This window comes from Argentina anserina, chromosome 2 (genome assembly GCF_933775445.1).
Source record: "Argentina anserina chromosome 2, drPotAnse1.1, whole genome shotgun sequence".
In the NCBI taxonomy this organism is placed as follows: Eukaryota; Viridiplantae; Streptophyta; class Magnoliopsida; order Rosales; family Rosaceae; genus Argentina; species Argentina anserina.
Genome location: NC_065873.1, coordinates 20,875,374 through 20,996,891, shown reverse-complemented (window position 1 = coordinate 20,996,891; position 121,518 = coordinate 20,875,374). Strand labels below are relative to the sequence as shown.

The 121,518-nt window shown below is 38.7% G+C and overlaps 16 protein-coding genes, 1 non-coding gene and 1 pseudogene across 25 annotated transcripts; 10 read left to right on the top strand and 8 right to left on the bottom strand.

The window, feature by feature from the left end:
• Nucleotides 1–3,894: 3,894 nt before the first annotated feature.
• LOC126784585 (receptor-like cytosolic serine/threonine-protein kinase RBK2) lies at nucleotides 3,895–6,558 on the bottom strand. The gene is made up of 8 exons (XM_050510054.1): nucleotides 6,326–6,558; nucleotides 5,757–6,134; nucleotides 5,407–5,658; nucleotides 5,162–5,316; nucleotides 5,004–5,083; nucleotides 4,766–4,901; nucleotides 4,529–4,678; nucleotides 3,895–4,438 (listed from the first exon to the last, which is right to left on the bottom strand). Exons 2-8 carry the CDS (start codon nucleotides 6,097–6,099, stop codon nucleotides 4,322–4,324), a joined length of 1,233 nt encoding a protein of 410 aa, XP_050366011.1. The 5' UTR covers nucleotides 6,100–6,134; nucleotides 6,326–6,558; the 3' UTR covers nucleotides 3,895–4,321.
• Nucleotides 6,559–11,743: 5,185 nt separating this feature from the next.
• LOC126784581 (probable LRR receptor-like serine/threonine-protein kinase RKF3) lies at nucleotides 11,744–15,652 on the top strand. Its single transcript, XM_050510048.1, has 2 exons — nucleotides 11,744–13,784; nucleotides 15,552–15,652. The coding sequence occupies exon 1, from the start codon at nucleotides 11,820–11,822 to the stop codon at nucleotides 13,731–13,733; it is 1,914 nt and encodes a 637-aa protein (XP_050366005.1). The 5' UTR covers nucleotides 11,744–11,819; the 3' UTR covers nucleotides 13,734–13,784; nucleotides 15,552–15,652.
• On the top strand, nucleotides 13,737–19,303 carry LOC126784583 (sugar transporter ERD6-like 7). 2 transcript variants are annotated; one of them, XM_050510049.1, is made up of 19 exons: nucleotides 13,737–13,784; nucleotides 15,552–15,760; nucleotides 15,876–15,938; nucleotides 16,146–16,235; nucleotides 16,350–16,409; nucleotides 16,502–16,567; nucleotides 16,721–16,786; nucleotides 16,931–17,006; nucleotides 17,113–17,177; nucleotides 17,280–17,372; nucleotides 17,469–17,549; nucleotides 17,640–17,724; nucleotides 17,821–17,864; nucleotides 17,947–18,009; nucleotides 18,102–18,161; nucleotides 18,251–18,304; nucleotides 18,429–18,488; nucleotides 18,574–18,688; nucleotides 18,785–19,303. In XM_050510049.1, exons 1-19 carry the CDS (start codon nucleotides 13,781–13,783, stop codon nucleotides 18,916–18,918), a joined length of 1,488 nt encoding a protein of 495 aa, XP_050366006.1. In that variant the 5' UTR covers nucleotides 13,737–13,780; the 3' UTR covers nucleotides 18,919–19,303. The 2 variants fall into 2 exon arrangements, with proteins under 2 accessions (XP_050366006.1, XP_050366007.1); XM_050510050.1 differs by lacking the exon at nucleotides 13,737–13,784 and adding an exon at nucleotides 15,149–15,292.
• Nucleotides 19,304–25,270: 5,967 nt separating this feature from the next.
• LOC126784580 (NF-X1-type zinc finger protein NFXL1-like) lies at nucleotides 25,271–49,183 on the top strand (annotated as a pseudogene).
• Nucleotides 49,184–50,395: 1,212 nt separating this feature from the next.
• Nucleotides 50,396–51,883, top strand: LOC126784587 (sugar transporter ERD6-like 7). Its single transcript, XM_050510056.1, has 4 exons — nucleotides 50,396–50,500; nucleotides 50,607–50,669; nucleotides 50,898–50,987; nucleotides 51,100–51,883. The coding sequence occupies exons 1-4, from the start codon at nucleotides 50,417–50,419 to the stop codon at nucleotides 51,184–51,186; spliced, it is 324 nt and encodes a 107-aa protein (XP_050366013.1). The 5' UTR covers nucleotides 50,396–50,416; the 3' UTR covers nucleotides 51,187–51,883.
• Nucleotides 51,884–52,164: 281 nt separating this feature from the next.
• LOC126784584 (sugar transporter ERD6-like 7) lies at nucleotides 52,165–56,418 on the top strand. Of its 2 annotated transcripts, XM_050510052.1 has the most exons (19): nucleotides 52,417–52,553; nucleotides 52,660–52,830; nucleotides 52,906–52,968; nucleotides 53,285–53,374; nucleotides 53,499–53,558; nucleotides 53,650–53,715; nucleotides 53,866–53,931; nucleotides 54,051–54,126; nucleotides 54,198–54,262; nucleotides 54,347–54,439; nucleotides 54,542–54,622; nucleotides 54,717–54,801; nucleotides 54,940–54,983; nucleotides 55,069–55,131; nucleotides 55,261–55,320; nucleotides 55,398–55,451; nucleotides 55,564–55,623; nucleotides 55,717–55,831; nucleotides 55,948–56,418. In XM_050510052.1, exons 2-19 carry the CDS (start codon nucleotides 52,693–52,695, stop codon nucleotides 56,061–56,063), a joined length of 1,395 nt encoding a protein of 464 aa, XP_050366009.1. In that variant the 5' UTR covers nucleotides 52,417–52,553; nucleotides 52,660–52,692; the 3' UTR covers nucleotides 56,064–56,418. The 2 variants fall into 2 exon arrangements, with proteins under 2 accessions (XP_050366008.1, XP_050366009.1); XM_050510051.1 differs by having other exon boundaries at nucleotides 52,165–52,830.
• A 4,685-nt stretch (nucleotides 56,419–61,103) lies between these two features.
• LOC126784586 (sugar transporter ERD6-like 7) lies at nucleotides 61,104–65,069 on the top strand. Its single transcript, XM_050510055.1, has 18 exons — nucleotides 61,104–61,238; nucleotides 61,359–61,421; nucleotides 61,824–61,913; nucleotides 62,025–62,084; nucleotides 62,190–62,255; nucleotides 62,360–62,425; nucleotides 62,584–62,659; nucleotides 62,750–62,814; nucleotides 62,901–62,993; nucleotides 63,093–63,173; nucleotides 63,272–63,356; nucleotides 63,544–63,587; nucleotides 63,680–63,742; nucleotides 63,841–63,900; nucleotides 63,978–64,031; nucleotides 64,141–64,200; nucleotides 64,288–64,402; nucleotides 64,747–65,069. The coding sequence occupies exons 1-18, from the start codon at nucleotides 61,104–61,106 to the stop codon at nucleotides 64,860–64,862; spliced, it is 1,392 nt and encodes a 463-aa protein (XP_050366012.1). The 3' UTR covers nucleotides 64,863–65,069.
• A 1,788-nt stretch (nucleotides 65,070–66,857) lies between these two features.
• On the bottom strand, nucleotides 66,858–68,277 carry LOC126784395 (probable indole-3-acetic acid-amido synthetase GH3.6). Its single transcript, XM_050509861.1, is given in 6 exon segments — nucleotides 66,858–67,442; nucleotides 67,444–67,717; nucleotides 67,720–67,882; nucleotides 67,972–68,079; nucleotides 68,197–68,215; nucleotides 68,218–68,277. Coding segments are annotated over 6 exon segments (1,005 nt in total). The 5' UTR covers nucleotides 68,267–68,277; the 3' UTR covers nucleotides 66,858–67,050.
• Nucleotides 68,278–70,017: 1,740 nt separating this feature from the next.
• LOC126783455 (uncharacterized) lies at nucleotides 70,018–73,125 on the bottom strand. The gene is made up of 4 exons (XM_050508929.1): nucleotides 72,130–73,125; nucleotides 70,847–71,054; nucleotides 70,626–70,755; nucleotides 70,018–70,539 (listed from the first exon to the last, which is right to left on the bottom strand). Exons 1-4 carry the CDS (start codon nucleotides 73,008–73,010, stop codon nucleotides 70,277–70,279), a joined length of 1,482 nt encoding a protein of 493 aa, XP_050364886.1. The 5' UTR covers nucleotides 73,011–73,125; the 3' UTR covers nucleotides 70,018–70,276.
• A 2,579-nt stretch (nucleotides 73,126–75,704) lies between these two features.
• TRNAS-UGA (transfer RNA serine (anticodon UGA)) lies at nucleotides 75,705–75,786 on the bottom strand. The gene has a single exon. It is a non-coding gene; the product is annotated as a tRNA-Ser (tRNA).
• Nucleotides 75,787–75,976: 190 nt separating this feature from the next.
• On the bottom strand, nucleotides 75,977–80,185 carry LOC126782724 (putative E3 ubiquitin-protein ligase RF298). 5 transcript variants are annotated; one of them, XM_050508030.1, is made up of 4 exons: nucleotides 80,024–80,185; nucleotides 79,661–79,784; nucleotides 77,499–79,504; nucleotides 75,977–76,728 (listed from the first exon to the last, which is right to left on the bottom strand). In XM_050508030.1, the coding sequence occupies exons 3-4, from the start codon at nucleotides 79,446–79,448 to the stop codon at nucleotides 76,189–76,191; spliced, it is 2,490 nt and encodes an 829-aa protein (XP_050363987.1). In that variant the 5' UTR covers nucleotides 79,449–79,504; nucleotides 79,661–79,784; nucleotides 80,024–80,185; the 3' UTR covers nucleotides 75,977–76,188. The 5 variants fall into 5 exon arrangements, with proteins under 5 accessions (XP_050363987.1, XP_050363986.1, XP_050363988.1 ...); XM_050508029.1 differs by having other exon boundaries at nucleotides 77,499–79,458; XM_050508031.1 differs by having other exon boundaries at nucleotides 77,499–79,458; nucleotides 79,661–79,753.
• Nucleotides 80,186–85,119: 4,934 nt separating this feature from the next.
• On the top strand, nucleotides 85,120–86,887 carry LOC126783640 (methyl-CpG-binding domain-containing protein 4-like). The gene is made up of 2 exons (XM_050509146.1): nucleotides 85,120–85,264; nucleotides 86,185–86,887. Exons 1-2 carry the CDS (start codon nucleotides 85,226–85,228, stop codon nucleotides 86,674–86,676), a joined length of 531 nt encoding a protein of 176 aa, XP_050365103.1. The 5' UTR covers nucleotides 85,120–85,225; the 3' UTR covers nucleotides 86,677–86,887.
• Nucleotides 86,888–87,170: 283 nt separating this feature from the next.
• Nucleotides 87,171–100,572, bottom strand: LOC126785373 (piezo-type mechanosensitive ion channel homolog). Of its 3 annotated transcripts, XM_050511037.1 has the most exons (21): nucleotides 100,193–100,572; nucleotides 99,985–100,065; nucleotides 99,082–99,241; nucleotides 98,829–98,989; nucleotides 98,370–98,526; nucleotides 98,057–98,243; nucleotides 97,591–97,706; nucleotides 97,259–97,343; nucleotides 96,238–96,453; nucleotides 95,977–96,154; nucleotides 95,574–95,702; nucleotides 95,231–95,404; nucleotides 94,826–95,059; nucleotides 92,671–94,203; nucleotides 89,860–92,333; nucleotides 89,255–89,647; nucleotides 89,014–89,172; nucleotides 88,077–88,586; nucleotides 87,855–88,002; nucleotides 87,579–87,723; nucleotides 87,171–87,475 (listed from the first exon to the last, which is right to left on the bottom strand). In XM_050511037.1, exons 1-21 carry the CDS (start codon nucleotides 100,239–100,241, stop codon nucleotides 87,340–87,342), a joined length of 7,425 nt encoding a protein of 2,474 aa, XP_050366994.1. In that variant the 5' UTR covers nucleotides 100,242–100,572; the 3' UTR covers nucleotides 87,171–87,339. The 3 variants fall into 3 exon arrangements, with proteins under 3 accessions (XP_050366994.1, XP_050366996.1, XP_050366997.1); XM_050511039.1 differs by lacking the exons at nucleotides 99,985–100,065; nucleotides 100,193–100,572 and having other exon boundaries at nucleotides 98,370–98,530; nucleotides 99,082–99,229; XM_050511040.1 differs by lacking the exons at nucleotides 98,829–98,989; nucleotides 99,082–99,241; nucleotides 99,985–100,065; nucleotides 100,193–100,572 and having other exon boundaries at nucleotides 98,057–98,214; nucleotides 98,370–98,505.
• Nucleotides 100,573–101,441: 869 nt separating this feature from the next.
• Nucleotides 101,442–102,675, top strand: LOC126782244 (protein RESISTANCE TO PHYTOPHTHORA 1, chloroplastic). Its single transcript, XM_050507457.1, has 4 exons — nucleotides 101,442–101,699; nucleotides 101,951–102,161; nucleotides 102,253–102,422; nucleotides 102,509–102,675. Exons 1-4 carry the CDS (start codon nucleotides 101,442–101,444, stop codon nucleotides 102,533–102,535), a joined length of 666 nt encoding a protein of 221 aa, XP_050363414.1. The 3' UTR covers nucleotides 102,536–102,675.
• A 246-nt stretch (nucleotides 102,676–102,921) lies between these two features.
• Nucleotides 102,922–105,436, bottom strand: LOC126782229 (transcription termination factor MTERF4, chloroplastic). Its single transcript, XM_050507439.1, has 2 exons — nucleotides 105,388–105,436; nucleotides 102,922–104,746 (listed from the first exon to the last, which is right to left on the bottom strand). The coding sequence occupies exon 2, from the start codon at nucleotides 104,715–104,717 to the stop codon at nucleotides 103,137–103,139; it is 1,581 nt and encodes a 526-aa protein (XP_050363396.1). The 5' UTR covers nucleotides 104,718–104,746; nucleotides 105,388–105,436; the 3' UTR covers nucleotides 102,922–103,136.
• A 3,822-nt stretch (nucleotides 105,437–109,258) lies between these two features.
• On the top strand, nucleotides 109,259–113,547 carry LOC126784152 (putative ribonuclease H protein At1g65750). Its single transcript, XM_050509637.1, has 7 exons — nucleotides 109,259–111,633; nucleotides 111,726–111,873; nucleotides 111,991–112,045; nucleotides 112,342–112,448; nucleotides 112,717–112,920; nucleotides 113,217–113,284; nucleotides 113,429–113,547. The coding sequence occupies exons 1-7, from the start codon at nucleotides 109,259–109,261 to the stop codon at nucleotides 113,538–113,540; spliced, it is 3,069 nt and encodes a 1,022-aa protein (XP_050365594.1). The 3' UTR covers nucleotides 113,541–113,547.
• Nucleotides 113,537–116,508, bottom strand: LOC126782240 (exosome complex component RRP4 homolog). The gene is made up of 7 exons (XM_050507453.1): nucleotides 116,305–116,508; nucleotides 116,089–116,190; nucleotides 115,947–115,992; nucleotides 115,775–115,864; nucleotides 114,753–114,818; nucleotides 114,599–114,664; nucleotides 113,537–114,515 (listed from the first exon to the last, which is right to left on the bottom strand). Exons 1-7 carry the CDS (start codon nucleotides 116,457–116,459, stop codon nucleotides 114,054–114,056), a joined length of 987 nt encoding a protein of 328 aa, XP_050363410.1. The 5' UTR covers nucleotides 116,460–116,508; the 3' UTR covers nucleotides 113,537–114,053.
• A 582-nt stretch (nucleotides 116,509–117,090) lies between these two features.
• On the top strand, nucleotides 117,091–118,155 carry LOC126782238 (probable galacturonosyltransferase-like 4). The gene has a single exon (XM_050507450.1). The coding sequence runs from the start codon at nucleotides 117,091–117,093 to the stop codon at nucleotides 118,153–118,155; it is 1,065 nt and encodes a 354-aa protein (XP_050363407.1).
• Nucleotides 118,156–121,518: the final 3,363 nt, after the last annotated feature.

Here is a 121,518-nt window from a genome sequence, read left to right as displayed (position 1 = left end):
GCCATTGTCCCCAAAAAAGAGAAACTAGACTTTTTCTTACTCTTTCGTTGGCTTCCTCTATCGAGGATCTTCAATAACGAAGACGACGATATCACAGTCGCAGCGATCTGAACCAGATCGGACCAGAGCGCGTGGCCAAGCGAAAAACGAACTCGGCGTCGTTGTAGGAAAAGGAGGTGGTGGCAGGAAAGTCTGGGAAGATCAAAGGCAATCGTCATATTCCTTGGATATTCTGATGAAAATCGAGAAGAACCGCACTGGCGACGCATCAGAAGCTTCCTCTAGGATTGGAAAAGCTTCGTCGATCCAAATCAGAATCGTGGATGAAGGAGGAGTTGTTGATGGCGGAGCTGCCTCGGTGGAGTCGCACAACTTTCTTTCTCGCACAAAGATGCGACACTCTTGCTTTGGATGACTATGACGACGGTGATGAAGATGCTCTGGTAAGATACAACAACTTCGATGAGGATGCGTTGTCGACGTGAATCACATAGATGAGCAGCTAGAATTGGGATTCATGGTGGAGGAAGAGATCACATATGTCGGAGTCATGGTGTTTACATGTGGTGGCGGCGATTGTAGAAACAAAATTCGGTGGGTGGATGATGATGATGATGATGATGAAGTCATGCGTGTTTGGTGACTCATTGTAATATTTGTTTAAATTCATCAACAATGTTTGTGTGACAAGTAGTAAGATTGGTAGTGTGGTTGGTAGTGTGACTATCAATTTACATGTCACATTGTCTGTCACACTACCTATCACACTACTCATTAGAGGTGGCAAATGGGCCAAAAAACCCGAGCTCGGCCCGGACCCGGCATGTTAAAAATTGGCCCGGCACGACCCGAGCCCGTTATTGTAATGGGTCGGGCCGAGATATTTTGGCACATGGGCCCGGCACGACCCGAGCACGATTAATTCATGGGCCGGCCCGTTAAACACATAATTTTATATTATTTATATCAATATTTAAATAATTATCATTATTAAACTTGAATATTATACTTTTTTAATTAAAATATATTGATTATTTCATTACTTTAACTACAATATTTCACAAATATTATCAAAATACTGAATAAAACGTCATTATTTTGAGATACGTAACGTTTTAAAAATAAGATTATGAAATGTGTTGTAGTATTTTATTTATTTTACTACTCTAAATAGTTATATAAAAAAATATTCAAAATACATAATATTTTTTATTTTAATTGTGTCATATAATGCTAATGGGCCGGCCCGCTTCTTGGTTGACACGGGCCCGGGCCCCGCCCGACATGGGCTTGGGCCGTGCCCGGGCCGTGGGGTGGGCCGAGCTTAATATTTAAGCAAATGACCCGGCCCAAGCCTGACAAGATAAATAAATGGGCCGGCACGAGCACGGTTTTGGCCCGTTTAAAATGGACCGGCCCGGCCTAGCCCGTTTGCCACTTATACTACTCGTCACACTACCAACCACACTAACTTTGTGCTACCTGTGACATACAATGTGACATGTAGGGTGACTGGTGGTGTTCTGTACAACAACATAATTGTCGATATGTAGATCATATTAGTTGATTTGAGAAGTTCAAGACCACATAACAATAAACAAAAGTTTGTTATTTCTAGTCATTATTATTATTCTTCTTCTTCTTCTTCTTCTTCTTCTTCTTCTTCTTATTATTATTATTATTATTATTTTCACAACATAGTGTGATATTGGTTGTGACAGATGTTGTGACAAGGGTTGTGACATGTAGTGTGACAGGAGTTGTGACAGAGGGTGTGATAGTGGTTGTGACAGGTAGTGTGATATAAGTTGTGACAGGGGTTGTGACAGAGGTTGTGACAGGGGCAATGTGTGTGACAGTGGTTGTGACAGTATGTGTGACAGTGGGTGTAATATGTAATGTGTGTGACAGTGGTTGTGATAGTATGTGTGATAGTGGGTGTAATATGTAGTGTGATAGTGGTTGTGACAATTAGTGTGACAGTGAGTGTGACAGTTAGTGTAAATAGATAGTGTGACAGCTTCTATGACAGTGGGTGTGATAGCATTTATGACAGTAGGTGTGACAATTAGTGTAAGATGTAGTGTGACAGTGGTTGTGACAGTATGTGTGACGTGCTGAGAAGAAATGTGGAAATATGCGAAATTTTGTTAAAATTAAAATGAGATTGGTATAAGTATGCTCAAAATGAAGAGAATAGCTAGAATTAGGGAACCTTGAGCTTCGGTTTCGCCAGAATTGCTTGGAGCACCGCCATCGATGGCGGCAACCCTTTGTGATGGTTGTTGCGCCTTGTACGGTTGGTTGATCCGGAATGGGTAATATATCAAATGAAAGAGGGAAGCGAGATCTTTCTAACGGTACCAATTTCGTCAAAATCTATCGCCGGACGAGAAAGTTATGGCCGAAATTAGAAAAAGAATGAAAAAAGTAGAAAAAGAGTAAGAAATGACAAAACAGTCCAGAAAATATTTTTTAAGTGATTTTTTTAAATTTTGTTGACTTTTTCTAATTTTTACTTAATGTGATGACATTTTTATAATTAATTTATAAATAGTGATATTTTTCTAATATAAATTAAGAGATTGTATCTTTTATAAGCCTTTTTTTTTCATTTAATGAGAATGTCGGGTCTTGTATTTTTTAAATTTTACGAGCTGGTTGGACATGTGTTCGTCAAATTCACAAAATTAATAAATGTTTCGTATTCTCAAATTTTGAAAATCGAAAATCGAAAATCTTTGCATGTAATGAGCCAATAACTTTACTTGCTTGGTCGCTGTATTTCAAACATAATGTTTTCTTGTCGTGGGTGGAAAACATGCTTGTAACTAAAACACTAGAAATTGATCTGGTTCCATACTTCCATATGATTTTTTGGATCAGAACGGACTTTTGTGTTTTAGTTGTCTTTCATCTTGCTCCACGCAAGTTCATAGAATAACATAGATGAATGTTCTAAAAGTAGCATGCACTTGGTCTTGCTTGTTGGCAATTTATGATCTTGTAATATCATAATTGGCGGTAGCAATACACGACATTCACGTAAGATATAATCTCCTATGAATAACTAGAAACAACAACATTGTCTTTTTCCTGTATTACATGAGATGTGATTTTGGTTTTATGGTTTTGGGTGTTCATAGGATTTAGACTTACGGAGGTGTTCATACTTCTTTGCATCGGTTCTACAGTGGCATATAAATTGTCAATATTACTAGATCTCTCTAAAGTAGATCATAGTCTGATTAGTCTCATAGATGACATACGATACCCGTTTTACCTGGGGTGATTGAATTTCTCAACCAAATGGTAAAAAATTGAAAATCGAAATCACAATGACAATGTCACAATGGGACCATTTCTTTCCCATTAAAAGGACCCAAAAAAGCAGAAAAAATCATTTGGATAAAGGTAACAGAAGCACAGAAGGACATTGATGGCGTCAGAAATCTGAGCGTGCCACCGTTAACGTCAGAACGAATAGTTTGCGGAGACAACTCTGTTTAATGCTTATGCTTCTGCGTGGTACGTGCACTGCTTCAATGCCTCGCCCATCATTATCATTTTTTGTGCTTCATGGACATCAATAATTTCATCATTAAACATATTCTATGTAAAACATATTCTACAATAAGTCTTACAATTGTATCACAATGAAATCGAATAATACTCTTAATATGTCACAGTATCATCACGTATTTGTTACAAAGCTCATTTTCTTAAAGAAAACTGAAATTTACACATATTTTTACAATTTACACTCCTCATTTTTTTCCGCTAAAACTTATACAAAGAAACAAAACATATGTTACTAGAGACAAAACTAATTTTACCAAAAGAGGAAATCAGGAGTGTGGTTTGTAAAACATAGGGTGCAAATTTCAATTCCCTTGTTAAAAGCTGAAGAAGCGTACGCTCTTATTTTGAACAGCTAAATAACTAGTATGAAAACTACTAAAAATTGTCCGTAAGAATCGGTAAGGTGAGAGAAATTGCATGTTGAACTTGATCACTAGAGCAAAAGTACCAATGCTGGGGATTGCTGGCTTAACTTAAGCTTCGGGTTACAGTAATAACTTATATACTTTTCTTTGATTGTAATTCTGTAGTGGAGTATATCTATGTACATGGGATTGGAAAACAACATTTCCTTTTGTTGCAAAAACCCTTATACGAAATGTACAAAAGTAGAACACAGGTCGGGTCGGGTCGACTCATATTCATATTCCAACTTCCATGTCCAATTCCTTCGATGTGAACCTGGCCGGAAAAAGCTTGTTAAGATCTGGATGATCTTTAGGTTATATGTTTCTGCGTTTTAAGGATCTTCGATGTTATTAACTATGTCTTCTCGAAATGCCTTTCGGAAAAATGGCATTCGGCTTCTGTTCATGTACTTCAAGCAGCAAAGATCGCCATTCAGAAGTAGTAACACCTGCGCGCATGAGGAACCTTTGTTTAAATACCATTCTAGCTGTTGCTATCTTCCTGATCAAACTTTTGGCCATGTATTTAGTAGGATTACCTGATTCATACTAGGGCGTCTTATTGAGGATCGTTGTATGCACAATGAAGCAGCCAACAAAACAAGATTCATCTGTATAGGATTGTAGTCATTGGCTAGAGAAGGATCAACTAACCCTCTGATTTCATTCTTCTTTAGCAAGGGCTTTGCCTAAATCAGTAAACAATTTGAATTGTTATGACAAAAACTAAGATCAATGAAAGTTTATCTAGGAGAAAGAAAAATTCAGCTACATACCCACAAGACAAGGCTTTGTTGGGAGTAATCTAGAGCTCGCCGCCCGGTTACTAGTTCCAACAGCAGCACACCAAAGGCAAATACATCAGTTTTCTCATCTACTATACCGTGCAACAAGAACTCAGGAGCAAGATAACTGTAATTGATCGAATTCCGGTAACAACACGAAGTTAGAATAAAAGCTATTCAAATTTTTTGAATAGTAAGTGAAGATAAAGAATGTGCAGAGGTTCTGTACCCAAATGTGCCTTCGAATTTTGAAATAGTATGGTGAGTCCAACTCTCTGGTAGCCATTTTGCAAGACCAAAGTCACAGATCTGTATAAAAGCAACTCATTCAACAAAGGCATTCAAAATTTTCAAGCTTCAAAGTATAAAGTTCATCAAAAGGAGCACCTTGGCCTCAAACTCCTCAGTAAGCAAAATATTTGCAGCCTTAATATCTCTGTGGATAATCCTTCTCTGACAACCCTCGTGAAGATATTGTAAACCCTTAGCTGCACCTAATGCTATTTTGTACCTGACATTCCATTCAAGTTTCACCTTTGAACCTATGAAACAATTAGACTGATCAATAAACACTTGTAAATTTATCATGTGTTATATTAGAACATTTGCATAAGAAATTACCATGGACTAACCATAAAGCACAGAAGCTAAGCTTCCTTGTGGAGACAATTCAAGGACCAAGTGCATTCCTCCTTCAACTCCATAACCAATCAACTTTGCGGTATTGGGATGATTCACATGAGCCATGATCCCAATCTCCGATAAAAAGTCGCCGGTAATTTCCTCCGGTGTTCCCCTGGTTAGCCGTTTGATTGCCACAAATTGCCCATTTGCTAAACAACCCTTGTAAACCTCAGCATAACCCCCCTTTCCAATCATATTTTCTACACAAAAATCAAGCAAACAAACTCAAATTACTAATCAAAACTCCAAAATCCAATTGGCAACAATGTAGATGTGAAATTTGAAGCACACTACAAACCTTGGCTGAAATTCTTCGTTGCAGATTGGAGCTCATAAAGGGAGAAGTTCTTCCATGGTGATTTGAAAGGGTATTCGGAATCTGACTCCAGCTTTGGCGTTATAATCTCTCTCATACTACTGCTCATTTTCTTCGAGAGTTTCAACAGAGGATGCATTGGGACCAATGACCTCTTGGATTTGGTTTTCAGCAATGTAACTAGTCCATGCCACCTGGAATTCGCCTTTGGTTTTTGGTTTTCAAATTCCAGATTAAGCTCTTTGGTGGGGCTTTCGGAATCTGAACTCTTAAAGAAGTCCTCAAGAACTCCAACAGGAGAATACGTATCAACCTTCTCCCTCATATCTCAAAGGCAACCTATTCAAACAGACCAAATATCTGTGTGAAAAAACCAGACCATGAGAAGAAAGAGAGAATAGAATTGCAAAAACACATAAAACAGAGAAGATAAGCATATGAAGAAGGGACAAACCCAGAAGCAGAAAAATACAAGCTTTTATGTAAAAACAAAAACCCAATACTCATTAGAGAACAAAAAAGAGGGTGATAAGCTAGGAGATTGAGCGTACCATAAACAGTGGAGAGTGGAAAGGCTTCTCTGATATTTTTCATACACAGCAAAACAGAGTACGTGTTGAGAATGATTTGGAGGAAGAAGGAAAAGAGTTGGACTTTGATTCTGAATCACTCTACTTCCTCCAACTGTGACTCTCTTTTCAATGTTTCCCGGGAACTATTCACCAGAAACCTCTTTGATTTTCCTTTATTTCATTTTGGAAAATCAGGAGGATGATTATATACAATGTGGTAGAACCGTAGAGGTTCTACTGTTTTCCTGTGTTTGTGGAGTGTGTATTTATGAAGTGTATTTATGTAGGTTTAGTCCCGTTTACTAAAATGATAGAAGACAAGAAGATTAGTTTGGTCCAAACGTTGTTAAACCAGTTTGGTTTGGGTCTTCTTCGGGGACATACGTGTTGGATAAAGATTACTCCACGTGGAATGTGACAATTGTAAAGTTTACTTGGTGAAATTTGTAGAACACTAGTACAGACTAGAGAACATATATGATATATCTATAGAACCGATCAATTCTTGTATACACTGCTGTTTAATTACACGGTGCAATCTTAATCATTTAACGTAACTTACTCATAAAGATCGGACAACCTTGTATCCATATGTTGCCATCTAATTTTAGTCATTCACATTATATGTGAAAATACACGTATATTTACGATAATTTGTAGTAGAGCGACCTTGCAACTAAAAAGACCGTAATGATGAGTGTTAAGAACATCATCACCTATGAAGTAGACTATTGAGTCATGGGTTCAAGTAAGTGGTAATTAGTGTAAAAAATTTGCAAATCTTTTTGAAAAAAAAAATGCAAAAAAAGAGAAAGTGTTTAAGTTGTCTCAGACTCGATATATATCCTGATCTAATATAACACGAATTAGTCCATATATTGTTGGAGAAATAATTAGATGAGTGGCGAAATTGTGTCACGTGAAAACATCTTCTAGTTAATCTTTTATATTCATCACATTATAAAATAAGGCGTTGTAGTCGGTTCAAATAGTCATTTTTTTTTTTATAAACAAGAGACTAATGGGTTAGTGTGTGTGTAATACGTTCATACGTGACGATTTATTATTGTAATACAATTTTGCCAATATGCATAATCTTTATCCTCTCCACTAATTGTATCAAATTTGACCATATGTGCTTATAGACAGTGAAGCTAGTCAGATCAGGCTACCCTTTCCCTTGGTACAATTAAGACTAGCTCATAGTCAATAACAACGAGCACAATTGAGTAGGGATTATCACTTATGATCTTTGGTGGAATTCTAACATAATCACAGAGCAATAAAGTCCTTATCATTCAGTCGTGTAACCAAAATCACCCAAGAAAACGAAATTATAAGTATTTGATTGTAATCATTATAAAATACATGCAAGGGCAAGAAATGTTCTTATGTTCTTGATGAAGACTTGAAACATAAGGAGCTAGGTAGGCGATCGTCGTTTGCTTTATCTCGAGTATAAACTAAATTTTTAATTATATAAATAGAGTCGTGAAATTAAGGACTCGATCTAATCACAACATCGATCAACTGGACAATTGCTAAATGTCGATGCATGCCTTATATGATGATCATGACTACGGCACGCAGATTTTATTCTTTATTTCCTTTTCGATGACCAAGTTGTTCATCCTTCTCAAAAAGAAAAAAAAAGACTAAGATGTTTATCGAAAACAATTAATGGCTAAGATGTTATTAGCAATTATTCTACGTATTAACAGTTGAACACTGATGACAGCATGGGTGAGTCACCACTGCATGAAGCCATGAAGGAATCGCTGTCACTGCATGAAAGCTTTATAAGCATTAGTGCATTACAACCTGGCTCTGATATTATTTTTTTCGTTTTTAATAATTAGAAGTATACGTGAAGCTGAGTCTCCCGGCTTGGCTGGTTCCAAACCCCTTAAAAATGCGTTAGTGCATTACAAAATATGGTGAAGCCAAGGTGTTGAACAAATTGCAAAGAAAACGACCAAGTTTGGCCAAACAAAGCAAAACAAGTTGACACACAAACTTCTGATCGGACTTCTTATCTACTAGTTGATTTGATACGTACTATGGTAAACTTGTTCAAAAATATTATTCTTTCAACATCGTATCCGATCGAACTTACAAGAACCATTAGGGGAAAGATCAACTTACATTTAGTTGATTGGTCGGTAATCATTGTGGATGTAAATCAATAAAATCATGTGATCAGAGGACATGAAGAGCATAAACCAAACTCGATCTCACGCACGGAATTAGATTATGGGAATAATTATGGACATTCTTCACTCTTAAATCAAGCAATTGCTCTAACTAATTATTACAATGCCCAATATACACACAGTTAGTTATACAATACCTGAATCCTAAACTCTAAACAGTACTTGGCTTGTACCTTAAGGTGATAATTGTCGAACAGATTATGGATTGCAACCGATCAACAATTGAGAAGTATTATTATAATTCGAGGGAATAATATCCAAATTATGACCCAGTTTACTCAGAGTAATGGTTAGAGTTGTTTAGTGGTTGGTGGTATAATTCAATCCCACCTATATATCAAAGTTTCACCAACTCACTTTTTCATTGCTTCTCTTATTTTTGGAATTCAGTCGTTCAGATCATTAGCATTATATCCAAGCAACTAATTAAGAACCATTAATTATGCGTTGTACCACTTGTACGTATGAGTATCATTGGATAGATCGAAGTCACATGAACTACTGGCCTCGGTTCGAAGCATCCTAGCTAAAACAGTTTGAGATCTCAACAATCGGAAATGAAGTTAGGGCACGCTTTAATGATCGTGAAATAATATATGTAAGAACTAAGAAAGAGTGTTAGACCACACTATCGTCTTATTTGTCTAGCTTGTGTATGTGTATGAATGACATTGCTGGAATTCCAATGTTCTATTTGTATAAACTAACAAGAATTCCAAGCTTATTTCTCTTCAAAAAAGAAAAAAAAAATCACAACCAAATTTTAGCTTACGTCTCAAGTCTTAAGAAATGAAGCCAGCCAGCCAGATCTCTTCAATTGTTTACATATGATATATACAATTCTTTTCGATCCATGAATAACATATTATCAAAGAAAAAGTATAGAGAAGACCCTCTCAACCTTATATTATTTGAACCCTAATGATGATTTTGTGCCGCAAATATCATCAATTGCTGTTCTGATCTGTTTCTTGTATGAGAAGGAATTGCATGTCATAGTTTTCGTGTACAAGTCGGCCTGATCGAGTTCCTTTATGTGATGCAGTAAATTAACTCGCACGCAATAATCAACTTGTGGGGAAATGATATGATATCAAAGCCATGAGATATACATTGGTTTGCAACTTTACATCTTAGTCTAGCTACATATTGAGGCAGTCACAAGCATAAACTGAAATGATTGATGATGAGAATTCTAGTTTATCAGGTAACCAGGTCCACATATCATGCCGAGATGATTGTTCGAGCCAAGTTGGGTGGTACTTTGGTTTATAAGCTGAAAGAGAGCTTCAGAAAATGGGAATGGGGCTGCAAGCTAGCCAGCAGTTAGAGTTGTAGTGAGGTTAAAGTTTGAAGTCCCAATAGAGCAAGCTCCCCCAGAAGTGGCAACCCCCATCCCATCCTCGACGCCAACAAATCCTTCTTTACATATATATCAATATATGCGTCTCATCACTTCTTCGAAGAATTGAATTAAGTATTTGTTTTTGATAATATAATTCAAGCATAGCTACAGAGTTCTACCACTTCTACGATGCCAAAAGAAGTATACAATTACGTAAGACTGGGAAATGATCAATTATGTAAACTAGAATTCCATCCCATTTTGATAATTAACATGCATATGGGCGTCATCAGTTAGGTCGATCTCTTACAACTTCCTAAACTAAGCTTTGCCTAATTAATAAGGAGTTTACCTAATTAATAAGGACAGTCTCGTTCACACAGTTGGTAAATGACAATGAAATTCATGCTCAACTACTCTTGGATGTAAATATAAAGGTAAAGATATATTTTTTAAAAATTAAGTTATTTTGTTTTCAACTCTTGAATTTATATCTAATGATAGTTGACCATGAATTTCATGGTCAGTTACTGACCGTGTGAACAAAACTGTTAATAAAAATTGGTTCATGGTCTTATAAGATGATAGTTAGATAGATTAAAGATAGACAATGATATGTACGTTTATCCCTAACGACCATGATATATAGTCGTGATGCATGTAGAATATGTTCGTTAGGCACACAGATGTTGAACTAACTACTCTATTTCTTTGATCATAATTTATATTTTGGGTTTTAGTCAATAATACGTTGGATCAATATATCTACTCCATAGTTGCGTTATTTAATTTGTTTTGGAATTTGGGGACTCAAGATGGAATCCTATATTATATATATATATATGTACAGTAACGATAATTCTAGGGCATAAAAGATAGCATACTTTGAAGATGCTTCTTCTAGACTCAACTTGTACATGCATTTCTACCCCAACATTTTTTCCATAAATCAATTATAATCGAGTAAAGTGGAATGCTTTAAACGTGGCACTTTTATTCAAATTCGATAAAATTGAGTTGACTAAAACAAAGAGCTCTATACAACAATTATCTTGCACGAGCGAGGGTGTTGTGAGAAATGACAACTAATTACATCAACATATATATTTACTCTATTTAACGTCAAAGAAAATATTTACGAAGGCTCAACATTTCCAGTTGAAATGCCGATTATTTCATAAAAACTCATTCTGGTAGAATCTTGTTCCAATACTTGAGGCTCATTATGAGCTTTAATATAAGCTATTGAAGTTTTTTTTTATCAAAAAAAGAGAACTTAAATAGACATGCCCGAGGGCACCCAATGTTTACAACATCAAATACAACGACATTGACTGCAACATTCGGAACTCCATCATTCCATTGAGCATCTCCTACTCTATGCCCTAAGTTCACTAAAACATCCGCAACATAATTAGCTTCCCTAAATACATGTTTGAAATTGATACAAGGAAAGTGGGTAGCAATCTCCTTAATGTCTATTATGATCTTTTCTAGCCTCCAAGAGGTTTGATTCTACTCTTCACAGCATGACTAGTCTAGATATCTTCTATTGAAGTTGATCCGAGCTTGTTCTAATATGTGTCTTAGAACAAATCTAGAGTTCCGACCAGCGACCGCCGGAAACGACCGCTCTCGGAGATTTTTGACTTGGGCCTCAACTTAACAAGTTCCCAAACACAGACACAAACACACACACACACAATGGGCTGGAACAAGATCCAGTGGAAGCTACCCGACAACTTCCCCCTACGACAACTCAAAAAAGAAAGCTTTCCTCTTTCGTCACCCTACCATCACCCTATCATCATCATCCTCTTCAACTGTCAAACCTGCTCCTCCGGCCGTGGACTACTCCCCCCTCACTCTCCCCACTCCTCCTCCTCCATGAAACCCTAATCCCCATCTCTCTACCATGTCGCCCCATCTCCTCTTCTTCCTCTTTTCACTATCTACACTCTCCTTATTCTCTCGACTAGTTCTCTCCCAGCAAAACGCCACCGTCCCCTGCCCGCTCAACTTCACCATCCTTGAGCAGTTCGCCGAATCCAACCGCCGCCAATACGACTCCAAAATCGAGTGCCAGTACATCATCCAAGGCCTCCGCCTCGTCGACTCCCACTACCTCCAGCTCACCGGCAACTTCCTCCCCCCTCTCAACGCCGCTGCCTCCTGCTGGTCCGCCTACCAGTCTCTCGCTGATCAATTCGTCCCCGGCTTCGACATTCGCACCTCCTGTGGCTTCCAGACCTCTTGGATCTCCCAGGGCTGCATGAACCTCACCACCAAAGCCGACTTCGAAACCCTCGTCGGCCCCACCGCCCTCGCCGCCGTCGTCTCCAACTGCAACCAGTCCCTCGAGAACAATTCCCCCTGCGCCGCCTGCACCACCAGCCTCTCCAGCCTCTCCGCCACCTACCTGACCGGCAACTCCACCGGCAACGTCTCCGGCTGCACCGCCTACCCCTCCATCTACGCCGCCGCGTTCGCCAACCCCTACGGCCCGGCCGACCACGGCAACGCCAAGTGCTTCTTCCAGCTCGATTTCACGGTGGCCGGCCCCGGTAAGAAGAAACGGACTCTGATTGTGATTGTGTTAGTCGCTTGTGGTTTCGGGCTGTTGTTCTTGATCGGCGGGGGTTGGTTTGCATGGCATAAATATGAAGAGTATATGATTAAGAAGAGAAGGAATGATGCTAATGAGAAAATTGAGCTGGGGTTAGGTAATGCATTAGAGTCGATTAGTGGGAGTACTACTTTGGTTAAGTTCACATTTGATGAAATTAGTAAGGCAACCAAGAATTTCGCTAGGGAGAATATTATAGGGAGAGGAGGCTATGGGAATGTGTACAAGGGCGTGCTGGCTGATGGCTCCGAAGTTGCGCTGAAGAGGTTCAAGAATTGCTCGGCTGCAGGGGATGCGAATTTCGCGCACGAGGTTGAGGTGATTGCGAGTGTGAGGCATGTGAATCTTGTGGCTTTGAGAGGGTATTGTACTGCGACTACGCATTTGGTGGGGCACCAGAGGATTATTGTGTGTGATTTGATGAAGAATGGGAGTCTGCATGATCATTTGTTTGGGACGTTTGAGAATAAGCTTAGTTGGCCGAAAAGGCAGAGGATTGCGCTGGGGACTGCGAGGGGGTTGGCTTATTTGCATGATGGAGCTCAGCCGTCAATCATTCATAGGGATATTAAAGCAAATAACATTCTTTTGGATGAGGATTTTGAGGCCAAAGTGGCGGATTTCGGACTTGCAAAGTTTACGCCTGAGGGGATGACGCATTTGAGTACTAGGGTGGCTGGAACGATGGGTTATCTTGCTCCAGAGTATGCATTGTATGGGCAGTTGACAGAGAAAAGTGATGTTTATAGCTTTGGTGTTGTGATGCTTGAGCTTTTGAGTGGAAAGAAAGCGCTACATGTTGATAATGAAAACCAGCCATCACTTGTGACAGATTGGGCATGGTCCTTGGTGCGTGAAGGAAAAGCGCTGGATGTCATTGAAGATATGCCAGAGAAGGGTCCAACTGAAGTTCTGGAGAAGTATGTGCTGGTTGCTGTTCTATGTTCTCACCCACAGTTGTATGCCAGGCCTACAATGGATCAAGTTGTAAAAATGTTGGAAACAGACTTGTCAGTTCCCTCAATCCCGGAACGGCCAATTCCCCTTGTGGCTGAGATTGATGATATAGGAAGATACAGCAGCAGTGGCTCAATTCAGCTCTCTGGCACAGCCGGCTTCCAGACTTACACATTTGAAAGTAGCCTTCCGCGTGACCATAAGGGAGACGGAGAAAGTTCAAGTTCCACAACTGAAGGGAGGTGACTCCAGCAAGAGATAAGTATCGACTCTTTGATAGAGAATTTCCACTAATGGGTATGCTCACACTAATTTGTTTGTTGGTTCTGATTGTGTTGCTAGTGAACTTGTACCAAACTTACCACTGTAAAGATTTATTATCAATAGAGCTGATTCTTTTAGGTAGATTAGAACACCTTCCACATTGTTCTGCTATCAGACCCGTTCATGTCCTTTGTTACGATCCCCTAACAATGTCAGTGTATCAGTATCACATTTGTACCATATCTGGAGATGAATTAGATAGCTAGACAGATCCACAACGTTTTGAGTGAATATTTCTTGTATTGTGATGCCACTTTTTGCTGCATAATTTACTGAGATGTGAACTTTTCGAGTTTAATCTTGGCTGTTTAATCGAATCGCTTGTTAGGTGTGCATGTTGTATAGGGGAGTTGCTACTTAGATAAGGGAAAACTACATGGAGGAGGAGGAGGAGGAGGAGGAGGAGGAGGAGGAGGAAGAGACCGTAGAGTCTCATGACTTTATTCTATTTTCTAATAATTGCTAGGGTCTCAAATGGCTTCTAGTTAAACTTTTGAATAATCTCAGAGTCTGCACTATTTTTATTCTGGGGTGTTTGGTCTCTGTGTCTATATCTGTTTGTTCCACCATGTGCGTAAATTACGTGCTATCATTTTCCCAAAATCACTGCTGGGTCTTCTGGTTTCGAGTTCGATTAGGTTGCCCAAGTGGACTAGACTCTTGAATACAGAGAATCTATATCAATCATGATTCATGGTGATCCTAGGTGTCTATTGAACTCGGTCAATTTACTTGACTGGGGTTTTCCGTCTTTACTTGTAGCCTGGGGATTTGATCTCGCCAGAAATAGTAAACATCTCTCAGAAATAGTAAAAATCCGTCAGTTGTAAATATGCAAATAAGTTAATTTTGATCAAATATCGTATAGGTGAATATTTTTTCTAGTTTTGTTCTTGTCAATCCTACAAGTGAGCTCAACCTACCGATCAAAGCTATGGAATGGTAGGTTCACTTCAATGACTGACAGACTAAGCATATTCAGTTGCGTATTATATTGTAGCCTGCTATCCAGGAGTATATGTGGACTAAATGAAATCATGTTTGATCCTCAATCAGAAAATTATGTGTCCAACAACATAACATGTCAGAGGTTTATCGAGTTCAGACAATTCCAGCGTAAACCGCTTCTATTATAGGAAGTTTCTCAATTTTTATAACCTTTTCTGCTAAAGCTAATATGGCAACTCCAGCCCATGCACACTGCACATAGACAGGGATTGAAAGGGAAATGTGGATGGAATTTAAGGAATCCAGGTTTTCCTTAGCAATTAATCGGCCCGAAAATTAATTTCCACCAATAAAATTAAGGATACAGATTACAGAGAGATTTATCCTATATAGGAGTCCTCTTGTTATAATGTTTGACTTCTTAACAAAGATTAATCTCTTGATCTCCTTCTGCCGTGCTTCTGTGAAAGTTTGGATCTGTTTCCTTATTAAATGAAAACGACAGAGATATGTCCACCACATCAATCATACAGGTAGTAGCAAACTTGAGCAGGTCAAATTGCATGTTTCTTTAATATATACAGATCATCTGGTCAGTCATTGCAGATCAAACTTACAGGTTTATAATTTATACTTTCAGTAAATAAGTTTGCACCTTTCATAGAGTGGAGTAACGTGTTATCTGTGTATGTTAGTTTGTCTATAAAGAGGATAGTGATAACTTGACTCCATAAGTCATAGAAGTTTGCTCACTGAAGTCATCTTCTTGAATCTGCTCTTTGCTACTCGTAGTGATTCAGATACGTCGTGGGAGTTGTGTAAATCGGGGAGACATGGCGATCAAAGAGGATGTGGAGAATGTTGTGCAGGAGAACATAAGGGAGCCACTCATGAGAGGTAGTGGAGAGGGATCCGGTCATGGAAGCAGCAAAGAGGATCAATGGATGGTTTACCTGAGCACATTTGTTGCAGTTTGCGGTTCTTATGAATTTGGATGCTGTGTAAGTGCTAGTCTGCAACCCGGCATGTTTATTTAGCTTTTCATTGGTTCATATTGAACAACTGTGATCTATGCATGAGCAAAGTTCTTTATAACATTCTCTTGTTGGCATCCAGGTGGGTTATTCTTCGCCTACTCAGTCTGCCATCACGGAAGATCTCAGTTTAACAACATCTGAGGTATGCAAGTGATTAGAGAACTTAATTTCGTTATGTCTATATGGTCTTATTGCAGCTGGAGTGTATGACTGAACTCTGAGAGTTTGCGATATTGGCACTTGCCAATTTGAATAGTTCATGGCTGCTGAGCCATTGCAACTTTGCTAGTTTTCTTCTCAATTAACAACTCCTACTTGCTATCTTGATTTTTCTCTCTTCATTATGCAGTACTCAGTGTTTGGCTCCATTCTCACATTTGGTGCAATGATAGGTGCTATCACAATTGGACCCATCACTGATTTTATTGGTCGAAAAGGGGTATGAAATTGAATTGAGTAAATATGTCACCCCTCGTTCTGGAAATTTACAGTATAATATGTATCCGTTGATAATCACAATCTAACAATATCTATACTGTCATATTACCTGCAGGCCTTGAGAATGTCCTGTGCTTTCTGTGTTGTGGGTTGGCTTGCAATTTATTTTGCTGAGGTTAGTATCCTAAATGAATTTGATCCCACTAAGTAAATTTTCCTTCGTATATGCGAACTTTATTCATGCTCCACATCTTAATGCTATGTAAGGGTGCTTGGGCTCTTGACATTGGGAGATTAGCAACTGGATATGGAATGGGAGCCTTTTCATATGTTGTGAGTAATCTCTATTATCTATAATTTAAGTATCTTATGAGAGTACAAGTCTACAATATAATCGAATTACACTAATGATGAGGAAGTACTTTAAAGCTTCTATGTGTATATATGTTATGAACAAAGTTTGATGCAATATTGGATGGATGCAAGGTACCTATTTTCATTTCCGAAATTGCACCCAAGAATCTTCGAGGAAGACTAACCGCTTTAAATCAGGTAAACAGTTAACAAGATTTAAGAAATGAAGCTGGTATTAACAATTTTTTAGAATATCAACAACAAGCTAGAGGGATTATGATTGATCATTTCTTATTACTTTGTATTCCCTTAATGCTCTTTCTTTCGGTATCTGTGTCACAGCTGATGATTGTTTCTGGAGTGTCAGTGTCCTTCATAATCGGGCTTGTAGTAAGTTGGAGGGCTTTAGCACTAATAGGTGATTTTCTTATACAAACTTTGCTTGTTAGTTAAGAATTAGAATTCCCTACACTGCCTAACACAGCGACAGAGGGCTCATTTGTGTGGTGAATTAATATTTGCAGGACTAATTCCCTGTGCTGTGACCCTTTTTGGTCTCTTTTTCATTCCCGAGTCTCCAAGATGGTTGGTAAGGAACTACTATTTTCTTAATTGTTTGTAATTTTTGTTTTTTTTTTGTTCCCTTAATTTTCATGGTTTCATGCACACAAAATCTTTATCATGCGTGCAGGCAAAGAAAGGACGCCACAGAGATTTTGAGGTTGCACTGCAGAAACTTCGCGGGAAAGATGTTGACGTCTCTCTTGAAGCAGAAGAAATCCAGGTTTCTTGTCTAAAATTCCGAAACCACATCTCTTCATATTATAGAGCATCTGGAACGTCGTATATCTGATGAAATACTATGTCCCTTCATTGACAGGAATATATAGCAACTCTTGACAGTCTTCCCAGAGCCAAATTATTAGATTTATTTCAAAGAAGATACCTGCCAGCAGTCTTGGTAATTGCTGCTCCATTCATGTGTGAAAGAATTCTTATCATTCTTTTCTTTTGAGTTCACTCTCCTATGCTATCAATTATTTTGTATTAGATAGCAGTTTTCTTAATGGTCTTTCAACAACTGGGAGGAATCAATGGTGTCTGTTTCTATGTCAGTGATATTTTTACGCAAGCAGGTAATAAGATTCTTTTTGCAATGATCTGAACTGCTTGTTTGAAGCAAGTAGTTTTGTTTAACAATCCAAAATTTGATTTTCCATTTAAATTTTCAGGATTTTCTTCCACCGTGGGAACTATAATTTATGCTATTCTCCAGGTTTGAATTGATCACCGACAGTACCCCTAAGTCTGTTAATTTGTCTCTACTTGTAGTAACCTGATGCTTTTATGTTATACAGGTTGTGGTAACTGGCATTGGTGCATCCTTTATGGATAGGCTTGGACGAAAGCCTCTGATTTTGGTAAATTAGTGCACAAAAGTTTTGGTTTCTGAGACTTTCTGAGATTCACTTTCTCATCTGGGGAATTCCTGACACTTTCCTCTTTGTTCAAGACTTCTGCATCAGGATTGCTACTTGGCTGTGCGGTGACTGCAATTGCGTTCTTTCTCACAGTAATCTTCAAACATTGATCCTAGTATCTCTAGTATTAAGGTTTGTCTGATCCATAGTATTTTGACAATAAACACTCTTTCTGAACCAGGCTCAGGAATTGGCTTTGAGTGTTGCTCCTATACTTGCTGTTACTGGAATACTGGTAAGTCATCAACCTGTCGAAACATATATTCTCTCTCACAGCGTAGTCTCTTTGGTATTTGAAGTTCTCTTTCTCTCCTTCTTTGTACTTATCCTCATTATTAACTGTTACTTCCTGCTTCCAGATCTTCATAGGAGCCTTTTCAATAGGAATGGGAGCAGTACCTTGGATTATTATGTCTGAGGTACAAAATACTCGCAAGACTTGCTCATCTATCCATCCATAATTTGATAATGTGACCTATCTAAAGTAACTGCTACATGCTGCAGATATTCCCCATCAATATTAAAGGGCAGGCGGGAAGCTTAGCCACGCTGGTGAACTGGTTTGGTGCATGGTTGTGTTCCTACACTTTCAACTTCCTTATGAGTTGGAGTACATACGGTAAATAGAAATATTTACTTGCTTCTGATATTATACAGATGTAAGATTTAGATTACCAAACTGATCGAGGAAGCTAAACATACTCTATGTCTGCAGGTACCTTCATTCTGTATGCAGCAATCAATGGTCTGGCTATAGTTTTTGTGATATTCTTTGTACCTGAAACAAAGGGGAAAACTCTGGAACAGATCCAATCAGCCATAAGCAAAGAGAGAAGTGAAGAGATATAAAGAGAAGAAATGGACATCATTATTGTGGGTAATTTTCATTGATATTTCTCATGCTTCCATTGCCGAAACTGGCAGCATTGTAATCTGGCAGTGTTGTACTGCTGTTTGTCGTTTTTTTTTGCCTTTTAATTTGAGGACTTGAGGTCAATTGGTGCCGGAGTTTCAGTTTATCTATAAAGTGCTGTCTGAATTCGTTGCTGCGAGAATAGGCAAGGTTGATCAAATATGGTGTAACTAGTTTTGTTCTTGTAAATCCCACAACCAAAAACAGTCACAGAAAGTAGTTTGCAGAAGCTAATGAGTGATCAGGAGTATATAATCATGAAACATAAATTATATGCATCCAACCATGCATTACTTCAAAACCTAACAAGCCATGCACACCAACACTGTAACGACCCCAAAATTTCGAGTATAAAAACTCAAAATTTCAAAGTCGTGAAACACCAAACAATCTCAACGAATCGAAATCATTTAAAATGCCACAACGGATCATCTCTGAGTTCAAAATACAACTCAGTCAAACCGATTATTACAAACTAAATTATAATTCAACATTATAATAAATGGAAATGTATAATCCTCATAACAACCTCACAAGATAGTCACACAAAATCCCCACACAAGCTGGAGATAAATAACTTCAAGTCCTCTGAGCGGTCCGTCAATTCCCGCTAATCCACACCTGCGGAGTTATCCATTACACCATCGAACTGGTGCACCGGGATTGTAAACACAAACCCGGTAAGCTTTACAGCGAGTATGAGTAAAATGAAAATATAACTCGCATATCAATATATATGAAAATCCACAAATCAAACAAATATAAATGCACTCATGAGTCAATGGACGGCCCATCTGGTTGTCCCAAAGAAATATGAAATGAAGCGCTCGTGAGAAATTAAGTAACCCTTCTGGTTACCCAAATGCATTTATAATACGGGTACTAAAGAATGCTGGTACACATCTGTTACCCCTCTCGTAGTACACCGTCGATATTGGGCAACCACCCGCTATTGTACAAATCAAAATCACATGCTCGATATATAAATCTCGTCATCAAAATGACATAATCACGATAAAGTCATAACAGTATATTATATAGCAAACTATATATATATGTACATATTTACCATTTATACAATATATATATAATTCACTATATCATATACATGTCTTATTCCATAAACACGTCCGAAGACAAAAACTCATTTGAAGACAAAACTCGTCCGAAGACAAAACTCATTCGAAAACAAAACTCGTCCGAAGACAAAATGTTTTAACAAACTCCATGTTAAAATCACGTACAATAATCACACCTCATATTGTACAAATTAAATCACATGCTCGTCATATAATTCTCGTCATCGAAATGACCAATTCCAATGAATTCATAACAATATATAATATAGCAAACTATATATATATATGTACTTATTACCATTTATACAATATATATGTAATCCACTATATCGTATACATGTCGTATTTCAATATTTAAAACTTGCAAAAATCTTGAAATCACCGCAAGGGTAGATTCGTAAATATGTGAGATTTTACTCACCTTCTTTCCTGCGTGCAACTTTCACGACCCTGAAAGTAATTTCTTCACTCGTTTCGTCAGTCACCTAATAGCACGATAAATGCTTAGAAAATGATACTTAAAATATCAGGTGACGATTTCAGCACAGCTAAATGTTGTTCATAAAACATTGTTCACAGAACACTGTTCATGTTTACTAATCAATGTTTTTACTAAACCACTGTTCACAGTTACTGTTTTTGCAAAACACTGTTCACAGTTACTGTTTTACCATATAATTGTTCACATTTACTGTTACAGATCACTATTTACATGCACTATTCATGCGGCGTCACTGTTCACAGTTACTGTTACCGATCACTATTCACAATTACTATTCAAGCGGTGTTACTGTTCACCGCCCGCCACCAATAATCACCAAATTTCACCAGCACTACCTAAACAACATTTCCAACAACTTTCTAGTTGACACCAAGGTCTAAATCCGAGACTAAACAGTCCAAATAACGAAGAACATAAATTTGGTACTATTCACAAACACTAGAAAATTGAAATTTTGATTCGGGTACTTACACTTCGATTTGACTCGATTCCTTTTGTGGGAATGTTGCTGGGACTGAGACAAGCAAAACCCCCCAAGAATCTCGAGCTATGGTGGCCGGAGGAGGCGGCGCCGACACAGCAGCAACTTCCGGCGGTTGCTGCACCGTGTGTGGTTGTCGCCGGAGTGCAAGGCGTAGCCCAAAAGATGGAGATCGTCGAGCCCGTCAGTTTGATAGGTGGTATGACACGAGGCGACGTCGGATGGTGGAGAAATCGGCCGGAGAAGATTTTTGGGTCGGGTGAACAGTACCCGAGCTGATTTTTGGAAAAAAAAACTGATTTTCTGATTTTTAATCTCCTCTCCTTCCTTTTATACTAAACGAATTCGTATTTACGAACTCTACGACTTTCATGAAGGAAGTTTCCTGAAAAGAGTGACGGATTAAAAGTCAACTCTTGGGTCAAATAAACTTAATCGAATAACACACCTTTGGCTCTCGAAACCAATTTCTACTTCGAACGACAAAATAAAAGGCGTAAAATGTGAATTAAATCAAATTACCATTCCCTTAATTTCTGATAAATTAAAAGAAATGGTATTGAAAATTTGGGTTATTACATTCTACCTCCCTTAAAGGAATTTCGTCGCGAAATTCAAGTTCACTCAACAAGCAACTGTGGGTATCTCGTCTTCATATTCGACCCAAGCTCCCATGATGCATCACCTTCCTCATGATGGCTCTACAATACCTTGACTAGCTCCACTTCCTTCCTCCAAAGCTTCTTTGTGGATCTATCCAAAATACAAACCGGCTGAAAAACAAAAGTGGCATTCTCCTTCACCTCAATGGTGTTATGATCGATCACATGCTACTCATCTAGTACCTACTTTCTCATCATGGAAATGTGGAAGGCGTTGTAAACGTCCGACATGCTAGTAGGCAAGGCTAGTTTTCCCACCTTCTCGAGAATCTCAAAGGGCCCATCATACTTGGGAGTCAACTTTTCTTTCTTGCCAAATCTCACTACACCCAACTTCGGCTCAACAGATAGGTGATCGACATGGTTTACCTTAAGAGTCTCATAAGGTGCCATGCCGATGCTGGAATGGTAACTGTTGTTGTAAGTAACTCAATCGATCCTCAAATGATCTTCCCAGCTACCTATAATATCCAGCATATAAGCTCTCAGCATATCCTACATTGCCTCAACTTCTTCCAAACAGACAATCTGTCACATGTTCTAACATTAACAGCCACATGTGAGTCACCCAAACTATAATGATGTTTTCGGCATAGAGGCGTCAACATACCCTTTTGTCTAGTTTACCACTCCTTTGCGATTTAATAGACAATACTCGTGTCGTGAGCTAGTCCCCACTACCACGCATGGTCAAAACTCTCGACCCCCTAACATGGGTCAAACCAATGATTAACACATGCCTACTACTTACAACACACATTGGTTTTCAACGAAATCATACTTTATCCACAATAGTACCTTCATGACTTCACCACAAAGTATCGCTAGAATAACGAACCTACCATTCCTTCCAATCAACAAAATAATCTCCTTTCATGATCATATTATTATAACCATAAAAAGTTGTCGTACATGATACCCACCCAAGTACCATATTTATATCGGCAACACGATAAAGAAATCTTAACTCATTGAGTTCACAACCACCACAGAACACTACCTTGGATTAAGAATTACTATCAAACAGTTCACCAGAGAATCGACTAATATACGCACAAGGCAGTAGAGAACCTCTACCGCCACCACAGGAGTGATGCATCACGCATCCTACCACCCTCACCAAAACTTACCGTCGAAAATTAATTACAGCTTCCTGCTTCCATGAGTGGTATGCCACAATTTGCGGTTCAGACAAAGAAGGTATTTATCTCCCAACGGTGGAACATGAAAATTAGGTGAACTTTACAACGCAAAATCCAACACGACCACAACTGAGATATACTTTACCCCCTGGTTCATACATGCCTCAAATGCATGACATACGGTCCCACACAAATGCCCCAGTGGCATCATCTTAAGTATTGGTTTCCCCCCACCGTTGTAGTACTAATAAGTTTAGTAATTACTTCAACAGAACCCGATATTAGGTCCACAATCTCCTCAAAACTAACCCAAAATGATCACTATATCATCACTCTAAACAGTTGTTTCTTTACTTTCATTAAGAGCCCTCATGGCCAACGCATTCGGCCAAAATAATTTCTCTGCAAGCAGCAATATAACTGATTACTCTTCATCGTAAAATTATCCCTCGTTGAACACTTCAGTCAACTTCGCCTTATCCAACAATAAACAATCTGATGCATAGAGGGAAATGTGCCTCTAAGTCTCCACTAACACCTCTTGCACTTGCAAAAAGATTTGATCCCCAACTCTAAGTCTCCACTAAAATCACGTACAATAATCTCACATCATATTGTACAAATCAAAATCACATGCTCGATATATAAATCTCGTCATCAAAATGACATAATCACGATAAAGTCATAACAGTATATTATATAGCAAACTATATATATATGTACATATTTACCATTTATACAATATATATATAATCCACTATATCATATACATGTCTTATTCCATAAACACGTCCGAAGACAAAAACTCATTTGAAGACAAAACTCGTCCGAAGACAAAACTCATTCGAAAACAAAACTCGTCCGAAGACAAAACGTTTTAACAAACTCCATGTTAAAATCACGTACAATAATCACACCTCAATTGTACAAATTAAATCACATGCTCGTCATATAATTCTCGTCATCGAAATGACCAATTTCAATGAATTCATAACAGTATATAATATAGCAAACTATATATATATATACTTATTACCATTTATACAATATATATGTAATCCACTATATCGTATACATGTCGTATTTCAATATTTAAAACTCTTGCAAAAATCTTGAAATCACCGCAAGGGTAGATTCGTAAATATGTGAGATTTTACTCACCTTCTTTCCTGCGTGCAACTTTCACGACCCTGAAAGTAATTTCTTCACTCGTTTCGTCAGTCACCTAATAGCACGATAAATGCTTAGAAAATGATACTTAAAATATCAGGTGACGATTTCAGCACAGCTAAATGTTGTTCATAAAACATTGTTCACAGAACACTGTTCATGTTTACTAATCAATGTTTTTACTAAACCACTGTTCACAGTTACTGTTTTTACAAAACACTGTTCACAGTTACTATTTTACCATATAACTGTTCACATTTACTGTTACAGATCACTATTTACATACACTATTCATGCGGCGTCACTGTTCACAGCCACTGTTACCGATCACTATTCACAAGTACTATTCAAGCGGTGTTACTGTTCACCGCCCGCCACCAATCATCACCAAATTTCACCAGCACTACCTAAACAACATTTCCAACAATTTTCTAGTTGACACCAAGGTCTAAATCCGAGCCTAAATAGTCCAAATAACGAATAACATAAATTCGGCACTATTCACAAACCCTATAAATTGAAATTTTGATTCGGGTACTTACACTTCGATTTGGCTCGATTCCTTTTGTGGGAATGTTGCTGGGACTGAGACAAGCAAAACCCCCCAAGAATCTCGAGCTATGGTGGCCGGAGGAGGCGGTGCCGACACAACAGCAACTTTCGACGGTTGCTGCACCGTGTGTGGTTGTCGCCGGAGTGCAAGGCGTAGCCCAAAAGATGGAGATCGTCGAGCCCGCCAGTTTGATAGGTGGCACGACACGAGGCGACGTCGGATGGTGGAGAAATCGGCCGGAGAAGATTTTTGGGTCGGGTGAACAGTACCCGAGCTGATTTTTGGAAAAAAAACTGATTTTCTGATTTTTAATCTCCTCTCATTCCTTTTATAATATTTCCAAAATCGGAAACCAAACTTCTGTTACTAACAACTTCCACATACGACATCCGGTTAAAGCGTGCTGAGCGTCTACGAATTCATATTGACGAACTCTACGACTTTCATGAAGGAAGTTTCCTGAAAAGAGTGACGGATTAAAAGTCAACTCTTGGGTCAAATAAACTTAATCGAATAACACACCTTTGGCTCTCGAAACCAATTTCTACTTCGAACGACAAAATAAAAGGCGTAAAATGTGAATTAAATCAAATTACCATTCCCTTAATTTCTGATAAATTAAAAGAAATGGTATTGAAAATTTGGGTTATTACAAACACTCTCAAGGGAAATGTGACTCCAGTGTTAACAAATCCAGATTCATCTCAGCCATTCGATTTCATCTAAGGTTGTGGTTCATCCGAGAGCCTTGCTAGACCCTTTTGCCGCAGGAGTTCCATGTGTGGGTCCTTAATTTCAGCGATCAAAGACCCCAGGCTCTCGGTCGATGAGATTTCTCTCCTCTCCGTCAACTGCTCTGGTTCGTTCTCTCTCTCTCTCTCTCTCTCTCATCCGTTTCATTTCGCTTTGGTGCTTGTTTGATTTTGTGAATTGCTACGGGGTTTTGATTTTGATTAGCAACCTAGTAATTGCAAATGTTAGACTTAGTTTTGAATGTTAAGCGAGATTTAGACCTCGGCTTAAGTCGAATGTGAGACTAGTTAGGAATTCAACCGATTAATTGGATATGTTTTGTAATGCTCATGCAGCAAGTCCTAAAGTTTTTTAATGCTTTGAGTACATTATGTTCAATAGTTAACCATCTGCAATTTTATTTTCTGGAAATCATGAGGCACTTTTGAACCTATAATATGAAAGAGCTTAATATTGTGGATTGTGAATTGGTTGGTTTGATTTGTTACTGCAGTTTCTATATGGTATTTCAATTTGTGTGGATCAGTTTGAGTTGAGCAAACTGTTTAGGGATACGAGCTGTGCAGAATATGCCTTCTCAGGTCAGGAGTGAGCGTACTAGGGATAACAATAGGTCCAGGAATATTCCATCTCAGCCTCGCTGGGTGCCCAGGGGATCCAACCCTACCGCTCCTCCTACGAGCTCAAATGTACCCAATGGGAATGCGGGGACGTCATACAACAGCTCCGCGCAGCCGAACCACAATTGGGCACCATTGGAGAGTCAGCAGCAGCGAGGAGGGTATAATGGAAATGGCGGGCAGCTCAACCAGATGTAGGCACCGTTGGAGAATCGGTAGCATAGAGGGAATGGACCATTGGATGGTCGGCAACATACTGGAGGGCATGATGGGACCCAGTTCAATCGTAGTTCTGCGCCGTCAGAGAGCTGGCATCATAGAGAGGGGGCATAATGGGAATGGAGGACAGTTCAATCACAGTTATACTTCATCGGAGAATTGGCAGCAGAGAGGGGGACATCATGGTTCCAGGGGTAATGTGGTTCGGCCAATGAATCATAGAAGGGAGAGGGAAAAGAGTGAGAGTCAGGAGGCAATGGGAATGAAGGACACTAATTTGCCGCAGCTTGTACAAGAAATTCAGGATAAACTGACTAAGGGTACTGTTGAGTGCATGATTTGTTATGATATGGTGAGGAGGTCTGCACCTGTGTGGTCCTGCGCAAGCTGTTACTCGATTTTCCATTTGAATTGCATCAAGAAATGGGCTCGAGCTCCCACATCTGTTGATATGTCTGCAGGGAAGATCATGGATTTAATTGGCGGTGCCCAGTATGTCAGTCTGTACAGCTCACATCATCAAAGGAGACTCACTATGTATGTTTTTGTGGTAAGCGGACAGACCCGCTTCAGATTTGTATTTGACACCACATTCATGTGGAGAACATTGTGGGAAGCCACTCGAAAATGAGGTTCCAGGAAGGGGAATAAGTAAGGATCTCATGTGTGTCTTGCAGTGCCACCCAGGTCCATGCCCTTCTTGTAAGGCATTTGCACCGCCACAGTTATGCCCTTGTGGAAAGAAAACAATAACAACAAGATGCTCATATCGGAGTTCTGTTCTAACTTGTGGCAATCAATGTAATAAGGTTCTTGATTGTGGGCGTCATAGCTGTGACCGGAAGTGCCATGTGGGTCCTTGTGATCCTTGCCTAGTGCCATTCAATGCTTCTTGCTTTTGCCTCAAGAAGGTGGAAGTTGTTCTTTGTGGAGAGATGATAGTGAAGGGAGTGGTGAAAGCTGTGGATGGCGTTTTTTCTTGCAGTTCTACTTGTGGAAAGAAGCTTAGGTTCGGCAATCATGTTTGCAGCGAAATTTGTCATCCAGGCCCTTGTGGAGAGTGCAACTGAATGTTAGGACATGCCATTGTGGGAAAACAATCTTGCAGGAGGAACGCCAGAGTTGTTTGGATCCGATTCCAACTTGTTCACAAATATGTGAAAAGACTCTCCCTTGTGGGGTGCACCAGTGTCAACAGTTGTGCCATACTGGTGATTGCCCCCTTTGCATGGTTAAAGTAACCCAAAAGTGCCGCTGTGGATCAACTTCCCGGAATGTGGAATGCTGTAATACAACAATGGAGAATCAGAAATTTACTTGTAATAAGCCTTGTGGTCGGAAGAAGAGTTGTGGAAGGCACCTATGTAGTGAAAGGTGATGTCCTCTTTCTAATTCAAATGATCGACTCTCATGGAACTGGGACTCACTTGTGCTCTATGGCATGTGGAAAGAAATTAAGGTGTGGGCTACATTCTTGTGAATCTCTGTGTCACAGTAGCCACTGTCCTCCTTGCCTTGATACAATCTTCATTGACTTGACATGTGCATGCGGGAGAATTTTGTTAAACAATGACAAGCGTGGCCTATGGAAAAACTGTATCGATATTGTCCCAATTTAGTTACCTCACAGTTATTGGGTTTTAATCACAAAAGGTCTAGGTACAATTGGTTATTATCCACCCACTTATAATTTTTTTTGTTACTTCTTAAATGTGGGATCTCTCATTTCCAACAAACTTCAATCCTAAATGTGGAATCTCTCCTCTCTAACAAACTTCAATCCCTCCTCCCTTGCCCTGTGGTACACCTCCTCCATCATGTCAGCTCCCGTGTTCGGTGCCTCAGCCTGCGGACATTCAGCGTCTCACAGCTGCCACTTTAGAGATTGCCCACCTTGTTCAGTGCCTGTGGCAAAGGAGTGCATTGGTGGACATGTTGTCCTCATGAACATTCCTTGTTAGTCGAGGGACATTAAATGTAACATACCATGTGGGAAGATGAGGCAATGCGTATGCATTCTTGTGGCAGAACATGTCACCCACCGCCTTGTGAGTCTTCTTCGTTAATGGAAGTTGGCTCAAAATCTTCGTGTGGGCAGATATGTAGTGCTCCTAGGAGAGAGCATGCATACATGTATTACACCTTGTCACCCTTATGCTTCATGTCTGGATGCCAGATGTGAGTTCCTTGTGACAATTGTAAAAGAGAAGAAAAGAAATGACTTAAGTGAATTGTTATTGATGTTGCACTATGAGCTTTATAGGTGCAGTGAGAATATTAAGACAACTCATATACAACCTATCACTACACATAAAAAAGCTTTACAACTCATACACAACCAATACAATCAATATGACAGATTTTTCTCAACACTCCTCCTCAAGTTAGAGAGTGGATGTCTTGCACTCCTAACTTGCGAATCATAGGAATAAAAATGTCTTTCCCCAATGGTTTAGTGAGAACAACAGCTAGTTGATAGGCAAAACATACATGTCTTGTGACCACAGAACTATCTAGGATTTTGTCTCGGATATATGGCAGTCCATCTCAATGTGCCTTGTTCGCTCATGAAAAACAAGATTGGCTGCAATGTGGAGTGCAACCTTGTTGTCACAGAATAACAAAACTGGCTCATGAAGCAACATGCCCAAATCCTTGAGTAAGCAATGTAACCAAGTCAACTCACAACATGTGCTTGTCATAGCACGATATTCAGCCTCTGCTGAAGATAAAGACACTTGTCTTTTGGCGCTTAGACTTCCAAGAGACCAAGGAAGATCCAAGAAAGATAAAGTATCCAGTTGTAGATCTTCTTGTGACCGGACATCCTGCCCAATCAGAATCACAATAGGCTCTCAACCTTAAATCACTGATGGAAGAAAAAAATAAACTTTTTCCTGGAGCACCTTTCAAGTAATGTACCACTCTTAATGCTACTTCCCCATGCGTCTTCCAAGGTTGATTCAAGAACCTACTAAGGACATGGACGACATAGGTAATATCAGGACGAGATACAATGAGATATATGAGCTGGCCAATCAACCTCCTGTATTTCTCAGGGTCTTTAAGCAGATCACTATGCTCAGACAATTTCAAGCCTTTTTCCATGGGAGTATATGTTGGAGCGGCCCCTAATAATCATGCATCTTCAATAATATCCAAGACATATTTACGTTGATTGATAAAGTAACCATGTTTTGAAGTTGAAACCTCGATGCCAAGAAAATACTTTAAATCTCCAAGATCCTTGAGATGGAATTGACTATGCAAGAATGTCTTAAGTGCAGCAATTGCCTCTAAGTCATTTCCAGTAATCAATATATCATCAACATATATCAAGAGTACAATAAATAAATTCCATTTCTTCTTAGTGAACAATGAATAATCAGTTTTAGATTGAACATACTCGGTTGACTTTATTGCATCAGAAAACTTCTCAAACCACTGCCTTGAAGCCTGTGTTAAATCATACAGAGACTTGTGCAATCGACATACCAGATTCTCCTCCCCCTGTCGCCGAAGATCTGGCGGAGGAGACATATATATTTCCTCTGATAATTCACCATGAAAGAAAGCATTATTCACATCCAGTTGGTGTAATTTCCAACGACGAGCATCTACTAAAGCTAAGAGACAACGAACAATAGTAATTTTAGCAGTAGGGGAAAAAGTTTCCTGATAATCCACACCTTCTAACTGAGTGAAACCCTTGGTAACCAACCGGGCTTTATAACGTTCAACAGAGCCGTCTGCTTTGTGCTTGATCTTATATACCCAACGACAATCAATGAGAACTTTGCCAGTCGGAAGTGTGGTAAGAGTCCATGTGTCATTAGCCTCGAGGGCTTGCAATTCAGAAAACATGGCTTGTTGCCATTCCAGATGAACAACTGCCTCATAATAGGTGTGTGGTTCAATGACATGACTGATATGAGTCAATAAAGCCTGATGATGGGGCACACACCGATGGTAAGAGAGATAGCTAGCCAACGGGTAACGAGTTCCTTTGGTCGGACCAGGCAACAAGAAGGATGATAGATTTGAGTGAATGGAGCGAACATTGTAAGTGAGGCGGTCTGGTGGGTGCGACTGGCGGTTGGAGCGACAGAGGGGGATGGGTTTGATGGTGGGTGGGGCGACTGATGTGGGTGGATCAGGTGGAGGCTGGGCAGAGGGTGGTGGACGGCGGGAGTATGTGCGGAACAGAGGTGGTGGCAAGGAAGGTGAGGAAGAGGGCAGAGCTGTCGTAGATGGACATGGAGGAGAGGGAGGTGGTGAAGGTTGTGGCTCAAGCATGGCCATATCAATAGTGAAGCCATCACTATCAGATGAAGGAAAGACCGGGTCGGGTTCGTGTATTGGAGCAAAAATTGGGCCGAGTTGATAGCCTAAAGGGTCTAAGGCTACATAAGGGAAAATATCTTCATGAAATTTAACATCCCGACTGGTAAAAACCTTTTTTGTAGACAAATCATATAGCTTGAAAAGCCTTTTGACCGACCGGATACCCGATAAAGAGGGATCGAGTAGCACGTTGATCAAACTTATGGGAATGATGAACATTTGTGGCATAAGCTAGACACCCAAAAACACGAAGATGAGAAAAGGAAGGAGGTTTGAAGTATAGTTGTTCGAAAGGAGTTTTGAAGGAAAGAAGAGGTGTGGGTAACCTATTGATGATGTGAAGCCGTAAGTGCACAATCACCCCAAAATTGTGAGGGAAGGTGAGCTTGAAATTTTAATGCCCGAGCAACTTGGGAGTATATGACGATGCTTACGTTCCACAACCTCATTTTGTTGAGGTGTGTAAACGTAAGAATGGTGGAAAACAACTCCATTATCAGAAAAGAAAGGACGAAGTGAGATAAATTCAGCACCATTGTCACTGCGAAAAATTTGAATGCGAGAGTCAAATTGCCTAAGAGCATAGTTAAAAAAAACCCTTTATGAGATATTGTGCTTCACTTTTATGTCGCATTAGAAAAATCTAAGTAAAACGTGAATATCCATCAACTATTGTAAGAAAATAATGAGCACCAGAAAGTGAAGTATGTTGATAACGACCCCAAATGTCACAATGAATAATTTTAAAAGGTTTATTCTAAGAAATTTTTCTATTATAAAAAGGTAAACGACTCTGCTTTGCCATAGGACATATGTGGCAAGCTTTATTTGATTGAATGAGAAAATTCAGAAAATGTTTAACGATGAAACCTAAGCATGGTGAAGACACATGTCCGAGCCTATTGTGCTAGAGATTAGTGGAGGATATAGAGAGATTGCAAGTAGACTGTTTGATGGTGGAGGTAGGTTGGTTCATGGACTTCTCCGTCGCTAATGCCACCTGATAGGAGCACAAAGTGTGACGTTCTTAATGTATATATGCTCTATTCTTATGCTTTGTTACTTCTTATTTAGTTGTTTTAGGTTCATATTTGTCATATGTATGTTCTAAGTAGAGCTAAGCCGAATTTAGATGATTTGATGATGAAATTGTGATAAGTGTTAGAACTCCTTATTGAGCTAGGATTCCTTACTCGACTAGGACTCTACTTTCCTATTTTCATTCTTTCATATTCCTTAATCGACAAATTCTTTTCAGGAAAGACAAATCATATTTGAAAAGAAAGAAGAGTTGCCGAGTTGCATTCCTAGTTGAACAAGGAAATCATATCCGAGTTGAAGAAGGAGAAGAGGAGGCCGGCCTAGCTACTCCTAGTTGGACCAAGATTGTTGCTGTGCAGCCCTATAAGTGATCTCCCTATTGGACTTGGTTTCCTACATCAAGTTGGATATGGAGTACATAAATCAAATCCATAACAAAGAGGATTTCAGCTTCCCAATTGGATTCTACTTCCTTATAGGACGACAAGAGGCTTCCTAAACTCCTATATATAGAGGTTCGGCCTCTCCATTCAGACCATCATCAACCTTACACACAAACACAAGCCTAGCTCTGCCGAATTCATCCTTCATCCTTCCAAGAAATCCTAAAACCGATTCCACCATTTTCCACCTTTATCTATAGCCTTGAAGCACGATTGAGAAGAGGTTTCATTCCCCTAGAAGTCTTGGCTACACCTTGTAGGATCGATTGATTGATAAAGTGTAACCATGATTCTCTCTTTGTTTCAATTCGGTTTTGGTTTTATTCTTGTTCTTGGATGAGTTGCGATTTGTGTAGTGTAATCTTGTTTCAATTTTGTCTATGAAATAGCTACTTGATTCAACTTATATAAAGGATTCGAAATTATGTTTTGGTTTTATGGAATTTCTGTTTTTGGTTTCTGCCGAGCCTTGTTCTTGATCAATTTTGATTTCTAAGTGTTATGTATACGATTGTAGCATGATATTTAGGTTGTTGGATTAAAGACTTATGCTATGAACATGTTTATTCTTTTCTATATGATTTTCGAAATTGCATGATTGGGGGTTAAGTAGGTGACATACTTAATGAATTCGATATGCATGGCTTTAGGATTGTATGGTAAGATGAACATGTTAGATTTCAATGAAGCCGAGTGGCAAGACTTGAATGTGTTAAGTGTCTATGCATATAGGTTACTGATTTGGAAGTTAGTTTGCATGATCTAACCTTAGTTGTTTATGAACCAATCTCGGCATGATTCTTAAGATGGACATAGGACTTGTTTCGATTTCTCTATGTGAATTGTTTGGTGATTGTTTATGTGTTGGTTGGTTGATCACATGTATATATTAGTGTATGTTTTATTTACTGTTTTTATGATTCAATCCGAAACTTATATCTCAATCCTTAAAATCTTTATGAATTCGTGTTAAGTGTTGTGATCCTAAGCCCTGGCTGGATCCCCGGTTTGTGAACGATACCCTCTTGCTTTATACTACTAATGATGTGTTCAGGGTTAAATATTGATGTCGAGTAATCGAGCATTCATCACCACCAAATAGTATAATACATCACGTTGTTCACCCAAACCAATCATCCTCCTCGTAGCTAGATCCTGCAATATGCACCAATAAGGATAAAATGTCATTGAACAATTCATGCCTCTTGTTAAATGACTAACTAACATCAAATCAACTTTAAATTTTGGCATAGATAACACATCATGGAGGTAAAAATTGGAACTTAAGGGCAGTGATCCTTTTGTGACAATAACAACTTTATCCCCACTTGGTAATAAGATAGGAGGCAAAGAACATCGATTATCAACATGAATTAATTCAGTTGATGATGAAATATGATCGGTTGCCCCGCTATCGATGATCCAATTGTGGCAAGCAACTTTGGACAAACCTTGTTTAGTTTTCGGAGTTGCAGCATTAGCTTTCGGAGTTGCATTAGGATGAGAGTTGTTTCTTGGAGACATACTGCTAATAGGGTTGTTAATCGATTCCGGTTCCTGAAGGAACCGTTGGAACCGAACCGTTTAACAGCCGTTCGGTTTGGTTCCTAGAAGAAAAATGAAGTTATACAGTAGAACCGAACCGTTTTTAAAACAGTTCGGTTCGCTTCGGTTCTAAAATCTAAAATGTATAGGAACCGTTTGGAACCGTTTTGGGACCGGAACCGTTTGCAAAAGGGAGAAATTGCTTTAAACTAAAGTACTAGTTATACTCCATTTGGTGGAGGACAGAGACTATGCCCTGGTTTGGAATTATCTTGTCTCGAATTATCAATCTTCCCCCATTTTTTGTCACCAGATATAAGTATGATATGCTCAAACTAACATCAGTCTTGAATTTAAGACAATTTTTTTTGGAACCGTTTGGAACCGTTTTGGAACCGGAACCGTCATGGAACCGTTAGGAACCGAACCAAACGGTTCCTATTCTGAAAAATACAAGAACTGAGCCGTTTAAATAACACGATTCGGTTTATGGTTCCATCTATTTTTGGCTGTTTTGGAACCGTTTACAGCCCTAACTGCTAATGGCTGCCAGAAATCGAATAAATTGGGCTTCAGATAGAGTGACTGAAGACCCAACATGAGAAATAACAATGCTAGAAACGTTGTTGGCAAATGAAACTTGAAAACCAGTGTTGGAATTCAACTTAGGAGTGGAAGTCTGCTGAGTTTGCTTCGCCTTTGGGTGACCAGGAGGATAACCGATTAATTCAAAACAAGTTTGAACCCAATGTCCAGGGTCTCCATAGTAGACGCATTGAGGGCGGCCTCTCCCTGATCCTTGTCGCCGTTCTTGAGAACTGAATCTGCCAGAATGTGGTCGAGGATTTGGCTCAGATCTTCCTCTCCTTTGATTAAAACTGGGCCTGCTATCTTATTCTTGATTTGTGAATCTGCCAGAGTTTCGGACCGCCATGGCCGCACTACCGCTGGACTCGGCTGGATGTGTAGCACTGAGTAGACATTGCTTCTGTTCTTGGGCAACAACAACGTAAGCTTGGCGGACTGTAGGCAAATGGTTTATCAAAAGAATCTGACTGTGAATAGCATTGTAAGTATCATTCAACCCCATCAAAAATTACATTAGTCTCTGTTGATCTCCTTGAGAGTTGTGTGGAACCTCAGAATAGGAAGTCAATTCATCCCAAAAACCTTTCAGTTTTGTATAATAAGCTGAGATTGATTGTTGCTCTTGCTTATGACAAGCTATATCTTGCCGAATCTCAAAAATTCGAGAGGCATTACCTTGTGAAAATCGTTCATGTAAGTCCTCCCATACCTCTTGAGTGGAAGAGTAATAGGTGAGACTCTCAGCAATGTCTTGACTGACAGCGTTGGTGATCCACTGCTTCACTAAGTCGTTGACCCGAGTCCATGTTTTGTAGTCATCTGGATATGTCTTTTCTAAAGGAGACTCAATTGTGCCATGGATAAAACCAAACTTGTTCTTGGAATTCAAAGCTCGGAGCATATCCCTTTTTCAACTATTGTAGTTGTTCCCTTCCAAGACTTTAGTAATTAGGACCATACTTGAGTGATCAGAGGGATGAGTATAAAAGGGATCTGAGTGGGGAGATTTGGATTTTGATGATTCTGTGGAATTGAGGGGAACTGATTTGCCTGGTGAAAGAACATCATCATCACCAGCCATGACAAATGATAAGAGAGGCTGCACGAGAAATTAAGATACAGCGAGGAAGAACGAGAAATTATAGAGCTGCTGCCTTATGTGAATGTAAGAAAAGAAAGAGGAAACATAAAGGAAGCTCTGATACCATGTAAAAGAGAAGAAAAGAAAGGCTGAAATGAATTGTTATTGATGTTGCACTATGAGCTTTATAGCTGCAGTGAGAATCTTAAGATAACTCATATACAACCTATCACTACACATAAGAAAGATTTACAACTTATACACAACCAATACAATCAATATGACAGATTTTTCTCAACAACAATCACTTGTTCTTGTGGCCGGATAACAGCAAATGTTCTTTGCGATTCTGGAGGCAGCACTTCTAGTTTCAATGTTGATACTGTATTTGAAGCTTTCATCATTCAGAAGTTTCCAGCACCGCTTCAACCAGTTGAAGCCACCGACAAGAAGATCCCACTGGACAAAGGAAGCTCATGTGTGATGATGAATGTGCTAAGTTAAAGTTAGAGCTGACATGTGTTCTTGCAGATGCTTTTGATATAGATCCTCCAAATTTAGATGCACTCCATTTTGGTGAGACTACGATTATTTCTGATTTGCTCTCGAACATTTTTAGGCGTGATCCAAAATGGGTTTTATCGGTGGAGGAGAGATGCAAACAATTGGTGCTTGGGAAGAGCAAAGGTGCTACAAGTGGCATGTGGGTCCATGTCTTTTGTCTAATGCTGAAGGAAAAGAGAGATGTGGTTAGGGTGATTGCTGATAGGTGGAAGCTTGTAGTTCAAGCTGCTGGCTGGGAGCCCAAGCGTTTTATTGTGGTTCATGTGACACCTAAATCCAAAGTCCCACCCAGGGTGATTGGGGTTAAGAGCACCAGCACGTTGAACACATCCCAGCCTCCAGCTTTTGATCATTTAGTCGATATGGATTCCAGGCTTGTAGTTTCTTTCCCAGATCTTCCTAGAGATGCAGATATAAGTGCATTGGTCTTGAGGTTTTTGTCACGGTTCTGAAATTCGAATGATAAAAATTCGAATTCGAAGTCATGAAAACTCTAAAACAATCTCAAATATATTGAAATCATCTTATCATAACAGTGTATCAAAACTGAGTCCACAGTATGACTCAGTCGACTTGAATAATACATAACCAGTTTATACCTCAGTATTATAACCAATGGAAATGTAAAATTCACTCAATCCTCACCACAACAGAAGAAATGAATATTCGACAATCTTCAGAGAAAGCCCTCAAATTCTGCTGATCCACACTTGTAGAACTATCCCCTACACTATCGAATAGGTGCACCGAGATTGTAAACACAAACCCAGTAAGCTTTGCAGCTCATATGAGTAAACCAACAGTATAACACACATAGTATACAAGAGAAAATACTGAAAACATTTAATTATAAATGCACTCATAACTCACAGGACGGCTCATCTGGATGTCTAATAATATCTGAAAATATGTGTACTCATGAGACATTGGGCAACCCATTTGTTTACCCAAAATACATTTATAATACGGGTACTCATGAGACTCAGGTATTCATCTGTTACCCCTCATGCAGTACGCTGTCAGATACTGGGAAACCCATATGTTACCTAATATGACAAAAATATGGGTACTCATGAGACCTAGGTAACCCATCTGTTACCCCTCATGCGGTACACCGACAGACAGACTAGAGCTCTAACTGAATTGTAACTGTCACCCCGCCAAGCCTTGGTTCTGATACTGCCAACACGTCCGAAGACAGGGCCGAAGATAGAAAACACGTCCGAAGACAGAAAAACACGTCCGAAGACATAAAACACGTCCGAAGACATAAAACGTTTTAACAAAACTCAATGTTAAAACCATGTACAATAACAATCCACCCATGTTATTGTACTACAACAAGCGACTCTTGCTCTAATAAAATAAATATAGTTGTCACAATATAATTTATTTGAAAATAAGAATGTAACAATATATAATATATCAACTCATATATATGTATCATATTTACTATTTATACACATACATAACGCACTATATTATATACATGTCATAGTTCGATCTTTTTAAGAAAACGTAAATATGAGTCACCACTAAGGGTAGACTCGTCATAATGAGATTTACTCACATTCACCATAGTCCATAATCACTAAAACCTTTTTAAAATCATTTATTAAAATAGCGTTTCATTTACCCATGAACCGTAGACGATCAAATTCACGTAATTTAAACCAAAATATATTTTTAAAATAATTTTTATAAACTAGTGATTCAATGACTATGGTGACAACTCAAACTAAATTCAATAATTATAATACTACTTCGATCATGATGATCATTGTTAGGTTTAATCATCTTAATTCCCACGTTCAACTTCCACGACACCGAAAACGATTTCCTCACTTGTTTCGTCGGCCACCTAATAGTATAATAAAATGCTTAAAAACGATACGTAAAATATTAGGTGACAATTTCAGTACAGCTAAATGTTGTTCATAAAACACTGTTCATGTTTACTAAACACTGTTCGGTTTTAATGGTTTCACAGAACACTGTTCACATGTACTGTTCATGAAACATGTTTATAGTAACTGTTCAACGTAACTGTTCATGAACACTGTTTATGCGGTGCCACTGTTCATCGACCGCCAACAATGACCACAAAATTTTACCACCACAATCTAAATGACATTCCTAACAACTTTTTAATTCACCACAAAGTCTAATTCTGAGCCTAAACACTTCAATTTAACAAAAACCGAAAAGCCCCAATTTAAAACCTAGAATTTCTTTTATTCGATTCTCCTAGCACATAACGATTTAAGTTAAATCTTTTGGAGGGTTTGTAGTATTGATGGAGACCTTCAAAATGGGACAAGAATCTTACTGATTGGTTGCCGGAGGGGGAAGATCCGACGAGTTGAAGTTCGGCGAAATATGCATTTTCGTGAGAACTTCCGGGCTTCAACGCTCCCAAACGGCGGCGAGATGGCGGGTGGCACTGCCATCAATCAACATGGGACACATTAATCTTTCAAACGTGACTAGTGTGCCGCTCTATGGTGGCTGGACGACGGAGATCCGGCGGCCCAAAGTCAGCCGCTCGGGGAGAGAATTTTTGGATTTTTTCGGAGTGAACAGTACACATGAACAGTATCGATCCGAATTTCTGATTTTCTTCCCATTTTTCTCTTTAATTTCCATATTTATACTATTTTCCAAAAATGTCCAAATACCTTTTGATTCGTAACTTCTTCATACGAACTTCGATTTAGGCGTGCCCGTGTCCACGAATTCGTATCGACGAGCTCTACGACTTTCATGTAAGAAGTTTTCTAAAAAACCCCAATGAGTCAAAAGTCAACTCTTAGACTCGTCGAATTGAACGTTCCCGAACAATTAATCGTTCGAACCCTTTCGTTTTCATCCTCGTGAAATAAAATTGAACAATGACCAACTTAATAATATGATGGAACTCATTGGAAATTAGATATAAATTTTCAAGGTATTACATGTTTGGTGGTGAATGTGAGCTTGTCTGGTTAAATGACAAGAACGCATTGGCTGTATTCAATGATCCTGCTCGATCTGCAACGGCAATGAGGAGGTTGGATAATGGTACTCTCTATCATGGGGCTATTGCTATTCAGTCTGTGGCTTCATCTGTGTAATAACCCTAGATTTTAAAACAATATGTGAATTGTTTTGAATTCTATTAAGTTTTGGAATTTCAAATAAAATGAAACTATTGTTTGCGATGTTTTGAAACGAAAAAACGGAAACGTTTTCGGAACGTTTATTAAGAAAAACGTTACGTTTCCGAACGGAATTATCGACTTTTATTCCGTCGCTCGGTTGCGAAAACTTTCTTCACGAAAGTTGTAGAGCTCGTCGATACGAGTTCGAGAGTATGTGACGCGTTCGAATCGGACGTCGGAGGTAAAAGTTATTAACGTCGGAAGTTAGTTTCCGATTTGGAAACTAGTATAAATAGATAATTATGGAATTAGGGTTTCCATAATCAGAAACCCTTTCTCTCTCTTCTCTCTCATCCCGCCGCTCTCCCTTTCTCTCTCCCTCCCTCGCGACTCTCTCTCCCCTATCTCTCCTTCCAAGCCGGCGATTTCCCTCCAATCGCCTCCGTGCTCGACACCGCCGGTGTCACAGAGACCGCGTGACCACGACGCAGCGATCGGTAGTAGCGGCGACGCACCCCGAGCGGGGATCGAGCAACACCGACGAAGCTTGACCTCGGGATCGTCGAGTTCGACGCGACCGGCATCGTAGGAGCTCGGCGCCACCACCACGACCTCGCCCCTTCCTCCGCGACACGAACCTACCCACGGGGGACTCACCTCGAGCAGCGGCGCCATCGATCACCCTTCCTCCGAAACCGAGTCTCACGGCGACTTTTGGAGCTTCATCGAGGGAATCCGACGGTCCAAAACGTCGATAGAGGTAATGAATAGCTTCGAGTAATTGTTGTGATGGTTGATGATGATTGTTGGAACTTTTTGGTTGGATTTGAGGAGATCGGGGGTTGATGAACGCCGCCGCTTTAGGCGGCGCGTGTGGAAGTATGGGGTGGTGTAGGGGCGGCCTAAGGCCGGAGGGAAGGAGAGGGGAGAAAGTAGGAGAGATTCGAGGTAGCGGTGGCGTGCTACGCGCCGCGGTTAGCCTCGGCACGTGCGGTGGTGTGAACAATTTCGACAGAAGGGCATTTTAGTAATTTACTGTGTACGGTAAATGTAAATGTAATTTTTATTTACTACGGTAAATGTAATTAAATTTTACCTTCGGTAAATGTAAATATTAATTACTTTCAGTAAATGTGAAAAGTAATTTTGTAAAAGGGTAAATTAGTAAATTTTATTTACTGAATTTGTATTTACATTTAAATCGTACGTATACGTACAGAAATACGTATTAATATTTATACGTACAGAAATACGTATTAATATTTATACGTACAGAAATACGTATTAATATTTATACGTACAGAAATACGTATATAATATTTATACGTACAGAAATGCGTATTTAATATTTATACGTACAGAAATACGTATATAGTATTTATACGTACAGAAATACGTATATAGTATTTATACGTACAGAAATACGTATTAATTGAGTATTGCACAGTAACCGTGAATAGTGAACCGTGAACAGTAATTTCGTAAAACCGAAAATTGCTGAACAGTAACCAATTAATACTGTTACGGCATTTAAAGGTTTACGAAACGATTCTAAATTCTTTTCTTATTCTTTTAAGGTGATCGTTAAATCGAGGAAAGGAATTATCAACGGGAATTGAGGATTTACGCTTGAGTCGATAAGGTGAGTAAAATCTCACTGAATTACGAATCTACCCTCGTGGTGATTCAACATTTTTGCAAATGTGTTTATTTAATGAATTACAACATGTATATAACTTAGTGGACTACGTATATATATAGTATAATGGTAATAAATACATATATATATATAGTTCATTAAATTACATACTGTTATTAATTCATTAAAAATAGTCATTTCGGTGACAGAAAAATTGTGCATGTGTGATTTTAATGGTACGATATGATGTGAGATTATCGTACGTAATTTTTCAGGTGTTTATGAAATATGACATGTATATGATATAGTGGACTATGTATATATTGTATAAATGGTAAATAAATACGAATATATATAGTTTGCTATATAATATACTGTTATGATTTTTATTATGGATATATTGTGAAAGTTTTAAAACGTACAATATAATGAGTGATTATTGTACATGATTTTATCACGGAAAATGTGAAATATTGTGATTTGTCTTCGGACGTGATGTGTGGTACAATATGATGTGAGATTATTGTACATGTGATTTTATCACGGAAAATGTGAAATATTGTGATTTGTCTTCGGATGTGATGTGTGGTACAATATGATGTGAGATTATTGTACATGTGAGGCAAGTCGGAACCTAGCCTTTGGCCGGTCGAAAGTTACGATACAGTTAGAGCTCTAGTCTGTCTGCCATAGTACTGCATGAGGTAACGGGTGGTTATCTGATCATGGGTACTCAGCTTGTTTTGGATGTTGGGTGGCGGGTGGTTACCCAACATCAGCGGTATACTAAGTGAGGGGTAACAGATGTGTACCAGCGCTCATTAGTTACCATTTTGTGAAAGTATTAGAGTAACCAGATGGGTTGCTCGTTTTCTCATGATTTTCTTTATATTGTGTTGATGTGGAGTTGTGTCTTTTATGAGACGAGAGTTACTTTAATATTTTACTCATACGAGCTGTAAAGCTTACCGGGTTTGTGTTGCAATCCCGGTGCACCAATTTCAATGGTGTAGGGGATACTTCCGCAGGTGCTGAGTAGTGGTAATTGTGTGACGACTCCGAAGACTCGAAGTCGATCGCATCCAGTCGCGGTGAGGTTCCAGCGTGGATTGTGTGTGAGATTTGGTGTGATTTTATTTGTGAGGTTATTGTGAGGATTATACAATTCCATTTGTTATATGTTGAATTATCATTTGGGTTTGTAATAATCGGCTTGACTGAGTTATATTTTAAACTCAGATGTGATCCGCTGCGACATTAAAATGATTTCGATTTCATTGAGATTATTTTTGTGTTTAACGATTTTAAGATTTTGAGTTTTGAAGCTCGAAATTTTGGGGTCGTTACAGTTGGTATCAGAGCCTAAGTGCGTATTTGGCGATTATCAATACCATCCGGGAGCGATGATCCGACTGCAGGCGGGCACCCATCACATGCTCCTCGGTGTTGATATGTTGTCGGGTACGCGAGAGTGTTAGGAGCCATACCTTATGGTTTGGTCCTGTAGAGAGTATTGTGACGATACTCCGATGATTCACCTTCTTCTGAAATTTCATGATTGATATTGGTTGGATCTATTTTGTCGAATTCGAGACTTCACATGTATGACTGAGTGTTAATTGTTGAATGGTGATGAATTTGGAAAATGGTCGTGGACAGGGTCGAGGACGGATGAGAGGTCGAGGCCGAGTTAGGGCTACAGGCCGAGTCCGCAATGTGTAGAACCTTTATGAGGAGGCTGCTCCACTGGATAGACAAGTTGATCTTGTTGCTATCGTTAGAGACGATAGTCGTGTGTTGAGGTTGATCAAGGACATGAGTGAGCTGCTAGTGCTGTCATTTCATGACGCTTGGATCATATTGTAGCGGACCATTGGATCGAGAGTATTGGGACTTACTTGGTAATGATTAAGTACTCTGAGTTAGAGAAGACGATGATAGCCACATTCATTTATTGATAGTTGGCAGTGGAGGGGTTAGGATTGATTTCTACGCCTATGGGAAACTGTTTATGTGTCACTTCGCTTTTGGAGTGTTCCTCGAAATTGGAGACAATGAAAGGCTTATCCTATTGTGATTGGAAGTAGAGAGTTCTCTGCTTATTTGATAGTGATTCCAGACCACACTATGATGTGATCTGAGGAATCGATTGGGTGAGGCCGCAGTATGCGGTGATTGATTGTTTGGACATGGTGGGTTCTTTCGTAGACCCAGGAAACCAGAGTTTCGTATCACAGACTCGAGTCGGATAATGCCATGAGAGCTTGAGTCATAGCATATGTTGAGTATGTGGATCTGAAGTAGCTATCACAGACATCGTTGTGATGTCTGAGTAAAGTGAGACGTTCCCGGGGATACTGTGTTACAGCACTTATAACGAAGACGCCGTATGGATGGGACAAATGAATTCAAAGACTTAATTACTGGTGTGATCAGTTTAGAGAGGCTACAATACACCCTGAGTTTGACATGCGATCCAGATACTGGAATGCTAACAGGTTTGAGTACATAGTTTCCTATCAGGGCAGAGAACTGTCAAGGAGACTTGATAGAGAGCGTTGACCCTATGTTGAGGGATGTTCAGTGTTTAAATGTTGAGGACTAGATTTTAGTTATGCAACTAACCTAAGTTGAAGCCTAACAAGGTTGAGATATTATATTCACGTAAAAGATGTGTAGACCATAGGTTGGAGTTGGTTAACGAAAATTTTCGTGACTAGCATCTCTAACGCTATTGGTAACAGAGTGGTAGGGCGTATGATACGTCCATAAGTGGTAATACAATTATTGAAATGAGATTCACATTTTGTTGACGTGACATTCCAAACTTGTTTTGGTTCGGCTTTAGATAATTGATGTTACGCATTGTTCTTGGGTGAGCAAGAAATATAAGGTGATGGAGAAATCTCAATGTGGCGATATGAATTAATTATTTTGCTAGATGAGCATTTAATTGAGAACGCTGGTCTTTCAGGATTTAATCATTTTGGTATTGAGGATTGGAACTTCACAATGCCACAGGTCCAAACGAGACGCAATGGCGGTGAAGTAACTCTATTAAAGGTAAGGTATGAGATGACCTTAGCTTAGTGGTGTTTTAACGAATTTCTTTTTCGTGACAAGCACCTTCCAACTGGTAAAGAAATGGTTGAGAACCAAATTTTCTTTTCAAGTACAAGTGGCGTTAATGTTGGAGACTTAGAGGTTCTTTTCCTCTATGCATCAGATTGTTTATTGTTGGATAAGGAGAAGTTGACTGAAGTGTTCAACAAGGGATAAATTTTACAATAAAGAGTACCCAATTATATTACTGCTTGCAGAGAAGTTATTTTGGCCGAATGCGTTGGCCAGGAGAGTTCTTAATGAAAGTAAAGAAACAACTGTTTAGAGTGGTGGTATAGCGATCATTTTGGATTAGTTTTGAGGGGATGGTGTACCTAATATCGGGTTCTGTTGAAGTAATTTCTAAATTTATTAGTACTACAACGGTGGGAGGAACCAATATCTTAGATGATGCACGGGGGCATTTGTGTGGACCATATGTCTTGCATTTGAGGCATGTATGAACCAGGGGGTAAAGTATGTCTCAGTTGTGGTCGTGTTGGATTTCGCGCTATAAAGTTCGCCTGATTTTCATGTTCCACCGATGTGAGATAATCACCTTCTTGTCTGAACCCCAAATTGTGGCATACCACTCATGGAAGCAAGAAGTTGTAATTAATTTTCGACGGTAAGTTTTGGTGAGTATGATGGGATGCGTGATGTGTCGCTCTTGTGGTGGCGGTAGAGGTTCTCTACTGCCTTGTGCGTATATTAGTCGATTCTCTGGTGAAATTTTTGGAGAGTAATTCTTAATCCAAGGTGGTGTGCTGTGGTGGTTGTGAACTCGATGAGCTAAGATTTCCTTATCGTGTTACCAATACAAATAGGGTACTTGGGTGAGTATCATGCACGACAACTTTTTATGGTTACAATAAGATGATCTTGAAATGAGATTATTTTGTTGATTGGAAGGAATGGTAGGTTCGTTATTCTAGCGATGCATTGTGGTGAAGTCATGAAGTTATTGTCGTGATAAAGCATGTTTATTTGAAAACCACTATGTGTAATGTAAGTAGTAGGCATGTGTTAATCATTGATTTGACTCTTGTTAGATGTTGAGAGTTTTGACCACGCTCAGTGGTAGGAGCTAACTCTTGACGTGAGGATAGTATGTCAAATCGCAAGAGAGTGGTGAACTAGACAAAAGAGGGCGTCGACGCCTCCATGCTGAAAACATCATTATGTTCGGGAGGATAATTATATTTGGAGTAGCTCACATGCGACTATTATTGTTAGGACATGTGACAAATTGTCTGATGGAGGAAGTTTGAGGTAACGGAAGATAGGTTGGGAGCTTGTATGCTGGATTTTAAGGTAGCTGTGAAATCATTGAGAATGATTGAGTTCGCCTACAACGACAGTTACCATTCCAGCATCGACATGGTACACTATGAGACACTTAAGGTAGACCATGTCGATCATCTATCTATTGGGCCAAAGTTGGGTGTAGTGAGATTTGACAAGAAAGAAAAGTTGGCCGAGGTATGTTGGGCCTTTGAGATTCTCGAGAAGGTGGGAAAACTAGCGTTGCCTACTAGCATGTCGGACGTTCACAATGTCGTCTACATTTCCATGTTGAGGAAGTATGATCCTGATGTGTCGCATATGTGATCGATCATAACACCATTGAGGTGAAGGAAAAACCATTTGTTGTCGAGCCGGTTCGTATTCTGGATATATCCACAAAGAAGCTTCGGAGGAGAGAAGTTGAGCTAGTCAAGGTGCTGTGGAGTCACCATGATGAGGGTGACGCATCTTGGGAGCTAGAGTCAGACATGATGACCAGATATCCACAGTTATTTGTTGAGTGAGCTTGAATTTCGGGGCGAAATTCCTTTAAGGGGGATAGATTGTAATAACCCTAGATTTTAAAACAATATGTGAATTGTTTTGAATTCTATTAAGTTTTGGAATTTCAAATAAAATGAAACTATTGTTTGCGATGTTTTGAAACGAAAAAACGGAAACGTTTTCGGAACGTTTCCGAACGGAATTATCGACTTTTATTCCGTCGCTCGGTTGCGAAAACTTTCTTCACGAAAGTTGTAGAGCTCGTCGATACGAGTTCGAGAGTATGTGACGCGTTCGAATCGGACGTCGGAGGTAAAAGTTATTAACGTCGGAAGTTAGTTTCCGATTTGGAAACTAGTATAAATAGATAATTATGGAATTAGGGTTTCCATAATCAGAAACCCTTTCTCTCTCTTCTCTCTCATCCCGCCGCTCTCCCTTTCTCTCTCCCTCCCTCGCGACTCTCTCTCCCCTATCTCTCCTTCCAAGCCGGCGATTTCCCTCCAATCGCCTCCGTGCTCGACACCGCCGGTGTCACAGAGACCGCGTGACCACGACGCAGCGATCGGTAGTAGCGGCGACGCACCCCGAGCGGGGATCGAGCAACACCGACGAAGCTTGACCTCGGGATCGTCGAGTTCGACGCGACCGGCATCGTAGGAGCTCGGCGCCACCACCACGACCTCGCCCCTTCCTCCGCGACACGAACCTACCCACGGGGGACTCACCTCGAGCAGCGGCGCCATCGATCACCCTTCCTCCGAAACCGAGTCTCACGGCGACTTTTGGAGCTTCATCGAGGGAATCCGACGGTCCAAAACGTCGATAGAGGTAATGAATAGCTTCGAGTAATTGTTGTGATGGTTGATGATGATTGTTGGAACTTTTTGGTTGGATTTGAGGAGATCGGGGGTTGATGAACGCCGCCGCTTTAGGCGGCGCGTGTGGAAGTATGGGGTGGTGTAGGGGCGGCCTAAGGCCGGAGGGAAGGAGAGGGGAGAAAGTAGGAGAGATTCGAGGTAGCGGTGGCGTGCTACGCGCCGCGGTTAGCCTCGGCGCGTGGGCCCCACGCGCGGCCCGCCGGAGGTGGCGCGTGTGCCACACGCGCCGCCACGTGCGGTGGTGTGAACAATTTCGACAGAAGGGCATTTTAGTAATTTACTGTGTACGGTAAATGTAAATGTAATTTTTATTTACTACGGTAAATGTAATTAAATTTTACCTTCGGTAAATGTAAATATTAATTACTTTCAGTAAATGTGAAAAGTAATTTTGTAAAAGGGTAAATTAGTAAATTTTATTTACTGAATTTGTATTTACATTTAAATCGTACGTATACGTACAGAAATACGTATTAATATTTATACGTACAGAAATACGTATTAATATTTATACGTACAGAAATACGTATTAATATTTATACGTACAGAAATACGTATATAATATTTATACGTACAGAAATGCGTATTTAATATTTATACGTACAGAAATACGTATATAGTATTTATACGTACAGAAATACGTATATAGTATTTATACGTACAGAAATACGTATTAATTGAGTATTGCACAGTAACCGTGAATAGTGAACCGTGAACAGTAATTTCGTAAAACCGAAAATTGCTGAACAGTAACCAATTAATACTGTTACGGCATTTAAAGGTTTACGAAACGATTCTAAATTCTTTTCTTATTCTTTTAAGGTGATCGTTAAATCGAGGAAAGGAATTATCAACGGGAATTGAGGATTTACGCTTGAGTCGATAAGGTGAGTAAAATCTCACTGAATTACGAATCTACCCTCGTGGTGATTCAACATTTTTGCAAATGTGTTTATTTAATGAATTACAACATGTATATAACTTAGTGGACTACGTATATATATAGTATAATGGTAATAAATACATATATATATATATAGTTCATTAAATTACATACTGTTATTAATTCATTAAAAATAGTCATTTCGGTGACAGAAAAATTGTGCATGTGTGATTTTAATGGTACGATATGATGTGAGATTATCGTACGTAATTTTTCAGGTGTTTATGAAATATGACATGTATATGATATAGTGGACTATGTATATATTGTATAAATGGTAAATAAATACGAATATATATAGTTTGCTATATAATATACTGTTATGATTTTTATTATGGATATATTGTGAAAGTTTTAAAACGTACAATATAATGAGTGATTATTGTACATGATTTTATCACGGAAAATGTGAAATATTGTGATTTGTCTTCGGACGTGATGTGTGGTACAATATGATGTGAGATTATTGTACATGTGATTTTATCACGGAAAATGTGAAATATTGTGATTTGTCTTCGGATGTGATGTGTGGTACAATATGATGTGAGATTATTGTACATGTGAGGCAAGTCGGAACCTAGCCTTTGGCCGGGCGAAAGTTACGATACAGTTAGAGCTCTAGTCTGTCTGCCATAGTACTGCATGAGGTAACGGGTGGTTATCTGATCATGGGTACTCAGCTTGTTTTGGATGTTGGGTGGCGGGTGGTTACCCAACATCAGCGGTATACTAAGTGAGGGGTAACAGATGTGTACCAGCGCTCATTAGTTACCATTTTGTGAAAGTATTAGAGTAACCAGATGGGTTGCTCGTTTTCTCATGATTTTCTTTATATTGTGTTGATGTGGAGTTGTGTCTTTTATGAGACGAGAGTTACTTTAATATTTTACTCATACGAGCTGTAAAGCTTACCGGGTTTGTGTTGCAATCCCGGTGCACCAATTTCAATGGTGTAGGGGATACTTCCGCAGGTGCTGAGTAGTGGTAATTGTGTGACGACTCCGAAGACTCGAAGTCGATCGCATCCAGTCGCGGTGAGGTTCCAGCGTGGATTGTGTGTGAGATTTGGTGTGATTTTATTTGTGAGGTTATTGTGAGGATTATACAATTCCATTTGTTATATGTTGAATTATCATTTGGGTTTGTAATAATCGGCTTGACTGAGTTATATTTTAAACTCAGATGTGATCCGCTGCGACATTAAAATGATTTCGATTTCATTGAGATTATTTTTGTGTTTAACGATTTTAAGATTTTGAGTTTTGAAGCTCGAAATTTTGGGGTCGTTACAATCTGGTTCTAATACTTGGGGTGGAGGGGGAATAGCCAAAGAAGGAGCCTATACAGCACTGAAGGGTAATGCATGGAAGAAGGCTGTTATTCGGGAGTCTTCTAGGAGAGAGGATTCAAAGGGTGATGAAGAGTTGTCTGGTGGCTCTGCAGATGTGCAGGCATCTGTGTTGAAAAGAGAAGCTCCAATTGCTGCCTCATTAAACCGTTGGAGTGTACTTGATAGTGAAGTGGCTCTGGGATCATCTTCTGTGTCTCCCACAGTAGAGGACTCTGGAAAGCAGACTGCTGGTAGTTTGATTTCGATAGTGGAATCTAATGCATGTGGTTCAACTTCATCAAATGCTACTTCGGTGCCGCTTGGAGGAACTTTAGCAGAAACATCTGAAGTGGTAGATGACTGAGAGAAAGCCTTTGAATAAGATAACAGTGAATCGGCTTATCTGTAGGACTTTGAAAATGGGGGGACTGATAGGAAACACCCTGCCCCTTTTTTTGGTATTTGGGTGAAATTCTATTAGAACCCCAAATAATTGTTAAGTTAGCTGCATTACATTTTAGCTTGGCTACAGTCAAATTTTGTTGTGTTCTAGTTTTAGCTTGGATTTCATATCTATCCCATTGAGAATGGGACTCGTTACCTGTAGCTGCCTTCCATATAGATATAGTTGTGGAGGCAGTTTGTGTTGTTTCTGCCGCATGGGAGAACCTGTATCCTGTAAATTCCTGATTGTATTGGGAGTGTAGCTTTTCTATACAAGCCGAGGTATAATCACATTCCATTTGTTGGTCAAGAACATATATGTTTGCAGATTGATTTCCTTGTTATTTCTTTTACCTTCATTAGTTTGTGTTTTCTCGCCTTCATCATTTTTGACTCGTCTAAAACCAGCCTCCATTAGAGAAACTGGACAAATTACAAGTCTAGAGAGGATAACATTGGCGAGGCAAAATCATCAAGGAAAAAGACAAGACATGTGAGGTACGTGTTCCTACCTAAACCAACTCCAAACAGAAAGTCATGTGAATCAGTTTGGACCTAATTATGTACTTGGTTAGAAAAACCTGCTTTAGTTGTTTAGTTAGGTTTGCCTATTGTTCTCTCTCCTTATAGTGATCATTTGTAAGTCTCGTTGCTTCCTCCTAGAATGAGTTAATCATAGCCATTTCGCTGCTCCATACTCCATAGTGAGTTTATAATCTCCTTGAGCTCATCATCGTGTATAATATGCAGGAGACATGGAAACATACAGTGCTTTTATCCTTTCAGAGCCTTGGAGTGTTATATGGCCAAATGAGTACGCCCCCTTAAGGATGCCAAGGTATTCAGATCTCGGAAATGGGTCTTCATGTTTTGAATATTGTTTCACTTATTAATGGGAGATCTACCCATCTTTTCTTTAATCCTTGATTCTCATTCTGCTGTGTTCCTGCAATAGTTTGAATCTGTTATCTTATTTTGTATGTCTTAAAACACATACAAAAAATCATCCATCACATCAATATTGACACAGTTAATAGCAAACTTGAGAAGGTCAACTTGTTACTAAATGATGACGGCAGATTTGGATGTTTCTTTGATATCAAGAGCTGTTAGTCATTGTAGATCACACTCGCTTAGTCATTGTAGAATATATCCTTATGTAGAAAAGTTTGCATCCATAACATAGTGCATTGTATGTCGTTTGTCTATAAAGAGGATAGTGATAAGTTGGCTTCCATAATCTCATCGATCGTTTCTTGCTCACTGAAGTCATCTCTTTATACTGGGAAGACATGGCTATCAAAGAGAATGTAGAGAATGTTGTGCTGGAGAACATAAGGGAGCCATTCATGAGAGGTAGAGGAGAGAGATCCAGTCATGGAAGCAGCAAAAAAAAATCAATGGATGCTTTACCTAAGCACTTTTGTTGCAGTTTGCGGTTCTTATGAATTCGGATGCTGTGTAAGTGCTAGTCTGCATGTTTATTTAGCCTTGCATTGGTTCATTTCGATAGCTGTGAGCTGTTCATAGCAGAGTTCTGTTCTTAAATTCTGTTGTTGGCTTCCAGGTGGGTTATTCATCGCCTATGCAGTCTGCTATCACTGAAGATCTCAATTTATCAACATCAGAGGTATGCAAGTGATTAAAGCACCTATTTATCTTTTATCTATAAGTGTTTTAGTGCTGCTAGAGTGTATGACTGAGAGTCGGCACTGTGGGTGCGCACTTGTCACTTCAAACGGTTCATGGCTGCTAATCGTGCTATTGCCAGTTTCTCTTTTCAATTAACTGCTTCTAGTTTTGATCTTGTGGACTTCCAAATTAAAGCTGAAGTTTCAGTTCGCTTTTCACTATACAGTACTCAGTGTTTGCCTCCATTCTCACATTTGGTGCAATGATAGGTGCTATCACAATTGGACCCATCATAGATTCTTTTGGTCGAAAAGGGGTATGAATTGGGAAACTATGTTGTCACTCATTCTGAAAGTGTACAGTATAAATGCTATGTTCCCATTGTTACTCACTATTGAACAATATCTTTACCGTAATGTTGCTTGCAGGCTTTGAGAATTTCCTGTGCTTTCTGTTTTGTGGGTTGGCTTGCAATTTACTTCGCTGAGGTTAGTATTCTGAAAATAGAGAACTGAAGAAACATAAAAGAGAAGAAATCCAATTAAGAATCTTTATATTAAGAAATCCAATTAGCCATAAGAAAAGAGAGAACTGAAGAAACATAAAGAGAAGAAATGCACATAATTTTTGTGGGTAAAGTGCAGAACATTTTTGAGCTTCATAATAAAACTTCCATCTATGAAATTTCCCTATGAAAGTGGTAAGTCAGAAAGCCCCAATTTGGAATTGTATTTAGTTATTTACTTTGATGATTAATGAAGTAGTCAAATATGTGAAGTCACATGTGCTTAGTACTGTTTTGTGTATGCCATGAACAGATGGCATGGGCTAAGATACACATGCATGTGAGAAATAAGCAATGAAACCTATATGTAGCCCAGTTGATTCAATACTAAGATCCGTCCCTGGCCAGATTGTTTTTCATCAATTTCAGTTTTCAGTGTATTGCTTTTATTTACCTGTATTCAATTTTGATGTGTTAAATATAATTTTACTCCATAGCTTATTGGAACACAAAGAACAAGCAGCACTCAAGTACTAATTACATTTTCGGTTTACCCTCTGATCATATTACTCAAATTAGTTGTCTATATTACCTTGGGGTTACACACAATGACACAGTACTAGAATTAGATCAACAATTTAACAGCATCAGTTACAAACCAATGGTTCCATACCTTGAGGAGGTTATCCAGATTATTCCTCTTTCCATTTCCGGTAGAAAAACGTGTCATAACTCGTAACACATTACAGTATCACGTAATGAGAAACACAGTTTTTCACTTTCATTGATTTTCAGCCAACAAGTTGGCAGCCCCAGGCCCCCAGCCAGGATGAACAATAATAATGATATGATGAAGAATAAGTATCAACGAAATTAGTCACAAAAGTTTTGATTTTCTTAGCTTGATATCGATAGTGGACTACAACAAATTTCGATAGATGAAATTAGTTCATAACTTTCCAAACCAACCAATATCTGCCATCCATTACATTCTCCTTTCACTATTTCACCTTCATTCTCGGATCTGGGTTCTATTGTTTTTTTACTTAGAATCTTCAAACTCCAAGAAAATACAACCATGTTCTTTATCCTTTTCTTCATTCTGTCGTGTCTTGGAGCAAGTTGAATGTGCATGTTAATCTTGTTTTGTTTACTTCGAAACGACAAAGATATATTCCACACGATAAGCAGAGTATTATAAAGACATTCTACATTTACAGAAGTGATTCCACTCACTGCCTTGTCAGCTAACACAGTTGAGTACCCAACTTGAGCAAGTCAAGTTTTAACTGATTGTGCACAACAGTTGCCTTGGCTTCAGCTCTTTCTATAATCTCAGCAACTGTCAGTCAGTCTAAACCAAACTTCCAACTTGAGGTAATATTACTTTTGTAGCAAATTCTAGCGTCAAACAGCACCTTATCAGTACTTCCCTTCTTGCGTTGCTCATCTCTTTGGTTGTTCTTCGGTTTTCCTCGTATAGAGATAGTGGGGAGTTGTATAAATTGTTGCAGACATGGCCAACAAGGAGGATGGAGAATCTTCAAGGGAGCCACTCATGAACAGAGATGGATCAGCTCATGAAGGGCATCAATGGTTGGTTTACCTCAGCACATTTGTCGCGGTCTGCGGCTCTTATGAGTTTGGATGCTGTGTGAGTACTTGGTAATGCTGTTGTGATATTTATACTACAATGTTTTCTTGTTCTCATACTCTGTGTACCTTCCAGGCAGGTTTTTCGTCGCCTACTCAGGAAGCCATCACTGAAGATCTCAGTTTGTCATTAGCAGAGGTATGGAAGTGAACAGAACAGCTATAACTAGTTGCTCACTTTCTCTACTCAATTCATGGCTTCAAGCCGTTGCTTTCAATCTATGAGGAGTTGAGGACCCAAAACTGAAGCAGACCCCTATGTGTAAATTTTTAGATTGATTCCTTAAATGAACAAGAGTACAAAGAATAACAGTGAAATATTTTCTTGAATGGATTGAAAATCTTGCAGCATATATAACACCTGAGCCAATATTTTCTTTCAATTTTCTTCTCTGTTGAATCTTGACAACTTTGAGACTGACGAATTTTATCTTTCCCTGTTTATTTTCAAGTAGTATTCAATGTTTGGCTCCATTTTGACATTTGGTGCAATGATTGGTGCTATTACGATTGGTCCCATAGCTGATTTTATTGGCCGAAAAGGGGTACGTGTGTCGAATATACAGGGTACATTACTTATTTCAGACATCTAGAATAAAACTAGTCATTTTCCCTTTGTTTTTCTCAGTCTAACAGTATCTGGACTGAGTACTTATTATTTGTATGCAGGCCATGAGAGTGTCCAGTGCTTTCTGTGTTGCAGGTTGGCTAGCTATTTACTTTGCTGAGGTTTGTATTATGCAAGTATTAGAAGTTGAGATTTTCTGTGCTTTATGCTTGTGACCTTAAATAGTAATTCACTTTTTACACCTTATTGAAGAGTGTTTGGCCTCTTGACATTGGGAGGCTGGCAAAAGGTTATGGAATGGGAGCCTTTTCTTACGTCGTGAGTGATTACCTCCCTCTGTTGTTGTTTGAGCATTTTGTAATTCCACAGTATGATGGATCATAAAATTACACTACATCATTCTTACAACAAGTTCACAATTTAAACTACTATGATATATGTTATTAATTAAGTTTGATGCAACATAAGGTACCTATTTTCATAGCTGAGATTGCTCCCAAGAATCTTCGAGGAAGGCTAACTGCTGTAAATCAGGTAAAAATGAAACAACAGATGTCATCCTTGATGATACTAGTAACATGTTCTGTAAGTTGGCTTTGATTTTTCAGCAAGTAAGAGCAAACAAATGATGGTATTTTATGTGTGCTTTGCAGTTGATGATCTGTGCTGGGGTGTCCGTTTCGTACATAATTGGGGTAGTAGTCAGTTGGAGGGCTCTAGCATTAATTGGTGAATGTCTTTGACTTGTGCTTCTAATTAGATACTTTATGCTGTGTGGCTCATACGTTCGGTGATTGCAGGACTTATTCCTTGTGCTGTGATCATTTTCGGGCTCTTTTTCATTCCCGAGTCTCCAAGATGGTTGGTAAGAACCTACTTTTCTATATAGGTTTTGGTAACATCCAACAACTTGACATAGAAAGTAACCTGTACCTCATCATGGATGCAGGCAAAGACAGGAAAACATCAAGAATTTGAAGTTGCACTACAGAAATTGCGTGGTGAAGATGCTGATGTATCTCATGAAGCAGCAGAAATCCAGGTTCTTATATCCATCTACTAATTACCACATTGAAGCTATGATATAGAACTTGCAACATCACAATGTGAATAAATTCCTTCTACTATATGTGTAACTCTGCAGGACTACATAGCAACCCTTGACCAGCTTCCAAAAGCAAAAATGCTGGACTTGTTTCAACGGAGATACTCGCGTTCAGTCATTGTAATAGCTGCTTTCTGCAAAAAATTTACAGTCAACTTCACTTCATCCCTGCCTTCTCAGCTCAGTCATTTTTCTGTGTTTTATTTCAAATCAGATAGGAGTTGGGTTAATGGTTTGCCAACAATTTGGAGGAATCAATGGAGTCTGTTTTTATGTCAGCAGTATTTTTGAGCAAGCAGGTACATATATAGACCCTATCATAATAAAAGAAGACATCACTGTAATATGCAACTACCTGCTATGTACTTTAGTGTCCATATATTTTAGTACAAATTGTTGAACAACTATGTTCTAAAGTCTTATACCACACTCCTCAGGTTTTCCTTCAAGCATTGGAACCATAACCTATGCTATTCTTCAGGTTTTAAACCGTTACTATTAATCTCTATATCCTCCCATTTCTCTCCATTAGTAGGATTGGGATCATGATGTGGTTATGTTTACAGGTTGTGGTAACTGGCCTTGGTGCAGCCGTTATGGATAAAGTTGGAAGAAAACCTCTGATTTTGGTAACTCACTGCGCATAATTTTACTTCTGAGATCTTCTATATGACAAACTTCTATTCACATTTAACAAAGTTGAAATTCTTTATTCAAAAAAAAAAGAACAAAGTTGAAATTCTTCCAATGTGTTCTAGACTTCTGCATCAGGGTTGGTACTTGGCTGTGTCCTGACTGCCGTTTCATTTTTCCTAAAGGTATTTTCTGCCCCTATACTATCTTTTTAGTATTGTTGCAACAATTAAATGACAAGAAAGGTCTTTTTGTTTACCAGGTTAATGACTGGGCACTCGGTGCAGTTCCTGCACTCGCTGTAACTGGCATATTGGTATGAAATTCGCCAATGCTGTCACAAGAAATTATGAGAAATAAATTGGATTTTTATGCCTGAGATTTTATTTTGTTCATTGAATTCCGTAACTAATAGTTTTTGAATTCAGGTCTATATAGGATCATTTTCAATAGGAATGGGAGCAGTACCTTGGGTTGTGATGTCTGAGGTAAATAAAGCTTCCAGAAGTTATACATTTATCTCCTTGTGACTAACTGACTAATATACTTGCCAATCATATGAAAATTTATATGCTCTGCAGATATTCCCTATCAATATTAAAGGACAGGCCGGAAGCTTATCAACTTTAGTTAACTGGTTTGGAGCATGGTTGTGTTCCTACACTTTCAACTTCCTGATGAGTTGGAGCTCCTATGGTGATTAAAATCAAAATTTTCCTTTCCTAATCTTACTAGGAGTATCAATTAGTGCACTAAAAAGCAGCTAGCAGGTTTTTCTGATAGGAAGTTGTTAATTTGTGTGTGATTTGCAGGCACCTTCATTCTTTATGCAGCAATCAATGGCCTGGCTATAGTGTTTGTGGTTTTCGTAGTACCTGAAACAAAGGGAAAAACCCTTGAACAAATCCAAGCAGCCATTAACAAATAGAGAATTGAAGGAAGATTATGAAAAAAGGAATTAATGAAGTTCGCGCATTGTTTGTGGTTAATTGAGACTCATTCAAATGTTTCTACAGCTAGCTGAGGTTAAAGCAACTTCGAAGATGATACCTGGGGATAGCTGGAAAACGAGGCTTATAAATTGAACCACTGTAATGAAAACACTATTAGTGCAGGGTCTCATATCTTTCATCAATTATGTTTCCCTCAACCTGTTTGCTTGGCCAATTGATATTATTGGAGTCTCAAATGTGTACTAGCTTAGAATTAATTTCCGAGGGTGTCAGAAAAATCTCTATTTCTATTGACGAATACATCATTTTTCTGATCTACACTGCAAATATATATATATATATATATGCAGAAAGCTTCCCTCATTTCCTGCAGAGACTTTCAGTTATCTAGAATGAAGAAATAAACCCCAAGAAGCAAGCACACCTAGGAAGGGGCTTATTGGCTTTTGCTACGCTTTGAAAAAAATCAGCTCGTTTAGATTTTTGATTATGTTTCCATCTTCTTATGGTCTGTTGAAACCAGTTCCTCAACTAACTACCGAACAATACATCCACATGAGAATTCGATCTGAAGACTTAAGTCTACGTACGTCTGACGATCATTTCTTATTGTCTTATTATTGGTTTTCTTTTCATCATATCAATTGATGATCACAATGTTTAGATAAATCATTATCCGAAAAAGAAAGTATGATGAATGCAGTAAATCTAACTCGACAGGGTTATGATCGATGGAAGGAAGCAGTGTAATTACATGAACAATGCTCAACACAGAAAGTGACTTACTTATATGAACGGAAATTTTTTTGACACCTTGTATTTTGTGAAACTGCAAAAAAAAAAATGCATGCATTACGTATTGCCAATTTGTGGTCACGGGATGAGAGTGTATCTAATCGTCACTGAATCCAGATGACCAATTTTATTAAGTAATACTCCGTTTGTGCATGTCTGGGGGTGTGGAAAAAAAATGAGAAAGAAAAAAGTGACAAATTTGCATCACTCGATAATACTTTTCACTCAGGTATTGACGGACAACGAAAAATTGTAGGTTAAAGATGTTGTAATAGATTTTGGACTTAACGTAATTATTACTGAGATCTGAATATAATTATATTAATTTTAAGTTAGTGAGCTCCACGACTTTAGTTACGCCTCATTATTTAGCCCGTGGATCCGAAAAACCAGCAGAGACCTGCAAGCCCGACGGGCTTTTACCCGGTCCGGCCCGCGAGAAAACCCGTCAAAACCCGCTTCCGTGGGTAGAGGGCCGGGCTTAAATTAGAGGTGTGAAAACCGGCCCAGCCCGTAAAAGCCCACCAAATAATAAAATATTATATATACATATTTCATTAGGTTTAGAATAAAACTATCGCATTATGAAGCAACGATATGAAGGAAACTTCTCGGGATCAATCGACACCAGTCGATATGATCGGTATATATATTTAGTTACCCTGTAAAAATTTCATTCAATTCGGACCTCGTTTGACTGTCGGAATTTCCGGTAAACCGAAAACAACACTAATATGTCATAAGGGAAGACCCATTACCAAATACGAACACCGAAAGTCGTTTGCATATCTGAAATCACCTATTTTGGTCACCAATTGTGTGCAGTCGCATCAAGGAAACCCATTTGGCAAAGCCCCGGTCAATGAGGATTTTAATATATCAAAACGTCTTTTTGTTGTTGACCATAGGTACGTACGGTCAAACAATATCCAAAACGGACGAAATTTTTACGGGTTCCCTAAATATATATACTGATCACATCTGCTGGTGTCGATCGACCATATTTTCGAACTGGAGTTATTGATCGCCGAAGTGTCCACTAATGTATCATAACTTTTATATTAGGTTTATAATAAAACGATCGCATTATGAAGCGATTATATGAATGAAACTTCTCGGGATCGATCAACACCAGCCGATGTGATCGGTATATATATTTAGTGACCCTGTAAAAATTTCATCCAATTCGGACTTCGTTTGACCGTCAGAATTTTCGGTTTATCGAAAACACCACTAATATGCCCTAAAGGAGGACCTATTATAAATATGCGAATGCCGAAAGCCGTTTGCATATCTGAAATCACCTAATTTTTGTTACCTATCGTGTGTGTTCGAACTGAAGAAATTTATTTGGCAAAGCCCCGGTCAACGGGGTTTCAATATGTCAAAACGCCTCTTTTTTAGTTGACCGTTGGTACGAACGGTCAAATCATGTCTAAAACGGATGAAATTTTTACAGGTTCCCTAAATATATATACCGATCACATCTACTGGTGTCGATCAAGCATATTTCGAACTAGAGTTGTCGATCGCCGAAGTGTCCACTAATGTAATATATAACCTCTTATATTAGGTTTATAATAAAACTATCACATTATGAAGCGACTATATAAAAGAAACTTCTCTGAATCGATCGACACCATCCGATGTGATCAGTATATATATTTAGTGATCATTTTAAAATTTCATCCAATTCGGACCTCGTTTGACTGTCAGAATTTTCGGTAAATCGAAAACACCACTAATATGCCCTAAAGGAGGACCGATTACAAATATGCGAACGCCGAAAGCCATTTGCATATCTGAAATCACTTAATTTTTATTACCTATCGTGCCCGGTCGCACTGAAGAAATATATTTGGCAAAACTTCGGTCAATGAAGTTTCAATATGTCAAAACGCCTCTTTTTTAGTTGACCGTTGGTACGAACGGTCAAATAATGTCCAAAATGGATGAAATTTTTACGGGTTCCCTAAATATATATACCGATCACATCTACTGGTGTCGATCGACCATATTTTGAATTGGAATTGTCGATCGCCGAAGTGTCCACTAATGTATTATAACCTTTATATTAGGTTTATAATAAAACCATCACATTATGAAATGACTATATAAAGGAAACTTCTCGGAATTGATCGACACCATCCGATGTGATCAATATATATATTTAATGATCATTTTAAAATTTCATCCAATTCGGACCTTGTTTGACCGTTGAAATTTTCGGTAAACCAAAAACACTAATATGCCCTAAGGGGGGACCCATTACCAAGATGTGAATGCGGAAAACTATTTACATATTTGAAATCACTTAATTTTTGTCACCAATCGTGCGTGGTCGCAACGAGAAAACTCATTTGACAAAGCCCCGGTCAATGAGGTTTTATTATGTAAAAACGCCTCTTTTTTTTGTTAACTGTATGTACGGATGGTCAAACCATGTTAAAAAAGGATGAATTTTTTACATGGTCCCTAAATATATATATCGATCACATCTATTGGTGTCGATCGATAATATTTTGAAACTAGAATTTATTTGTGACTTTTTTTTTAGAATGTTTTTTAATAATTATTTTATTATTTCAAACCATTAAATTAGAGTATTATATTTTTTTCTAATACAAGCCCGCAAGACCTGTTTTAGGTGGGCGGGTTTGGATCTTCGTATTTGTGAAAATATCCAGCCCGCCACTTATTTAAATTTAGGGTAAATTCCTCCTATGGTACCTGATGTTTGGCTACTTGGATAATTTGGTACCTGATGTATGAAAACGGATAATTTGGTACCTAAAGTTCTCAAATTTAGGCCATTTTGGTACTTATGTCAATTTTGACCAAATTTTCAGGGTTATTTTCGTCATCTTATTTTACTTTATTTCATTTTTTCATAATACCTTCAAATTGTCTCTAAATTATCACTAAAATTTTGATAACTCATCCAAGTATATAATTTTTCATAATGTAGTTATAAATCTAAATTAATTTTAATTATAAGTAATTTAAAAAATATATTTTAATAAAAAATTACAATTGCATAAAGGTAATTTATTTTTTTTGTAAAAAATAATTATGACAATATAAGTATATTAAGAGAAAAAATTATTTTTAATATATGCGAAGTAGATGCTAAGTGGAGTAGATATATCAATTTAATTATCTCCAAATATGCCACAATTATAGGAAGAAATGAAGAAAAATGTGAATTTAATGAGTTTAGAGCTAGAATGACGAAAATAACCCTAAAAATATGATCAAAATTGATAGAGGTACCAAAATGGCTTACAAATGAGAATTTCAGGTACCAAATTGTCCGGTTTCATACATCAGGTATCAAATTGTCCAAGTAGCTATACTTTAGGTACCATAGGAGGAATTAACTCTTAAATTTATTAAGGCCCGGACTCGGTCTGTTGACGAGCCCTATCTTTAGTGTTAAGTATCTTTACGCACATTGTAACTCATTCCTTTGGGATCTTGATTACCAATATCGTTATTGATTTCAATTGAGATTTTTCTTATTTGTGTTTTTTTTTTAATTAATTATACAATTAGTATGTTTCGACCAGTAGTTTGTGAGTGGAACTTACAACCTCTTGTAATTTGAAAGGAGAACTTACGGCCTTTTAACATGTACCAGAGATTGGTATGATATCAGAGTACTAATCCAAGGCTTATGATTTGATCCGAAACTTATGAAAGGTACAAATTCAAACGTGTTTCCATTCCTCGAAACCATCAAATACACCTATACCCGAGTATCCAAAAATAGTAAGGTTCAATTCTGTCCTATGTCGTTGAAGTATTCGGTTTCCTTACTTTATCTGCATGCAAACAACAAAGATTCAATTCATCAATACTCGACGGCCGGGTATATATATTACGTGGCCTAATGCTTCTTCTTCTGCTCCGCCTCGTCAATAATTATCCAATTAGTTACAAACGTGCCACTCTAAAGTCAGTTTCAACAGATTAGCACAAGAATTGCCTACTCTTTAGCTCTTCTATATACATCTTCCATGCGCATGTAAGATCTATACTTCGATCCCATAGAAGTTCATATTCATGTGTATGTATATCTTCATGCATATGTAACTAGCTAGCAAGGGTCAGAGATTTCCTACATTACCGATGCCACCCCGATCTCTGAATCTTCCTTCTTCTTCATAGACATATATACTTGGAGTTTGAGTTGCGTATATAACTAGTAATTGGCAAACATGGCCGGTGATGAAGAGAGTTCTGCACATCATGAGGTAAGAAAGCCACTCGTGGGTGGTGGCAAAGGGGATCAATGGATGGTTTACCTGAGCACATTCGTAGCCGTTTGCGGTTCTTATGAATTTGGATGCTGTGTAAGTGTTTGGTTGTCTTTACATTTTAGCTTTCCCATAGATGCATCAAGAGCTTGTGATCTTTGAAATGGAAAAGGGTTTCGTTTTTGTTTTGATTCTGACACCTCGTGTGAATTACAGGTGGGTTATTCATCTCCTACCCAGTCAGCCATTAGGAAAGATCTCAATTTAACATTAGCAGAGGTGTGTAACTGGTAAACTAGAACAAAATTGACTGTTCTACTTCTACTTATGATTTAAATTGGAGCATAGTTTTATGATTTATATTTCCTCAGTGAACTTAAAATTTATATATGCCTTTTGTAGTCTAAGACTCTACATTGTCGGACAATTGTTAAGAATCCTTCTTCCTTAATTTCTTGCCAAGGCACACCCAGCCACATATCTTGCTTCCCACAAGGAAGAAAAATACAATCCCCAATAGCAGGACAGTAAGAAATTTATACATATAAGGATGCAAAGTTTGGATCACATAAACAAAATGTAGAAATTAATACCTGAAATGGAACAGAAAATTGAGAGTACAATAGAATTCTCCATGCTGACAACATCCACACTGAACTCATTTTGTGAATCTGTATGCAGTTTTCAATGTTCGGTTCCATCTTGACATTTGGTGCAATGATAGGTGCAATCACAATTGGGCCGATCACTGATCTTATTGGTCGAAAAGGGGTAAGTGTTGGAAAATTATGCTGTGCATATAGGGGACACTTCTTATTCAGTAAACTAATCTTTTTCCATTGTTCTTAATTATGTAACATCTCTAGTATGAATTGTATGCAGGCTTTGAGATTTTCCAGTATTGTCTGTGTTGCAGGTTGGCTGGCCATTTACTTTTCCAAGGTTGGTATTATGTTACTCTCAAAATCTTTCTCTAATATTATCTACTGAGAACTATATTCTCCTGCAAATTTGAGCTTCATGTTCTACTACTTGTTTTAATGAAAGGGAGCTGTGGTTCTGGACATTGGGAGAATGGCAAAAGGATATGGAATGGGAGCCTTTTCATATGTGGTGAGATTATTATACAAGTATTGACCATTTTATTCCTGAGACTTATTGCAATTTCAATGGATTATACTAATGAAGTTTGATGCAATATTGATGCATATGAAAAGGTACCTGTTTTTGTTGCTGAAATTGCACCCAAACATCTTCGAGGAACTTTGACTGCTTTGAATCAGGTACCTTGAAGCTAGTAAGCAAAACATTTGTTAGTTGCCTCTGTACATCTAAGCTAGCAAGTAAAAACAAACGCGAACAGTTATTTGGACAACAAAATTTATGGGATTCAATCATACATATCTACAATAATCATTCCCTTGATCTTTTGTCTTAATAGTTAATGATCGTTGCTGGAGTGTCAGTGTCCTTCGTAATTGGGATAGTAGTCAGCTGGAGGACTTTAGCATTAATTGGTGAGCTTCATGAGATAATTGGTGCTTGTTGTTAGTTTACATGACCTATCTAATTCAGTAATAGAGGACTCATTTATGTGGCTTTTACAGGACTCATTCCATGTGCTGTGACCATTTTTGGTCTATTTTTCATTCCTGAGTCTCCAAGATGGTTGGTAAGAAACAACTTAACTTTTTCGGTCTCTAAAAATCTAATGGTAACTTTCAGAACATAAAAAAAAAAACCTCATTGTGAGTACAGGCAAAGACAGGAAACCAAAAAGATTTTGAAGATGCACTGCAGAAACTTCGTGGCAGAGACGCTGACATATCTCAAGAAGCAGAAGAAATCCAGGTTCTTATCTCCTACTCAACTGCATCTCGAGAAAATGACAACTTGTTAGCCAATTGGAAATATCATGAATGTAAATAATCACCGCTAATGCCATGGCAGGATTATATAGCAACTCTTGACCGGCTTCCTAAAGCCAAATTGCTGGACCTGTTTGAAAGGAGATACTCACGTTCTGTCATTGTAATAACTTCTCCCAACATATCATACATACTCTCCCTTAGTTAACTTCACATTTGAGTTAACTTCTGTTCGCTATTGCTATGATCACTATATATCAGATATCAGTTGGCTTGATGATCTGTCAACAATTGGGAGGCATCAATGGGGTTTGTTTCTATGTCAGCAACATTCTTGAGCAAGCAGGTACAAACACTATTGTAGGAAATAGCTTGCGTTTTAAAACTATTCCAATCTACAATATTAGTCACGATTAACGACAGCATCATCTTTATATCTTTCATCTTTCTGAATGAAAGATTGATACATTCACTTGGAGCATATAACCTTGTTTTACAATTTTGACTCGCTTATTCTGTTTGAACTATCTCAGGATTTTCTCCTAGCATGGGAACTATAATCTACGCTGTTCTTCAGGTCCGAATTCTTATGTTCTTAAAGCGACAGATCTTGGAATCTCTAATTTCCCTAGCTACTTACAAGCATCTTGATGTGGTTCTGTCTTACAGGTTGTGGTTACTGGCATTGGTGCAGCCATAATGGATAAAGCTGGAAGAAAGCCTCTTATTTTGGTAAATTAGCGCGCAACAGTTTCAGTTCTGAGATTTTTTTAGACAAGTTCTTCCGATATGAAAGGTCTAACACTTTTTTTTTTTTCACTTTGTTCTAGACTTCTGCAACAGGGTTGTTACTTGGCTGCATCCTGACTGCCATATCATTCTTTCTCAAGGTAATCCTCAAATATGTCCCTAACTAAGACTGTCTAGTTTATTGTATTATCTGACAAGAAAGCTATTTGTTTACCAGGTTCATCAACTGACACCCAAGGCAGTTCCCATACTTGCAGTAACTGGCATACTGGTATTTTACTTGCCTCATAAAATATATTCCAAGTAGATCAGTCTTTTTTAAGATCGAGTTTTCTACTTTTCTCCTTGCATTTTTTTTAACAGTGAGCTTCTGGTCTCAGGTATTCATAGGATCCTTTTCAATAGGAATGGGAGCAGTCCCGTGGGTTATAATGTCAGAGGTATATTAGGCCAATCAAAGTTTACTCACTAATCCGTGCGTGATTGATCATGACAGTAATCTAAAGAAACTGCTGTATCTACTGCAGATTTTTCCTATAAATATTAAAGGACAGGCAGGAAGCTTTGCAACTCTAGTGAACTGGTTTGGTGCATGGTTGTGCTCCTATACTTTCAACTTTCTTATGACTTGGAGCTCTTACGGTAATAGAACTAACTTTTCCTTACTAAATCTATAAAAGGAGTAATTTTCAGTCATAAAGCAAGCTGACCATACATGATAATGAAATCTTTTCTTTTATGAAGGCTATATATGGATATGAAATGAAATGAAAATCTGCAATATAACAGAAATCACTGGCTTATGAACTATATAAAATCACAAAGAACTGGTTAAGCACAGAGTTTTTCTGAATTGAAAAGAGTATCGGTGGAAAGCACAAAGACTTGTTTTTGAATAGAGTTTCTGCAGACTCATACATCATAAGTGCAATCTTACAGGTCATGGGTGACATTGCTGTAAATTAACTAGTGTGTGATTTTTTCAGGTACCTTCATTCTGTACGCAGTAATCAATGCTCTGGCCATCATGTTCATAGTTGTGATGGTACCTGAGACAAAGGGTAGAACCCTGGAACAAATCCAAGCATCTATTAACAAGTAAAGAGTTGGTGGAACAATGATAGATGAACAAAAGAACATGTATTGAGTAACAGTCGATTAATCTATGTGTGACAGAACTAGTGTTTCAATTGTTATAACTTAAACGAACTGTTATATATTATCTTTTTCTTTCTTTACCTGGGCAGCTGATACTACTCTAAATGTAGATTACGGATACCTCTTACAAAGAAATTCAAGTCAACCTGAACATAAGAGAAGGTTGCAGAGTTTAAAATTGACACAGCAATCATGACCTCAAAAATGTACAAGGACATTTGCTTATCATATATATAGCAAATCACTGAAGAAGGATTGAAAGGTATGATTGTTCAAAAAGCAATAACAATGAAAACAAAATCAATGTAGATCCTTAGAACTAGGGAATGATAGAGATTTTCCAGATTTGGTGTTAATGAAGGAGATGAGAAACTTATGCAATCAACTTGAATGTTTAGCACAAGTTATGGAATGCTTATCACCACAGGAGATTGGAGAATCGGCATTGAACAACAAGTCTCTTACTACTTGAGTAACTCTGACAATCAATTGGATAAAGTTTTTGTTACCTCGATAAATTCACATGTATGAAGGTAAGAAAGTAAACCAAGGGAAAACTATAAATACCATCTCTCAGCCTTAATTTTCTTCCTTCAGATCGAAACCATGACCTCCTCCAATTCAGCCTTTCACGATCTTCTTTCTTCTCCCCAAACCCTGAAATTCAACTTCTTCCTCAAGCTTCGTATTTCCGACACTGCCCCTACATTCTCCGGCGCAGCCGCCTCCCACGTCGCATGGCTCAACGACTGCACCGAGATCATCGGCTCAGAGAGCGGCGATCATTTCACGGCGGAGGAGCCGGAGCCGGTCCCAGTAGTACTGCCACGTCGCTACTCCACCGCCGCCGGAAAATCAAGACCTTCCTACTCCGCCTCAACGGTGGTCAGCTCCGACGGCCGAGATTTCCCGCCGAAGTTCTTGTCCACTCTGAACCCGCACGGCCGGCCGATATTCGTTCTCAAGAAAACGAGGATTCCGGCCGGCGACGGTTTCCGGCTGCTGATTACTATGGAGAGGGACGACCGGTTTTTCAGCAGCAGTGACGTCACCTTGATCGAGAACAAGAAGAAGATAGAGTCGCCTAATTCTAGTTGATTACGGATCTCAATCTCCGTAGCGTATTATAATTAGATTTAATTAGTTGTTAATCTCGGTATAATTGTGTGAAATGGTTTATGAATCCAAATCCGGGTGAGAAAGTGACGCGTGTCACTCTAGTATAAATCAATCAAACGATTCCAGCCAGAAATTTAGTTTTGAGGGTCTAGCGGCGGCGATTGAGTTTCTGTGGCGGTTGTGCGGCAGAGCTTCGTCCAGGACGACGTCATTGGGAAGGAGGGGACAGAGAGAATTGGAAATATTGGCGGGAAAATGTCCACGCTGGACAGGAACGAGTGGCCCAGATTTAGTTTGGGGGAAACCAGGGCTGGGCTGAGCCAGTTAGAATCCATAGCCGAGGTTGATGAAAAGGAAGAAGAAACATCAGAAGCAGGTGATGATCATGAATCGAGTTTGTAAAATTTCAACTTAGTTAGGGTTTGATTCCAAAAGAAAATAAAAATTGCAGGGTTTACAATCATGTTATACAATGGATTTGAAATGAACATGTCACTTGATTACTGGACTAACTAGAATAACAGAGGATTCAAACACGTACGTTAGACACATAAATATTGAAACTGTGGCAGCTCAACAGGCAACTTGGTAGATGATTCGATACAAAGTGCTTCAAATCACTTGTACCGCCTCGCTTAGAAGAATAACTAAATTCATTTCTGCCAGAAGCCAGAATAGTGTTTCAAATTGTTATCAAGAAATGTCGATATTATATTTAGCTTTCGTCTTCCCCAGGAGACCTAAGTCGATATCATACTAGTCTTCATGTGTTAGATCAACAAAATCTCTTACAAAAACAATGAAACAGAAACCAACATAAACAATAAACCAGGAAGTAGATGAGTTCAGAGACTTGCAGTTGCAGATTATCTGATCACTCAAAAAAAAAACATGCAAATATATATTCTATTACAAAGATTTATTCTGTAGTAAATACAATTACTACAAGGAGAATTTGAATAAATTTGGGGTCAAGATGAGAATATCATACATGTAAATCTTGCCGAGAGCTTTCAAGATATGGTTACTAGAGTAGATCCTTCAAGGAAATGAACAATCTCAGGATTTCTTATGATCTTGGGCGGCTTATACTGACCAGCTGATGCTCCGTTGGCGATGGCCACTTGTGATAGTCTATCAAAGCTTCCAGGCTTTACAACAGATAAAATCAAAGGACCTGCTTCACCTCTGTCCCTCTGAACCTTGTAAATGCTTCCCAAACCATCTTCCAGGGAGGAATAACACCTCCTTAGAGCTACAACTAACTCTTCCTGCCCAAGCCTGCTTTCCTCTCTAGCTTCTATAAACACCCTCAACTGTTTAGGGCTCAACTCCTTATCCAAGAAACTCGCAAATTCTGTAATCTCAGTTGTCATCGCATTTTCAAGCACAAGCTGGAAACTTTCTCAGTTGTCTCTCAGCCAATTTCTTCTGAGGCCCACCAAGAACCTCAATAACAGCCTTCCTCATTGCTCTATCAGAAACCTCCAAACTCGGAAACCCCTCTTCAAGATCACGACATATCTGCTCCCACTTCCCCTCCAACATTCTAAACGCTTTGATCAGGCCTACTGCATAAGGAGCTCGAATCGCATCAAGTACATCACAGTTGCTAATGCCACAAAGCAGATGGCAGTACATTTGGTGATCAACATTGGACCCAAGAAAGACTTCCCTTGGAGGCTTGGACTAACTATAAATTTCAACTGAGACCAATTTGCACCACCACCCTGCAAAGGGTATGTAGAAGCAGCCATGACCTTAGCACCACCCTTAGTAGTTGTTACATTATCACCATATAGAAAAAACAGTATCCTATCCACTGAAGGCCTTGGAGGAAACAACCTAATTCAAACTTCAACATTTTTAATCCAAACTAATTACCCCAAATTTTTACTAGATCAAACAATTTTTTTTATGAACAAAAAATCTACCTTCTCACAATTGCAGCACCGCCTTGGTGAGCTATAGAGGAAGCCGCTTTTGAAAGCTTGGAATCGAAGTAAGGTATCAACTTGGGCCTCGGTGAAGTCGTTCCGGAGCTTCAACAAGCCCAAAGATTTTTAAAAAAAAATCCAACTTTAAATTTGGAGAGTTGAGAAAATTAAGGAGAAACTGAGAGAATTTAGGGGAGAAAGTGAGATGATAATTTTGGGTACCTGTAGATGAAGCAGAGGAGGGATCGACGGAGGGGAGAGGCTGTTGGTGATCGAGTGAGGTCTCGGCCATTTGGGTGATGGCGTCAGTCTTCTGATTACATTTGAGAACCCTGTTTGGACGTGTTTATGAATCAAAGCGTTGTACACTAAAAAAACGTAAGAGACGCGCGCACAAATGTTGTTGCTTATACGCTCAACCCTATTTCATATAAGAATAAACTCGCACGTACATAGGCGTAGCTGTATTGGGGCGAGATTGGACAATTCAGATTTCAATCTCTTCTATAATTGGTTGCTCAACATTGAATATATCACAGGAAAAAAACTACTTTAGTCTAAAATTTTCCCCTGCAACAAAATAGTAAACTTGCTTTATATATAATTCTTTGATAATTGCATTCTTGTTCATTTCGGACATGACACTTTTTCTTTATTCCATTATGATATCTTATTTTAATATATTACCACAGTATTAATATTTCTTTCGTGGAGGCCCTTTTATATATTTTTTCCTATTTACGGTAAGTCCAAATGTGCTTGGCAAATTTCAAATTATGAAAGTTTTATTTGAGAAATATATTAAGAGAAATGATCTATCTTTGACACCGTCTCAAGTTTCAAAAACAAGAAATTTAATCAATAATGGTATCTTAGAACATCATCATGACGAGGTGAACTTGACAATTCGTAATGATATATATTATCTTCTTATATCGTAATCACTTATTAATTTATTTATTATTTAATGAAAAAAAATATTTTTTAGATTTATTATTTAAATTTTGACCCCTAGTTATGATTTCTAGATACACTCAATGCACACGTATGGTAGACATTAGACAAGAAGAATTAAAAAATCTAGAAAAAAAAAATTATTTTCTGACGGATCTTGATATGATTATCATATAATGAAAGATGATGAAATCATGAATTGAACTATAAGGTCTATCTTCCTATCACAAAAAAAATATAAGGTCTATCTTTACAAAATATTAGATTTAATAAACTATTTTTCATTAAACAAAACCTATTACTTTTTACCCTATAATAGTGTAATGTTTATGTCCCTTGTCTCGTTTGATCATACTTTATGTAATCCTTGGTCTCGTTTGACCATACTTTTTAGAGCTCAAGTATCTCTTCTTTAATTTCCTCCAATATTTCAAAAATTATAGACGCAAACTAACATGGGTGAACTACAGCAACAAAATTATACACAATCCAAATATACAAATCATGTACTCGGAACGAAAAACATAACCCTGTATATCATACATCCATCTCTTTAAATAGAACTGAATCATGGTTGTTCGTTTCCATGTTATTTATGTGCTCACTCACTGCTCACATATAATCACCCAATGTATGCCTCACTGTTTTCACCAAGTTTGTATGGGGACAAATATAAAACACAACGGGATAGCAACAGTGGAGGGAGCCTTCAAGTTTTTCAACACGGGAGATGCATGTTAGGTATCCATATATGATCCATATGGGAACATTAACGCAAACAGGACAACATTTCATCAAAGAGAGATATGCCATTGTTTTGGTTGGATCGATTGGCTGCTGTTCCTGATCACTTGCTAGGTCTGCATAAGTTTGAAATGGTTTCGGAATCCAAATACGGGTAAAAATCGTCGACCTAGCTACCTAATTTTGAGACCGTGTAGCAGAACCAAGGGTTCAAACGGTACTGTTAATCCTTATTTTCCCAGAGACGATGATTGTGTTTCGGTTTAGGGTTTATTATAGATAAGCATTGAAAATGTGAAAGAGAGTACTGCAAAGCCAATCAACAAGGAAAGCTGGGAAGACTAGTGATCAAAGTAAGAAAATCACTCTCATATGTACTTATTACATGTTCACTCTGCTGTACAATTTGAACAAGAAAAGAATGCCAACCACACCAGATTTCATCTCTGATTCGTTCGTTCATCTAAAACCATCTAAACAGTGAGCGAGTAATTTACCAAGTGGAGGAGATAACCATCTGCCCCTCCGTCTTTTAACAAATCAACACTAGAGTACTAACTGTAAGCTGTAAAATAAATAAAGTCAATCATATCTATCTTACTGATCATGTCTGTGATTTCCATATGCCTTTGGATGGAGTAGTCTCCGTAATCTGTATAACTTTCTGTTTTCTTTGCCCGCGTCTGGATACATTTCCTGGATCGCAACTACTTTCCGATTTGATCACATCAACTCTTACTATATGATGATCGGATGTCCCTTTGGATGAAAAGACAGAGTATGATCCGGGAACAAACTTGTAGGGAGAAGTTGAGGATGCCAATATGTAATCTACCCGTGTTCCATACTTACATGTCCCCTGCACACCTACATCATCAAAGTAATGTAAGTCAAATCCAAGTTTTAGGCACTCATATACAAAAGAAATATTAACATCAGGGTGGTAATTTTACTTTGTCCTTTGGCGATCATGACTACTGACTCGTATTCTCCCTCAAAGTCCTTGGCATCTGTGTACTGCTTGCTCTTCAAGTACCTCATGACTTCGACCTTGGGTGTTGGTTTTCCCATCTCCTCGTAATACTGCATCAGTCAATTCACAGAGGTAAATACTAACTGTTCATATGATTTGCACGGCTAATTTTAGAACAAGAAACAAGTTTATATGTGACACCTTTACAATGTCAGTCCATCTTTCTCGAGAATAATCTGATTCCTCTAGTGAATTGAGACCTCCAGCCAAGATGTGAGGCTCATTGCTCGATTGGATTATAGCGTTCATCTGCCTCATCCTCCAGTTCTCATCAAGATGATCAAGGTGGGTGCAGTGGAAATTGACTTCTCCGGCTTGGGGTACGTCAATGGTGGCTTTTAGAACGTTCCTGTGCATTTTTTAACCATAGACCTATTTAATTTCCCCTCAAAATATTAAACTATTAATTACTAATCATACTGGTCTTCATCGCTAACAGAAATGTGAACATCCCAACAGTTCAGAGAAAGCTGCTTTCTCAAGAAACAGTTGGATAATTAAATTTCGTGTAACCTATCATGCCTATTGTTTACCAATATATTGCAGTCATGCCAATGCACTCCTTACCTAACATTGCTGTATAGCCTGTATTATTTTCTCTAACAGCGACACTTCGCTTTCATTGTAAGTGTTCTTAAGCGTTAAGGTTAGCTAGGAGGATTAAGGTTTCTGGTGCTGTAATGATAAAGACAATCACCGATGATAAGTTTTTCCCCATCAGTAAATCTCTCCATAAAAGGAACAAACCCTCAAGTTGCTAAATTGCTAATGCGCCATCTTTTTCTCTCGAAAAGTCGAATTTCATGCACATTACCAAACCATATGGAAGAAGAAGAAAACTTTTAAGTTCTACTTTGATCTGGAAAATTTTATGTTACTGAAACAGATTCAGGTGACTGTCTATGACTCTAGGCTGAAAAAGTATACTTATCAAGTCTCGGTATAAACACAGAAGATAATATAGAATAGGAAGACAACTCTGCACAAAAATAGCTGTTGCTCTGATGATATTAGCATCCCCAGTAACACAACAAACTTTCTACCTAATACAGACGCACCAGTACAGCCTGTAGAAAATTTTTAATACAAGCCTAGCAGAAAAATGAAGCTAAAATAACACAGGATTTAATCTTCATTTCTCTTTATTTTCTGGTAAACCGAGTATATGAGCAAGAACCCATAATTAATCATGGTATATCTTCTGGCTTTTTGAAAAGGTTACCCCTATATGAGCAAGAATAAAGCTTAGAATTATTGCTGACTTTATGAAAGCAAAACTAAAAAGCTATCATCTTTATGGGCATAAGAAACTTCCTTGAACTAAATCCACTTTGATTTAACTGACTCTCATTAAAAAAGACCACAGATACGCAATGCCTTGTAACTTAACCAATATATGCTGTAAAGCAAAGAATCACACTAACCTGAAATCAGAGTCATCAAAGATTTTCTGAACCTTAGACCGCTTGATCGGCCATTTCGACAAGATGGCATTGCCGTACTCCGGCGCCCAGCTCTCGGCAAACACATAGTTCATCCCCAATGCGGCGGCCAAATCCGAGAGAGGCTTCATTTCCTTCTCCTCCTCAGCTTTCACATCTTGCAGAGCCAAAATGTCAGCATCCAACTCCCTCAAAACCTCAAGAACACTCCTCTGGCTCGTATAGTACTCCCCATTCTCACCACCACCACCAACGTTCCCAACATTATTAGGAAAGCTCACACTAGCCTTCAACGGACCTTTTCCTCTTGAAACTCTACTTGGGGAGAAAGAAGACAAAGCACCATTACTATCAAGCTCTCTGCCTTCAGCAAAGCTCAACTGTCTGCTTTTGAGTAGTGAAATTTCATTATCCGGCAAATTGATCGAGACTCTCATCTTGGACTTGACGAACTTCTGTTGGGTTCTCTGATTCTCCGAGCTCTTCATCGCGTTTGGGTGTAAAGGTGACTGCTTTAAGATACTCTTGGGCCGGTCCATCGCCGATTTGAGTCTAACGTTCTTGACTACCTTGACGCCATTTTCGTCTTGCTCGGGTTTTTCCGGCGCCGGAATCGCCGGCGCCATGGAGAACAGAGCAGCGTTGAAGGTGGCGACACGAACGGGCCGCGGCGGCGGCTTATCTGTCTCCGGCTGGCCGTTGGGGTGGACCGTCGCCGACGAGGAGCCGTTGGAAGTGGGTTCGTGGAGGAGGTCGGACTTGGAGTTGGTTTTGGAAAAGCGTTTGATGACGACTTTGGTCCGGCAGCGGCGGCGCGCCGGCCACCGTAGGCGGGAGCAGAGGCGGAGGAGGTTGCGGAGCATTGTGGGGGAAAATGGGTTGGTGTCAAAAAAGGGTCTTGGGTTTGCGAGAGGAGGAAAGATGGAGTCTTTAGTTGCAGAGACGAAGAAGAGTCAAGAGTTTATGGGGTGTGAGGAGTTGGAGGGGTTGGGTTTGGCATGAAATTGAGGAAAAATCTAGTTTAAAGAGGGGTTTAAGAGGATTGAAGGAGTCTTGGGGGAAATGGGTTGGTGACACTTGGCAGGCAAGGAGAGGGTGAGAGAGACTTAGAAGGGTGGTGGTGACGCATAGAGGAGATGTGAGGAGAAAGTGAAGTCCTCATTCCTCAACTGCTACATGGATTATTGGACTGGTTTTGGGAAAACTTGATTAAGATAATGGAGAAGGGAGTGGGGGAGTTTTAATCAAAAAATTAAGAGGGAAAAGGGATGGATTAAGAAAGTTAATGAGGAGAGATGAGGGAGGAGATGCATGGAGGAGGAGGTGGTGGGAATCTTATTGGGGACGCCACGTCACCTGAAATCCGGCGTATCCAACTCCCATGCAACCCCAGTGGAGTTGGAGGACTGTGGAGTCCACTCTTTTGATCAAGAGGATCATATCACAGAGGTGTTTGAGGGTCCTGTGGGGAAATTACTGATTTTAATAGGCAGGAAAATTAAGAAAACTAGTCCAACTTGCCAAAGACTTGCCATTTTTTATTTTAATGAGGTATATATTCAACACTTATAATATGAATACCTTTGCACTACTTGAAGGAGCCTTGAGTTTTGTTTGATGCAGTTGGATCACTAATCGAGAGGTTTCAAGCGTTATTCGTGAAGAGAGCTCGAGCAATATTGTTCTTTAAAACGTGTTTTATATACATAAAACATAACACATAATTCCTCGCCAAGTTAAAACAATACTCATTAGCAAACAAACCGAAAATTAACTCTGTCTAACTTTTAATAAATAAGTTTGAAATATGACCTCTGAGGAAGTTGATTGGTTTGAGTGTTTTGACCTTCATTCGCGAAGATAGAAGAACTGGAGAAGTTCAGATTTTACTCAAATGGGATGTGTATTGAGCAAGATTAGGGCTTCCTAGTAGTTCATCACGACTCTATAAAGAATGAATGAAAGAGTGTTCTCATAGGTATTGAAAACGAATTTCATCTACTATGTTTGCTCGGAGATGTTGAAAGCATTCTTAAGCGCTTAATTGGTTTTCGTTTGAGTCTCAATCATACCGGGATGAATGCATTCAACATAATGCTATGCAAATTTGATCAAAAATTAGCTTCTTTGCCAAAGTTGTCTGATAGCTTGCAATGTATAACATTTTCTTTTAATGAACAAGTTCACATTGAAGTTTCCCTAACAAGAGTGATCCAGAGTCACAGTTTACATAGAAATGCAACCTCATTTCTAACTCACATTAGCTTTGTGTAAAATGAAATCAAAGAGACCTACCTTTTTGGGGTATAACTCCATGGCCAGACTAAGACCCTTGTTAGCCTGCACTACAGATTTACAGAATATTTTGGAGAGAAAAGCCAAGTATGATAGACAACAAGTGTTGACAAATTTGGAATCCACATTCTTTGATGTTTAGTATTATTGAATAGCTGTATATAAATAAAGAGTAGGTAAATTGTGAACTGTGGTGACCAATTGTTGTGGGCCTAGCTGGAGATTATGTCTCAAACAAGATGCCATTTGCCAAAATGCACACCCTCTAGAAGGAGCTATCTAGTACCACTTCATAAATTCTCAGCAAAATGACAGCCTTTCTTTGCTTTCTGCAAGTCCCCACTAAAATCCTCACACTCAAATCAGACCTTAAGCTTTTTTTTATCCAAGACAGGGAATATCTCCCATATCTAAGTGCCTCTCCTAGTCTATGACACTGAAATATTCATATCATAATCTGGATAATATGACACTGAAATACAGAGAAAGAAATTGCAGAGGTCAACTGGGTTTTTGGGATCTCTGCACCTACCATTCTAGTATGATATGCTTTAGGGTTTCTGCTGGGAAAGCTGGCTCAATTATATAGATGATTGAAGCTAGCTAGCTCAGTGATCAAAGTTCATGCTAATATACGATCCAGTGCTGCATTAAAAATGCCTAAAGTTGAAGAAGAAATATATGTCATCAGATAAACAACTCCTGTCCAACGTAGACAAATCGGATTCTTCTGAGGAAAACAATAAATATTAATTTTGCAGTGACTAAAGCACATTTTAAATTGGGTAGTTAGAATTCCTATCAGCATGACCAATTAATGTGTTCAAGTTCAATTCTTCTCTTTAAAAAATATAAGCTAGATTAACTATAGAGATATAGAAAGCTTATAATTGATCACATGGCCAGTGGACCAATCGATCTAAACATTGACAGAGCGAAAAGGACTCATTTACAGATTAAACAGTATACATAAATTGCATTAATATGTGAATCATTGGACCAGAAATGGAATCTGGTGGAGTCAGTCACCTTCAACTTTAGGGAACAATAACTCTTCCCCAGCTACTGTCCTTGGGAGTTTTAAGAGTGTTTGGTTTAAATAAGGATCACAAGATAGGCAGATAGTATGGAACCCAGCTGGTTTTTAGGAGGATCACAATGGCTTTTAGGTGAAACTTCTGGCATTTTCTTTCATATGATTAGAGGCCAATGGAGAGCCACTTATTACTTTACCTCCTCAGCTTTCAGAGGCATTAAAAAAACGTCGACAGCAGGGTTCGAACCTGCGCGGGCGAAGCCCAACAGATTTCAAGTCTGTCTCCTTAACCACTCGGACATATCGACTTCATGTTCATTACCGATTACCGTTTGGTATTAAACCTGAGTACGTGTTTTGTTTGATTAATGGACCAGTGAATACTACAGAAATCAACGTAAAGAGTGGGCAATTATCAAGTTCCGTAGCATCAAGCTTTGAAATATTATAGAAAAGGAGGATATCCAGGTTAAAAACCACCATAATAGGACTATCCAAAAGGCGGAACTTCAACTCTTTCATCCATGTAAGAGGTCAGCTTGCACTTTACAAAAGCCTATGATCTCTACTAACTGTGTCTACTTCCCGACTTATCCTTCCTGAATGAACTTTAAGACCCAGATAACAAAAGCCATCTAGATAATTGAGTTAAGCTAAACTTCAATATTTGCCCACAGTAAACAGTTCCGATTTTGAGTGCGGTTTACACACTATGGACGTGCATACTGCACTTTGATCCTGCGCTGAATCACAGCCCTGCATGAAGGACAGTCCTTCATTCCTTGTTTCAGATGCAGCTCATTGCATTTTTCACAGACCACCTGATGTGCGCACGGGAGGAATACCACTGACATCTCCTCAGATAGGCACATCACACACTCCCGGTCCTGTCTCAAACTTTTAGTCCCATCGGAATTTGTCAACTTCTTAGAGGCAGTAGAACTTTGGTTTCCCTTGCCCTTGGTAGCCGTCACAATTTTTTTGTCTGACAGGCAATCCCCAAAGCTTCCAGCAGCATCCCTTCTTAACGCTGCTACTCTTCTGGAGTCGGAGTTTATTTGAAATTCAGATAACTTGCTCTCAAGTAATTTGATCTTTTCCATGTACTTCTGCAAATCGTTTTCTGCCTTGTGTTTGATCTTGGTCTCCTCCACTAATGTCAAAGCTTCACGTTGTTCTCTTTCATTTCTCATGGTGTCAGCCTGTGCAACAATTGTTTCCTTTTCTGTTATCTCCCGCTTCCACCTGGCCTGTATTATACAGATTTAGTAAGAACTCACACAAAAACTTGTTTACCTATCTACCTATTATGCATGAGAAAATAATGTACACCTTTGAGCAAAAACTTGGTATATACTGGAGTATAATATCTTTTGTGTACAGTCTTTGTCTTTTCTAACATAAGTTGTGATTTATCATGGTCAAACTAAACCTCTCCTAACACCCTGGCCGTTAGTGCTTATGTAATCGTCTAATAAGTAATAGAAACAATAATTTGATACATGCAATAAAATTATAATTTGTATTTCAACTCCTTACAACCTACAACATTCAGTACTAACTAATACGGCTTACAAACTCTAGCCAGTTAGAAAAGTAAAATGCAACTCTAGCTAGTACACGAGCTGAAAACACATGCAACACACAATCTAGTTTAATTGCCACAAAAAATTTAGGATATTCCGGAGCATGTGATGCTTCCACATTTTCAAGTGAATTAAAGTTGAGAAAATTAAAAGCATCACTGCTACTGTCTAATATTGGGAGCAGCAATAATGGTTCAAATGCCTAACAAGAAAAATTTATTTGAGACTATAAACTGAAAATTAAAAATTTGTCTTTTCTACTCCTTAAACCTAACAACATCCGATACTAATTAGTCCCCTTTACAAACTCTAGCAAGTCAGAAAAGCAAAATGCAACTCTAGCTAACGCACAAATTGTGAACACTTCATCCCCTAAATCGAGTATACTAACATAGTATTAGAATGTTAACCGTTAGATCTATGTTGAAGCATACCTCAATTTGATGAAGAACATTTTTCGCCTTGCCTAAATCCTGTTGCAGTGCAGCCACCTTGTTCTTTTTTGTTACAAGCTCCTCCTGCAATGAACCTTTCTGCCCCTCCCATACCTGGACATTTTTCAGTGCTTTCTTCTCCCTCTCTAATGCTTCCTGAAGATTAGCAGCTGATTCCATAACCATTATTTTGGCAGAACTCAACTGCTTTTTGAGAGTGGAATTGTTCACCTGAAGCTTAGAGATTGTTGAGTTAGCGATCTCAACCTGGCTGGAGGTATTATTCAATGCATACTCCATCTCAGACAGCCTCTTCATGGTATTCTCGTCCAGCATTTGTTTCTCCTTTTCAAATTTCCCTGCTTCTTCTTTCTCTTGCCTCAGTGCTTTGAGTTCAGGTCGTTCTTTGCCAAGTCTACGAGAAACCTGCATAACCTTCTCATTTGCCCAGTTTGTCCAACTTTGTAGCTCATTCTGCAGCTTCTGCAGCCGGGGAACTAGCTCTAAAATCAGCTCATCCTTCCTATCTTGCGGGACATACTTCCCTAAAGTCTTATCATATGGGATGCCAGCACAGTAATTAATAGTCTTGCAGGGAACAGAGGTGCAAACTGGAGTCTCAGTTTCAGATTTTTCTTCAGAATCAGAGTTCTGCTTCTGTTTTGTATCCACAGAAGACACTGAAGATGTGGTACCTTTTGAAGGTACTGTTGACGAGCCACCTCCTGCAGGTAAAGCAGATGGATTACTGGTTCCACCTGGAACAGTTACCTTTGAGGAGGAATCTTTTGTGTGCAGTCCAGGATGATCAGATGGAGGCTTCGACCTCTTTTCCATAACAAAACTACCAAATGCAGCAAGCTTCCCCGATTTGAAGCCTCCTTTTGACCTATAAGCCCTGTAATTTCTCTCCATCTGCAAGGATCTCTTCCGAAGTGCTGCTAATTCTGCCTTGGTTCTCACCTTTCTTATAGCTCCTGATTTTTCTTCAGAGGCAGATTTTTGAGATGAAGAAAGGACATAATCCCTTATGGGTCCTAAGCTTCTCTCCAAACTATCTAACATAGATGACAAACTCTCTTCCTTGCCCTCTGGCGTTTCAGGGTTGGCAGAGTTTGGGACACTTCCATACTTATCTGTTTCAGAAAAAGATGGCTGGCTTTGAGACTTAGGAAGTGATGGCTTGGAGGAATTTTCTTCGCTCGGATTAAGATGGCTTGTTTCAGTAGTTGCCTCTGATTTTAATTCGGAAGAGAAGGAATCAGCAAAGCTCTCTGTTGAGGCTTCTTCAAAAGCAAGAACACTAGACAGATCTCCTTCCATTGTACAGGCAAGCAAAATGTTGAGGTCACATATCAATAACCACCACATTGCTTCCGCAACTGATAAGGATGGTCTGACCTCCCTAAGCACACTGATCATTTCTACCATTGTGTACTCCACCAAGTGCTGTAAATTATCAAATTCATTTTCTCTTGAAGCATCGGTATCCTTCCCTCCCTTAAGAAATTCCAGAGTATCATTTACAATGTTCAGTACAGAGTCTTTACCACCTATGTAAAGGCCGCCTCTAGATACAGCCTTCACAGCAACCTCCTCACTGTACCCAGATTCAGTAATCCGCTTGATTGCACTCTGAAAAATCGCTTGCAAATAAGACACCAATAGTTTTTCAAGCTGACATGCAATGGGATCATCCCAATCTCTACCTTCAATGGCTCCCGCTTCCACTTCTTCCTTAGGCTGAACCATGGTAACCTCTATCGCTTCAGGTTCACTCCGTTTTCTAGATATCTCCGGAGCTACTTCACTCACATGTTTACTTACACTAACTGGAGAAGCTTCAGCAGGCTTTCTCTTTGTAACACAAAGAGCTATTGGTTTAATTTTCTCTCGTCTCTTCTCTGAAGACATCCCTTGGTTGCTGCCAGTACCACCACTATTGACCATTTTCTCTATCCTATGAACAACCAGAACAAACCCCACAATATCTTTACCACTACGATCTATATCAAAAAGAACACTGATATTAATGTGAACTTGACCAAAATAACAAATAACAAAGGCAATTCGACTTCCACAACACATTAACAACAAGAAACATATTGTTCATTCTCTAATATGAAATCAACAAACAGGGTAAAGCGGCAGAACTCTCATACCTGAACTACTAATCAGTTGATTAAGCACAGAACAATAATCACTCTCCCAGTCTCCCCTAATCACTGAAATCGTTTTTCGAAACCCGATACGGCCTGGTATCCAATGTTGCAGTAGTTATGATAGCTGAAACCAGCAAAAGGAAAATAACTCATGCAGCCACACAAAGTCAAAAACCAAATTGCTCAAACATTACCAGCACAAGCCATTTGTTCAAAACCATCAAATAATGAGAACCCATTTCACAAAACCCACCAAAATCTCAAGGTGGCTACACAAGGCTGAATTAGACACAGAAAATATAACAAAAACAAAACCCAACGACCGAAAATGAAGAACACAAGAAGAGAATCAAGTTGTCATACCCAAAATCGAGCGGAGAGGGGAGCCAAGACAGCTCTGGGGATTAGTGCGGAGACAGAAACGAGGTGGTAGAGAGAGTGTTTGTGTGTCACTGAGTCACTGTTGGGTTTGGGGAAAAAATGGTCCTGCTTTGCAGTTTGGCGTCTTCGGCCTACTTTTTGGCCTTTTATATTGATAACCGCCGCGGTCACCAAGCAGCAAACAACTCTATCCTAAATCCCCAATTGACCTTTTACACTACCATTCCGTCATTCACCAACCCCAAATTTTCACTTCAGCTTCCCTTCACTTCTTTTGTATATGCCCAAAATACCCCCGCCTAAGACCTGAACTCGAAACTCTGATCCAGTTTGGAGATCCGGATTTGGACTGGTTTCACGTACGTTTTTCTAAAATATGTCGGTTTATGGAGGCGTACAAGTTTGGCAAACAATCCGGTATATTAAGAAAGGTGACGACTACGTACTATATATATAAGCAAAATTCAATCCTAATTCTGATAATTTTACAATTGCGAGACTCAAGCATTGAATCGGTGCTGCTGGATTGTCGTCAGTCAACGGTTCATTGCACTTTGAAAATATTACTGAGGTACAGTGGAGTATTTGCTATAGGTAAATTAAAGGTTTGTTTGCTCTCGCCTTGGATTTTAAACCTTTTTTCAAGGTCGATTTTCAACCAATTTTTGGGTATGATGTTTGACTAAATGACGTTATTTTGCTCTGCTACCATATAATCTATTATGTGGTCAGATACTATGATTAAATTGCATTCAATGTTCAATCCATGGAAAATCTCAAAAAGTTCCCTTCTATGGCTAAAAGAGTAAGTGACAAGAAAGAGTGGTTGTCTTTGCTAATAACTCTATCAATACATATGAAATTACTAAAAAAGTTAAGAAATCTATTCTAAATTACAAATGTATATAATTATTTTTTTGATCGAGGAGTAACGAAAACGAGAATAATAACAACGTAATGGAACATAACGTCACATTTTATTGATTGATAATGAGACCTATATATATGCATTACATACAGAGTATACCGAATAATTAGGGATTCATATCTAGTACATTAAGGCATAATATAATCTAATTATGAAACATGAATAGGCTAAGACACACATAATGGTAGAATAATAATTCTCTCGGAGCACATTTATATTTATTGCTTGAAAATCCCAAAATGGGATATTAAATTGCATAAAATGATTTAATTGATTATCTTCTTTTTTGATAAATATCATAAGCCAAAAATTAAATATAGATGATTAACATCATAAATTGAATGTAGATGATTTAATGTATAAACTACATAACTATCTAAAATTTCTCATAAACTTCAATTTAAACCAAAGAACAAAACTTGTTCATTAGAGGCTAGAATATTTTCATATACATTGATGTTATATATATATATAGTGAAATTACAGAGTGAAGTTCCAATTTTGGCACACTTTTCGGTCAAATTTTTTCACCATAAGTGATTCAATATTTAGGTATGATATTCAAGATCATCTCTACAAAATTTCATCTAATTTGCGTGAAAGGAGGACGCGCGAGATTTGTCAATGCAGGGAGGTGGTGCCGGGTTCATCAGAAGAGGGAGACATCTGTGTTGATGTAGATCTAGATTGCGATGATGCAATTTCAGATTTCCCAGCGAGAATCACAACTCCATTGACGAGTCTCTTATATGGTGGCGATGATGCCTGATCGTGGTAGTGGTCGTGCGAAGATGGTGACAGTGTGCCTAGAGTCGTTTTCTGGGTGTCCACCTCAAATATTAGTAGTTTTTGTTTTTAGAAAATTGTTGTCACACTATCATTACCTTTCACATTATCACACTACCAGTCACACTAACTTTCTGCTGCAACAGGTGGTGTGATAGGCAGTGTGACATGTAATGTGATAGGTAATGTGATAGGTAGTGTGGCTATAAGTGTGATATCACATTATTGTCTATATTTGGATCGTATGAGTTGATTTGAGAAATTCAATATCACATAACAGTAAAAAAATGTACGTTATTTCTAGTCATTATTATTATTATTATTATTATTATTGTTCTTCTTCTTCTTCTTCTACTTCTTCTTCATCTTGTCACAACAGTCACATAAAACAATGTGACAGGGGGTGTGACAGTCAGTGTGATAGGTAGTAATAGTTAGTGTGATAGGTAGTGTGACATCGGGTGTGATAACTAGTGTGACAGTTAGTGTGACAACCGGTGTGATAGGTAATGTGACAACATGTGTGATAGGTAGTGTGACAACATGTGTGATAGGTAGTGTGACAACGAGTGTGATAGGTAGTGTGACAGCGGGTGTGAAGCATGTGTGATAGCGAGTGTGATAACAGGTGTGACAGGTAGTGTGACAGCGGGTGTGATAGGTAGTGTGACAGTGGGTGTGAAGCATGTCGAGAGGAAATGTCTAAATATGAAAAATTATATTCAAATTCAAAGGAGATTGGTATAAGTACGCTTATAATGAAGATAATAACTATAATTAAATAACCTTAAGCTCCGGTTTCATCCGAATTGCTTGCAGCACCGCTATCGGCGGCGGCAACCGCTTACGAGGACTATTGCGCCTTGTACAATGGTCGGTTCTGAGTGAGTAAGGTATCAAATGAAAGAGATGACAAAGATCTTTCTAATGATATCAACCACTCTCAAATCCATCGTCGAAAGGTAAAGTTATAGTCGGAATTAGAAGAAGAAAGAAAAAAGAAGTATAAAATGGTAAAATTGTCCGAAAAATATTTTTAAAGTGACTATTTTCTAATTTTGTTCTAAATTTGTTAACTTTTTCTAATTTCTAGTCAATTAAGATGACATTTTTATAATTGGGAAATAAGTGGTGACATTTTTCTAATTTATAATGTGATATGGTGCTACAGTAAAACCTCTATAAATTAATAGACTCAGGACTGAGAAAAATTATTATTTTAGTGAGATATTAATATATCGATTAATTAATAACTTATTAATTTATCAAGGTATAATAAATATTTTCTTTCACTTTTTTCAAAGAAAAAAGTTTTAATTTTTGTTCATGCACCACATTGTTGGATTTGTCACATATACCATGATTTAAAATAGGGCAAACGTCTGTTTAGTCCATGCACTTTTGGTCAGTCATTCATTTAGTCCCTGAAGTTTATATATCATCTATATAATTCCCGAACTTGCAATTTTTAATCTAGATAGTGTACTCCGTCAATTCATCTGTTAAAATGATGAGGTGGCCGTTAAATATCCTCTAAAAAATGTGTTTACCAAAATGTCCTTATATCAATGTTTTTTTTTATTTTCTTTAGTATTTATTTTTTATTATTTTCAATATATTTTAAGAGATATTAATGCCTTTACTTGACAAAGTCATTTCCATTTTTTCTTTGTGTCTTCATATAAATTTATTAGATAATTGAATAAAATATTTAAAAAAATACGCCTAGGGCAAACGTTTTCTAATATTTTCTCCAATTATCTAATAAATTTATGATTTTAACCTTATATTTCTTTGTGTCTTCATATAAATTTAACTTAAGGTGAAAATCATAAATTTATTATATAATTAAAGAAAATATTAGAAGGTGTTTTCCCTAGGAGTATTTTTCTTATATTTTCTTTAATTATCTAATAAATTTATGATTTTCACCTTAAGTTAAATTTATATAAAGACACAAATAGACAATGGACATAACTTTGTCAAGTAAAGGCATTCATATCTCTTAAAAATATATTGAAAACAATAAAAAAGAAATACTAAAGAAAATAAAAAGAAAACAATGATATAAGGACATTTTGATAAATACACATTTTTAGGAGGATATTTAACGGTCACCTCATCATTTTAACATATGAATTGATGGAGTAGACTATCTAGATTAAAAGTTGCAAGTTCGATGACTATATAGATGATATTGAAACTTCATAGACTAAATGAATGACCGACCAAAAATACAGAGACTAAACAGATGTTTGTCATTTAAAATATTATGTTGTTCGATATATTGTATTATTTTATTTGATGATAATTAAATCAACAAAATTATTCAATGAAATCCTCATAAATGTAAAAATTATTATATAAATTATGTCATTATTAATTTATATATTCGATGGAGGGTCTATATAGATTATGGCTGGTTTTGGTACAATACCAAGATAATTTTCCTAAAACCATATACCATACCAATTGTAATTGGTATATAAAATTGGCTACCACTATCGAGTTTAGATTTTAATTGGTACATGTTGGTACTTTGTTGGTACAGTTAGTATGGACTTCCAACCGAGTTTAGATTTTGGGTCAAATATTTTTAAAGCCCATAAAATTCATAACGGAATAATTGACCGCGTATGGTGTAAACAATAAAAAAAACATGTAACAAATTTCAAAGTAATAATCAATACATAAGTTTAAAACAATGAAAACATAAGTCTAAAACAGTCCAAAGCAATAAAAAGATAATTAAATATTGAAGTTAAAGTGCTATAATCAAGCAAGTAAAGACAATAGACATAATACAAATATCAAATGTCAAAGCTCAAATGCATAGGCTAGTAGTTATAATCCAAACATAATAAAAAGTCGCCATACTTTAAATATTTTTATAAAAAACTAATTATCATATTTGGTTGGTATGGTATATCATAATTACTAAAAAATATATACCATTACCGTCCTAACATTTTATAATTGGTACGGTACTACCGTATCAAATTTTTGGTAACCAACGTCTTCGGTTACCAGCTATTTTAGTTTGGTTAGTAATCGGTTGGTTAGTTTGTTTTGGCACAAAATTATGAGTTTTAATATGAATTTTTTAATTTTTATTATCTTAAAAATTTAGTGAAATATTAATTTAACACGTTAGTCCCGAATTAAAACTGACAAAAAATATTATTTTAGTAAAATTATTCATTAATCAGATATTAATTTAACAAAATTATCCTGTATTTTATAATTTGCCCCAAAAAACAATTGAGTGAGTTTAAAGAGAAAAAAAATACAAATACTTCAGGCGAATTATAAAGGTATATCCTCCATAAATGGAGTGACCTCCTGACTATTAATACTCGTGAAAAAAGAGAGACAAAGATAAAAGCATGAGAGGCGCCCCTTTCTTCTTCTTCTTCTTCTTCTTCTTCTTACCTTATTGAAGAAAACAAACATAATCAATCAGCGACTAAATGAAGGCCGCTCAGGAAACCCCAAAATCGTCGTCCAAGGTACTATCTTTTCCATTCAATATTGCTTCTTTTTCTGATTTGGCTTCTTTGTATAGATCTTCAATTCATGATAATTGAAATGTTTGGTTGCCATGAAAACCCAACTAAAAGGAAAGTTGGTTGAAAAAAGTGGCTGAAATTTAGTGTCTTCATGTTTTGGGAGCTCAATAAGATAGTAAAAATGTCAGCTTAGGATGCATGTCAATGGGTTTTCAGGAAATGGGGTTTTTGGTTTGAGGAGGATGTGTTTTAGGTGAAGTTGACAGTTCTCTGCTTAGCTGAATGTTAATGGGTTTTTGGAAATGGGGTATTTGGTTTGTTGTTGAGTTGTGTTCCAGAAGTTCATAGTTTTTCTTGCATAAGTAGCTTGATATTTGAAGGTTGAAGGGTCAGACAATCGCCTATTAGCTTGTTGTTGATATACTTAATGGTAGTATGGTGTTGCCTCTGCTACATTTCTGTTGGAAATTGGGTTAAAAGATGGGGGTTGAGGTTAGAGTGAATGATAACTGGCCTGCATAGATGTGGATCGTGTATACGGTATACTGAACAGCCAATATTTATGTGGAGCTGGGAGTATATAGATTGAACACATGAGTGTTTATTTTGTCCTTCCTTCAATAATGCATTTTTGGGACGTGTTCCTCCTTTGGATTTAGAAGCTTGATTGGCACGAGTAGCTCAAAAGGCTTGTACGCTTAGCAGAAAGCCTTGGTGTAAACTTGAAATGGAGTTGGGGTATATTGATATTTGAATGAACATAAGTGTGCATTCGGTATTTTTTTTCTTGCTTTGGTTAGCAGTCTGCCTTGTGTTCTTCATTTAAATATCAACTTTCATTTGCATGAGTCGTTGGGTTTGTCTTTGCTTGCGATTTTGATGAATGGAAAATATGCTGACTCATTGGAGTGTCTTGACAGAAACCATACTCAGGGCAAAGCTCCATTGATGTATTAGCTGCACAGTGTGAGAAATGCCACAAATGGAGGGTGATTCAATCTGAAGATGAGTTTGAAGACATCAGAAGCAAGCTCAGTGAGGAACCATTCTACTGTAACAGAAGACCTGGTGTGTCTTGTGAAGATCCTGCTGATATTGAGTACGATTCTTCTAGGACATGGGTTGTTGACAAGCCTAACATGAAGAAGACACCAGAAGGGTTTAAGAGGCATTTGGTGCTTAGAAAAGACTATTCCAAACTGGATACTTATTACATTACACCTGAGGGGAAAAAACTGAGATCCCAAAATGAAATTGCCACAATCTTGAAAGGCAATCCCAAGTACAATGGCATATCCCCTTCAGATTTCGACTTTGGAAGCCCAAAGGTTATGGAAGACACTATTCCTGTGGATGTTCCCAAGAAGGTTCCAGGTAGCAGCAACAAAAAACTTAAAACAACAAAGGACTAGAGCAAGTAGTGTATCTTGGAAAGACGGGGGCAAATTTTGGTTGGGAGGCCTTGCTTCGTGTAGAAAGTATGTTTGTTTATCTTTGTGATGGAATTGGGATACCTAGCTGTTGTTATTTGGTTTTGCAACTGTTGCTCAGTTTATTAATGGAGATGGTTTGGTGTATCCTCACAAATGATCCTTGTAGTGCTATTAGATAGAGTTTTCATCATGTTGGTTCCATATTGCATGTCAAGTGTCAGTTTTTGTAATCTTGTAAAGACATACACATCTCTTCACCACAGAATTACCTAGTGAAAAGAAAACCTGTTTTAAGTTATGTTCCTTACTATTCGTTGGGGACATGACAAATGCGAGTGAGCAACTAAGCTGCCTGCAAGTTCTTCAAGGAGTCTCCTTCCTCTTGAAGTTTCCCATCACACACACGCACACACACACACACACACACACACAAAGTTTATGAAAGTACAGAAATGGACTGGAGACATTTTCCTTGAAAAAACTGTATGATTGCCTTGATTAAATTTCTACTGTACTATTTACATAACCAGTAATTCTGAAATATACATGTGTACATGTAACCACTATTGTCCTCTTCTATTAGGCAAAAGGTATGCTACACTGAGAGTCATTGACAGCAGAGGGTTGAATTTGACAACTGGTCTAGTCAGGTTTTGTGTACTCTAGAAGCATGTGTGGTGATCTGTATATCTTCACCAGCGTCCAGTACAGGATCTCTTCAATACCAAGCTCACCCTCTGCTCTTGCAGCATATATATCCTCACAAATGGCCAACAACCTGAAACAAAACCACGGAAATCTTGAGACTAAGTTTCTCATTTGAAAAATTGAACTTGAGTGGGTTGTGAATGGAAAATAAGGTTCAGATCAAGGTTGCTTACCTATCACACGAAGGGAGATTCTCATAGGGGATCCTCATTCTTAGGTCAGAACACTGGAGTCTGATGAAGCGGCCAACAGCAAGAACAAATGTTATGTAGAGACCCCAAATGCTGAACTTGCTAAGTGTGTCACCAAGAATACCTTCTGAAATGATATGACAATTATATGCAGGTCAGCAACACCATCGAAATGATGATTCGAATAACCAAAATATAAGTCACTAAACCACAAAATTTAAATATGCATCTGAAACAAAATATGGCAGGTAATCTTACGTGGCGGCGTTTCTTCAGACATAACAATGGCCATAGGTCCTCTCAGACCGCCGCATCCGTTAACATCCGATGAATTGATGTCAAGGAAGGACCACCACCACTGGTAGCTAGCATGATTTATAATGAGGTCCGCAGTGACGAAAATTTCCTGTGAATACCAGCATTTCAGTAATCTTAATAAAGAACTGCTGTAAAAAAGAGAATGAGATTGAAAGCCTGTACCCCTGTTTCCAGTGGCCTGACATCACCAGAACCAGTGACACGCAAGTATCTTGGATAGACATTGTATATCCTAAAGCTATTGGTAGAGCCATTAAGGACCTTCTGTACATCTGATTGTTTTGGAAGATCCTCAAAACCAAGATAATTTTCATATTTCACAACTTCCTTGCCTTTGGGTCGCTCCCTGGTAAGCACCCAAGTAAAAGTTATATCCATGTTGCTCTCCCAATCGAGGGACCGTATAAATCTGGTTTGAACGACATCGGGAACAAGCCACAGAACACTTGCATCAGCTTCACAGCATATCAATTGGACATCCTTCTTATTATATGTCTCCAAATAACTTTGAGGATCAAGATTAACATCAGAGTTCACGACATCCCAATCGATCTTTTCACAGAGGGTGCTCTGATACAGGGTCAAACTCCCACTCATTGTCTTGATATCAACTTGAACACTGGCATCTTTAATGGGATTTGCAATGTTTGTCGGGTTACCACTGCTATACATCTGTGAGCAGACAAAAAACATTTCTATGCATTATTCCATGAAGATACTATGATACATCTATACCAGTTCACCATTAAGATGGAGGACTCAGGGTTAACAATTACATTGTGGATATCCCCACACGACTACTTAAAAGTTTCTCATTGCATGCAGTTAGTTTCTTAGAGAAGAGAATGCATCAATCTGGACCTTTTTTTTTTTTTTTCCTCTTAGCATTTCCCACTTGATAAATCTAATTAAGCACAGTACACATAGGGTCTAGACAAAGTTTAAGATGTTATTCATCTTATACATATGTAATATGCACATATCCTTTAATACTATGAGCCAAGTAACCATTAATTACCTCACTAACCCTGCTAGACACTATGAATTTTTCCCAACACCTATAAGGATAAAACTTCCATATATTATCAAATTTACTTACCAGCATTGGCGCCCAAATGACACAAATCAATATGAAAAACAGACATATCCCATTGCAACATTTGGTCATTTGTGTTTGCTTTTCCCCTTGTTTGTGCGTTGCTCTATTCAGGAGTGCATCACATTTGACAAGGTACAAGCTTGCATGTATGTCCTCCAGCTATATGAAAGCAACAATTTAGTTTCAGATTTAACATACAAAATATTCCAGTTAAATCATAGACAGAGATTTGAAAACTCACTTTCAGCCAATCATACATGGTCAAAGACGTGGTTGTGCATGACCAGTCAAGCACACATCTCAATTCATAAAGGAATGGCAGAGCACGATATAGTCGATATCCTAGGTAATTAATTCGTGAAATTTCACTGGTCAAAAATTGACGGTACAAAGTGCTTTTGTGAGGAATTCCATGTCTAAGTTGTATAGCTTGCAGTGCCAGAGATACTGATTTTGCAAGAAATATAGCACGAAGTGCTAATCCTCCAGCATGGTGGGAAGGCTCCATATGCCAAGCATACTTCGTAACAGAATATGTGAAGAGGATGAGGTTGAAAAGGTAGTATATCACTTTTCCAGTGGCAAATGAACAGAGATAGATTATTCGATCAAGCACAATCAAGAAGAAGATAATCTGCAATGAAGACCACTTATTTGTTAGCACTTAGATAATTTTGAAATTGAATAAAGCTTATTAACACATAAGAAATGCCATCTATTTCATACAACATATTCCATAGAGTGAACCACGTGATCAATTAACTTCTATTTCATACATCATATTCCATGATTTTGAGTGAATAATTTATCACAGGTCAGAGCAAGAAAGAGACAAGAAGAACTAACCATTAAGATGAACACGAACTCTTTAGGAAATTGATCTTCAAGCTGATACACGTCAAGAAAGTCACTTTTATTTTTTATAACAGACTGGTAGAATATGGCCACTAAAAAGAAAACACTTAGATCAGCACCAAATACGTAGGCATAAAGATCAATGTCTCTTTTGCCTCCCCCAATAACAGAGAGTATAGGGTATGGGAATCCTACTTCTTCAACAAAACCAGCATGCAGGGCTTTATGAATCTCTTTTGCCACATCAGCTGCTGGAGTTAGCGACTTGTACCATTCTACCGAAGCACAGTCTATGACAGAGGAGGCATATACCACCTCAAAAACAACCAAGGCCACATTTGCATTTTCCTGACTCCTTTCAATGCTTTGTACATGCACCCTGCTAGCAAATGGGCATCTTTTAGGATCCTTTTCCTTACATCTTTCATCATGTATGATTCTAAGCAATTCATTTACTCCAGACTCAATCCTTTCTGGCTGTATACCATCCTCTGGCCAGGAGCACACATCCATGGAAACCTGAAGAAAGTAAGGAGGGGACTCTGCTCCCTGTGTTAGTGATCCCCAGTATCTAAAGAAGCTTCTAAATATCAACTTTATGAAATTTTCTACTATGTGCTGCAAGTCCTTTGCCCGATCATTCCATCTATAAGTGACAGGAACCTCTTTTCCATGGAAAGCGTTCCTCCTATAGGAGTTGACGTCTGCAGACGACATCCACTCACCATCCTTTGCAGTTATAGAGCTCTGGACGAGGGTGAATAAGTATACAAGAAAGAGTGGCAAAGAACTGACAACAAAAGAAGACGTGATTTTATGCGCAGGAAATCCCAACTCACGAAGTAGCTCTGGAGAAATACCTAAACCATAGTGCTGGATGATAATCTGGTATAGATACTGAAGCAAAATATAGACTTCTGTGTATATGAGCATGATAACCCAGAATATGTAACTTGGACCAGAATTGACACACAGTGCATAGAAGAATAAAGCTGCCAGATACACCATGGAAAGCAGACTGAAGTTCCACAAAAAGAGGATGACAAAGCAACAATAACAGACAACATCATTATTGGACCGCATGCGCGACCATATGTGACGGAAGATCCTTCCTAACTGCAGACTTGTGGCATCAGAACTCATATCAGACTGCAGGGAAGATGAACGATGAAAACTGGAATATTTTGTTTTCTGGCTCTCCATCTCATCATACGCCCCATCCTCAGGAGAGTGCTCATGGATATCAGGCTCCTCGTCAATATTCAAGAAGCTGATGAGGTTGTTAACTGCTTGATTTCCAATGGACTGTACCTGGGAAACACCATCACCTATCAGATGAACTGCTGATATCAGTGGGTTATCTTTTGATTTCCCTTTATTCTTCTCTTTCTTCTCTGAATCAAAAACTGTACCATCAGCAACGTCCTCTTCAATTTCAGTGATCTCAGAAGGGATAGACTGCATTGAATTCTTCTTAGAATCTACAATAAGGTTTTCCAGATTCCCTGCTGCAGGAGACTCATGCAATTCATTGTTAGATGTCTCTCTAATTACCTGCTCCTTTTTCATGAGAAAACCATCTTTATCAGGGCTCCCAGCATCATTGTTCAAGTTAAGAGAAGTAGTTCTCCTCCTTCTTAGGCCTTCACTGACAGGAGAGTCACCGCAACTTGTGACTGAGTTCATACTGTGAAGCTGGGTTTGTAAATTAAGCATTTCTGACTTCATCTTCTCCACTTGCAGGTTACGCTGGAGTTTCTTCTCCTCCGATTCACGAATATGTTGCAACTGTGCAGTTTTCCATGCAGCTTTTTTTTCTTGTTCACGAACAATCATACCAATTTGTTCGGCTTCAAGATATCGAGACACATAATCAAACTCTTTAGAGGAGAACATATATGACTGAAGTGATACCAGCATAAAAATGATAATCTCAACGAGAGCTGATCTTGACGTTATCTGAAACCCATAGTCATATTTATAAAAGCCAATCATTTCGTACATGTAATCTACGGTCTCACACTTCCCAGAACAACCCACAAAAGGTGATTGATATGCAAGAGAAAGAACAATGACAGCAAAATTGTAAATGCGCAAGTATTTGAACATCTTGTTCCTTTTCTTTAGTATTTCAAGTCTAACCCGAAAGAAAACCAGCGCAAATGCAAGATAACCGAGGTGTAGAATGTCATACTCAATGGTTCCAGTAATCAAAATCAAGGCAAGCACAAGATCCAGTAGATGGCAATAGCAGTAAAGCCGCACGTAATCAAGGAATGTCCACATGCTTTTAGTTTCAAAAGAGAGGTCTCTCCATACAAATGTATTTTTACGTTGAGATATCATCTCACGGTATGTTGACGAGCCTGAGAAGCTGGACAAATGATCAGCACGAAGTTTGAAACAAGCAAGCATGAAGACTATAAGATAGCTAATCAGCATTCGTGGATCATCAACATTAACTCCTGTGACAGAAGCAGCACACCCATGAGTTATATAAACTAAAGTGCATTGACTCCACAACATTTAATTCTAAGCAAACAAAACATAAAGGCAGGGAAAAACATAAATAGCATTTTCAAATTTTAAACTAATTCAAGCAACGGGTAGTAACATATTACAATGAAAACTGTCAGCAATTATGTTTCCAACTATTCAAAGAAAATGAATAACCGAGTATCTCAGAACAACATTGCATTGTTAAAAGCCAACATTTAAAAACTCAACCTTAATGAATTGGTGTCTGTGGGAACATGCACATGCTCTATTCTGTAATTAAAAGATAGATAAGGAGAGTAATACCTAACCAGCAGTACTTGCAGTAACTGAAATACATGGTTGAGGTTGTGTAGCAATCATGGCAACGTGGATTAGTTGCATCAGGATGATTTGGTGGCCAAGTACTCTTCCAGATGGCAAAGTACTCAAGAATGAGAATGGACGCAAACAGGAAGACAAAAACTGGCCATAACTTACGTATTATCTGCCGATTCAAAATAATACAAGCAGCAAGCAATGCAATGTAAAGCATAGATATGACATTCAACAAAGCAAAGCTTGCAAGAAGCAGGGCAATCATGTTGATCTCAAGACCAAAGAGATTGAACATATTCTCCATCCAGAATTTCATATAGATTTTAGAGATGAGCTTTTGTGTTTCAAATCTCTCCTTTCGCAAGGCAAGGATCCTTTTCTTGTTCCACTTATGACTCTCCTTGGTGCTTCCCCAAATGTATCCAAATGAATATTTGCTACTGCTACTACCCTCAGAAGTTCCTGCCTTTGTGGATGAGGAATTAGGTGATTGCAACAGACCAGGGGGAAAAAAGGGCCATGAATGACTTCTTGCCCCATCTCGCTTCACAGAAAATGGAATTGATGGCCTGTTCTCCTCACTGGGGATGTCAGCACTATTTTTTGTATCTTCTTCTGACACAAACAGTGGACAAGGCTCTCCCATTCCTTTGCTTAGAATAGTACTTGGCATACTCTCCAACCAGTGAAAAACATTATACTGCAGGGTGCATGCAGCAATCACCAGAACTTTTCCTCTCAATCCAGATTCTAGACCCCAAAAGCCAGGTTTAAACTCACGGAAACCCAAAAGAAAAGAAATATTATAGTGCTTTTGTCCAGGAAACATTGCAGCCTGGCCACCTAACATCTGAAAAAGATACTCAGCTGTTACAAGAAATCCTGTGTACATCAAGAGTGATTTGGATGGGATCCGTGAAGCTTTAGGTAAAGTTGAACAGCTAACGAGTCCAAGGAGATACAAAAAGCTAAATGCACTAATTGGAGACAACGATGCATAGAATAATGCAATAAACAAGATCTTATTGCTGTGCCAAATGAAAAAGCGCTTTACAAACCCAAGCACTCCAAGTTCTGTCAAGTCAGGACCATCTGATCTGATGTACCTACTCTGCCTCCTCTCATAGCTGTAAAGTTGCATCACAATCAAGACTGCAAGAGATTCCCAAACATTTTCCAAAGATGAAGCTTTTGGGTCATAACCCATACAAAATTTAAGGTCTATCAACCTGGACAACCAAACCTCAATGCTGGGGAAGCTGCTCAAGCTATATATAAATATGAAGACCGTAATCGAATATGCTTTTAATGGGAACCACAGGCGCTTTTTCGTTCTCTCAACAAGTTGTCTTCCAATTATCCAAATGAGGAGAAGAAATATATACCCAAATGAAATATAATTTGGTCTCATCAAGTAAACACTAACAAGAATAGTCAGAAAAGCAATGTAGGTTCCACATGATCGGTACATAGATAGGAACTTCTGCCCAATTGCACTGAGGAACAACGCTATTCTTCTCTCTGAAAAGCGAAACAAAACAGCAATATCATTGTTAAGTAAATGTGACAAACAGCATAAGGAGTTGCAGTAGAAGTAGAAGTAGAAGAAAGACACTAGTGCTGGTGGTCGTTTTCCTAGGTGCCCTATACTGGTTTAGACACTGCTGCTTTTTAGTTTTCAATTGAATTCACAAACTGAATGAGCACAGTTCTGCCCTAGTATAAGCCATGATTGTTGGTCCTTAGCCTCAGAAAGCTAACGGCATGTATTTTGTAGGTTGATCAGATCAATTTTATAAATCCAAATTTTATTTCACAATTGCCAATTCACCACTCTTTCCATCCATCACAATGGATGCTATCAAATCTTATTAATATTAAAGCAGTGGATTTCTACCAATATCTATGAGAAATTTTCTGTCCAAATATTGGTTCTCATCCACCCTATTCTATTTAGTTTATCTCATACTAATAAGTTGGGTAGACAAACTGTAGACCCAACTTCCCTGTCTACTGCAATCTCATCGAAAGCCCAACTTCCCCTAACTCCAACTAAATAATGCACTACCATAACAACTAATTTATTCGGACTGAAAGTCATTCAAAAGCATATGAAAACATATAGAATGGAGAAATAAGATACCGTAAGAAGGATTGTCATGGCTGTAATTAGTGGACGAGGAAGCATACACTGACAACAATACTGATTTGTTCAGACCAGCTTTTAAAATGCTAAATCCAACTGGAAGGCTAGGTGTATGTTGCACAATTGCTGAGAATGAAAAAAGCATTTCAAAACCATGGTTATGAATTGCACAGAAGCAAGCAAGCAAAGCAATTTCCAAGAAATCCCACGAGCTTTCCTTTTCAAGGAGACCTGCAAAAATTCCAATTGAAATGCTATCACTACACATACATATTTCCTTTTTGCAGCTAGTTATTGATCAGACCAAAAAAAAGAGATAATTTGCATTAATTATCTGAAACAATCCATAACTGCATTCACCAATTCACAAATGACCGAAGAAGGAAAAAAAACTGTGACTACCTAACTGTAATAAGACTTGTGCACTCAAAGAGCCTTCTTGCTCCAAGCTATTGGAGATCGGATTGATCTGAATGATATACAATAGTGCAAAGTGAACCTCGCAAAGAAGAATCAGAGACTGGCGCAATTTTCTGTTGATGTTGTGGCTCAAAAGATATATCAAAAAGAAAATCACTGAAACACAGATCAAAACATAACAACCAGTTACAAAATTGACGTAGATGGTGTCACATTGTTTTCTAATCAATATCCTGCTAAATAACATTGATAAAAGGATTGAACAGCATCACTGTAACCATCAATTTTGTAATTTAAGACAGTTCAAATTTTATTTGACACATACCATACACAGCATGGATAAAACCAGGTTTCATGGCAATGAGAAATATCAGCACCAGCATGATAGGCCGAGAGCATTTGTGCAGTCCCCAAGCTATTGTGGCAACAATCAAAACTTTGGTCTCTCCCTCACCTGTGATTAAGGATTAAATAGAATTACACAAATTAAATATAGACCGAACAAGCAATGAGCAAAGTCTACGTGGATCGCTCAAAATCAGTAGAATACTCTATCCGTGGAAAAGTAATAGAAATAGAGTAGGTAGCTATAGGAGCGACATACTGTCATAATACAACCAATTTGGATATGATATCAGGTACATGTAGGCTGAGTATAATGTCGCTAATAACTCTTTAAGTGCAGAGCTACTAATTATTCAACTATTATGATTATATTATTTCAATACCTTCCATAGTACTATTGTCATTTGATGCTCGCCCATCCTCATTAGACAAGCATAGGAAAACTGAGTTGTTCACAAGATTACCCAATGCAACCAATATCCCAAGACAAAATTGTGCAAGCAAAAAGAATCCAGGGGTGGGATAATGCCACAAGCCAACCATCTCCCATATGTCCATGTTCTGAATATGTAATGAAAATAATTAGTTCCAATTATTTTCAGTAGAATCCAGACATAAAAGAATTCAACCAGAAACAAAACTACCTTCCCGATTTTCCAATTCAAGAATGAGTAAGCTACATTGAAGATATATGTGCTAACAGCCCACAAGAGAATGAAGACAAGAAGCAGCCCATTCAATCGATGCAAACGGAATAAGGATGGGAATGCATATATGATGTAGCCAACATATGCAAGTAGCCCAAAAGCACAAACACTTGCAAAATGAAAACTCCAAAAGGACAGAGCAACCAAGGATACCTGTTGAATACATCAGTGAAAACTGTTCATATGAACTGATTATGCTAGAGTCAAAAGACAACATAGTGTTATACCATCAATTTTTTCTAAATAAAAGTTAGCTAAACTATGGGAAGTAATAGTTTAAAAATGTCTTTAAAATGGGCTCCTTGGAACCCAAATAAAACCAACCCTTAGTCAGTCCCTAATGAATTCAAATAAACTCAGTAGATGCCGTTGTTGACAGTTCATGAAATAAAGCAGTTAAAGACATTCACCTTACTCACGAGCCTTCAACCAAAAGATCTTAGCTTGCATGACAATCAAATAAACTATTCCATTTGGATTCGTTGCAATACCAATGTACTTATTATTATCATCCTTACCTTAACCCAGTTGTAGAAAGTCAACCATATCGATTCTATGCGCCTTTTTTTTGTATGCAATATCTCCTTTAAGCCATACACAAATAGGCTTCTCCTCTAAACTCTAATCAATATATTTCTCTGTTGCCACAATCTCATATGATGAATTTTTGTGGCAAAATTGAACAAGGAGCGTCAATTTTTCTACAAGTAAAACTGACAAACAAGTGCTCAACTACCAAATCAAGCTCACTCGATTAGCAAAGCATTAAAAGTATGTCAGTCTTGGATATAACATCCCTACATGATGGTTCACATTAAATGTATTAGATTCAAGCACTAAAATCACAACTACCTCATCCTGTCCTTCAAAAATATGGCATTGTATGTGTCAAGTCAGTCTTATAAAACATTTTAAAAAAAATTTGTATGGTTGAGGCAAAGACTATTGGAGCAAATACCGGAAAACCATAGGTGAAAAAGTTGATAGTGAAGGTCCGGAAAACTGCCCCTGTTAACAAAACATTGGTATGCCTTACACCAGATCTGCAAGTAACAAAAGAATTCAGTAAGCTGCCACACACATAATAAAGTTGAATTAAGGTTGATAGATCGAACCAACAATTATCAAAGACATCAACTTAGGGTACGAAGACAGGCCACCCTCCAATTTGTGTTAAAATATAAGAAAAAGTCAGATGATTGGTTAACTTCTACGTAACGAAGGAATGAGCATAGAAAATGGTCTAATGTGAACAGGAAGAACAGATGCGATAACCTCAAAATTTTTTACCTTGATTGATGAATAAAAAATGAATGCTTTGAGGGAAGAAGATGCTCCGTCAAGTTACTTTCTTTCATAGACAAAATAGAATCCATTTCCTCAAGATCACATCTGATATAGGATAACTGCATTAAAGGCAAAAATGGGTCAAAAGAAAACAAAAACCAGCTGAAAGGAATGCACAAAGAATTTCAAGACCTGAAACAAAATGTAGCAAAGCAGAAGGGATAACACACAGTTGGTGGGTTAAGTAGCGTTCTCTGGTGAGCATAATTGAGATTTCATGTTTACAAATTAACTTCATGGCTATAGCTTATACTTATAATTCATTTCAAATAGAAAGATCAATAAAAAGATATAACAACATCATCAAGGAGCGTGTTTTAATGATCAACTTCCATAACATCTGAGGAGCTTTTATAAGTATAGTTATTGAACTGGATAGATTTATAAAAGCCATAAAACATAGGCTTACCATTATGTAAAAGAGTACGAGGGAGAAGCTTGAACAAACTTCGGTTCCTTGGGATCCTAAAGTTATTTTGAAGAGACCGATGAAATCAGCTACCCATTGTAACATAACTGGAAAGTCTACAGGGAGCTGATACAGATAAAGCACGACAATGTTGAAGCCTGCATACAAGTGAAAAGGCCTCCACCACCTTCAAATCCATAGATACCCCCATGAGAGACAAACTGAATAAAACACACAGAGAGAGAGAGAGAGAGAGAGAGAGAGAGAGAATAATATTAGAAAAAAAAAAGGGTAAAATTTATGAGAAAATCACCTGAAAAGTCCAAGGAAATTGCTTGTCAAGGACCAATCCACAAGACCAACACAGCTCCCAATAAAGAATGGTAGAGAAACCCATGATGGATTGCTGATTCCAGCAACCAGTTGGATAGCGGGCAACAGCAAGCAAGAAGCAACCCTTAGATGAGAACCTTCCTTGTGGAACAGAAAATTAATACCAATCAGTTTCAAGATTTATACTATAAACTAAAGTATCTTACTTAATCAACTGAAAAAACAATGACAACAGCTGGGCATGCATGCATCTTTCATTTATACAAAAGGCTACTAATCAATTACTCTGCCTGAATTTTGAAACAGTTTACATCGATATCTCAAAAGAACCTTATACAAGCTCATAGTTGAAAATGTTTACATAAATGATGCTATATGTCTTCATGTGCATAGATAAAAACAGGCAGGAATAAATAAATTCCAGCGATAAATTACTTACACAGTAAGCGATCAACAGTTGATGAGATTTGTCCCCAACATGAATCACATGATGTAAAATGACCAAATCTGTTCCCATACAAATCAACTAATGAAATAGCAACTATGGAGAGTTGTAGGACCAAAAAGTATACCACAGATGGTGATTTCCATGACTCAGCTCTGCAAAAGAATAGACAAGAAGTGAATTATATATGTATGCATACACAGAAAACAAGTGCATATGTGGTCTAAACAGAAGAAAGAACTCGTACATCAACAATCCTATGAGCTTTCCCCACCACAATTGTGCTGTACTCCATACATCTCCCTCGATAGCCCATATGACCAGATATAGAACTTCACAAAGTATAACAAATAAACAAAATATGATGATGAACCACAAGAATAAAAGCCTCCTTCCAAAATGAAATCCTACAACAAAGAAACAGTGTTAGAAATACTAAAGTTGATTTGACACATAATAAACCCCCAAAATTGTTTTATTTTTCTCCAAAAGTCACACAAATAACACCAAAATTGTGGAATAAAAGAAAAAAAAATCCTTGATACTGACTAAATTTATAGTTGTAGATTCAGTGGTATTAAGGCCAGCATTCAGATAGGTTTCGAAAACTCAATATTATTGTAAAAAAAGAAGCTCACAACATTATTTTACCTTTCTTAAAAAAGAAAGACATTACTATACCTAGTAGCTTCTTAAGTTTAATCAATATGAGTAGAGTCTACATAGACTTCAATATCATAGCAATATATTCAATCAAGTTTATTAAGCAGATTGTAAATTATATGTTTCAAATGCCAGGAGCTGAACTTCAAATTCATGGATAAGGCGCTCTACCATTTGCGGAAAATCCGAAAATAAAAGGCCAAACCAATGCAGAATCATGCAGCTAGTCATGAGTGACTGAGTGAGACACAAAAAAACTGGACTTTCAAGCCAAAAACCATTAATGTCAGCGATATAGCCTAAAGCTAAAAGAGAAGAATTCGACCAAGAATTGTAGGTTCAGGAAAAACTCTCTGCATTATAAGGCAGTAATTTACCTAATAAAAAAAAAAGGCAGTGTAGTACTCCCTAAGCACACAATGCATCTACTTGTGTCCACAACATTGTCCAAAGGAGAAGTAGGTTAAAGCAGATAAAAACAACTCACCAAATTTGGGTGCCTGAAACAGAATAAGAAGGAAAGCTATCAAATCAACAAGAGAGATCAAGCTCCAGTGCATGCAAGCAGCTGCAACAAATAAGATGAAAACATATAGCAAAGTATAATTCATCTAAACAAGTGGACACAGAAAATTAAACTGAGCTGAAATCAAAAGACAGAAAATTTAATAAAAAGAAAAGGCCCCATGAGTTACCTGCAAAGAGCAGCAGAGGCAAGAGAAAGGCACCAACTAATCTCGCCATTCACCTCTTCAATTTACAAAAATGGGTTTTCGTCTCTCATCCGGCCGGAGAGTTGGTTTCAGCTCCTTCTCCGAATTCGCGCGGCGAATGATAAAAAAAAAAAACGACCGTCGTCGTCGGAGAAGTGATGATGAATCCCCCCTAATTCCCTTAGCTCCTAGCTACCAGTCAGAGAAAGAGACCTCCGAACTGCAAGTCTTATTTTACAGCGGAAAAGTCGGATTTCAGACCATGAAAAACCAATCTCGCAGTATAAAAGATAAAAAATAAAAAAGACCCATCGCAACCTAAGTGAGCTGCAAGATTAAGATTTGATCTGGTTTGGTTTGGTTTGGTTTGATTCGGTTTGGTTCGGTTCTGAGTTTAAAACATAGAATGCTATATATAGTCACGGACTCACGATCCGTATTAATTTGGACAAAATATTATCTTTCATCATTGTCATCACTATCACAAGTTCTTGAGACCGTGTGCTTAATCCGACGTCCATACAGGGAATTTTTGTCGGAGTGAATATGCAATGTCGATCGACACTGTCATCTTTCATGTCGGTTAGGAATACAATTGAAATTATAGTAACAGTTTGTATTTAACTACATAAGTTGGTTTGGTTGTCTGTATTCCATTTTGTTTCTTATAAAGTGTATGTGTGGTTCGCGTGATTGAGCCTCTAATGTCAATGATTCCTATCTTCTTATATTTATAGAATTCCCTGAGAGGTCTTGAGGGTCAGGAATCGACATAATACGCCTAGTCGATTGGAATTAAAAACTTTATGTCCATATTGTTACAAACATACAATTTACAGGTAAATAAAGAAAACGGGTAGCTCGTCGCGAGATAAAATCATGATGTCAACAGTTTATGATAATAGCTCATTTGATTGATAGATTTCAATAATTAAACTATCTTCAGTTTTACTAATTTGAAAGATCAATCTTATGATATTAGTCGTATTACATAGGAGACATTCTTAGTTAGGGCAAACGTAAGATGTAGTGAGAGACTGAGACAGGTTTAAGTGTAAGTCTAATGGGGCCACACATGCGTTTGGCTCAAATGAGAGGTGCAGAATCAAATGGCAAAACTGGTTTACTGTTGGCGCTTCCCTGCCTCAAGCGTCTTATCTCCCTCTGTTTCTCTCTGCCTCCTTGTTCTTGAATTTTCAGGCTCCTCCCTTGCAGGTGGAGTCTCTTAAACATGAACACCTTAACTTCAACATATTTCTGCAACTATCAAGTTTCAAGATTTCCTTCTAGCATTTCGAACCAAAGGAACATATCAGCATTTAACACTTCATTTCCTAACAAAATCTGCTTCAAAGTCTATGCCAATGCCAATGCCAACACCAATGAGTTAGAAGCAGAACCGAAACAAGAACTAGAAGCTCAGCCAAAGGAAGCAATCAAGTCTTCTTCTAAATCAGCTACTGCTCCACTTGATCAGGACCTCAAAAAGGTTGGTTTTCTTCTGAACGAATACTTGCTTGTGTAGAGTAAATGGCTTGAAGAATACTTCTGTCTTATGTTAACTGGATTTCCATAGATATGGAAAATGGTGTAATTGTAACACAGAAATCTAGCTTGTTACTGTGGAACACTATAGGCATACATTTTAAGCTTCGGTTATACTAGCCACAACTCTGTTGTACACCAGAATTTGTGATGTTATCAGTTCTCCTCAAATCAATGCTTTCACTTGCAAAACAGGTGGTTCAAAAGACTGCTGCAACATTTGCACCAAGGGCTTCCACAGCAAGCAAAAACCCTGCGGTGCCTGGTTCCGTATTGTACACTGTTTTCGAGGTTCAAGCTTATGCATGCATGCTCTTAGGTGGAGTTCTGTCTTTCAATCTCATATTCCCTTCAAATGAACCAGATCTTTGGAGATTAATGGGAATGTGGTCCATTTGGATGTTTAGTAAGTTCACTTCCTCTAAATTTTAGCTGCAATTTTTGTATCTGCAAATGATAAAATGTTTTAACAGAGAAATCTAACTAAACTTTTTCAGCAATTCCTTCACTTCGTGCGAGAGATTGCTCGAAAAATGAGAAGGAAGCTTTGAACTATCTATTTCTCCTGGTTCCATTGCTCAATGTGACAATCCCATTTTTCGTGAAGTCATTTGCAGTTGTTTGGTCTGCTGATACTGTGGCATTCTTTGCCATGTATGCATGGAAGGTGAGCAATCAGACCTATAACTTGGCCATTTCCTTCAAATAATGTGTTTCTTTAGTTTCAGCTAACATCAGTTCTGTTTTCTACAGTTGGGGTGGTTACAAAGCGAAGACTAGAAATCCACATTACTTGCTTTCTTCAGAGAACATAGGTATGTAGCCATATATGAAGTTTCTGAATGGCCCCTAGTACAAGGAAACATTGTACATGTTGAGAACACACAGGTGCATTCCCCGCTTGCAGCGATGATGGCAGAATTTGTTTTGGGAGAATAACAAATGAAAATATAGTGAACAATGTAGTGGAATGATTCTTGTCCAAAACAAAAAAGTAGTGCAATGATCTGTCTGTAACTTTGTATATACGATGTCATGAATACCACTTCTTTCATACATATCTTTGCTTGTTCTGGAATCTAGAAAACGATCAGAAACAGGAATGTTCAAAGCAAATAAATTTCAAGCTACTAGTATAGAACATAATTGATACTCATTTCTTAGACTACAGAGCGATCAGAAATAGATAGATATCAGAGCCAGAAACAGGGGTTACCAATAAGGCAAATCTGCCCTTCCATTCCTCATGTGGAAGAGATGGTCTTGTTTTCAGTTTGTGTAATGGTAGAATGGTAAGACTTCTAAGAGCAAAGAAAACTTACTTTTTATAATATAACATTCAAAATTTCTACAAGGGTAACCCTGGGATGGACTCATGATTCTATGCATACTCATCGTCGCTAGCATACTCATCGTCGCTATCATAATCTGAACCTGATTCATCACTCCTGGGTTCTGTGAGCGTAGTCATGTCGAATGATGGTGATGATTCCATCTCATCCATTTCAATAGTTTCGTAGTCCATCCGTTGCTCAAACTTCTCATCAGAGCAATTGAGAAGCCATCCAAGTGAGCATTTCAACCCATTCTTTGTAACCATTTTATGCCTTGGTTTAATGGTGGATTCCAGACCATACGTGAAGAATGCTGGGAAACCAACCAAGTCGTCCAAAGGCCTTTGCATCTCTTTCTGAAAGAAATCAAAGCTAAGTTTCATGATGTCAAGATTCAAAGCAAGCAACTGGGGACACCCAATGACCATCTCCCTCATTTGTTCCAAGGAGAACCCACAATTCTTAAGGAAATCGACATGCTTCATCATGGGTTTGTCACTCAGGATTACAACCTGTGGCATCTTCTCAACAACTCTACCAAAATCTTCTGGACCCAAATCAATAACTGACTTGAGTGAACTCTGTTGACTAAAAAGCTTAGGCTTGAGGTAAATTCCTATTATCTCAGGATATTGTGCAACAACAGAAGCAAGTGATTCTTTTCGAACGTGAAACTCCAAAAGGGATTCAATATTTGGTTTCACCCTCTCCTCCAATCCAAAACCAAGAATGTGAGGCCGCTTCTCTATCAATCTAGCCACGCCTAACCTTGGAATACCCAAGTTTTCAAGATACTCAACAAAAGGCTTGATCACCCTACCTACACGCATCCCCAAGATCTCAGGATATCTAGTCAAAACACCTCCAATCTCTCTTCTTGCAACTCCAATGCCAACTAAATAAGCCACTGATGTGCTCATAGTTCCCTCAAGCTTGAATCCCATCAATTCTGGATACCTTTCAAGTACACGAGGTATATCATCAGGCTTGATATCCATTCCTTGAAGATACTGGACAACCGGTGCAAGGTCAACAACCACACTAGCATGTAAGACTTGTGGATATCTTCTCAAGAATTCAGTGAAAGTCGATTTCCTAACACCCAATTTACCAAGATAATCAAGCACAGGAATCATGTTCTTCTTCACACTGCAACCTAGCACAAGCGGATAGTTGTTGATGTCTTCAACTGTAAGCCCGAGGCTGTGAAGAAAATCAACACGCTCCCTCATAACTTCAACAGTAACAGGAAGCTCCAACCCATCAAGCTCATCAGGGACAATACCAATACCCTGTAAGAAATCATAAACCCGGGCACGATTTTCCACCTTTTCATTTTTCATATCTAAAAGACTAGGACGACTATACAAAGATGAAGGACCCCGTTGTCTCTGACCCAAACGACTGGACTTTGTATTTGACACAGATGAATCAGCATATCTGGTTGCCTGTGTTCTACCAGTATCAGAATGCTGAGACCTTGTAATCAAACCAACCAACTTCTCACGAGTACGAGGTAGTCGAGGCGATATTGAAGTTAGTTGTAGCTTCCATGCAAGTGTTGGCAACTCCGGATGCACAAGCAAAAAACTGGGTTTTGCAACACCAGCATAGCTTATGAACCTCATATCTCCAGGGTTTAAATTTATCAATGAATCTGTCCAAGGAAAAACGAATCAGCTCACACAGCACCGATATTTAGTTCATGTAATACATATCATACAGGCAAAAGAAATAATGGCAGTGATTTATCATGGGCGAAAAAAAAAAGACTCAAATTTCATCTCCATCAAATATAGCTGATCTTCTTACTTATTGAACAATGGACTTCTGAGAATGAATCTAGGAATACAAAATTAGAAAACCACATTCTGACACCATGTCTAAAATCCTTTTCCAACTGAAACAATCAAATGAGGCCTAAATTACAATACATAGTGCTTGTTCCATCTCTACTACCCTGGACAACAAAGAAAAACTGGGTAAAATTTAGGAAGACATTCATCTTCCAACAACAGAGACAACCCAGAAGAGGTAAAATCATAACGGTTTGGTTAACTACGAAACTCCTATCCAGTAAATCAAAATACCAATTTTATAAATAACCATAAAAATGTCTCCTTTTGTCTAAATAAGCATAAAAGTACATAACCCAGAAGATAATACCAACTCTTCTAATACAAAAAGCCACAACCTTATCATTTTGGTCAGTTTCCTTCACCTACTACATTTTACTCACTATTATGTTCTCAACTTGTAGAAAACTTGCAGAGAACAAACAAGACGAAGAAGCTTTACCTGTATCCGGCGAGTTGACTCAGACCCAGTTCCGGGGTTTAGCTCGGCAGCTCACTAATGGAGAATGCAGAGAGTGCAAAAACTGGCATGGCCTTTTTTGTGCCTTATCTCCCACAGATTCGGGTTCAAGTTCGGGTCACGGGTCATAACAGGTGGTTAAAACGTGGACCGTTTGTCTGATCTAACGGCTCATATCCTTCTTTACAATCTGTGTAGGGGTTACGGAGTGGTAGAATCAGTGAGAGAGAAGTTTCACTCATATTGAATTTTTTTTTTTTTTATCCCCCATGACTGGAGAAAAGATGGATCTTTTTAGAGAGAGAGAGTCTGCCTTCTCTCTAGAAAAAAAAAAAAAGTTTATCCTTTTCCTTTGTTCACATCTCCTTCCTTCCCAACCTTATTCGTTAGAATCATCTGGGTACTAGTTAGTGGGTCTTCCTGCTTGTTTCTCTCCACTGTTTGATTTGGTTTATCTAGTGGTCTTTTGCTCTCCTCCGAGTTCTTGGAGGCTTCTCCTTTGTTTGGAGTTCTCTACCCAACATGTGGTAGTCTTTTTCTGAAATTGGTTTTCTCTTTTGGTCCTCTGTTTCCCAGCATGCGATCCTTTGACAACCTTGCATTCAGGTTGGAGAACAATTGCAACTTGGTGGAAGTCAATAATGGAGTCTCTCTCCTTGGAGCCCTCATAGCAGATGTTGTCCCTAACATTGGAGGCATTAAGGGATCTCTCAGACGCTCTTGGAAGCATTTTGGTCCTTTGAAGATTGTACATCTTCACAGTAATGTTTTCTCAATTGTTGTCACTCCAGTAAATGTAGATGAGCTTCTTCTGGGTGGTCCTTGGCACGTCGATAACAAGAGGTTTATTGTGGTACGCTGGAAACCAAATCTCACTGTTAGAGATGTTCATCTTCATAAAGCTTGGTACTGGGTTCAGATCTCAGGACTAACATGGGAGAAGCTCAACAACAACAATGCCAAGGAGATTGGTGCTGAGATTGGTGAGGTGTTGCAGCTGGAAGATATTAGTCATGAGGATATCACTCTCAGAGCCTATCTCAGAGTTAAGGTTCTTTTGGATGTTAGAGATGCGTTTCCAACAGGTTTTCTAGCTACCTCTGAACTCTTTCACGAATAGGAGGGTGGAGTTTGCGTATGAGGGATTAAAAGATTTCTGTTATTGTTGTGGAAGACTTGGTCACAAGGAAGAGGAGTGCCAGAATCCTTCGCTGATTAACCATGAAGCTACTGGGGAAGAGGAGACAGAGATCTTATGGTTTGGACCATGGATGAGAAAGAGTGTGTATTCAGCCCCTGCTCCCTCTTGGCTGGATAATCATCTGAAATTCCGTCGCCAGAAGCCAGCCACACGCCGGTACCTCGGTTCTGTGCCGTTTATTGTCCCCGAGGAAGTTCCTACCCGTGAATGGGCACCTTGGCCAAGGTCTATGGGCAAGAGCCGTTTTGTCAGTGGTGATGGTGACCAGAGTGTCTCCTTAACCCGTAGGGCTGAACCCGTGACGAACGTGGTTTCAAACAACTTTTTCTCTCTGCCCCAGCAAGTCAAAAGTTTGGTGTCTAACCCATTCCCGAGCCCTAACTGGTTACAGCTCGCTGTAGTCTCTAAGAAAGTTCACGTGGAGCGGTCAAAGAAGGCTGACTGCTTTGAGTTGGTATCCCTAGATAATAACAACTCCCAGCCAGCTCAGCTTTCTGTTTTTCAGGTGGCCCAACCTTTAAGCCCAGGCACGGACCTCACTCTCAGTGTCTCTAAAGTGGTTAGTGGATTGCAGTTGGGCCAGCCCATCTTGTCAGGTCGGGTTTCTAGTTCGGTTCAAGGTGTGAGTTCACTTAATCTTTTTGAACCTGAGAAGTCCCCTCAATTTGATCTGAATGCCGAGCCAGAGCGCTCTCCTTTTCAGCAGCTCCCACCTATTCCTCCCCAAATCAATAACTGCTCAAATAAGTCTCTTCCAATCTCCTCCTCTTTGGGTAAGATTCGATCTTTGTCTGAGTGCTTGAGATTGGAAGGTGGGGTTGGTAGTGAGGGATGTCGTGGCCGTGATAGAGTCCGTGGAAGTGGGAGGAGGTTCTGTTCAGAGAGATCTGAGGATGGTATGGATAAGAGGAGTCTTCGGGTGTATAAGAGAAGAAGGGGAAACGTTTCTTCGAAGGTTGGGTCTGGTGTCTTGGGTTCGTCTGAGATAGCTGCGTCTTCGACAACTACTGCAGTGAGTGGTGGTTATCCGGCAGGGCAATCCTCTGTTCGGGGCGGTGGTGGCTGGCCGACAGCCACATGCCAGCCATGAGTACACTGCTCTCTTGGAACTGCCAAGGGTTAGGGCGCGCCTTGACAGTTCGGAAGCTTGGGGAGTTGGTTCGGTCTCAATCTCCTTCTATTGTCTTTTTATCGGAAACGAAGCAGTCAAAGTTTAGAATCAACAATCTCAGAAGACATCTTCGCTACTCAAAGGGAATCACAGTTGATCCTACAGTTAGTGGCGCTGGAGGGTTAGCAATTTGGTGGAAGCCTGATGTGGAAGTAAAGATTTTTTCTATGAGTAAGAACTTAGTGGATGCGGAGGTGAAGTTTTCCAACTTTAATATCACCGTTCGCATGTTTTTCTTCTATGGCCCTCCTTATCATGGGGATAAGAGAGTGTTCTGGTCCTCTGTCTCTAATTTAGCTATCTCTAGTTCTATTCCTTGTATTTGTGTCGGTGATTTCAATGAAGTTGTTGCTATGTGTGAGAAGGAAGGGGGGCTCCCTTGGTCTTGGAGTAAGATTAGGTTCTTAAAGGAATTTATGGATGCAAACTCGTTGGTGGATTTCAGCTTTAAGGGTTCGAGGTTTACGTGGGATAATTGTAGAGAAGAGCTCTCAGAGGTGATCAGAGAGAGATTAGACAGAGTTATTGGGAATGCAGCTATTCTCTGTGCATGGCCTAATGCCTTTGTGGAGCATGAGGCTCGTGTGGGGTCTGATCATTCTCCGATTGTTCTCCATTCTCACGCCAAAGTGCAAAAGAACCCGAAAACATTTCGTTACGAGGCTAATTGGGCTGCAGATCCTGATTGTCAAGAGCTAGTGGCTAATGCTTGGAATCCTTTTGTTGATGTTGACCCCTTTGTTGGCTGGGAGAATAATTTGGCTTGTTGTAGGAAGAAGTTGGTGTGTTGGAGCAGGGCAAAGTTTCCAAATAACAAGGCGATTATTGATGCTCTTTGTTGGGAGTTAAAAGGATTGCAGGAGGGCCCTATTGATGGTGTAAATAGAGTTAGAGAAGATGAGATTTGTGGTGAGTTAGAGGCTGCCTGGGCTCAGGAGGAGCTGTTTTGGAAACAGAGGTCTAGGGTCAGCTGGTTGCTTGAAGGAGATCGAAATACGAAGTTCTTCCATGTCACTACGGTCTACAGGAGGAACAAGAACAGAATCAGTAGCTTATGTTTGGATAATGGCAATTGGATTAGTGGGGAGGCGCAGATTAGTGTTGCGTTTGCTGATTTCTTTGGTAATTTGTATTGCACTTCTGGCTCTAGAAGACTGGAGGATACGCTGATGGCAGTGGATAGTCAAATTTCTGAGAGTGAGAACTTGTCATTGGCAATGCCTTTCTCTCCTGATGAAATTAGGAAGGCAGTGATGCAGTTAGGGAATTGGAAGGCACCGGGGCCGGATGGTTATCCTGGTCATTTTTACAAGGAGCATTGGGAAGTGGTTTCTGAGAGTATCAATAGTGCAGTTGCTTGTTTCAGAAATGGTGATTCTTCTATGGTGAGCCTTAACAAGACCAATATTGTCCTTTTGCCGAAAGTGCCTCTCCCTGAGAATATGTCTCAATTTCGCCCGATCAGCTTGTGTAATAGCTCTATGAAGATTATCTCAAAACTTCTTGCAAATAGATTGAAACCTCTTCTTCCTAGTCTTATCTCAGAGCAACAGAACGCCTTCGTTCCTGGTAGGCTGATTCAAGATAATCTTATCTTAGCGCATGAGGCTTACCATTACCTCAAGTTGAAGAGGTCAAAGAAAGGTCATGAATTCGCCTTAAAGTTGGATATGCAAAAGGCTTATGATAGGGTTGAATGGGACTTTCTCGAAGCGGCTTTGTTGAAGTTTGGTTTTAGTTTGGCGTGGGTGAGGCTGATTATGAAGGTGGTTACCTCGGTTTCTTTCTCAATCATGATCAATGGGAAGCAGGGGAGCTATTTTAATCCTTCAAGAGGGTTGCGACAAGGGGATCCCCTGTCGCCTTATCTTTTTCTTATTGTTGGGGAAGTTTTATCAAGGAATATTGAAGCTGAGATCAGAAAGGGGAATCTTCAAAGTATAAAGCTTAGTCCTCAATGTCCAGGGCTCTCTCATCTTATGTTTGCTGACGATACAATCTTGTTCTCTAAGGACACTGCCTCAAATTGTAGGGCTTTGAAGTTGATCTTGGACTCTTATTGTGTTGCTTCTGGACAAGCTGTTAACCTTGGTAAGTCATCAGTTTTCTTCTCTGTTAACTCTCCTCTTGAAATTCGTGAGATGGTTACAGCGGAGTTGGAAATTCCTATCAGTTCTCAGCCGGGAATTTATCTCGGTCTTCCCACTATTTGGGGAAATTCCAAGAAAAGTGCGATGGCTTACATACGAGAGAGAATTAATCAAAAAATTCAAGGGTGGAAGGCTAATATTCTTTCTCAAGCTGGAAGAGAGGTGCTAATTAAAGCTGTTGCCATGGCGGTTCCAGCATATCCTATGGCTATCTTTCTGCTTCCGAAGGTGCTTTGCAAAAAAATCAACTCTGATCTTTCTAAGTTTTGGTGGGGATTCAATGAGTCTAAAGAGAAAATGCACTGGAAGTGTTGGGATGACCTTTGCAAGGGAAAATTTGAAGGTGGTCTTGGATTCAAAAATTTACAAGCATACAATTTGGCTCTTCTTGCTAAGCATTGCTGGAGGCTAGTGAATAACCCTTATTCCTTGTGGGCTCGGGTTCTCAAAGCTAGATATTTTCCCCATGTGAGTTTCTTGAATGCAAAAAAAGGGTCTAGGCCGTCTTGGATTTGGAACAGCATGCTTGCTGGCAGAGACTCTATTGCGGAGAAGTCGATTTGGAGGGTGGGAAACGGTAAGAGCATTGATGTTTGGGTCGATAGATGGGTCCCAAACAACAATGGTGGTCGTATCATTCCCACTGATTTGGCAAACCGGTTCACTCCCTTGTTGGTTGCGGATTTAATAGATTCTCAAATGAATTGGAGCATTGATCACCTGAAAGGGTTTCTTAGTAAGGAGGATATGAGTGCCATTGGTGCAATTGACACTGGTAGTGAGCAGGACAGTGATGTGTTTGTGTGGCCTCACTCAAAAAGCGGCTCTTACTCGGCTAAGAGTGGGTACAAGTTGATTTACTCTGAGTTGGGGAAAAATTCTGGGAAGAAGATAAAGCCTTCCACATCTCACATCATTGATTCCAAAGTTTGGAAAGCTATCTGGAAACCAGGTTTTGTTCCTAAGATCTCTAATTTTATGTGGCGTGCCCTTTCTAATGCTTTGTCCACAAATTGGTGTATTTTTAAGAAAAAAATCATTCCTAGTCCGATGTGTGAGCTGTGTGGAGAGCATCAGGAAACTGTGGAGCATTGTTTGTTGCTTTGTCCTTGGACCAAGGCGGTTTGGTTTGGAAGCACTCTTTGTTACATTCCGGATATAGCTTCAATTTCTACTCTTGATGTTTGGCTGCTTGCTATGTTTAAGAAATTCAGTGGTGGGGATGGTGGTACTTCTAACCTTTTCTTGTTAGTTTGCTTCCATCTATGGGAAATATGGAAGCAAAGGTGCAAGGCAGTCATGAAGAAGATTCTCCCAGACCCGGCTGCTACAATTGAGTGTATTCAGCGCAGTTTTGCCAAGTGGTCTGTTGTTCAGCCTATTATGCCGGAAGGAAATGGGGAGGTTGGTCAGGTGGTCAGGTGGCTTCCTCCTCCTCCAGGTTTTGTGAAGGTGAACTTTGATGCCTCTTGGAATTCAAAACAGCCTAAGTGTGGATTGGGAGTGGTTATTCGTGATGAGAAGGGTGTGTGTTTAGTGGGAGCAAGTCGTGTCAGTTCTCATAATTCTGCGGTTGAGGCTGAGTCTATGGCGACTTTGGTGGGGCTTCATATGGTGGCTGACATGCATCACAAGAAGGTGGTGATAGAAGGTGATTGCAAGGAGATTATAAGCGCTTTCAAGGGTGATTCTTGTGCTAATTGGAGGTCTGTCCCTTTTTTAAAGAAGATTACCCAGCTGAGTTAGGCTTTTGATGAGGTATTGTGGAATTGGATTCCGCGTGACGCTAACCGTTCAGCGGACGCTGCGGCCAAGCTTGCAATGGTGGAGTTGAGCTCTTCGGAATGGGTGGAGACACCCCCAACTTCCCTCTGTCGGGTGTTGAGGAACGATGGTTTACCAGGACCGCCCTAATGTCTTGTTGTCTGCTTTATTGCTTTAGTTTGGTAGTTGTGTTCTTTCTTTCTTGTTTGTGTTCTCTATGTTGTTCTCCTTTTGTTTTTGGTCTTTGCTCCGGTTTTATTGAAGTTTCACTTTGTCCAAAAATTCAATATGAGTGGTAGGATCTAAAAAGATCCTTCTCTGCAATATCTGAAGCTTCCAAATGCTCAGTGCAAGGTCAGCTCTTTCTTTCATGTATTAGGGGTCCGGGTTTCATGTTGTGGGTTGGTGCCATTAGCTACTGTGATTTGTGTGTGGAAATGTGAATTTGTAGTATTGGATTGCTAATTAGTATGACTGGAAAGCTTAGTGTTTTTGTCCTTGGATGTTTAATTGTATTCATGGGTTTAATGGCATATGGTGGGTTTTGCTTCATTTCTGTGCTGAGATTTTCTGGTTTTGGTTGAATTTGAGCATTTTCAGATTGTGTGTTTTGTAATTGAGTTTAATGTGGGTGTAAGTTTTCATTGCAGGGTTTCCTTTGGTAAGGAATATCAGTGAGCTTCCGCAGAATAGCTATGGAATAGGAGGTTTGGCTCACACCACTGTTGCAGGGTCACTCTTGCATGGCTTGAAAGAGGTATGCTGTTGGTTTTAGAGTTCTTTTTTTAGTATTCTTGTGATTTTGGAGTTTGGAAAACTATGTCATGTAGATAGATAGTACGATGATCTTCGAAGAGTTCTACTTGAGTTTGAAAGAAGGATTTTCTTATTTTTGGTGATGTTTTGAGAGTTGAAATGTGTACCAATTTAATGTGACTATGTTTTGGTGAAGTGATTTTGTGATGAACAATAAATTTGAGATATTTTTTTGGGGGCAATGTGTAATGCAATTACTGGCTTTACAGGTTGAGGTTTGGCTACAGACATTTTCTCCAGGATCAGGTACACCAATACACAGGCACTCGTGCGAAGAAGTGTTTGTTGTCCTAAAGGGCAGTGGAACTATGTATCTTGCACCAAACTCACACGCAAAGTACCCTGGAAAGCCACAAGAGTTCTCCATCTTTGCAAATAGCACATTTCAGATCCCTGTTAATGATGTTCACCAGGTAATTTAAGCTCTATGAATCACTATGTCCCCACCCTAGTAGTTTCCTTGTCCACTACGTTGATCTCATTTTTATCATTCATAATGATAAATGATTAGAGGATTGGTAGTCAACCAGGAAAGTGTATTTATAATTGTGTTTTGAGTTTAGGTTGTCAATTTTGAATTGGATCAAGAGTTGCTGAATGTCTTTTTAGCAGATATATATATATATATATATATATATATATGATATATCTATGGATTCTAACTACTTTAATGTGGTCTTGCTTGTATGTCCTTTCTATTGCTTTCCAGGTCCAAAATACAAATGAGCATGAGGATTTGCAAGTGCTTGTTGTCATATCTCGTCCGCCTGTTAAAGTGTATGATCTGTCTCCCTCTGTGTTTGATATCAATCTTTTAGATTATTTCATGTTCCTTCTATAACCATGTATTATATGATACTTGTGCAATTTACTTTTAGTTTATTTTACACTTTTTTACATCTAAAATCCTCTCGACTTCAGGTTCATATATGAAAACTGGTCAATGCCTCACTCTGCAGCGAAACTAAAGTTCCCCTTCTTTTGGGATGAAGAATGCCTTGAACTAGAACCACCTCCAAAGGATGAGCTGTGAGACTTTGTGTAGAATTGCTGTAACTAGTATCAAGATCTTTGACATGAATTAGTGCAAAGTTTCTAGATGTATGGTAGATTGTTTTAGTGACATCTCCACCTAGTTTCCGACCCGCTAAGTACTGCGTTTAAAATTGTACTTAGGTGCAATGATCAGAAGTTACAAAGTTACCTCTTATTTCCAATGGTAGCACATTACTTTCACACGGTTGTTTAATGTATATTTTCATACTCTTTCAAGTTGATTCTATAGGCCAAGTAGACATGGTTTGTGCTCTAGAACTCAGATTCAATAAATGGAAACTAATACTAATAAACAATAGATTATATTGAGACTGATGCTACTAGTGATGGGCTGCTGTATGTTCCCAATATCCATTACACCGAGTGATCACTTAGGAACTCAACAGTGCTAATTTTCTATTATAAGTCGAAGGCACAAGCACGAGAAAGAAATTGATGATACAGAATAAAAAAAATAAGGATCCAAAAAATAATGTTCAATTGCGAGTAATCATTTCTTTTTATTCACGCTTCTCCTTGCAGCCTCCTTTTCTGCGACAAGAACACAGAACTCTGCACCAAGCATTTCATATATGGGGACCTGTTGCTTCAGAGAAATGCTCAACTCGACTGTGTCCATAATCACTTCAACTGTAATACTAAAGCCTAAAGTAGACAATATGCGAATAGCATTTGCAATCCTGCAGATGTTCTCCCTTGTCTCCTGGGTAGTGTAATTTCTTTCTTGCTCTTCAAGGCTTAGAATTTCTTTATCAGATTTTGCACTTTGTTGTTCAGAATTGTTCACTTGATCAACTACCATATCATCTGTAACTTCTACATGCTCACCAACCCAAATGAACCCATTGCAGCCAAGGATAAGGTCAATTCCATACTTCTCCACATTATGAAAGTGTTGTTTGCGTCTTTTCACTAGATAAGGAGGGACTGTGAGCATTTGACCCCTTCCAAGCTGCAAAAGGTTTATAATGATTCAATTATAAAGTTATTCAGAGAGATATATCTAGGGATCCAAATATTACTAGAAAGACAAACCTTTCCATACTTCTGACTTCTTGCTTGGAGATGTAAACCGTCATACTGAAAACCGCGAACTTCAGCCTGAATAAGAAAAATTATTAGAGAGATGGAACAGATTATCTCTTCATCTTTTTTCAATTAGGTCAGTTATCTATGCCACAGAACTTACACAAATGACATCGTTCTCTTCAAAAATAGTGCGCATGTTCAATTCATCCAAAGCAGTTCGACGCCTCTAGCAAACAAAGGAGACAAACTCATATAAGGACACTTCATGATAGACGAGGCAGACACCAATATCTAAAGATTCACAAATGGGAAATAAATGCCAATGTCCTGGCTCTGCTTTTGTAATACTACAATACATGCATCGTTTGACAGTCACTTTCTAATTTAAACAAATAAAATCTCCAGTATATCCAATATATAAAAATTAGAAACATAATCTTATAACTGTAGAGCAAGAACCAGTAACTAGAAGACTCTACCTACAAGTACAGTCAGGAATTTAGAGTAATAAAAATGAACCAAATTAAACCTAGTGCATTTTCATTTTAGAGGGATGATGTATATTGTGCCAGTTTTTCTGGATCAAATAAATATCATTAAGGTTATGGAGCATAAGTCGCATTTGTGTTACAAAAAAGACTGGCATACAAAGTTAAGACTTAGAACAGCCTAGGCACCTCACAGATTTATATAAATGCCTATAAAGAGATGGCTAGAAGAATTATAGAGTTTGTCTCAGCGTGTTAAATGCAAAACTGGCAATCTTAGTTTCAATCTAATCACTATGTTGGTCACCAATCAATGATAGTTTTTTGGCAACTTTTACAAAATAACAAACCAATTAGCTTCTCCATGCATTTTGCACCACTAGTCAACTATTTAGAAGATGGAACACAAAAACTTGTATCTTTGATGAAAGGGCTTCACGGATACTGATGTATCTTACCCACATGACATCCAGATTCAAACACAGACAGAGTCACAGATGAGAGTAGAAACAGCAATGCATGCCTTAGTTAACATAGTATCCATATCGGTTGGAAACGATGCAATAAAACACAAACAGTTAGCATTTTGTTGCAACTATCTACACCATTCTGATCCACTAGCAACACTAAGATACATATTGCTGTAAAAATTTCATCGTTACTGACACATGCTACCATTTATAAACAGTTATACCTGGATGCCATTGGGTAAGTTCATCGAAGAAAGCATCAGCACAGCATCGTGGCTAAAGTTTATCTCTACTCTCCAACGTTTCGGAGCAACCTAAACAAAAATTCATGATCAGTAAACATACACAAGCATCAAATGTTATCTAACCAACATAAAAAGCATTCTTTTCCATTACCTCAATAACACGCCCTACAAGAATATCTCCAACCTCTGGTTTATACCTAGCATCATTTTCCCCACAGCTCAATCATCACAAACACCAAAAACATAACAAAACAAATCAACAAAACACTTAAGCACATTGAATCAGTGACTACCTAGCTCTCAATGACCGCACATAAACCAGCTTATTCACCCTCTCGACGACGCCGCAGACCGTCGCAACAACCTCACCGTTAACTTCAGACGTCCCGTGCCCCCTGAAATCACACATTACCCACAAACATTTTCGAACAAAGATCACAACTTTATGAAAACCCAAAGCTGAAACTTCACAAATTCAAACAATTAAGAGGGAAATTTCAGATGGGTACTTGAGAAGTCCATCTTCGTGGTTGACGGGGATGGAGTCGGCGACGATAACAGAAGCATTGGAATTGGGTTTTGAGGAGAGAGATTCGAGCTTTTCGAGAGCTCTCTGAAGACGAAGCTTCTGGGTTTGGTTCAAGGAGAGCTGCAACCCTCTCATTTTGAAACTCGATGACTTGAAAAACCCTAACTAAACCCTTTGCCGGAGATTTTAGACGAGAGATGAATTGGAACTTGGTAAGCTCCGACTAGGGAACCCGAGCCCACTTTAGAATTGGGCCTTTGTTTGAACGATAATTATTACTATTACAATAATAGTAATAATTACACAAACGATCAGACAACGAGAGTGAGGCTAAAAACCTCAGTAGTTGCAACTAGAAACATGTCTTGGATCAGGATAAAATCTTTTTATGAAACTGATTCGATTATGTTGAAGATATTAGACTAAAAATCCAGATGTCTCTCCTCTCAAGAAAGGAGATAACAAAGTGGCTAAAATTGATTTACAAACAATGATATGATCACTATAAGAAACAAACATTTTTGGACGATTTTCAGTGCATGATTCTGCAACATAGGTTTTACCTTATTACATTAGCCTCCGAAGATTTTTCTCTTCCTCACAATCTCACCAAACTTTGTTTCTTTCCCGTTCGTTTTATATTTATACGAGTCATCAATCTCTAACCTCTCTTTCCCAAACCCTTCCCAGAATGTCGACCACTCTCCCTCCTCTTCTTCAACCTTGACGGGTTCCACCGTTTTGTAAATACAACTCTAAGGACAGGATGGCCTCTTCCCCGACAACCCGCCACCGTCTGGCCGGCCTCCTGTCTTCCCCCTTCCTCCTCTTCGTCCTCTTCCACTACCACGTCGCCGCCACAGAAGGCATCCGCCTTGCTGGCATCATCCGAAAGCCTTCTCCGGATGTTACCAACATTTTCCGAGAGGCCCCGGCCTTTCGGAATGGGGACTCCTGCCGCGGCGAGGAGAGGATCCACATTGCCATGACGTTGGACTCTAACTATTTGCGCGGCACAATGGCCGCAGTGCTTTCCATCCTCCAGCACTCCACGTGCCCGGAGATGGTCGAGTTCCACTTCTTGTCGGCAAGGTTCGAGCCCGACGTACTCTCCAACATCAAAGCCACCTTCCCCTACCTCAAATTCAACGTCTACCGATTTGATTCCAGCAGGGTACGTGGCAAGATATCAAAGTCCATACGCCAAGCCCTAGACCAGCCATTGAACTACGCGAGAATATACCTTGCTGATATCATCCCATTGGACGTGAAGAGGGTTTTGTACCTCGACTCAGACCTCGTGGTGGTCGATGATGTGGCCAAACTATGGAAGGTCGACTTGCAGGGCAAGGTTCTGGCTGCACCGGAGTATTGTCACGCGAATTTCACACCATACTTTACCAACGTGTTTTGGTCCGATCAGAAGCTTTCGAAAACGTTTGAGGGCCGCAAGCCATGCTATTTCAATACAGGGGTGATGGTGGTCGATGTGGACAGGTGGAGACAAGGTGGCTACACTAAGAAAATGGAGGAGTGGATGACGGTGCAGAAGCAGAAGAGGATTTACCACCTAGGGTCATTGCCGCCGTTTTTGTTGGTTTTGGCGGGAGATATTACGGCTGTGGATCACAGGTGGAACCAACACGGGCTCGGCGGCGACAATCTCGAAGGAAAGTGTAGGAGCTTGCATCCTGGTCCTATCAGCTTGCTTCATTGGAGTGGGAAAGGAAAACCATGGTTGAGGTTAGATTCGAGAAAGCCTTGCACCGTCGATCATCTTTGGGCACCTTACGATCTCTATCGGTCTTCAGCTCATTATTTCGAAGAATGACGAGACCCTAAAAGAGCCAAACGGAAACGATAGTAATGAGTGGCGCTAATCTGTTGATGGTGATGATCAATTGGATCAAGAATGAAGGAACGGGGACAAGGGAGTTTGAACTAGTTTGAAAAGAGGAAGAAGATGAAAATGGTTAATGGGTATGTGCCTATACCTTTTTATAAATTTGTTTAGTGATTCTTCTTTGGACCGATTTAATTGTAAAGGGGAGAAAACAAAAATTGATTGGGTGGGAAGTGATTTGGTTTGGTTTGAAGATGGTTAATTAGATGGAGGGTTTAACTCTTTGTTCCACAAGCTAGGGTGTAAAGAAGAAAAGGGCTAATTTAAATTTATACGTTGTTATTGGTTATGGGCATACATTCTTTAGAGGAGTCTTTTAGTGGCACAGTTTACACGAGGAGGAAGAGACTACGTACATATATTATTTGACTGTTGTTTTTTCTTCTCTAGCTTGTTGGTAAATATTATGTTCGTACTCCTTAATTTGTATAGAACAAATTGATTCTGGCAATCATTCTCACTTAGCTGAGTTTGTGTTGGCCCGGACTGGTCTATACGCGTACGCTTCTTAGTTCCATTAAGTAGCGCGGAACTACAGAAGATCTGGAAGAGAGGACAGATACTCAGATTGAGATCACTGGTCCGGTAGGGTTTATCTGCTAAACCCAAAGATAAATTGATTGTAGGGGTATACATTTACCATTACCGAATTAAGTACCAAGTACGTACACTGCGTTGTCTGCGTATGTACGTATTTGATATTGACGATCACTGTGTGCACACACTTGCATCGCAAAACAAATTTGCAACGAAGTCGACAACGATTTATTTGAGAGCTCAAGACCAAGATGCTGCCCGGCCAAAGGTACAAACATGTATGACTACTAATGCTTCCGTTGCTAGTTGCTACTTCTGCATGCCGCCTCTCATGGCAGAAAAACACTTGGGGTGTTGGATAGAAATTAATGTTTTTAGCCTAAGCTAATATAGAGAGGCATATTATAAAGCATAAAGATAGAGGCGTATGTGAAAATCATGAGCACCGTACCATGAACATGGACTAAAATTAATAGCAAAACTCTATAATTGATGAGCCTCAGCTTAAAAGAAAATCATAGATCTACATTCTTAAAAAGTTAAAAGCATAATTGCTACAATGGGAAATAATATGATCTATATATGATTCTTCTTCTTGGTGTGGGCAGCATATATAGTGTAGGAACTGGTGTACGCATACGTACCATGCATGCTTTCACGAATGGAAAGGCGCGTAGAACTTGTAAAATATCTCAGCATATGTTTGGGTTTAGGTTTAGACTTGTAAAATATCGAGCGGAAATGCGCTTATGTTTAGGTTTAGGCTTCATATTAACATCACGTACCTTATAATGATTATATTCTGAATAATTGACTAGTATAAGTTACATGCATCCAACATTGGAGGAATATCGATCTGATCTACAGCCTAGAATAAGACTCGCACCTCTTCATATCATAGTGTTCGAATATATATTATAATTTTAATTTCTCTATTGTAGTTTGCATGTTGGAATTGTTGCTAATTTTTTGTTTTGATCTCTTCATTCTCACCAAGTACCTTCTTTCGTAAACCATAATTAAGGAGCTGTCGTATGCATGTTAGATTGTTAGTAAGCTCATTAACCCATAAGAAGAAGAATTGCACGTCCTTCATATGCATATGAACTTCTCATACAGAAGAGCGATGTCTTTTAAGTTTTAAGTATTAACTGAATCTTATGTCGTCAAAAATAACCGAAGAACACGCTACTATATATATATATATATACACAGTCCCTATCCAGAGTGAAGCTTCATTCTGAAATTTCAGAGTGAAGTTCCAATTTTATCACACTTTTCGGTCAAATTTTTTCAGCATAAGCTATTCAATATTTAGGTATGTTATTTAAGATCATCTATACAAAATTTCATCTAATTCGGCTTATGCTGAAAAAAATTGACCGAAAAGTGTGCCAAAATTGGAACTTCACTCTGAAATTTCAGAGTGAAGTTTCACTCTGGATAAAGACTATATATATATATATATATACACACGAAATTGGGATTCTGCCAACATAAGTACTTTGGGCACGTTGCTCTAAATTACTAATAATTGAGCAATTTATTCTATGCATAACATACACTTACCAGTATATACCATTAAATCTTTGTTAATTATGATTTATGAAGATCGAACTGAAGAACATAGAAGCTAATATGCCCTGGGTATTATTAGTACCTCTCTTTTATTATTCTAGGCTTTGGCTCCGTCTCATTGCTTCCTTTCTACTCCGAATGAATTCGTCTGATTTTTCATTAATATTTGGTGCAACATAAAAGAGAGGTCTTGCACGCCTCAGAGGAAGCTTTGATCTCTCATCTTCTGCATCCACCATTGCTACTGTGAATTTTTCATCACTCATTAGCACAGTTCCTTTCTTCTTACTGTCCTTGTCCTTGATCTCCTTCTCCAACCCCGCTACATCTGCGTTTCTTAAACTCTTTTTCGGGTCCTTACCTTGTGATATGCTCGTAAAAATGGGCTTCACCTCCTGGAGACTCTTGCCTGAAGAAAATTTGTGCCTACCCCTAGAATTCCTCATTTTTGAATCATCATCATCATCCTCATCTGTTCGCTTGTAGTGAATTTGGATCTCAAAAACTGAATTGTCGTCTGGTGTATGCTGAGCCCGTTGTTGGTAGACGCCTTCGACCAAATTACGCCTGTTTGGGACAGGGGGTTGCTGGTCCTCCACAGAAACCACCGCATTGCTTGAACCTTGAAGCTTTGTATAATGGCTGGTTATCGGTATGTGCTTAATAAGGCTTCTAGCAATGACACTGTTCATGGTGAGGGTGATGAGCCTGTGGCAAATGCCAAGAGGCTGCCATTGCTTCCTCTTCTCCTGCATAATCGCATATAGTTTCAGAAGCAAATGTAGTTATACATATATGCTAGTAAGAACAATGAGTTTGGTGAGTTAAACCAAGTGTTGGAGTGTTAAGATAAAGAAATGGGAACATGATATATAACTGGATATCTGATTCCATGCTTGCAAATGTGGTAACCAAAAGGAAAAAAATGTGACTTTAAAACCAGCAAGGTAATCTAGTGGTGAGGGATTTAGTTTTCTCATCCATCACCAGCTTTGGTGGGATACAAAAGGAATAAACTTGCAAGTATACAAAAGGAAAAGTTAGGAGTTGAAACCAAGCATCCGAGAGACAGCTCGAATTTCCCTTTGCTTCGATTGATCTCAATTCTTAAAACAACAACTAGCACTATTGCCAACATCAAGTGGGCAAAGTAACTGAAATTCTGAATAGATATAA

Excerpts from the sequence above, each read along its gene's own strand:
- LOC126784585 (XM_050510054.1), bottom strand. The coding sequence starts at position 6,099 with ATGAGGGAGAAGGTTGATACGTATTCTCCTGTTGGAGTTCTTGAGGAC. Across the intron at positions 5,659-5,756 it reads AACGAAGAATTTCAGCCAAG|AAAATATGATTGGAAAGGGG; the intron begins GTTTGTAGTGTG and ends ATTTTTGTGTAG. Across the intron at positions 4,439-4,528 it reads GACGCCCTAGTATGAATCAG|GTGTTACTACTTCTGAATGG; the intron begins GTAATCCTACTA and ends TCATGCGCGCAG.
- LOC126784581 (XM_050510048.1), top strand. The coding sequence starts at position 11,820 with ATGTCGCCCCATCTCCTCTTCTTCCTCTTTTCACTATCTACACTCTCC.
- LOC126784583 (XM_050510049.1), top strand. Across the intron at positions 18,162-18,250 it reads CAATTGCGTTCTTTCTCACA|GCTCAGGAATTGGCTTTGAG; the intron begins GTAATCTTCAAA and ends TTTCTGAACCAG. Across the intron at positions 18,489-18,573 it reads CTTGGATTATTATGTCTGAG|ATATTCCCCATCAATATTAA; the intron begins GTACAAAATACT and ends TACATGCTGCAG.
- LOC126784587 (XM_050510056.1), top strand. The coding sequence starts at position 50,417 with ATGGAAGCAGCAAAAAAAAATCAATGGATGCTTTACCTAAGCACTTTT. Across the intron at positions 50,670-50,897 it reads TCAATTTATCAACATCAGAG|TACTCAGTGTTTGCCTCCAT; the intron begins GTATGCAAGTGA and ends TTCACTATACAG. Across the intron at positions 50,988-51,099 it reads ATTCTTTTGGTCGAAAAGGG|GCTTTGAGAATTTCCTGTGC; the intron begins GTATGAATTGGG and ends TGTTGCTTGCAG.
- LOC126784584 (XM_050510051.1), top strand. The coding sequence starts at position 52,693 with ATGGCCAACAAGGAGGATGGAGAATCTTCAAGGGAGCCACTCATGAAC. Across the intron at positions 54,263-54,346 it reads CCGAGTCTCCAAGATGGTTG|GCAAAGACAGGAAAACATCA; the intron begins GTAAGAACCTAC and ends TCATGGATGCAG. Across the intron at positions 54,802-54,939 it reads CAGTATTTTTGAGCAAGCAG|GTTTTCCTTCAAGCATTGGA; the intron begins GTACATATATAG and ends CACACTCCTCAG.
- LOC126784586 (XM_050510055.1), top strand. The coding sequence starts at position 61,104 with ATGGCCGGTGATGAAGAGAGTTCTGCACATCATGAGGTAAGAAAGCCA. Across the intron at positions 62,660-62,749 it reads GAGGACTTTAGCATTAATTG|GACTCATTCCATGTGCTGTG; the intron begins GTGAGCTTCATG and ends TGGCTTTTACAG. Across the intron at positions 63,588-63,679 it reads TAATCTACGCTGTTCTTCAG|GTTGTGGTTACTGGCATTGG; the intron begins GTCCGAATTCTT and ends TCTGTCTTACAG.
- LOC126783455 (XM_050508929.1), bottom strand. The coding sequence starts at position 73,010 with ATGCTCCGCAACCTCCTCCGCCTCTGCTCCCGCCTACGGTGGCCGGCG. Across the intron at positions 70,756-70,846 it reads GATGGACTGACATTGTAAAG|TATTACGAGGAGATGGGAAA; the intron begins GTGTCACATATA and ends TGACTGATGCAG. Across the intron at positions 70,540-70,625 it reads CATGATCGCCAAAGGACAAA|GTGTGCAGGGGACATGTAAG; the intron begins GTAAAATTACCA and ends TTGATGATGTAG.
- LOC126782724 (XM_050508027.1), bottom strand. The coding sequence starts at position 79,586 with ATGTGTTGTGGAAGTCGAATTGCCTTTGTTATTTGTTATTTTGGTCAA. Across the intron at positions 76,729-77,498 it reads ATGTTCTTCATCAAATTGAG|GCCAGGTGGAAGCGGGAGAT; the intron begins GTATGCTTCAAC and ends TGTATAATACAG.
- LOC126783640 (XM_050509146.1), top strand. The coding sequence starts at position 85,226 with ATGAAGGCCGCTCAGGAAACCCCAAAATCGTCGTCCAAG. Across the intron at positions 85,265-86,184 it reads CCCCAAAATCGTCGTCCAAG|AAACCATACTCAGGGCAAAG; the intron begins GTACTATCTTTT and ends GTGTCTTGACAG.
- LOC126785373 (XM_050511037.1), bottom strand. The coding sequence starts at position 100,241 with ATGGCGAGATTAGTTGGTGCCTTTCTCTTGCCTCTGCTGCTCTTTGCA. Across the intron at positions 94,204-94,825 it reads CCATGACAATCCTTCTTACG|AGAGAAGAATAGCGTTGTTC; the intron begins GTATCTTATTTC and ends TTCGCTTTTCAG. Across the intron at positions 89,648-89,859 it reads AGTTCGTGTTCATCTTAATG|ATTATCTTCTTCTTGATTGT; the intron begins GTTAGTTCTTCT and ends TCTTCATTGCAG.
- LOC126782244 (XM_050507457.1), top strand. The coding sequence starts at position 101,442 with ATGAACACCTTAACTTCAACATATTTCTGCAACTATCAAGTTTCAAGA. Across the intron at positions 101,700-101,950 it reads TTGATCAGGACCTCAAAAAG|GTGGTTCAAAAGACTGCTGC; the intron begins GTTGGTTTTCTT and ends CTTGCAAAACAG. Across the intron at positions 102,162-102,252 it reads GTGGTCCATTTGGATGTTTA|CAATTCCTTCACTTCGTGCG; the intron begins GTAAGTTCACTT and ends AAACTTTTTCAG.
- LOC126782229 (XM_050507439.1), bottom strand. The coding sequence starts at position 104,717 with ATGAGGTTCATAAGCTATGCTGGTGTTGCAAAACCCAGTTTTTTGCTT.
- LOC126784152 (XM_050509637.1), top strand. The coding sequence starts at position 109,259 with ATGAAGATTATCTCAAAACTTCTTGCAAATAGATTGAAACCTCTTCTT. Across the intron at positions 112,449-112,716 it reads TCTTGCATGGCTTGAAAGAG|GTTGAGGTTTGGCTACAGAC; the intron begins GTATGCTGTTGG and ends CTGGCTTTACAG. Across the intron at positions 113,285-113,428 it reads TCTCGTCCGCCTGTTAAAGT|GTTCATATATGAAAACTGGT; the intron begins GTATGATCTGTC and ends TCTCGACTTCAG.
- LOC126782240 (XM_050507453.1), bottom strand. The coding sequence starts at position 116,459 with ATGAGAGGGTTGCAGCTCTCCTTGAACCAAACCCAGAAGCTTCGTCTT. Across the intron at positions 116,191-116,304 it reads CACGAAGATGGACTTCTCAA|GGGGCACGGGACGTCTGAAG; the intron begins GTACCCATCTGA and ends GTGTGATTTCAG. Across the intron at positions 114,516-114,598 it reads GAAGTCAGAAGTATGGAAAG|CTTGGAAGGGGTCAAATGCT; the intron begins GTTTGTCTTTCT and ends AACCTTTTGCAG.
- LOC126782238 (XM_050507450.1), top strand. The coding sequence starts at position 117,091 with ATGGCCTCTTCCCCGACAACCCGCCACCGTCTGGCCGGCCTCCTGTCT.